The 113186-nt window shown below is 39.7% G+C and overlaps 1 protein-coding gene across 1 annotated transcript; it reads left to right on the forward strand.

Moving 5' to 3' along the window:
- Positions 1 to 8306: 8306 nt before the first annotated feature.
- Positions 8307 to 106081, forward strand: nkain2 (sodium/potassium transporting ATPase interacting 2). Its single transcript, XM_042503742.1, has 7 exons — positions 8307 to 8444; positions 55829 to 55966; positions 59348 to 59428; positions 79409 to 79609; positions 94087 to 94147; positions 101140 to 101221; positions 105818 to 106081. Exons 1-7 carry the CDS (start codon positions 8391 to 8393, stop codon positions 105825 to 105827), a joined length of 627 nt encoding a protein of 208 aa, XP_042359676.1. The 5' UTR covers positions 8307 to 8390; the 3' UTR covers positions 105828 to 106081.
- Positions 106082 to 113186: the final 7105 nt, after the last annotated feature.

Here is a 113186-nt window from a genome sequence, read left to right on the forward strand (position 1 = left end):
TCATCTTGCTGACACTCCTGCTGACACTGAGCTGCAAACAATGACGCTCTTCACCACATGTCTTAACTGTGTGCCCTCAACCGAACAAATACCCCCTATAAATATCTAAAAGATACTAAAGGGGACCTATCAAGCTTTTTCTCATTTTTTTTGTCAGACATACATACATACATACATATTTAACAAAGCCTGTTTTCATACAAAACATGGCCAAAATTTCAAATAATGAGGTAAGCGTATGTCAAATTAATCCCTCTGTGCAAAACCCTCAGATGTTAATTTGAGAAGATTATCTTGCTAAACAAAACATGTATGAATCATAAATGTTTGTTTACCACAGACCTTACTTTCTATAATTATCCAATATCCGATCCATCTGCTAAAAAATTGTGCTGTTTCAAGAATGATGCTAAAAAATATAGAAAAGACACATTTTATTACGCATTTTAATACTGTCATTGGACTGTTTTGCGAACATATGTTGCTTCCCTGCCATGTCAATAAAGTTAATTTGAATTTTAACAGAAAGATGTGACCGAGAAAAAGAGAAAGAATAAGAAAGAGAGAGGCTACACTTCTTTTCAGTAAGTACGTATTTCTTACTTTATCTGTCTGGACCAGATGTCACCAGATGCCTGCTGCTGCCAGACTATCTCAGCCCACACATGCACACACATATGCACACACACATGCACACACACACATAGACGCACGCATGCACCAGGAAAACACACAGACCTTCTGCCACTCATGATATGCTATACCTCCTACACGTCATCCTATCTGAAAACTATCTAACTGCAGACCCAGGTAGTTGAAAATAGCCTATATGAACAAAGAGTATCAGTTACAGTGACTGAACCGGCGAAGACTGCTATCTGCTGTGTACACCATGTAAAACTGAGGATGGACACAATTTAGATGCAATTTGACATGGACAGAGAGAAAAGGTGAGGGTGAAGACAAGAACAGAAAGAGATGGACAGAAAATTAGATAGAGAAAAGAAGACTGAGAAAAGTGAGAGACAAGACTATGGTACGCTGGTGAAATAAAGCTGACCTCCAAGTAAAAATGAATATGAAAAAGAGCGCTGAACTAAAACAGAGTTCAATATTATTAAGAGTAGATATGAGACTTATTGTGTTGAGAATTTCCTTAAACCTGCAATAAGTGATTTTTGGCCAGTCTTTATGTTAAACTAAGATAGTTATATTTTTTAATTGATGTCAATGCTTGTGAAAGAAAGGGTTAACTCTTTTACTTTTTTACACTATTAACCCATTGAAACCTAAGCAAATTAGCTTGATCTCATTCAAAAACATTAGAAATAGGCAATGAGCAACGTATGAGGAAATTACCCTCAAAATTAGAAAGAAGTCAGTTAAAAAAACGACTTAAAATCAGCAAAAAAAAGATGGAAATTGCCCCCCCCCACACACACACACAAAAAAGGGTCTTTAAAAAGATATAATAATTCTATGTATAAAATAACTTTAAATATGTTATAGTGAAAAGTATGTTTTTCTGGAAAACTTTCCCTAGCATTTTAAAAAGAATTTTTTTTTTTGTGAATCATTTCTTACCTGGTTTCTCACTGGCTTTTTTTCCCCATGTTTTTGAAAGAAATCAAACAAATTTACTCACAGTTCAAAGGTTTAAATACATGTAAAAGGCATCTGAAAGAAGCACAAGAACAGTGACGTCAAACAAGATCTCAAAAGGGTGAAGCCCATGTGTACAAGAAATTCTTAAAAATGTTAATAAAAATGTAAACTTGAGCATGCACATTTTCATGACAGTTGGACAACTCCATCCTCTAAAGCAGATCATGTGATTCAACGTTTTCTGCAGGATTCTCCGCCACCAAATCAGGCTTTCACCAAAGGAACGTATACACGCATTTGTAGAACAGCCAATAAGGACACCCTCTCTCTGATATGACCTGTGATTGGCCAAAGTCTTATTATGGGATTTTTGTCCAGTGATGCCAAAATTAAACTGCCTACTCCAGCTTTAATGGATGAGAAGAATTTTTGCTGATTCATTTTCTGTCATACAGCAATCAATTAATTCAATAGTTCCAGTACTGCAGATTTCATATTGTGATATTAGCTTTCATATCCACTCAGGCACACAGATGAGATGTGTGACATATTCACACCCTGAGCTGACAGACCTCTGACCATCAGGGGCCTCAACCTCAGGTGAACCGAGGTTGAGGTCCCCGTGGCCAAAGGGCCCCGGGCACAGGCCCAATTGGCCCAGTCAGTAACCTTTGTGAGAGAGCAGATGATGTGTGACACAGAGAGAAAATGAGAGTGGCTGGCTATTAAAAAGGCAGCAGAGATGACAGAGATGGGGACAGAAATAACGAAGAGGAGCGGGGAATGATGTAGAAAGAGAGGTGGATGGATGCTGAAGATTAAAAAAAAAAAAAGGAGAAGTTGGGTGGAAACATGGGCGGATGGATGGTTGACTAAATAGGTAAGATGATAAAAAGAAGAAGCAATGGTTGGATGAATGGGTGGATGCTTTGACACATGGCCCCCAGGGAATCAGCCATTATACATGCCACTGTCACTCAAGATTAGCGGCATAATTAAACTCCTGTCGCACCGCGTGTGGTTTGAATGCGTGTGTATGTGCATTTGTTTGTGTCTGTCTCAAAGGGTGTGTTGTTTTCCTGTGTGTGTGTGTGTGTGGGAGGGGTAGAGTGTGACAAAGATTGATGGTGAGGGGAAAGCAGGCCATTATGTTGTATAGCTAAAGCAGTGATAGCCTCTACACCTCCGTGTCTGTTTAAACTGCTGGCCATTTCATAGGCGTGGCACAAGTGACCCCACAACACACACACACACACACACACACACACACACACACACACACACACACACATTCCTTTTAATTGCTTGTTTTCAGCAGCATTGTGTTGCTTAATTTGGCTATAGTCTGCAGCGGCGATGCCTTCACTGAAGTCCAGCCACTGCGGGGACAACACAGAGCGACTGAGCTAAATTAAGTGTCATTCATAAATGAGGCAATGAGCCTTTGAAGCGTTGACCCATGGCTCTTTCTAATAATTGATGGATAGTTGTGAGCAATTTTAATATGCTACATGAAAATTTTAAACACTCCCCCCCAAATATTCAGCGTTAATAGCAGGTTATCAGAAAACCCTTCAGCCTTCAATTAACTGAATGAGAAATGGGGATAAAATGATTATCTTGACAACTCAGACAGGACTCCCCACTGAGAGAGAGCGAGAGAGAGAGGGAGAGAGTGTGTTTTAGTATAATATGGTTGAAGGCCATGTTCTTGAGCAGCTGCATGCCGACCAAAGCCACATCTCTCTCTCTGTGTATGTTTGTGAGTCTCAGTGAGTGAAAAGAGCCCCGCCGCTCCCCTGCCGAGCGGAACATCAGCCTCATCAAGTCAACCACATGCAGCCACAACAGGGACGGAGGCAAGATCCTTTAGCCTTCAAAATAAAATAAAAATAAAAATATAACTAGAACTACCTCCATGCACAAGTCAAGTTGCACTTACAGTTTACATCCATGTCTGTGAAAACATGGATGCACACATCTTGCCCAAGCAGCAGAGAAGATCCACACAATCAGCACTGTTTTAAGGTGGACACCCAAGATCAGTATCACCAATTCAGTTTCTGACCAAACATCTCCCCTTCACAGTGTGTCACAGTTGACCCTTGACCTCTTGGATATAAGTTGTCAGACCCTCATCATTGTGAAATCTGAGCATATGAATTCTCCAGTTATGGCCAAAAACATGTTTTATGAGGTAACAGGTGACCTTGACCCTTTTCACCAGATTCTAATCAGTTTATTCTTGTGTCAAAGTAAGTATTTGTGCCAAATTTGAGGGAAATTCACTCAAGGTGTTATTGAGATATCGCATTCACAAGAATGAGACAAAAGCAAGGTCACCATGACCTTGACCTATGACCACCAAAATCTGGTCAGTTCATCCTTGAGTCCAAGTAAACCTTTGTGCCAAATTTGAAGTCCTAGCAAGGCATTCTTGGAATATCGTGTTCACAAGAATGGTCCGATGGACAGACAGTGCAAAAACATAAAACCTCCAGCCTCAGCTACCACTGGTGTGGAGGCAGGAAAGTCTTAAGAATGAAATATTCTGAAATCAAGATGCAACTGGTTTTCAATGTCTTATCTGAAAAAGCATGTTTTCTCTCTCTACAATATAATAGAACTGTAAGGCACTAAGCTTGTGGTGCTCAAGCAACTAAAAAATACATTTGAAAAACTCCACAGAAATGTCTCTGTACAGAAATCATAATCTAATCCTCAGACCTTGTTGGGAGCAGTTGTGTGTTTTGTGGTAAGATTCTCAACAATTAAATCATTCATTTACTCACACTATGAGCGCCAAAAAGACAGTAATACCAGCACAGTAAACAAAGATGCAAAAAAAGAGATTAATAGATGAAGAAGACTACATAACTATATAATAAAAAAATATTTTACAGAATTATTTCTCATTCTGTCATTTCTCACTTCTTTGTTTTGTTTTCTTCTTGATTTTTTACTTATTTTTATTTTTTTAGGTGTTATTGGCAGATTTTCAGGTAATTTTGTTATATTTGGGTCATTTCTTCTTTTGTAGCACATTACCTTCTTCCCATGTTTTTGAAAATAAATAAATAAACACATAAAAAAGCCAATTTGCCCAGGTTTCTAAGGGTTAATAAATAATTTGGTCGTATGTCCCATGTTTGCTGAGCAACAATTTTGTGTGAAAGGAAATAATTTAGACACCTGTCCCAAATATAAGCCTGTCAAAGTCAATCAGTTAAGCAAATAATAACATAGGCTATTAACTAAAGTTTTACGGTACTTTTCCGTTAAATTCAGACTGAGCATTTTAGCATAGCCTAATATCTATTAAACACAGCTAAAGCTTGCTTTGCTTTTTTAAGGACATTTTTTGGTGTTTTCCCCCTTTTTTTGGCAGGACAAATATTAGCGTGAACGAGAGAGAGAGGGAAAGACACGCCAGTTGATTTTTGTGTGTTTTTGTTAGTGTGTGGTTACCTGGGCTCTTCTGTTTCCTGCGACCGTTTTTCCTCAAAGTTATGTCTGAAAGGCGGACTCGAGGCATCATTTCATCCACCAAATATCCAACAGTAAGCTTCACTAATTCCTTAGCTCTTGTCGCCTGCTGTCAAATCCGCGGATAAAATCCAGTTCTGGTTGTTTTTAGGACTCTCTATCCTCCGCGGCTGGGCAGGGCTCACCTTTGGTGGGGTCTATTTCCTGGAGCTTAACGTTGTTTTGCTGTCACTCTCGTAAAAAGTGTCTCAGCAGGTTTTTGGCCGTGTTTTTCCCAGTGGAAAGGGTCTCAGTGCCACTACGTCAAACAACTTTTTGTCATCTTTCCTCCGAACACGAGTAATATAAATATTTCCAGCCGCAAAATGTACCCGTATCTACTTTTTCGTAATTAGCTTGTTGCTATGCAACGCGCTTGCGCAGCGCGAGGATTCAATCTTCTTCTTCTTCTTCTTCTTCTTCTTCTTCTTCTTCTTCTTCTTCTTCCGATGGCGGATTCAATCAGAGGGGGGTGACAACCAAAGTAAAGTTACAACCAGTTATTTGTTTTTTACTTAGATTTTAGCTACTTAGATAATAAATTAAGCTAGTGGCTCTGTTAAAATCTAGTAAGTAATATAACTTTTTAAAATTATATCACCAAAAGTAATGTACATAAATACATGTAATTTACCTCACTCGCAATTCTTTTAAATGAGCAATAAAACTGACTCCTAAAATATGAGGGTACAAGTGCACCAGATTTTTGTCAACAGCTTTGTTAACCAGCATGCCAAATATGCCAAAACAGAATTAATGTGTATTCAACAAACAAGCTGTAAACCAAATAGACTATGTTCGGATATAACCCCTTTGTCATCATCAACATTTTGATAAGTAGCCTAACTGTAATTTAATAAGATATTTTTCTCAGTAACTGTAACTGTAACTGATTGCATTTAAATTTATTTTGTAATTTATTGATTAATACATTTTAATTAATAATTTTTATTTTATTTAATTTTTTAAATCCTGATGTAAAAAAATGAATTAAAAAATGTATTTTTCCACTTTTGTGCATGCTGGTCTCACAGAGCAATATAATATTGAAAATATGTTTCATAAATGTCTATTTTTCTCTCGACATTTAAATGTATTTGTCTTTAGATGTTTGGATTTCAGTTATTCAAGGCTGAAAAGTAAAGGTTGGTAGATGTCTAGTCTTAGTCTAGATGAAAAAGTAAACAGAAAATGTGCATGTAACAAAAAATAAACATTCAGAATGTAAATACAGGGGGTATACATGACTTTTGTTAATTATTTACAGGTTTTCGTGTATTTCAAAAAATTGTAATAATTATTTTAAAATATGGTCTAAAATTGGGCTATATGTAATCGATAAATCCTGGAGACGTTGTTTAAATGACGTCTATTGTTCAGTGTGGATAAACTGATTTTGAAACAATATCACGTTTTTAAACCTAGATTTGGTAATGTTTTGTTCTGACTGAAGTGTTTGTCCAACAGAATTTGTGCAAGGACAGTGACAACGATTTGTTTTGGAAGCCTAAGCCAAAATAAGAAACAAAACTCTTCCCAGTGCTCAAATTATTATGACATGCCTTCCCCCTTTTTGCTCCAGCACCTTCCTTCTCATAATTAACAAAAAATCCCTTAGTTATATTTAAATAATCAGTTCCAATAGCCTACTGTTTTGTTTTTTAAAATAATAATCCAAAATAAAAACCAAAGTCTCTCCCCAGTGCTTAAAAAATATTTAACATGCCTCCCCCATTTAGCACCACCTTCTCCCCTTTTACAAGTAACGAACAGTCCCTAACAACCTGGCTCATTCCCAGGTTAGGAACGAGTACGCTTTTATTTTGAAAACCCCAACCGGAACAGCCACATTGTTGCGCGGTGTTTGACTTGACAGATGGCAGGCGAGAGACGCTCCTCGCGGCTGTCTCTCTCGGTCCGTTGGTCCATCCCGGTTCCCATTGTCTCCCCGTTTCCACAACCCCGAGACGACAAACTAAACTTAACCGTCATTCCGCTCATATATCTCCGCGTGTACGTTACGTTTGGGGAGTTAGCTCGACCCGAAATCTCACCCTGTCCCTCTTTCGTCCGAAATGTGGACATGCTTTTCTGTCTTTTTTTTTAAACGTGGTTGAAGATTTACCGGAGGAGGCTTTGATTTAACCGACCAGCGGAGGACAAAACGGCGGTTGTGTTGAGGAGCTGCCGGGGGGGAGATGAACCGGAGGTGGAGGACTTGTTAGCCGACAGAGACGCCGAAATCAGCTTCCAGTGGCTGGGTGACATATCACAACATCCTAGCAACATTTTTACTCCTCATTTTTTGAGTGGATAAAATACAAAATTTAGAGAAAATACACAAAAATACTGGATTACAACCGTGTTTTTATTTTTGGAGATGTGCTTTTGTTACGGTGTAAATGAAAGGATGTTGCCGCTTCATGCTCGTTACTTCCCCTGAGAGGAGAGCAGAAGACAGGAGAGAGGAGCAGGTCCACGAGAGGAGGCAAGGACCACTTTCACTTGTTTTCTCCACCCTAAAACAAATTAGGCTGCTCCAATCAGCCAAATCCAAGTGGCGCTTAATCGGATTATTAAACAAAAGAGCCTTTAATCTGGGGAATATATCCATCTAATCTCACCATCTCTGCCTGTTTTTACAGTCTTTTCTGTGTAAGTGGCCACCGTAGCGTGCTAATCTGTGACAAGGATGCGACTAATGGACGTGATTGTTGAGTTTCTAGTCCAGTAGGCTAGATGATGTCTGGACAAGTTGTCCCTGTGTGGACATAACTGGAGAGTCACTGTAACCTTTGTTTCATTTGTGCCACATTATCAGAAATCTGCCAGATCAATCAAAATGCAACACACCACCTGATTTATCACACACCACAAAGGGTTTCCAGCCTCTGTGGATACATCAAGCACAGTCTGTGGACTTGAATCACCCCCCCCCCCAAGGCCCACCTTGCATCTTTTGATCCCTGACCCCATGTGTGTTGGAAATCCAGAGGACCACGTTTCAGGCTGTTTACCTGTCACCAGCCGAGCCATTTAAATGAAGTAGTGGCCCTTTTTATTCCCCAGAGCTCTACTGGGAACAGGGGCTGCGCTCTGTTCGCTGAGGCCGAGCGGCGAGAGCCTCCACCTGGGCTGCCAGCCAGCCAGACGGCCCTCCGGGGGGCTTTTGGATTCTGAAGGTTCCAGCTGGAGGATTTGGGAGTTTTAGCCAGAGTTTCTTCTCCACGCGGACTGCTGGAGAGAGGGAGGAGGACGCCATGGGGTGCTGTAGTGGCAGGTGTACCTTGGCCTTCATCTGTGGCATGCAGCTGGTAAGTTTTCATTGTGCTATTGATCCTTGAGATACTCAGCTTTCTTTGCTTGGGGGCCACTTTTGGAAAATGACCAGGGGCCAGTTGCAGCAGCCCCATACATGTTTCTAGGGTTTTAGGATAGTTTTAAGATTTTGGATGTTTTTAGGAGTTTAGACATTTCTAAACTTTTGACGACATATCTCGGATTTCAGGATGATTCTAGAATTTTCGGATGTTTCTTGGATTTCTGAACATCTCCGAGATTTTAGAATATTTAAAGGATGTCAGAAAATTTCTAGGGTTTTAGGATATTCAGATTTTAGGACGTTCCTATGACTGAAGGACTTTTTTAGGATTTTAGGACATTTTTTGGATTTCAGGACACCTCTTGTATTTTAGAACATTTCTAGGATTTTTGGACATGTCTAGGATTTTAGGAAAATTTGGGGGTTTTAGGATGTTTCTAGAATTTAAGGGCATTTCTAGAATTTTAGGATGTATCTAGGAATTCAGGACATTTCTACGATTTTAGGAAATTTCTTGGATTTTAGGTAATTTCCAGAATTTTAGGATGGAAAATGTACAGAAGTACAAAAACAATGCAAATTGTGAATCACTCTATTTTTATTGAGAATTAGAAGTTAGTTAGGGGGCCACCCAGCAACCTACTGGGGGCCAGATTTGGCTCGTTGGCCGTAAGTTGAGCATCACTGCTGTAGAGGTGTCCTTAAATGGGCACATAACCATCATGAGGAATCAAAAAAAACCACATCTTTACCTTGATGACAAGACATGGAGCTGGTGATGGGTGGATGGATGGATGGAGGGGAAAAGATGGATGACTGAAAGGTCACATCTCAGAAGTTAATAGGTGCTTAAAAGGTCATGATACAAGCTGGGATCGGGTTTCAGGGACAGACTGACAAATGGGTGGATTGAGAGGATGTATGGCTGCTGGTGGGGGCTCTAAGACGGTAAGAGTCCATATAGAACCGTGATGGATAGACGCAGGCTCAGAGTGATAAATGGAGGTAAAGGAAGGATGGATGGTAGATGGATAGACGTATGGGGCATGTGATTTATAGGGAAAAGTGTATGGATAGAGAAAGAGAGCTGATGTAAACTCATGATATCAACTCCCTCTGTGTCTGTCTCTCTTTGTACCTCATTCTCCCAACACCATCTGTGTCAATGGGAGCTGGTGCCAGGCTAGACAATAGGGAGGGAGCGATGGCTCTGCAGGTGTGTGTGTGTGCATACATGTGAGGGTGTGCAAGTAGGAACACAAGTGCTGCCAATAGTTTGGTCACATAAATCCTGCAAATCAAAAGCAAAATCCTGTGTAAAACTATGAATGATATGAAGCAGTGAATGGCAGGTGAATTAGTCTTTTTTCTTTCCAAAACAAATGTGGATGATCTTCTGTCAGGTAAAGAAACGTCCAGAACAGTGATTGATTGCATTCCCTTTGTGGTAAATTGTGGATTTTGCCCTCAGTACCTTTGGAACCATTTTTGGTCAGCACTCTGCTTGGGGTACCTAACACACAGATCTGGTGCCAAAACACTGCAGTCTGTTCATTGGTCAGCAGAAAATCAACACCCTGTGCTCAGATTTTTCACATTAGTAATTAATAATTTCATTGACTGTGCTAACTGCCAGCAACTTTTAAGGTGGAAGATTTACTTGTAATGTTACTCAATGCATGTATTGATGATGTGAATCCATCACCACACCTTATATTTCAACAAAACACAGACAACACGGGACTTTACACTAGGAGACAGGTGTTTGTGTCCTATGTGAAAGAAAGTGAGCTTTGAGTTATTTAAAAGTGTGTTGTCACCATTTTTCTTTAACTTAGCCTCACCTACTTAACCTATGTGACTTAACATTGAGTATGTAACATCAGTCATGGGGCGCTGATTTGTCAGATATTGTACAAACTGTTTTAAGTGCATTTTTGTAACATACCATACTATTTGTTGTACGTGGATACGCCGGGAAAATACAGGTTCAGGGCAGAGTATCTGCACATAAATGCACCGCCACACACTTTTAGTGGATAAAAAGTGATGATTGAGAGGGATCACTTTTGTATGATTCTGTGCATTGGTGTATTTTTTTTAAGGAAAATTCTGCAAATAATTACTTTTATGGAAAATTATGCATACAATTCCTTTTAAACACAGCACTTTGGCCTGTTATTTGCATAGAAAATACAAAGGCTTGATGTTTTGAGTGCTATCATTATTAAATTTGTTATCAGGCTACACACAACCAAAGGAGGATTATTACTGTACACAGTATCAGCAAGAATATTAGTTAAAGGCAGGGTTTTCTAGAGACCCTGGGAATGAAGGACATCAGTACCACAACTCGAAGCAGAGTATGGAGGTTTAGGCAGAGTGGCACCACTCACCACAACATAAATCCCACTTTTCTTTAATTGCAACAGTCTTGGAGGAAACTGAAGACGTACTGTGGTATAGAATGGGACATTGTATGAGCATGCCATGTGCACAGATGCATAAACATGAGCTGATTGTGCTGTAGCATTCTCAGCTCATGGAGTCATGTACAGTAAGTGCGTGCAAACTGAAGACCCATTGTCACGTTGAATAAGACACTGTTACAGACCCTGTGTGTGTCTGAATGCAAGTGTGTTCAGTACATGTGAAAATCACATAATTTACCGTATGATATTAATGTGAATGACCCACATTTTGGTCCATTGTGCTGTGAATGGGACATCGCTATGCATATTTTCATTTAAAAAAACAGCTGTGTGAGCTAACATGTCTACAGCACAATGTCATTGAGATTGCCACATGTGCTGTACATGCATGAAACACACCATTGTGCTGTAAATGTGGATGCTTTGTGTTTCCGTAGGTGAAAAAGGGGAGGGTTTCTGTGTGTGTGTGTGTGTGTGTGTGTGTGTGTGTGTGTGTGTGTGTGTGTGTGTGTGTGTATGTGTGCGCTGGTGAATGAGATGCTGTCACAGTGATAGTCATTGTGTCTAATGTGGTGGAACTAATGCTATGCCATAGTCAACAACATGTTTTGCTCTGTTAACTGTTGTAATAGCTAAGCCAGCTGATACCACCACTAGCTGAGCTGGAGGTCTTACACTACTGTATGTTACAGTTTGGCCATGCACAGTTAGCTCTGTTATAGTCGCAGTCATTTAGACAGAAAGCCTCCTGATGGTGAAATCCATGTCTTCGCACCGCACCATTCCTCCACACTGTAATGATAACGATATTAAGTTCTTGTGTCTTCACTGTAGTTACCCACAGGAAACCACACTGCCCACAATCCTCTTTGTTTAAAGCAGCCTAATTGACCACAAATTAAAAGACAGCTTTTTTTCTCCTTACCCCCTGCTGGAGGTAATTGTTTTTGCCGTGTAAGCTTCCACTTAATAGTTGACCTCGCAGAGCAGAAAACAATGCTGGTCAGTGTGTCTTATGTAGTGGAACTGATGTCTTTTGTAACTCTTAACAGCAGTTTTCTCTCTCGCCTCATTAGCGAGGTTAATTGGCAGGATAGGTGATGTCACTGTAGCCGAGCGGAGATCAATGATCCAGGTGTGAGATACGTCTGCTCCGCAGCTGACGTCATCGTGTGTCAAGTTTAATTGGCCCCACCAGGTGAAACCCTGCCAGCTTGTGATCCAAATTAGAGTAAATGTAATGTAGCTCTGTGTGCACGGGGTTATTACTGTTACCTTCTCTTTCTGTCAGTCCGCAGCTCAAAGGAGCACATCCGTCAGTGCTGACTCATTGAAAAGAATTGTTTTCTGCTTTCCTGCAATAGCTTTAGGTTTCTATTTATTTCAGTGTGATAAACTTGCAGAGACTTGTGTGCTCTCTTTTTCTGTTTGTCCCGCAGACATTCGAAAGTAGAGCTGATACTACATTAATGACTTTTTTTCACTTGATTAATCTGCCAAATGTTTTTTTCCGTTAATCGATTGATAATTTATCCTATAAAATACTGAAATTGTTTCTGTCAGTAGACATGTCATAATTGACTAATTGTTGCAGCCACATTTCAAAGACTGTAGTGCTGATCCTAAATTAAGTTGTCTCAGGCTCAGCGGGGAACTGATTGGAGAATTGGCTCAAGTACTATAATAATCATGGGATGTGGTTCTCATGCTCTGACATCAAGTGTGTGTATGTAGCTTTTAGAAATCAACATTTCTGCTTACAGTGGGACATTTTACTGATACTGAAATAGGAATTGATTTTGTTACAGTGTTTTGAAAAGATTTACTTTGAAAATACTGTGTTTTATGAATAATTGTTTAGGACACTGGTTCCCAACTGGTCCAGCCACAGTGGTTCCCAACTGCTGTTGTCCTCTCAGGAACAGTAAACAAAATATCCTTTACCTTTTAAAAATCCCTTCATGTTGACTTAAAATATCTGTATTCCAAAGGATTTGTTGTTGATAAGTTTCTGATCCGCAAACTCACTGCTAGATGCCACTAAATCCTACCCACTAGAACTTTACTACATTGTTAAATGCTGTTTACAGAGGGGTAAGCCCATAAATAAGACTATTTAATCTCTACCTCTGGCCATGAAATATCCCCACACAATTAAACAAACAAGCTATGATACCCAAGCTGCGTTCTGTTCACCTTGGAATGACATCACACCCAAGTTTACTGCGTCAGTACAAGTCCGAAAATCAAGATGTTATTAGCAGTTGATAAAGCGCATATATTGCGCAAACAAACGCTACAGTTACATTTCCACTGATTTAAGTTTAACAGTTCTGTGTATACAATAGTTTTAATGAGACACAAATGTGTAAGAAGCGCTAATAAACTGTACATAAGAGTGGTAAACAAATGAATAAGAGAATTTCACAAAAAATTTTTTTTTTTTTTTTCAAAAGTCCTATTTTTAAAAAAAGGCTATTTCTGACCCAATTAACTGCAAAAATAATATTATGGTGTGAAAAATAGAACATTTACAAACTGTGAAAAAGCATGTCACAGCGCTGAGCAGAAGAGAGAAGATTTTGAAGTTGCGTCGGTACAAAACACGAAGATCATAGCAGATCAGATGGTGTTTTTACCAACACCTTTTTCACACACGCACACACACAGATACACATATGTGACTCACTTCCTGCTGCAATGGTTGTGGTCCTTGTTGCTATATCAGCCCGCACACCCACCAACTGCTGTCACAAAAATGATCACTACATCGTCCAATGGCAGCAACCGGTGGCGTCGCTCCATTGGCTGGTTCAGTGGAGCCGGTGCAGATGTTGGTGGGTCTTTATGTCGATGGGATGTTAATGATGTTGTTTGTGTGTAAGTTAATTGAATACAGTGGATGGAGTGGATTTATAGCTTTGCAACACAGTGTAGTGCATAATTACAGAGAGATAATAATTCATGACCCAGCAGTATACATATGGAATTGATTTTTCAGAAATAAAATACCAAAAAAGTAGTCAGATATTTGTTGTATTGCAAAACAAATTTAGGTAACTTTCCTGCAACAAATTTTCCAAACTAACAAGGTTGGACATACAGCGTGGCCAAAGGCTATCTGAGACACAGTGTTTGTCTTTTCTGTGGCAGTACATTCCTGTGACATTTCCACCATTGAGGGACAAAATGAATAATTTACCACTTGGAAGCTGCCACATGAATGCAGAAATGGTATCTCTGCATGTGTGCCGTGTGTGTTACCTGATTGCAAAACAGTCATGTGCAGTCATTCAAACCCAGGAGTCAATACTCATCCAAGATGCATTTCAGTGGAAAAAACCCCCACGGATAAATCAATGGTGACATGTTGGATTTTCCAGAAACACAGTGCAAAGGTTTTTGACTTATAGGCAAACATCAATTTCCACCACTTGAATTGAAATAGAAAACATTTATCGGTGACTTTGGTTTAATAATTTCTGTTGATTTGTTTTGCAAATTGTAATAAATTGTCAGTGTAAATTCAGATATTGCAAATATGGTTTTTCCACTTGGTCTGATTCCAGCTCAACTCCCATATAAATTGTTGATATTTAGTCAGTTATTTCAGTTATTATTTTGCAATATCCTGCATGTGCATTGCTGTTGGTTTTGTAGCATTTCGAAGCAAATTCACTTTGAGAGTGCTTTACGTTGAAGGCGAACCGAGCTCCTGCACTCTGGCAACAAACATAATCTTCAGTCTTCCTTCCTCGTCACCACAACTCAGTGAGATAAAAAGGCTTTGCTATCCTTTATGTACAACGCCGCTTTCAACAAGGGCCACACGCAATCTCAGCTCTGAGTCTATAGATTTTCTGTCGCTTTTTCTTTTTTCGCAGCCTCTAATTTGTCCATCTCTCTTACCCCCCGGTCTCTGTCTTTTTATATATGCCCACTCTTTCTGTTTATGTCTTTCTTGCCTTTTCATTTCTTTTTCTGTCCCCATCTCCTCACTCTGCTTGGAGGGATGCAGCCATCACACCTTGATGACTGTCTTGACCGCCAATCCATTTGACGTGTTTCAATAGAGTCTGCAAAAAACAACTTTCAGCCATTGGTCCTGTTGACGTACTTCTATTGTACCATTAGACCTCAAACCTCAAAGATCAGTCCAAGCTGCATTCCTATTGCTCAGGTTGTTCTCTGTGATAAAAGGGTATTGTAGTTCTCTGGCTTTCAACTGTCAATAATATACAATGTGTTGAAAATTGCTTTTGGAGAAATTGCTGGTGAATGCAGGAAACATGGTTTAGAAGCATTTGGTGCTAAAAGAGGGAATTGGTGTTCGCCCGTCTTGTTTGAGGTACTTTTGAATAATTTTGTACCTGTTGACGACACACATTTTCACATTTTTGACTCTCTGTCTCTTGAAGACATTCCAAAGAATAATCCTTTGTATATCAGTTACTCACCCTGTGTTAACAGGAATGTGTGAAGAAAACTGTTTTTCTTGCATGCCTCTCACAGTGAACAAGGAATCCAAAAATGGAGAAAATTATTGATGGATTGAAATCACTGGGGGCCACTTTTAAGAACAGCAAAACTGTATCAAAATATTTGTCGGGGTGGATTTAACTCTTAGACTGTAGCAAAGCCTTACAGACAGCCTGTCCCTTCAGCAGCCCCGCCCTTAAATATGCATGACCTTATGTTTTAGTAAAATGTAAATGGATGAGTTATATTATGATTTACCCCTGCTCAGTTGTCATGAACACAGAAATTAGCTATAAACGTTTTTTCCCACTAGGCTGTAAACATGTTGATTTTTTTAATTTGGCATTTTAGTATTGGGGTCTATATGGAACGACCCACTTTGTGGCACTTTCATTTTGGCTTCATTTTTCAGGGCCTGAGCTTGCTGCTTGGTTCAAATGCACACACTTGCCCACACATGATACTCCTGTGCAGAAGTATTTTGAATAATAGTGCTTTAGCCAAGCAGCAACCTGCGGGGCTGAAAAATAAAGCCAGTGTCAAAAAACTGCAGTTCCTTGAATGGACACTTTTTATTAAGGCTTTAAGTTACACCTAATGAAGGGTGAGCTGCTTTAAGTGACTAATGTCCTCCAACTCCTTATTCCAACTCGTCAAATAATTCTGGCCTTGTAAGTAGACTTTCACATCTGCATGTATTGCACTGGTACCCTTAAGCATATTTTGTTAACATTACAAGACATTGTTTCAATTTATGCTTGTAACATGCATTGTGTCTTTTCAAAATACAATTCTGTTTTTACAGGAAATGTACAATTTTAGCTAATTTGATTCATACAGTCTTTGTCAAAATACACTTACAATGTAGGTAAAACATATCGCTTACATGTTTGTTTCCTTGTACAACAAAAACACATCTACATCTAGAAAAAAAACATCATGACTTGGCTCTACAGTCACAGAGGCAGTGAACAGCAGGCTCCCAAGTGAAAATCTTGGGTTTATTTGACCCTTTCTCACCCACCCTACAGAGACTTTTCAGCTCTTTATATTACGTTGTCACCAGTACAAGCTGATTCCGCTTGGCTGCTTGATGACATATTATCCCGATGCAAAAGGTGACTTTTTGTGTTGTTGTTTGACTCCGATATCACTGACAAAGTGGCGGTGTTTGGCATTTCAGAGGAGAACGGTCTGCATCCTCAACTTCTCACTCAGATACAATCCTCGCTCCTCGACAGCTCCATCCTCTTGTGCAAATGTGGTCACTTCTGTCTCCAAAACGCCAAGATGGTGCCGGCCGAAGTGCTGAACTTGAGGCCTCAAAATAGAAGCCCACAAACCAATGGGTGGCATTATGGCAGCTACTTTAATTATTTTTACAGTCTATGGTTTTAGTATGTATGTACATTTTCACCCTGCCTCTATGATAATGGATCATTGCTCATTGAATCTTTATATTGATCTAGATCACTGTTTAGTTAAACCTTTAATTCATAACAGCCCTTGCAAACTTTAGTTCATTTTATCTGCAGATGCCAGCAAAATACAAACAGAAAAAAACAGGCCAACCAACCCATAGCAGAACATTGTAGTTAAATTGCAACTGTTCTTTTGCAGTGGTGCAGAAGTAATATTTCTGCTGCAGGACCTATACCTGCAGAGGCTGAACTCTCCCAAAACAATTACAGAGCTATTGACAGTCACTAGGAGATGTTCAGTTTATTTCAGGACAGTGTGCTATGCTGCTGTGATACACATTATTGTAGGTCAGACAAACAGATATTTTTAATTACTCTGTCACAACCTCTGCTTCTTCTAGGACGCAGGATGAAAGTGCTTCTTCTATTCTTAGTTTGCAGCATTGATTTTCTTCTATTGCTCTTTGCAAATGAACCTATTAAAATTCTCATATCCTCAAATGCTCAATGATTGTACAGTTATTTGTTTTACACACCAAATAATGCCTCGGTAATAAAAAGTGTAAGTAGCAGAGCGAGCCCGGCTTTTCACTGCTGTTGATAGAAGTACACTGCGTGCATAATCAGGGTGGTCTGTTGTCATGGTGAGCAGTCATCTCTTGGGGAGGGTCTGAAAACTCGGCATGATCAAAAGCAAATCCACAAGATTCTTTGCGGTCGTTGGACTCTCATTTCCACTCAAAACTGAATAAAATCGTGGATAAAATGATTCAACACTAACTATAGGCCCATCCCAGATGTTCTGTCTGCATCACATCTAATTTAACTGATGCTGTCAAAGATGAAAAGTTTCAACATCTGGAGAGTCTGGGATGTTGTGATAAATAAAACTGTATAAGGGGAAAATCATGCCTAGTCTACTTATGCTGTTTGCTTGTAAATGTGGCACCATTTGCTGTGCTGTAGAAAAAAAAATCCAAAACAGTCCATCAACAAGCTGTCAGCTAACTGCACATAATTCTCCACAACCTGGAGTCTTCAAGTGCAGTCAATACATTAAGGTTTGGAAAAAGACCAACTTTTGCAGTGGAAAATGTGCAGTAAGGTGTATTTCAGACTGGAACGTGTCCAAGCAACGAGCAGGAGGCTGTTAGAGCCGCCCTGCCTGCATGTTTGAGTGCTGCTGCTGCTGATGACAAGGTCTTGACAACACATCTGGAGGTGACAGAGCCTCTCTCTTCAACAATTGATCTCTGATGGCTAAGATAGAGTAACGGAAGCGGTCAAGGTATTTGAACCCCACTTTTAGCTCCTGGTATCATATTTAAGTCAATGAGTTGCTTGTGCTATAGAAAGTTGTGGATCCTCCTCCTCTGTTACTACAACCTTAAAAAAACACGTTCAAGTTAGAACGGATAGTGGTTCTTCATATAGATGCCATGTGGGAACCTCCTTAGGTTCAGCAAGGAACTTTGATTTATTGGTTCTTTAAAGAACCATTTTTATAAAATTCTTTAAAGAACCTTATTAAGATCTTCTGTGATACCACCCAAGCTTAGTAAGAACCTTTTAAGGTTCCACTAAGAACCTTTTTGTCTAGGGGGTCTCTGGAGAACCAGTTCAATTTGGTGCTTTAACCGTTATAGATTCTTGGACATAAGGAACCTTTCATGAAAGGTTCTTTGAATATCAAGGATTGTTTTTTAGAAAACAAAAATGGTTCATTAGAAACCTATCGGCTCAAACCACAATTTTGATCTTTCATGATATCCTGATTGTTTTGAACAGAAATGCAACAGTGTATAATTAAGTGAACTGAAGTGATGAAATGAAAACGAATTAAATGAACTTTAAAAGCAGTTCAGCTTGTTACAATTGTAAGCTCAATTGACATCCACCATGAGCTCCAGCATTTGATTTCAATGACAAAAAAGGTATTAGTAGTCCAACCTCACCTCTGTGGGCTGTGCATCCTGCGCTCCATTAGCATCTGTAGTTCAACATGTTTTCTCATACAGAGATTTTCTTACATGACTCTTTTCTGATAGGCTCAAACATGTTCCTTGGTTTTGTGTCCATTTCGTAAGCTAAATATATATCTGTAATCTGTTTCTAAAAGGCTGCCTCACCAGCACCAGGCTCACTGCAACACCACTTTTCTCCTTTTCTCCTTTCTAAAGCTTTCTCATAAACTACAATTTTCCACCCTAGATGTTTTTTATTGTAAAAACAACATGACTTCTTCTCCCAGTTGAAATTGTGGCGTGTCGTGTAAAAGCAGTTGGAGGCTCACAGAAAAGGGTGCAAAACCATGATACTGTATCAACTCACGCTGTCATCACAAAACAGTCTGCGGGAACTGCGGCAGAGTAGAATCAGTAAAAAGTGAAATCTTTTTGTTTGAGGCAGAGACGCTGACTCAATCTATATTCTTCCACAGCTCGGTGGAGGCTTTAAATTGAACCCTTACACAGTTGGATTATTTGTACTATAGTGTGAGTGATACTGACACGCATAGTGTGGAATCAAATCCACTGTATAGGCTGCTGTTGTGCTTCTGTATAAGGCACTGCACTGTGCTATAGGACACAAGTATCACTGAAGAGTGCAACTGCAGTACCTTATTAGTTTAAACAGACAGTGTTGTGGTTTAGCAGGTGTTGGATGTGTGACTTTGTCTTCAACTTATTTTTTGAAAAAGCATGTTTTTCTCCTTTGGTTTGGTGATGGGGATGGCTCTAAATACTGCAATACCCATCACAGAGTGAGACACCTAATGCCAGATCACACTGGACACGAGTACATTGAGTCCAGCTTGTTGCTTCATTTTGGTGCCCATATTAACCAGTTGGGCTGTTCACGCAGGACGAGCTGCAGCCCCAAGCCCTGCTGCCATCTCATAGTAAGCAGCGATAGTTTAGGTGTCTTGTCTTTTTCTTTTTCTGCTAGCCAAAAGCAAATTTGACAAGAAAACACACGGATGATCTACGACATACAATAAAAAGGATATACAAGGTAGGCTATAAATGACCTGATTTTGATAGATGATAAAATATGCATTGTGTGCTTCTAAATATTTCTCAGTTTTGTCTAAACAGAAAGTGAGACAAGCAGACCAACACAGACACACAAGCACACCGACTTAGCTCTACGTGTGATTAGAAAAGAGCAGAGGATCAACTGACCGGCAGTGTGCTTCTGGTGTAAGCGGCCAGGTGACTGCTGACGGTCGACTGTGTGACAATTGACATATCTGGGCTCATCTGCATCTGGTGTGAACATGATTTAAGGGCTGTAACAGAAAGTCTGCTGATGTGGTGGAGAGACCTGACGGTCTGGGATTAGACCACCGGCGCAAAAACAATCTAATGTAGGTTGTTTGACCGGAGATGTTACGATACCAATTGGTACTGAGTCGATACAGACAAAATGCACCATTCAAAGTTGGGTCAGAGTAGGCTCAAGAATAGCACCAATTGTCCAACCTCGTGTTTTCTAGGCAGTAAAAGACACATGTGTCCCAGCCCTAAATCAGAATGATGGCAAATTAAAAACTCTTATTATTGCAGTTATGAACAAAACATGGAGCCATAGTTGCTGAATTTATTTAAAATTGACCCAGAATCCGAAAATCAGTTTTCTCAACAAAGCATTGGCCATTTTTATTGAGGACATTCTGACAGGTCATAGCAGGGAAAGCACAGGTGTAAATAATAAAATTGATGAAAGCTGAATTTTATGCAGCTGCTTTAGTTTCAGGGTCTCACTGTCATGCTGTCATGGCTTACTGTGATAGTTGAAAATAACAGAGCAATTGTTAATTTTAAAGTGTCACCTGTGCTTTTTCTGTTATAATGAGCCAAAATGTCCACTTTGATAAAAGGCTCTGTCTTTGGCTTCAAATGTTGTAAGTGAGAGAGTTTGAAGCTTGGCAGCCAGATGTGTCTTTCCTTGGGAGTTTTTAATGTTTTACATTGTGTTTTCTTCTTTTTAAGAATCAAATATTTTCTAATGCAGTTTTTTATCTTTTGTACGGATGATTCAACTGCAAGAGTTTCATGCCAAGCCAAGTAAAAGTGCTCCAGCTGTCAACTATTATCGTCTATGGAGAAAATAAATGCTTGAAATACCTCCTCCCAAACTGCATGTCACCAGAGTCCACTGGCCTCCCTTGATTCTGTATTTCAGTTGCAGGAAGCATAACATTTATCCACGGTTTTTCTCTCCAGCAAACACATTTGAAGTCTTCCTGTAGAGAATGAGGAAAAACAAACAACGATTAAATGGAAAAAATGGCACAAAAACACATTTTAAATCCTTCAAAGCATTCTTTTAATACAAGCCATTAGTGAGTGTTATTATTGTAATCTTCACTGCATCCCCCAAAAATCAAAACCTGAAGCTGCAGTCGTGCACAGACAAAACCTCTCCTGCAGGTTACATTGGATTGCTCGTTTCTTCAGAGAAGTCTAGTGGCCAATTTCAATCTCCCCCGCATCATACTCCTGACCACTTTTTTGAAAATCGCCACCAGTTTCTATCGACACTCAGCAGCGGAGAGCGAAAGGAAAATGGGGCGACGACATGCAACAAAGGTCATGTACTGGATTTGAGCGAGCGACACCACGGGCGCGTGTTCCTGCTGAGCTGCTAAGATGTGTATCGACGGCACTGGAAGCTGACCTTGTGCATGACCACCGCTGATGGATGAGCTGATGGTGTTTGGCCCTAATACTGCTGCCTCGATATTTACACACAGGCTGCAGACAGACAGCTTGACACAAAGGGCGCACTGGCAGACGTACAGACAGACATTTTTCTTTCTGTTTTATTTTAATACACTTCAAACTGCTGCGGCGGCACTCGCTGCTCCTGTATTGCTATTTACCCCTCAAGGTGAAACACTCCCCCATTGTTCTCTGAGAACTCATATCCTGTTGATGTAGTTGTTGCTATTGTTGTTGTTGCTGTGAATCCTGATATTCCGCCTGCGCAGTCGTTTTGATCTTATTACATCAAAGGAGCTCTTGAATTATAATGGTGAGCGACTGCAAAGCATTGCCTCGAGCTTCATTACACGTAATTATGAGATGGAGATATGACTGGTGTCAGATGTGCACCTCCTATGTGGAAAAAAAACAACAGAGTTTTCAGAATGACACTGATATTTTGTTGAGTTTCATGGGTTTTTTGGAGACAGGGGAAGTTGTTCAGCTTAGAAGAGTGTATGAAGGAGTCAAGACTTTTTACTGAGCTGGAAATAGCAAGAAATGTTACAAGGTTTTGAAGCAGGAGATAAAATTTTCTTTGCAGTTTTTCTTTGCTACAGACAGTGTAAATACAGTCATGAAAAACCTGGTAAAGTCATGGAATTTGCAAATGGCAATTACTAGGCCTGAAAAGGTTTTGGAAAACTAAGTACACCCTGAAATTTTTGGAAAAGACATGGAAAGTTGCACACAAACCTGTATAATAACACGTGATGTGTTCATGGGCCATTTGAAATTTGAAAATCCAACCAATTTCTGTTTTTACAGTTTCTGGAGATACTAAATGCCATAATTTTTGGTGATTCTTGAAGAAAACATGCCTTCCAAACCCACGGGCCCTCTAATTTGGAAGCCAAATTTTCTTTGAAAATGACGCAAAATAAAAAAACACGAGTTGTTGAAAAAAATTATTTGCCCCCCCCCCCCCAAAAAAAAAAAGAACAGTCCCTAAGTTATTTTTAAGTTTAAAATCATAGATATTTTTAAAAAAGCTGTTATCTAGTAATGAAAAAGAAGTGATAAAGAGTATAGATTTATCGTCTTAAAAATTCGCCGGAAAGTCATGGAATTTTTTGGTAAAAGTGTGTATGAACCCTGTACAGAAGTAAAATCTAGTTCTACTGAGAATCTAAACATCCTCCCATCAGCAGTACACTTACTCCTGTTAAAACATCGTCTTTTGGACGGTCTGTGAAGTTTATAATTTTGTCTAAGGCCACATAAACATGGTTAGAAACTTGCAGATTGCTCTTACGGCCAATCTCTTTGGGTTTTCTCATTCTTTGCCATGATATTTTCCTCACTCTGTGTCATTGTTCCCTTGTAATTTTTCTCTCTGCATCTCTCCGTCTCTCTCCCAGGCTTATTCTCTCTTTTATTCTCTTTTCGCTGCTCTGCACAGTCTCTCTCCCGGGCCATTTGAGTTGCTCAGGGAGCTGTGAAAATGATGTCTATGTGTCTTTGCGTCTGCATCCTGTAGGGAGTGCCTTTGTGTGTGTGCGTTAGCGTGCAGGGACAGCGGAGGTGGTGGAGCGTGTTAAGTCTTGCTGTAGAAGAAGCCCTTCGACTGGGATAAGGAGCCATGGGAGGAAGGAAGAGAGGATGGTTGGATAGATATATTCATAGAGGATAGATGAATGTCTGCGTGCGGATCGATATTGGGATGGAGGGATTGAGATTTGGATGAATGGATGGAGAGACGGCCGGGGGAGATGAGTTGGGGAAGCAGGGGAGGAGCAGACGATAACAAGAGAGGATGGATCAATGATGGATAGATACCCAAGATGTATGGATGAACAGATGATAAATGGATGAACGGGTCGTTTAGCACTGCAAAGTTATCAGTAATGACCGTAGATGGCAGATAGTGGAGAGAGCCAAATGTGTTGGGTGTTGATGCTGAGTAAATAATGTGTACGTGCTGTCGTCTGACAGGAGAAAACAGCAGTTTAGAGTTTAAATGAAGCTTTTGGCCGACCTTTCAAAGACCAAAGAGCTAATCTGTTAGCTTGTTTACTGCAGGTTTTGTGTTGAAGCCCCCTTGAACTGTATTTCCAGTTAGGGATACTGCATATGTAAGGAGTCATAGAGATAACTAGTCTGGACTAGGGTTGGGTACTGTTTGGAGCTTTTCCAAAACCGGTGCCAAAAGTTACTTTTAAAATGGTACCAGTGCTTTAAAGGTATTTGTAATTTACAGTTACTCAGTCCAACTGAACGGGAGGCATTATTTCATCCTTTAAAATTTGGTCTACTACTGTGTCCATATAACTGCAATTTACAGTCATTAGTCATGAATAAAGGCAACTCATTACTGACGTAAGCAAGAATACAGCCGCTCAAAGTAAGGCTGCTATCTTATGATCCTCACATGTGGTATTTGTGTATACTTTATAGCTTACTTAACTCACCTTTAGCAACGCTACAGTAACAAGAAAACAGTCACATCACACCATCTGAAAAGTTCATCACTGTTAGCCTATAGTTTGTGTTGGCTTTAGTTAGACAGCTGTTTCGGTAAATAGTCAACGTTAGATTCATTACCAATCTAAAAGAAATGTTTCGAGTTCATCATCAAACTGCATCTTTTTACTCTCCAAGGGCTGTCTCCAGAGTTTGGAAAGCCACACCACTATTTACTCTGGTGTTGCTTTTTCTTGAGTTGCTTCTTATCTTTGCCGCAGAACGTTGCTTCTTTCCTGAAGCTGCTTGTGATGGGGGTAATGGTCGTTTTCCCAGAGCCATAGCCATCGCTGTGTTTTTTTACACACTAATTCACAGAGACTGTGATTTCTACACTGTATCCATTGACTCAGGTGTTGTGTCAAGGACTTTTCCCTGTCGATATGTGTTTCCTCTCCACCTAAACCATACCCAAACCCTTGGCCCTAACCATGACCACCAAGGGGGGCGCAACATATTAACATGGGGGAGGCACTATTTGACAGGGAAACACACTTGAATGCAACACCGGCCAGCTCAACTTCTTTATCCTTTCCTGCAGCACACTAGATGCTACAGTGACTCATCATCGCCTCTCAGGCCAGAATGTATTATTACAGAGGGGACGAATTTTCAAAATAAAGAACAAAACGATTGTTCACAACGTGACAGAATAGCTTTTTTGTATTGCAAAGGCAAAGTTGAACCCCTTTAGCGCTGTTAACAATGTTAGCACCACTAGTCATGATGACATTGCTTATGATGCTAACAGATCCTGTCGTAATTAATGAACTTAAGAGGATGCTGTAATTTCAGAGTAAACAGACCATCTCTGGGCTCATGCTGATGGCTCAAATATCTCCTCAGTGTCCGTTTGGCTGTGTGAGCTGCTATTAAAATGCTATCTTACACTGGCGTTTTTAAATCCATGTTTGGGTTGACAGTGTTACTTTTTTGGACAGATGATTAAATTTCAGAAGGTACTGAGTATAAAATTGACATGCTGTCTTTTACTCCAGTGGCATTCAGCTGTGTCCTCTTCATTATCTGATATTTCTCCAGCCAGACTTCCTGAACAGAGCTGATGTAAGTCTTTCGCTGGGTTACTGACCAACACTTTAAAGAGTCTGAGAGGAAGCTGAAGTGTACTAAGTTTGGGAGTAACATATGTTAAAGGGGCAACTTGTTTTTCTGACTCAAAAGATTCCATTTTTATATTGAATCTCTCATTTGCTTTAATGTGATTGGCTCATGCTGAGAGAGACTGGACGGTGGCCTCAAAGTGACAAAATCCCAGAAAAGGCCAAAACCAAAGGTTGTTATCAGATAAAGCAACCAATATGGTGTGTGACCTTTATTGACGTCTTGACCAAAGATTTTCTGTCAGTTGGTCAATACAGACTCTTCCTCGGGTTCAGAAGTTCGATCCACACAAGAAGCAGAGGTCTAATTTTTAACCCCGACTTCATCAGTTCAAAGCTGCTCAATCAAGAAGAAAAGTCTGATTGTTCTGTTCCAGCAGAATCTGTAGAGAAGCAAATCTTTCTGTTCTGGTGGAGATGAAGTATTCATCATTTCAGGAATTTGAGAGTTTACAAAGAACAAATCTCATCTGGCATTAACAGTACTCCTGCCTCTGAGTGCCTCCAGTGCTGAGCACCAAGGTGACAAGGAGGCGGTTGCCTCAGGCAGCAGCAGGGAAGCTTTAGGCTGCTATCATACCGAGAAATAGAATATTACTTCAAATTCATTGTGAAATGAATAAGCAGGTTAACACAATAAAAGCATAACTCTCTCTTACCTTTGCTTCTTATCTGTGACTTCAAGTGGAATTTTTTAGTTTTTTGTAAAATTAAAAGTCAATAGTCTCTTTAACAGTTTATTGTCGAATAGAGTTTATAAAATTCCCTGGGGTTGACTCGAATTCTTTGCTCGGTGTAATGATACTTGTCATACAGTTATTTTAGTTATTTTTGGCACACACAACAGATGGTACAGTGTGTACTGTAGCACCATGCCAACGATTATGTGAGGATGCCCAACACATTGTCTCTTTGCACATCTTAACTTTTTTTACTCTGGTAAGGTGGTTGCATTTTGGTTCAGTTTGGTTTTGGTTTGATCGTCAGCAGGATTAAGGAAAAACTTCTGGCCCCATTTAATGAAACTTGGTGGAAGGGCGTAACCAGTAAAATTTTGAGTCGATCCGAACCACAAGTTGGATACATGATGTTTTTTATACATTATTTTAATCTTTGTGAAAATTGCGAGGTAAAGCATTTGACCTCGGTGGAAGTCTGAGCTCTCTGATTGCCCTTCTAGTTTTCTAATGATTTTAATTCAAAAAGCAGCCCACAAAGTAATCTACTTTGCTGGATAAGGTCTTCACAACACTAAAGAATGTGATAATTTGCACTTTTCTACTTTCCTTTTCTTCTTACTGTGAATTAAATGAGAAGATTCACACCACTTTTGGCTGTCTTAATCCATACGCTTAACTGACTGGCAGCTGGTTAGATAAAAAAAAATTGGGGCGAATGGCTACAGCAAGACAAAGTAACTGTTAGCACTACCTCAAAATCTCACATAGTTTAATGTTATATCTTGTTTGCTAATGTTTTTTAAAATCATGCTGTAAAAGTTACATCCTGGCTGATTATTACTCATGTAATGTTTGGCAACGATGTCAGATGTATACAATGCTGCATTTTGTTGCGTTTTGCAGCTGCAAACTTTATGATTATCACATTCGACAGCTGCAGATATACACAATGAGGGGATTAGACAGGGCTATAATTTTGCTTTGTAGGTAAAACAGCAGTTAAAGGTGCAGTTTAGGTGCATCTATCTGAAGGAGGAAGCCCTCCTCAGTTGCTCTTTCTGAGGATTCGACCATTTTTTCTGTTAAAAGGGGTTTGTTTTTGGGGTGCGGGGAGTTTGCCTTATCCGTTGTGAGGGTCCAAGGACAGAGGGATGTTGTATGCCTCTGAGGCAAGTTGTGATTTGTGATAATGTTTTTATAAATAAAATTCACTTGACTTAAAGTTGCAACCATCTAAATTGGCACAAAAATGGTCACTTGCCAATGTGGGAGCTTTAGAATGAAGAAGTGGTTGGTACGTTTGTAGGAATATCCACAGAAATTCATAGTTCTGTACATATCGAAAACTTTTTATTACCCTCGAGTTTATTCTTTATTTCTTTCATAATGGTGAGAATCCAATTTCACCCTTTGTAACCTTCACCCACCAACCCTATCATTATCCTTTACATCTTAAACCTGCTTCACCTCACTGTTATCTCTTCTGTCTATTACACATCTTACATGCTGTGCAGTATGTTGTATGATGCATAACTAGCCAAAGCTTTTAGTTTAAAGAGTATCCTCAATAATAGACAAGAGGTTGTTCTTGTGACAGCGCGAGATGTAAACATTAAGATCGTCCTTCTTGGTTGAGCTGAGAACGTCAACCAAGCTTGAGGTTACAGCTCAGTAACCTTGAGCACGATTCCTTATGCGCAGTGATTTGGTTGGTGGATGTAGTTCAGTAGAAAGAAAATAGTTCCCACATGAACCTGCTGACAACAGATCTGTGGATTATCTTGAGTAACTGGGTAATGATTTCTGTGAAAATACATTGTTGTTGAGTTTTTCAAGTTTGTTTTTTTGCAGCCGATGCTGTGACTTCCTGGAGTCCTTGCTGACAGGCATATTTTTGGATTTGACGGAGCCAAGCCAGCATTTTCCCTCTGTTTGAAGTAGTTATGCTAAGCTAAGCTAACCGTCTCCCGTAAATTTATATTTTAGGGACAGACGTAACAGTGGCATCAAATTTTCTCACCAAATTTGTTGTCAAGAAAGCCAAAAAGCATATTTCCCAAAATATTGAACTTATCCTTTAAGATGTATTTTAAGTGGTTTCCAAATTAGCAGACATCAAAACAATAACAAAAACTGCCGATTCATGTTACTTACCTAACTGATTAATCAACTGATTAACACAAATCTAGTCCATCTAACACACCACATATCCATGACTCAGGAAAAAATCTTGCTTCCAGTTCCTTTTGCTTCTTAAATCTTAAAAACACCTGAGCATCAGGCATGTAGATCGCCTCCATTTTGACAAGCAACGTTTGTGTTTTCAAAACAGCAGATTAAGCGCGTCATCTTACTGCTCCGGTACTTGTTAGCCTCTTCATCTTGGTAGCATTGAAAAAAAATAACCGCACAAAAGCGTTGTTTTGACAGCAGCTTTTCTTATCTGTGATGGGTCACATTTTCACTGCCGCCTGCCAAGGTCTTCTGTCGCTTCTCCAAAAGCTGCTATTATTTTGATCTATAAATACATTACTTGGGGTCTTTGTTCTCTTGCACACACAAATGAACGCACGCCGCCATGCAAGGCACAAATTCATATCCACGCACCGCTAGGCGTGTACACACAGACACTGCGCGTTCTCTCCGCTCTGATGTCTCGCAATATGAATCCAGAGAATCCGCTTCTCCTCACTCAGTCCCCAAAGGCATCAATGAAGAAGAGTTTTGTTTCAGTTTTGAATCCCTTTAAGGACTATAGAAGATATTGGCTGATGTGTGAGAGCAAAAAGACCTTGGCATTACACTTTCATCTTTACCTGTAATCATTTTGCCTCCACCACTCATCCCTCTCTCATGCCCTCTCCTCCTCTTCCTCTCCTCCATCTCCCTCTCAGTATGAATTGATTTAGTCTTATTACCTTACACACCTGCCCTCTGGTTTGGCTCCACTCTTATCTCTCACATAGACACACACACACACACACACACACACACATCCTGCCTTCTATTTCTTTCCCCCTGCTCCCTCCATCATACTCACACATACACAAACACACACAGACACAGTAATCAGATCCGGCAATCTCTTGTATTTTTGAATACGGCAGCTAAAGTGAGATACGGATACAGTCTCAGCTTTCAACCCGGCTCCGGATCAGCGTATCAGCCAAACTGTATAGTCCCGTCTCACCAAAATAGAAGCACAGTATGTTTTTGAATGTAGGAGACATGGTGGTGGCAGCTCTGTTCTCTCTCTGTGTGTGTGTGTGTGTGTGTGTGTGTGTGTGTGTGTGTGTGTGTAGAATAATGCTGTGCCTCAGTAGCATGCCATTAACACTCACACAGTAAGGACTTTGATTCCCACAGGGCCACCTGTATGGAAACTGGACACATTATGCAACACTTGAGGTAAAAATACCCCCAAAACCGAATACATGAATATAAACACTGTTTATGAAACTATAAGCTTGTGCAACTTGTATCCTTCTTTTATTATGGTATTTATTTATTTTTGAATAGTGCTTTTTATTGTTTTCTTGGGAAAAATAATGTTTACAGCAACCAAACAAATGAGGGCAAAAATAAAAAAATAAATAAAAGCTTGCGGGACATTTCTTGCTGAGTTGCTCAGTACCCTTTTTACCATGTTTTTGAAAGAAATCCAACCAATTTCGCAGAGTAGGAAACTGCACAGCCATTCAGACGTTTAAATACTTGTGAAAGGTGTCTAAATGCAGCACACGAAAAATGATGTTGAGGTTTCAGGTTTCAAAAGGTTAATGGTAATTTTTCAAGTCCTATCTTCCTGTCCTAGGACTTCTTGGCGTTGGTACAAGACTGTCATGCTACGTCCAACTTTGTGACAGAGAGGACAGTCACAGCAGACTTCTGAGGTGGAAGGATTGTTTTTGCTTTCAAGGTTCTTGGGGTGAAAATAAAAGGCTTGTCATTTTCTGCACAGACAGTTTGGTGACTGGCAGTTGGAGCACCTCTAAGGCTTGGCTGGGCATGAAACTCTCCTTGTTGAATCATCATTATAAAAGATGAGCAACTGAAAATTCTGGGCACCCCAAGGCGATGACCATGACGCACTGTGTCCCTGGTTGGAGTCCAGCTGGAGGCCTTAAGTGCGTCTTTCTTTCTGTTGTTCCCTGTTATCTTTTTGTCATTGCTTTATCTGGGAAACTCATAAAATGCCCACCAAAACTACTAGAACATTATGATTTTTTATTTAGGATGTACTGCAGGACTGTTGTAGTAGACTGCATTATTTTTAATGCAAATTAATCTAATCAACTGACGGCTGAGTATTGATTCATATTTCCAGCCACAAGACCCATAAACTCAACCTCAAGAACAGTATTAAATATGGCTCAAAATAAAGTTTAAATTTGAAATTATACCTATAAATACCTTCCTTCTTCCTGGCATAGTCGACTCTGGTCATGCTTTCTGCTTCGTGTTTGTTTCTTTTTCACATTTGCTACATGTGTGTTGGTGCTTTCTTAAACTTTCCTCGTACTCGCAGCTGTGTTTCATTCAGAGCTGCTTGTATCGCCGCCTCTAGCAACAACTGTTGCCGCACATAGTTTACAAATAATCCAAGTTTTTAAGACCAAACTGTGTTTGTTTTTATTGCGTGCAGTGCATTGGCAGTTAAGCTTGACAGTGTGACATCTAAAATCAAGTATATACTGGTACAAACTGTAAAGCCAAATTTATATCATATCATGTGGCAGCTGTACAAGTGTGCAGTTGTTTTTATACTGCCCACGATGAACAGAAACAGCACATTTCTACAGTTTTACACATAACCTCAACAAACAACAAAAAAAAAATTAAAGCAAATCTGTCCTTTGAATCCCACGTAATCATTCACTGAGTCTGATGAAAGCAAGCCAATATCATTTGGCAATCTGTGGCCCTTTTGCAGGGCAGAGGACATGATGGATTGAAATAAAGGGAGACGATGCGTAATGCAGACAGTGTCAGCTGTCCAATCCCCAGAAAGGATTTTATGATTGATGGCAGGCAGTAGCATTTAGAAGTCTCACACCTCTGCACTGCACTCTCAGCACTCACAGTGATTACATCTGAGTCTGCGTACGTGTGTGTGTGTGTGTGTGTGTGTGTGTGTGTGTGTGTGATGGTGAGAGAGACCTGGGAATGAGAGGAATACAGCAGTGATGTTGTCTGATTCTGCATGTGTGGGGTTGATTACGGTGTCGAGCGGCTGCCTGCTTGCATGTATTTATGTGTGTGTGTGTGTGTGTGTGTGTGTGTGTGTGTGTGTATAAAGGTGATGGTGCAGTCTGTCCGTGTGTGGTTGTGTGTGTTGCCGTGGAGTGCTAGTGGTGATAATGTGGGACTAAAGGAGGGAGGGAGGGAGTGAAGGACAAGTGAGGATGTAGCAAAAAGGGAGAGATGTAGGGAGGAGTAAGTTACAGATGCACAACAAGGATGAGACGAATGAAGACAAGGTCCGAGGAAGAAGGTGTGGAGGATGGATGGATGGTTAAATAAAACTGCAGCAGAGGGGGACAGGGAGACAAGGTGGTATGAAGGCGAGGAGAGGATTGATAAGGATGGAGGAAGGCAGAAAAGAGAGAGACGCAGGTATAGGAGTGGTGTTTGAGCGAGATGGGTCACAGATGAGATGGAGGAAGGACAGACGTACCGAGAGGAGTGAAGGACACTAAAGGTGTGACAAAAGGGAATAAACAGGTGAGATGGAGGAGGAGGAATGTGCTGAAGGATTTGGAGCTTCAGTAAGTGTTTATGGCAAGCGGTGTGTATATGTGTTGCCCCTTTTACTGAGACTGTCAGCAGTCATTTCAGCAAATGCTGAAATATGATGAAGGTTCACATTCAAGGGACAAAGCCCTCCAGCAGCTCGAAGACTCTGACTCTGGACTATTGTGAGCAAGGCAGTGTGATGTTGGTACAGAGCCACAAAGTCTACAGAGGCAAGAGGATGGAGAGGATGAATGGGTCATCAAAACTTTGGATATTCTTCCCTTTTTCTGTTTTCTTTGGCATTTTTGCCTATATTTATGGACAAACATAGATCGACAGAAAAGGTGGGAGAGAGAGAGGAAAAGACATGCGGCTAAGGGCCACAGGTTGAAACCCAGACTGCTACAAACTACAGACTCAGCCTAATGGGGCGCAAAGTCTAACTCTGGATTCTTCTAACAATGCCAGAGTCATGTCATCCCCTCATGCTAACCAGTTACGTGGTTTTTGTAAACTTGATGATAAAGGTCCCTATTCTTAAAGAATTCAGAGATTTGTTTCAAAACACATTATAAATGTTGGAAACTGCTTGTTGAAAACATGTTACAGAGACCCTTTACTATATAGTACTGAATTGTGGAGTTAGACCGTTGACGTTTTTCACTATTTTCCTATTTTAAGATTTTTTTGGGCAGGCCTAAAACCATAGCTCGATGACACACTGGAGCTATACTCAGCATAACCCCGCCCCTGACAATGTAGCAGTAGAAAAATGAGAAGCATCATTAGCATAGTCCCCAATTGGGCGGGGCCTCCGCTCCTCCAGCGGACACGCCCCCAGCGCTTCAGATCAGAGAATACTGTGCATTTTTTAATGATTTTGAGACCTTCTTTTACATACTTGGCGATTTCTTTGGTCATTCAGATTTGGTCAGGTGTTTAATAACACATGTTTCTGTGATGTGACAAACTCAGAACACATTTTAATTATCACTTTACACAGACTTTAACTGTTCATATTTATATTACCTTCTCTATATTTATACCGTTCATAATTCATATAGAAATGGAGCACTCTGATACTGGGAAATTGGCGAGAACCTGAATCAATTCAAGCCAAAGGGAGTGTTGAGTAATTACGGCCCAATCACAAGAAACCTCTGAAGTGTAGATGCTCAACACTTTTTCTAATGACCCAGTGTGTCTACAGATTGATTTTGCCGTAAATACACAGTTAATCTCTGTAAATCTTTTATTGTTTCCTGGCACTGACTCACTCACTGGATTTCCCACAAGAATAAAGAAACAAAAGTTGTCATGCAGCTCATCCAAACTTTATTGTTGCAAACACGACAGGTGACTTAGAGACAATGCTCATCATCTGACGGCAATTAAGATGAAGTTCTCAACCAAAAAAACGCCTAATTCTTGAACTTAATTCATGAGAAACTGTTTTGCACAGTTTAAAATTCAAGGTCCAAATTATCTTTTTGTTAAGTCACGCTCGCATTGTTCTTTTGTGTCATTACAGCTGTCACTATGAATAATGAGAACAGGTTGTGTTTTTACAAACACTCAAAAAGTTACTTTAGATTCCCATTTTTTTCCTACCGTTTCTATTAAAAATGCTAATTGTGAAGTGATTGTGAGGGATGAATCATCCAGAGGTTTGTGTGTGTGTGTGTGTGTGTGTGTGTGTGTGTGTGTGCATAAATCCATCAGTAAGGTTTGTGTGCAGAAAAAAACTTTACATTACATTATATTGAGATGCAGCTCATTCAAGCTGCTTTCAGGTGTTGCAAATATGTTAGTAATAGAGATGTCAGTGTTGGTTAATTTTGTTTTAAACAGACCGACACTAATTAACCAATAACTTAGTGGTTGATTTTTAAGGGAATAAAAAAAGACGTGAAGTACAAAAGGAGATTTCTTTGATGGCAGACAGCTATTCAGGTGCGTTATCACGTGGAAACATGCGCATCACGAAGGTCAGATGGAAGCTAAATATAGCTGGCTAGCCGCAGTGCTCATTCAGTGATCAGCTGGTAATGCTGTCTAGCACAACTAGTGCTGACACTGCTAACAGCACTAACAGAGCAATGATAACATAGTTGACAATGCAGAAAGGGATTGGAACTGGGTATGACCGTGGAGCGGGCACACTGTTTCCGTGGCAACACTGTTGGGTCAGGACGGTGTTTTTCAGCCGGAATGGCCGAATGAGCTGTGCCACTTGCAAGCTAGCTCCTATCAGACCAGGAAGGGGTGCAGGGACTGAGAAGTAAAATTAACCTATAGACCTACGTGCGTAATGCATCAAAAATATTCTTGCCGGTTCTGTTGAAATCCCTAGTTAGAAATCTTAAAATAAAAGTAAATGTTGTAAAATAGCATAAGATACAGTAGCATCATCCATTTTTTTTGTTTGTTTTTTGGTATTTAGCATATAAGTAATATTATCTATCTATCTATCTATCTATCTATCTATCTATCTATCAGTTAACTAGTTGCAAGGCACTTTACATTATAGATATTTTTATATTTTTTTCTTATTTTCATTTCAACATAATATTCAATATTTTAATTTTTTTTTCTCTTACGATGTTTATGTCATGGGCAAATCCATCAAAGCGCATTTCTTCTATGTGAAAACCTACTAAGTAATCAACCAGCGTCTGACTCTGATCCCGAATGTTGCTGGGACTCAATACTTCTGCACATAGGAAGAAGAGCATTTTACAATCTGCTGCTTTCTTTTTTTACTATTTACTGTACTTATTATAACAGCGTTGTGTGGCTGGGCTCCAGCGGCTTCACAGAATTGACTCCCCCAGTTTTTAGCTCCCAATTTTCAGGAAACTGAAATTACATCTTTGAAACTTTCCAAGCACAAAAGGAGAGTCCCACACTGCACCTTTGAATTAAATATCGATACCAAATTAACTTTGCTGCAGTTTTGCTTTGCTGTGCAGTTATCGTTCTAACATGAATCATTGGTGATTTGGGGACCATGTTAGCGTTGGAGAGGTTATCTGACAAGAAGCATATTGGACCCACAGCTTAACATACAGCTTAAAAATCCACTCATCATCACTGCATGTACACAGTTCAGTCTCTACAGCTGAACACTGCTGTCATAAGAAGCTTGTGAGAGTGAATGTGTTTGTATATCAGCTGCAGTTGTGTCATTCTTTTACAGAAAGGGAATACAAACCGTCTGCTGGAGAACTTAAATATGTCCTCTGAGCTTATTATAACTCTCAGATCCATGTTTCGTACTCATAACATTCAGTCTTAATGGCATTTTCATTTAATAAACGCCCTACTCTTTTGCTGAGTGGTATTACACATTCAATCTTGTAATGATTATAAAGAGAGGAAACCGAGCAGGAGCAGCCACAGTGATCAGCATGATGACAAAGACCAGTGAGAAGAGCCAAAATCCTCCCAAAAAACAAAGGATTTTAAGCATTAATTCCATTATTAAAGGTAGATTTCCACAGTTCTTAACCCAAATGGCCACAACAATGTGCCAACTCCATTGTCATGCCATTAGATTAATGAAAAACAAACATATGGACACACATTTATCCTTTCAGTTTTTCACTTTGTCTCTGTACAGAGAGAAAAAATCAGTAGAGACTTTGTAAGAGCTCTTGTTTAGCTCAGGCAGACAACACTGAAACTAGGACTGTTTGTGGAGGCTAAAGAGTAATATCTTTAAGTAGTGTGACAGCTGAAGTGGCTGGTTGGCTTCGAGGGAAGATGGACACAGGCACAGATGCTGAAACACACACACACACACACACACATACACACACACTTGATGGATTGAAGTGGTTGATAAATCACATTACAGAAGAGCATTTAGGGGACCTCACAAACAGTACTCTAGGCAGCGGCTATGGCGTCATACACAAACACACATACAGACAGGAACTTATTCTCTGGGTTTAATGTAAAATAGAGCTGAAACAATCAGTCATTTAATGGATTTGTGAAGATTTATGGAAAAGTTGTCACCAACTATAGACATATGACACACATTTAAGTTGCCTAATCCTGATATAGAAGAAACAACTATTTAGTTAAAAGTGCTTTTTGTTAACTCTGAAGATAGCTGATCGTTTCTCGTTCTTAGTCTCATTCTCTGGTGGCCAAATACTGATGCTTTGCGGTGGTGGTTTGAACTAACTACTAACCCAAATCGTTGGTGTTTGACAACCTGGAAATGATCAACAATCCTTCTCCGGAGTTACAGACAGCACCTTGAATCGAAAAATATACCTTCAGATTAATCAACAATGAAATGATTCACTAGTTACAGTCCCTACACTGCAAGTCTAAAGTTTGGATTTGCTTACAACAAAGCTTGATGAGGCACAGTCAGATGGCTGAGAGGACTACTCCATATTTATAATGGTCATCCGTGCTTTTGGGTTGTGGAAAGTCTTCTTTACAAATAGATCTTATTTTGCATGAAGAGTTTATTTCGTGCATAGAGAACTAAATGCTGTATTTCAGCCCGACTGACAGTTGAAAGGGACAAAGATTCCTCTGGCAGCAGTTCAATAAGAAGAAATCACCAGTCATTGGTAAAAGAAACTGGAAGCTTAGCATCAAAATTTGTGCATATTTGAAAAATAACAGGTTCTCGTTTTAGTGTCAAGTGCACAATAATGTCCATAACAAGGTAGAATTAACAGGCAACATGTAAAAAGTAGTGCACTATTATCCTGTATAACTCATGTAATCAGGAAGGCTACAATCATGTGACCAATGTGCTGATAGAAGTAATGGTAGAGTGAAAGTCAATGTAAGTCGGGGTGGTCGATGGGTCAAACAAACACAGGACTTAACCCCAGGAGACTGGTGTTTGTGTCGTGTGAAACCAAGTGAACTGAGTTATTTTAAGGTACGCCATTACCATGTTTCTTTTCTTACACCCCACCTACAAAATTTTGTAGTGAGTACATAACTTTAGGTAAAGTACATAACGTGACAATGCCCAACCATGTTTCTTTTCCTAAACTTAACGCAACTTTATTTATTTAAACCTAACCTACATAACTTTACATTTGATACATGACTACGTAAAGTATGTAATGTGATGATGCCCAGCCATGTTTCTTTTCTTATAGTTAACATATACTATAACTTTGCATTAAGTATGTAACTTTACATTAAGTAAGTAGTGGTAGGAGGCCATGCCCCGTGCGCTTATTTGTTAGATATACAGTTATACGTGCATTTTCATAAAATATAGTACCAATAGTTGTATACAGATATGTTGCACTATTGGAAATAGTGAATTGGAATCAGCTGAACTTACTATGGACTGACAAATCACAATTTAAACCTATTCAGTGTAACCACTGAGCTGACTACAGAGTGCCCAAAGAAAAACACATTCCCAAGATATTTAGAGCCAAATTGCCCTGTTGTGGTTCAGTAATCATTTGGGATCACTTACGCTTCTCTGGACTGGAAAATTTTGGGGGAAAATGGATACAGTATTCTCCCCTGTCATGCAACACTGTCAAGACATCGAGTAAAATGGAAGCTTTAATCATCGAATTCTTCTTTTGGGGCCAAAACTATTTCAAACGTTAGTAATACATTTGGTGTCTGAATGATACTGTTTTCGTCTCTGTTGAAAAAGCCATTATTGAAGGAAAGAGAAAAACATCAATATGATATGTTGCACCTGCAGCCCACTTTTGTCTACAAATGAATCAGTTTCTCTGAAGCTATGCCAGCAACAACATACAAAACAAATCACAGGTAAATGAAGGACCCAGTTTGGAAACCGGGCCAAGTGTGCCAGGAAAACGGGGAGCAGTGTAGACCGGCTCCGTCCTGAACTGAAAACATGTTTGGCCTCATTGGAAAGCGCCGTCTGTCTGGCTGTAGTAGCAGGTAGCCCGCTGACAGAGAGCTGCAGAGGCTTCCAGATTTACAGCACCATAAATGGCTTAAGTGCAATCTGCTTGTGGGCGTTTTTGTACAGTAAACACACAGACGAGCGTTCATGTCCACATGCACCGGGAGCAAATGCCGGCTGGATGTGCTCCACCGACAGTGAATGGGCGATCAGCAGCGCGGCCTCGTCGATAGCACCCAGAGTAATATTATGGAAATATGGCCACATTTTCTGCTTCATAACAGCGCGCGGGAGGACATAAAGCACCCGGTGCTCATTGATGCTATGAGCGCTGTGAGGACAATGAAGCTCATTTAAATAAGGTGACAAAGTTGGCCAGCAGTTCATTGTCAGCTGGGACACCACAGGTTTCTTTTCATGTCTCCCATTCAGCCCACGACACAAAGTTAATTTAGTCTTGGCCCGTGACCCAAAAACAATAAACCGCTCTGATGCTATTGTCTCCCAATTTACTGAAGGAGCTGGAACATTTTGGATGGAACAGCTTGTGTTTAGAAAGTCTACCTGTCTGGTTTCATGATGCACTCAGCTCTCACATACAAGAAACTAACACACAAAGGACACCCTCTCAAGGTTTATATTATTCTCGGACTCAAATAATTTCTTTTTCGGGGATGCACCTATTTATATGCCGCACATTGGTACTAGCAAATTCGCCTTTTTGATTGACATCAGCCTATCAGCAAATAAGAGCTAACTTATTCTCGATGTTAGATACGTATACAGACATGGATGGAGCCTTCTGTTTGTATATTGGGTTTATTTCATCTGGATTTGGGCACGTTTTCTTAAAGCCAACAGATGAAATGGAGCAGTACTGTGGGGGCAGTGTAGGGTAGTTCAAGTGAGACATGACCGTAGGAGATGATGAAGACAATTAAAAAATGGTTGAAAGAAGTAATACAGTGAAAAGCATTCTCCATCAACATGTTTGATGTATTTAATGGCCTCACAGACCAACGCCATCTACATTGCTGCCTCAGTTTAAAGATACATAATTATGACCTCGTCCACCTCACCGCGTTCGTTGTTGTGTAAAAGGTTTGACTCCGCCCTTTAGTGCCATCTATTGGCTTTATGACAGCGTAAAGGATGCTTGTAAGTATGTAGGCTGTGATGTTTACAATGGCTGCATTTACACTGCCTGTTCAAGATGGGAATATCACGCCATTATGCGGCCTCGCCGTTCTGTATATATAACGTCAAATCGTGGAAAGGGGAAACAGAGTGGTCTTGCCTCTGAGCCAGGAATGGAGGTAGTTACAGCGCTGTAACGAAGTCTGTGTAAACGTAAAGCTAGAAAGACGTCATGGGCGGCAGACGTGTGATGTTTTGATGAAGTGTTTATGTGTACGACCCACTGCGGAAGGTTTAAAAAGCAGCTGTAAGAACAGCAACTAATACATAGAAGAACGGCGACCGTTTGTGTCCGCAAACTGGGAAAACAATGAGATCAAAGTTGCAGACATCCCCTTTTTGTCTTGGCGACGATGGAAAACGTTTTTGGGACAAACAGAGATCTTCCCCAGAAAGTAAACTCACTGTCGACTTGTCAAGGGATGCACCCCATTGCTTCACTGGTTATGCTACATTGTGAACAACAAATCTGTGTTGACATCAGCAAAAGGAGAGCTAGATAGCGTTAGGTAGCGTTGAGTCACATTACGATGCGTTCAAGCCCTGTTCAGTAAAAATGACAATTTGTCGAAGGTTATTTATAACTTTCTCCTCATGTGTTCAATTTCATCTTGTAAAAGTTCGTTTTTGGTAAAAAACTTGAATAAATGTAGCTGTTTGAAGGAGAAACTTGTAGATGTTTTCACATCAAAATAATCCTGTCCTCTACTGTTTTCCCAATTTGTGGACATTTTCAGCCATTGCTCTTCTTCTTTGAGTAAGCTGCCAACTGCTGCCAGCTACTTCTTAAATGTCCCGCAGTGTATCGCACACATAACACACTGTCAAAACGTAACACGCATGCTGCCCATGATGCTGGCTTAAAGGATAGACAACTCTGGATCTTTTAAGACAGTTAGTTTCTTTTTGGTCTCTTCTGTAGTGAAATTAGCAGCATAATATACATACTCTTATCATGATGGCCCACCAGCATATTGAGACATGAACATGCTTTTCAACTTATTTGGTATTCATGGCTCCAACTATAGACATATGACACACATTTAAGTTGACAAAATATATATATTTTTTTTTAAGTAAAATAAATAGAAAAAAAAGCCAGTCATTTCCATATTATTTTTCGGCAAAGCCACAGGGAGCCACTGGAGAGAGGCTTAAGAGTTGCATGTGGCTCCAGAGCTGCAGATTGCCTACCCCTGATATAGAAAAAACAACTATTGAGTTAAAAGTGCTTTTTGTTAACTCTGGAGAAGATAGCTGATCGTTTCTTATTCTCAGTCTCATTCTCTGGTGGCCAAATACCGACGCTTTGCGGTGGTAGTTTGAACCGACTACAAACCCAAAGCGTTAGTGTTTGACAACCTGGAAATGAGCCAATCAACAATCTTTCTCCGGAGTTACAGACAGCACCTTGAATCGAAAAATTAACCTTCAGATTAATCAACAATGAAATGATTCACTAGTTAAGTCCCTACACTGCAAGTCTAAAGTTTGGATTTGCTTGCAACAAAGCTTGATGAGGCACAGTCAGATGGCTGAGAGGACTACTCCATATTACTCTTTAACTTTACATTTGACACATGACTACGTAAAGTATGTAATGTGACGGCGCCCAGCCATGTTTTCTTTTGTTATAGTTAACCTATATAACTTTGCATTAAGTTGCTTTACTTTACATTAAGTAAGTAGTGTTAGGTTGCCATGCCCGGTGCGCTAATTTGTTAGATATACAGTTGTACGTGCATATTCATAAAATATAGTACCAATACTTGTATATACAGATATGTTGCACTATTGGAAATAGTGAATTGGAATCGGCTGAACTTACTATGGACTGACAAATCACAGCTTAAACCTATTCAGTGTAACCACTGAGCTGACTACAGACTGCCCAAAGAAAACCACATTCCCAAGATATTTAGAGCCAAATTGCCCTGTTGTGGTTCAGTAATCATTTGGGATCACTTACGCTTCTCTGGACTGGAAAATTTTGGGGGAAAATGGATACAGTATTCTCCCCTGTCATGCAACACTGTCAAGACATCGAGTAAAATGGAAGCTTTAATCATCGAATTCTTCTTTTGGGGCCAAAACTATTTCAAACGTTAGTAATACATTTGGTGTCTGCTTCCCTGATTATGAACATGCTTTTCAACTTATTTGGTATTTATTCATTGTGGAAAATAACAAAAGTACTAAGTAGGTAAGTACTAATTAGGGTTGAGGTAGGTTTTTTGTACATGTTCACATTGTTAATAAATCATATACATATATATACGTATATATATATGGAACAGTTTGTGAAATTGGCAGAAATCAGCCTGTATATCTGCCGACACCAATGATTTGCCGATATTATTGTGCTTGCCTTTGCTTCCTTGGCACAAAAAGGGAACAAAATAAGCAACAACAACAAAACAAACATCAATATCGGTATCGCCCCAGAATTTCCCAATCTTTCTCCCAAAAATTACGCCACACACACTCACTTGTATTCCTCTCTTGTGCACGTGTTTATAGACACGGACACGCGCCACAACCACCAATGATGTGCCTGATTTCATTCGGCTCTCATGAGGTTATTCAGAGAGAGGGAGAGGCCAATATCTACTTACCATTGTGTGTGTGTATTAATGAATGTGTGTGTGTGTGTGTGTGTGTGTGTGTTAATGTGTTAGTGCAGCCTTAATGTTTCTTAGCCCGCTGGGCATCCATCTGTGGGTTTGTCTGGTGTCATTTCCACTCTACATATCCCGCTACTCCTCTCACACACACGTGCACACACACACACACACACACACACACTTAAAATACTAAAAACACACCACGTGCACGACCATTACACTGTTATTGCACACCTAAAAGTCTGACAAAACCAGGGCTCGCGCAATCAACCGCACACTTTTAAACATGCAGACATGAGCGAGCGCACACTGCTTACACACACACAACGAGAGCCCCTGGGTGCTATAGAGGTGCCTCCTAATACTTCCTATTTATCATGCAGCAGTTGAACCCCCCTCGCTCTAACCAGTGGACACACACACACACACAAACACACACACACTCACACACACACACACATTTTATCCTCATAAAAGCATTGCCTGCATAGATCGGCCATTAAGATATAAGAGTGTACGAATGGAAAACCACTGGTGGGCTGATAATTCATTTACAAACTGACTGAGGAGGGATGCTACAGTGTGTGTGTGTGTGTGTGTGTGTGTGTGTGTGTGGTGAATAGTAACACAGAAGCCGATTAAGAGAGGGAGGGAAGGACGGAGGCGTGGGGTGAGAGGAGGATAGACGAGGAAGGAGAGATAATGGAAGCAGAGGCAAGAAGGGAAGAGGGAGAGAAAGGCTCATAAAAGTATAGGAGAAAAAGAAATAATGTGGGAGAGAAGGGTAAAGAAAAACTGCCATGCAAAAAGCAAGACAGAGGAGAGAGGTTTTTCATAAAGGAGAGGAAAAAAAACTGTGAGAAGAGAGAACGGGAGAGCCACTGGGAGGGTTGAAAGATAAAGAAACAGGCAATAAGCAGAGGAGTCCGAACCATCAAGGAGCCAGGGGACTAAAAGCAAGAGAACAAACACGTTTACAGAAATTGTATAACTCCTGACATCTGTTTGAAAACACTGCAGCTATACAGTTCTCTGCAAATTCTTGAATGGACAATCAAGGGGTATGACAATGTTTTTACCCCGAACAGCTCAAAAATCCATCACAGAGTTTTTTAATAATGCATCCGAACTTCAATTTGAAATTTAAAGAACCCTTCTTTCCTAAATTTTTGAACGGGTTATCTAACCCAAGCGATAGCCGTCCAGCCCAGTTGTCTTCTGCACTCTAATGTGCTTTCGTCAAAATCAGTCCAGTTAAGATCAAAGTGGCAGAGCAGATAAAACATATTGAGACAAATCCAAGCATTTCACACGTTCTGCCTGCCTGTGATAATGTCAGCGCTTCTTTGGTCAGGCCGGATCAGACGGCAAAAAAAGGCAATCTGACAGACAGACAGAGGAGGAGAAGGCTTTCAAAGGCAGCAGCAGGGAGGACAAACAGATGGACAAGCTTCCCATCAAAGACGATAAATTTGATAGTTCGATTAGAAAGGCAGAGTTAGACACCAAACGAGGGAGACAGAGAAAGAGAAGAACAGGTGGAAAAGCAAAGGAATCTGATGATGTGTATGATATTAATGGTAATCAGGCGGTCAATCAGTGGTAAATAACTCTAAAGAGCGTCTGATGCAACCTGCAATTATTACTAATGACACATTCAGCTCAGCATTAGCGCAGGGCACACACACAGTCCAACACACACACTGTCATGCACACTCAAACACACACATGTTCTTGTTGAGACAGTGTAATGATATCTGATTGATAGTCTGCGGAAAGAGAGCGTCCTCCAGCTCTGTGTGGATCTATGTATCCATGGCATCTGGCTTTTGTTTTGTGTGCGTGCTTAATTGTGTGTATTTGGGTTTTGGAGACTTGAATGTACGTGGGTGTATTGTTGTGTGTGCACCATTCAGATGCTATAAATAACCTTCGCTCGGTCTGTATTTTGGGATGGGGACAAGCCATCAACTGTGCCTCAGAGTTTAAGGTTAGATCTGTTTTGACAAGCTCCAGCTAATCTGCTTGGATGAATAAATGTGACTGTTGTTATTTGGGTGTCTTTTATGATGCATTTTAAAGTCAAAGAAGTGGATGTTTTGCTCAAAATGTTAGGTATCAAAATGGGTAATTAAAGTTTAAGCAACTCCTACATTAATGTTCTGCAGTGAGAGTGAATTTTTTGTCACAACTGACAACATTGCTACATTGTTGGGTGGGCACAATAAAAGATCCTGAATATGTAGCTTGAATTCCAACTGCCATACAGACATTAATCGGCTTGTAACTGTGTTTAACACGCTGGACGTTCGATGTTGTTTCTTGACTGGAGATGTTTCAATATCACTTGGTAACGAGTTGTTCCAGTTGATACCTTAAAGGATACTGAGTACTGATACCCAGCCCCTTGGATGGGAATTTTGAAGCTTTGAGGTGTCTTAAAAGATGTGGTTGCTAACAAGCGGCTAAATGATGCTATGACCTCATCAGGCCAAACATGGCTTTACAGCCTTTTTGTGGGGGTGACGTTAAGTCATGCAACTGTGATGTAATTCGTTTATAGCCCAATGTTAGCTTTTTATGTTTGGCAATTGCATTAAGGCTTCAAAAATCACAAAAGTTTTGTTCATTTGTTGAGACAATCTTGGTGTGCAAAACTTGTAAGTATTATAAAAGTTTGTTTGTAACAGAGCTTACTATCTGCAACAGTCTGAAATCCAATGAAAAAAAATCCCATAGGCTTTTTGACGAGGGAACCAAGGCGAAGCAAACTTTCACGTCAGCCCACAGAAACACATCATCCTTGGGTCACTCTTTTACTTTAATAACCAATACTGCGATTGACAAACTTGTCACAAACAAAAATGCAAAAACGCATTGAGTCATTTAGCTGTAAGCAGTGGGAGGGGGGGGGCGGTTCTTGCATCAATGTTCGTAGGCTACAGGGTTAGTTAGACAGCAGTGCACCATGGGAGTTAACAACACGTCTCTTAGCAACACAGGCTTTCTGAATGCCTGAAATTTCAGGACTGTCTCCAGAAATACAACCAAAGACCTTTTAGATCTTTTATCCTCTTTTGACAAAATAGCTGCAGTATCATCAGAGTTTATATTTCCTGACCCAAATTTCAAGTCCAAATCACTATCTTTGTCACCTGTCATTCAGTTCAAATATCCCTCTGTCCAATATCAGTCAAAAGCGACATCTGGTCAGTTCAAGAAAGAAAGAATAGAAAATAGATGAAGATTAACAGGATTTCAAGCCAGACTATTTTTTTCATTGTCGTTTCCAGGCAAAGAGAGAGCAGCACCCAGCTGACAGAAAACAAAAGAGCAACGGCAGGAATAGATGGAGACGGAGGGGTGGACAGTCACAGACAGAGAGGGAAGATCTGTTGAAATACCAAGCTGATTAGCCGGTGTTTCTGACATTTAAATGCCACGTTTACATAAAAAAATATTTCCTAAGAATATTAATCATTCCAGTTAATTCACAAGGAGATGTGAAATGGATCTGCAGGGCTTGTGGCGAGAGACAGCGGGAAGAGGGGCAAATAGAAAGGGAACGCAGGCAAAATGGTGCATTATTGGCGCATTAATGGCAGTTATTGTGTTTCAAGTCTTACCTTCTTTATCATCAGACAAAGGAACATTTATCTTGATGACCTTCAAAACCCAATGGTCTTCAACAAACATGATGGGACCAGCAATACATAAGGAATACCATTTAGTTAATGGCTTTTATCCAAAGTGCCGGAAGGTGGTAGAAATGCAAACGTTATCAGCATACAATAGGTTGTTTCAGTGTAATATGGAACCTCTGGCAGCATCATCTTTTAAGTCAATGGTCCGAAAACAGCACAGCCCATTTAGTTAATAGGTGAAATCATGTTGTCTACCTAGAAACATCTTCATCCCGACCACCGGGCTGAAACAACCTCTCGGCATGTGGCGCTCTGATACTTGTTTCTAGTGAGCAAGAAGCTGAATGTATTGCAGCATTGAAGCACTTTGTCAGTGACATTCCAAGCTGAGAATAAAAAAAAGGACAGGAAGAAGAGAAGCATACACAGAAAAACAAGATCATTCCCTCTGTGGCATTTCTGGTTAGGTAGCAGAAAGATTTATGTAAGGTCTATCTGTCTGTCTTTCCGATGACATTCCATTAAAGTATGTCGGACATCCGTGAGACTTAAATTGCAGATACAATTTGTTCAGGTGCTCGGTCTTATAATTGTAAATTAGGCGAAAAACTGGATTTTTGCCTGTGGGCCAGCAGTTGCTCATCACAGTCCTAACTAACCTGTCTAGAACTGTAGCATGGAGATGAGTGACCATAATGACAGCCTGCGAGTGCTCCTCTGTAGCACAGCTTTCATTAACACACTGCCATCTTGATCCTTCTCGGTGGTTCCACATGACACATCAGGGTACTTACAGTGTGTTGCTAACTGGCTAACACTGTCACAATCCTCTGTTTCCATCTTTTGACAGCCACAGCAGGCAGACATATAAAAATTGACATGACAGGCTGACAAAAGTGCAAAAAAGATGAACCAAATATGTGTCATCTGGACAGGGATCTATGAGCTGTGACAAGTGTTGAGTCATGTTTGACCGCTCAGGCAGTGTACTGCAATTTTGCAATTATTTCCTAATTTTGAATTTCAGTGGTGTGCTTTGGCCACATTCATACTGAGTTTTGAAAACAGACTGTGGAGCTGTAAAATGCTAGTGATTTTTTTCGGGAAGGTCAGAATGATGCCATTTGACCTTTGGTGCTGAAGCTGCCTGAAGTATTGAACCTCTTCCAATGAACAGAGGTGCTTTTGGCTTCTACCGTCCACACATTTTGACATACCATGCAACTCCTGACTTCTTGAGATAACCAGTTCAGTTATTTAGTTAGTGATTTCATAGCAGAGGAATACTGCTACACTTAAGACTGATGTGTCCTGACTACACTACTGTCACACACCTGACTTTATGACAGATCTACTGCAGGTCCTCTGCTCAGGGGTTCCCAAACTTTGGAAATTCTAGTTTTTTGAGCTTATACATTTTGGGAAATGTGATTATATGCTTTCTGGTGAAGAGTTAGATGAGAAGATCAATACTTATCTCATCCTTTCCTTAAAGGCTGCAGCCAGCAGCCAGTTTGCTTAGCTTAGCATGGAGACTGGACGAAGGGGAAAACAGCTATGAAATGTGATACATTTTAGTATTTTCTTAATTTACATTCATCTCCTTGTTAGTGATTGTTTCATTTCATCATGTGGAGCATTTTTGAAGTTAGTTTCCACAAAAGAGCCATGAATCATTGATCCTTCTGAAAAAAAGTGTCAAGTAAACACAGCTACTGACAGGTGTCATTATGGTGAAAGGCCACGTGTCAGTATAGAAAAGTATGTTTAAGGGCGTTTCTACTTGCATTTATAGTGAACTTTGGGTGTGGAAATGGGGCTTGTGCCTGTGCGCCCAGCACCACAATGATGGAGATTTATCAAATGTGTATGCATATTTCTGCCTTTGTGCATACACACAGTTTTAGTCATGAATTTACAGAGTTTTATGCATCTGACTCCAGCTGTATGAGTCAAAGGTGTGTTACCACTGTTAAAGTTTATGACCACAGCCTTAAGAAACCAGCCTGATGGCCATCCTGTAATGTTAAGTGGGACTCTTTGTTGGAGTTGCGTGCGTCTGTCTATAGCCGACTGACTGAGGACTTTATGGCTATTATGGATATGATTGAACAGTTGTGATGACAATGAGTGGGCCTGAATGGGGAAATTGGATATATAATGGAAAGGTTTCCACCTATGATCATCGTTGTCTTTTTCCATCTCCGCCCTGCTTCTCTCTCTTTTCCCTTCTCCACCATTTACTCTCCCTTCTTCTTCTCTATCTTTTTCCCCTCCTTTCACTTAGCTCACCATATCTTCCGTGCCGTCTTCCCCTCTCTCTCTCCGAGCCCTAAGTAGCCACAAATGGTCCCTAATAGCCTCCAATGGAGATGAATTGATCGTTGTGTGAACCGAATCGATAGCAGATTGCTTTTGCTGTACACAGTGGGATACGGCGCAGGCAGGCGGCCTTAATTAAGTTAACAGTAAACCACGATCGCTTCTGAGTTTTATTAGGAGAATAAAGTTTACGAGGAATACAGAAGCACGGGGAAAAAAATTATGGTTTCAGAATGAATGAGCAGGAAGAAAAGGGCCATGTGTTTCCCTCGATGCGTCTCTGATTAGTCGCTACTCGGTCGTGATGCTCCCTGTCTGACTCATAGAGCGTTTGTTGGACGTTTTCTCACTTCCTCTGCCTTTTTTTTTCTTACTCTCACTTTCCCTACCTCCTCTCCCATCGCTCCTTCTTCTCGCTATCTATCTTGTCCTACCCCGTCTGACCTCCTCTGCATCCCTTCCTCTCTCCCCCTCCCCTCTCCATCGTCTATAATGGGATGAGCAGCAGAATTTGATCAGCAGTTTTTTAAAGGTCACAGAACCAAGCGAAAACTCTCAGCCAAAAGCGCCGAGGGAACAAGGGAAGGGAAGGAAGAGGAAGGAGGGAGGTCGAGCGAGAGAAAGATAACAGGGAGGGGAAGGAAGGAGAGCTAGAGAGGGAAATGCTGCATGAGGAGAAGATGGAGATGAAGACGACAGAGAGAGAGGTGGAGACAGAGCAACATTTCCTGCTACAATGTGGCGCATATAAAGATATTAGAGCGAAGTTATTTACAAAAAATCAACATTAACTCCAATTTTTTGATACACTCTCTGACCAGATTAAAATGCAGCATCTACTTGGAGAAAATAGTTTCAGAGCCGCAGAAGGAGCAAGATATGTGTGTATGTGCAGGTCACAGCCTAAGAGACAACCAACACATAACAGCTGGAATTCATCTCCTCACAGCTCACACTCAGTTTATTTACTCTATTTACTCTATTATATGGGTTTTAGGGGGGTTTGTTTGTTTGTTTGTCTGTTTTTATGCCTCCGCACCAGCAATAGCCAAGGCCTGGGGCATTATGTTTTCTGGCACATTCTTGTGAGACTGATATCTCAGCAACATCTTGAGAGATTTTTTTTTTCAAATTTTGCACAAACATTCACTTGGATTCAACAATGAGCTTATTAGATTTTGCTGGTCATAGGTCAAAGGTCAAAGTCACTATCACCTCATCAGTCTCATTCTTGTGAATGCGATATCTCAGGAACATCTTGAGAAAATTTCTTCAAATTTTGCATAAATGTTGAGGATGGGGTGATAAGATGTTGGCGGTCAAAGGTCACAGTGACCTTGCATTAATCACAGTCTTGTGAATATTATATCTCAAGAACACCTTGGAATTTTCTCAAATTTGACCAAAACATTCACTTGGACTTGATAATGAGCTGATTAGAATTTGGTGTCCAAAGATCAAGGTCACCATGACCTTGAATTCGCCCCTTTTTTTTATGAATGCAATATCTGAAGATGGACTTGAAGGAGTTTCCCTAATTTTGGCACAAACTGCCACTTGGACTCAAGAATGAACTGATTAGAAAAGGTCTCATAAAACATGTTTTTGGCCATAACTCAAGAGCCTTGGTGTCCATCTTAAAACTAACGATACAATAGATCTGTGTTTAAAACATTAGTGTTTTCACAAACATGGATGTAAAAGTACAACCATGTGGCGGCATTTCTAGTTTACTCTCTAATCTATGAATTTTTAATCATATATATAGATAGATAGATACATATATGCATACATACACATATATTAAGCGGATATATATACATATATAACGCACACACACACTTGCAAAATTTGTTTGAAGATAAACATCTATAAGACAAGATATGTATGTATAAGTACTGCATAAATACATATATATTTTTATATTTCCTTGAATAGTTTAAATACCTATTTAGGTGATCTGTTTCATTTTATTCAATGTGTATTAAGTGTAATTGTGCTTTGGCAGCGCATGTCAAATGTCCTGCCATAAAAGCCTATTGCATTGAACTGAACTGAGGGAGAAGAAGGGAAGACAATGGAGGAAAGAGATGGAGCAATGGAGGAACAAAGAGGGAGGTGAGGTAATTTGCTGTTTTATGACACAACAGATCTGGTAACAGATGAATGCGTATTAAATATGTAGGAGAGGAAAGAGTGCAGGGGGTGATGAGGAGAACAGGAAAGAAGAAGGAAATTAGCAGAGAGAAGAACGAGTGGGCGGGAGAGGGGAGAAGGTAAGGAGGGAGGAAGAGAGGGACGATGAAAAGATGAGACATCCTCACCCTCGCTCTCATCTCTTTCTCCGTCCTCAGTGACCGTCGGATCTTAATCACCCCTCCGTCTCTTCAGGCCCCTCTCATCAGATCTCTCAGCCTGTCTCTGTCCCTCACCGTCTCGGTCTCTCTCTTCTCTACTTCTGTTTAAGATAAAAAGACACTTTCATCCCTCTGCAGTGTCTCATAATGGTCACACAGTGCAGCTGTCTCCCTGTCTGGAGCCATAATAATTCTTTGATATCGTTCTATCATTCATTATCAAATAGACCAAACTTATTCCCAAACTCACTGAAGACTCATTCTCCCTGTTGTCTCCTCTGCCTGTCTCCGCTGTCCCTTTCATCACCCTTGTCTTTCTGCTGCTGATCTATTCCCAAAGTGTTTGAATGTCTTTCTCGATCACTTCAGCTCTCCGCCTGTGTGCGCATGTCGGTTTGCTTCGTCTTTAAAATGTTTCAGTGCCACTACAAATTTTGGCTGGATTATACGAGGTGGAGACTTTTTAAAAGTGAGTGTGGACAACAGGACAGTGATGGATGCACTGTAGCTACTACTGCATTTGGGGAAACTCGTGCTAACAAGAGCTCTGTGCTAATAAAACAGTAGGTGGAATAAACATTCTCGGTCCCTGAGGGGTTTTGTGCCGGCATTAGACAGATTGACAGACGGCAGCAGCATATTAACTTTTTTTTCTTTGTTTTATGAAACATGCACACACAGAGAGCTATTGTACTGTACGTGTTTTCATAGACACATTAATATATTCATAACAGACTTGTCAGTGCTTGTTATCTCCACCAGGGATCATGCAATTGGTCATGTGTGCATGTGTGTCTGTCTGCAGCTAATCTTGCAAACTCTTGGACTAATCACCCTCACATTTTGTGCGCATGGGTTTGCTCAAGGACCACTTGTGGTTTCAGTGATTCACACTTGTTTAAAAACCAGTTTTACTGACTTTAGGGTTGTAGCGGTCAGCTGGTTTTAAGGTTTATTGTGGTATGAAAATTGATGGTTATCATGCTGTGTACATGTGTATATCTACAGCCAGACAGAGAATCTCTGTGCTTGCTGCGTCCTTCAAGACTGCCCGTTAGATTTTTTACACATACTTTTAGTAAAAACGTGCCTCCAAGTTTCAATTCATAATAAGCATTTGGAAAAAAACAGGAAGGGACTAAAGCACTCATCCTTAGGAAAAAAGTTAAAATGCCTTTATTGCATCGGCAGGTTCTAAAAATAGAACATGATTAAAAACAATTACTATTTTGATGCGTTTCGGCGTCCAGCCTTCATCAGGAATCAGTCACTTCCTGATTAAAATAAAAGTACTCTTTAAAACCAGGAACTGAGGGAAATGCTACCATATGTGAGGAAACACCAGAGGCGGGAAAAAAAACCCCCTCCCCCCCCCCCCCCCACCCCCCCCCCCCCCCCCCCCCCCCCCCCCCCCCCCCCCCCCCCCCCCCCCCCCCCCCCCCCCCCCCCCCCCCCCCCCCCCCCCCCCCCCCCCCCCCCCCCCCCCCCCCCCCCCCCCCCCCCCCCCCCCCCCCCCCCCCCCCCCCCCCCCCCCCCCCCCCCCCCCCCCCCCCCCCCCCCCCCCCCCCCCCCCCCCCCCCCCCCCCCCCCCCCCCCCCCCCCCCCCCCCCACCCCCCCCCCCCCCCCCCCCACCCCCCCACCACCCCCCCCCCCCCGACGGCAGCAGCATATTAACTTTTTTTTTCTTTGTTTAATGAAACATGCACACACAGAGAGCTATTGTACTGTACGTGTTTTCATAGACACATTTAATTATTCATAACAGACTTGGTCAGTGCTTGTTATCTTCCACCAGGGATCAGCAATTGGTCATGTGGGCATGTGTGTCTGTCTGCAGCTAATCTTGCAAACTCTTGGACTAATCCACCCTCACATTTTTGTGCGCATGGGTTTGTCAAGGACCATTGTGGTTGCAGTGATTCAGCTTGTTTAAAAACCAGTTTTACTGACTTTAGGGTTGTAGTTTTAAGCGGTCAGGCTGCGTTTTAATGGTTATTGTGTGAGTATGAAATTTGGATGGTTATCATGCTGTGTACATGTGTATAGTCTACAGCAGAAGAGCAATTCCTCTGCGCTTGTCGTCCTTTAAGACTGCCGTTAGATTTTTTACACATACTTTTAGTAAAAACGTTTAGCCCTTCCAAGTTTCAATTCATAATAAGCATTTGGAAAAAGTAAAAAAAAAAAAAAAAACAGGATAGGGACTACAACACTCATCCTTTAGGAAAAAATAAAGTTAAAATGCCTTTATTGCATCGGCAGGTTCTAAAAATAGAACATGATTAAAAACAATTACTATTTTGATGCGTTTCGGCGTCCAGCCTTCATCAGGAATCAGTCACTTCCTGATTAAAATAAAAGTACTCTTTAAAACCAGGAACTGAGGGAAATGCTACCATATGTGAGGAAACACCAGAGGCGGAAAAAAAAGCGGAAAAAAAAAAAATATAGATAACAAAGATATAAGAAATATATTTTTAATATTTACAATAAATACAAAAACTAAAATACTCTAGACTAGATTAGAGCAAATGTGAATGTAAAGGATAATGGTCCAAATAAATAAATACATAAAAAAATGTTAAAATGGATAAAACTATGTACCCAACTAGTAAAATACATAAATATCATAGTATATAATAACTAGTCAATAAATAAATTGCTAAAGGTTCAATTAAAACCAAACTAAAAATTTAGGGCTTGAGTTTGCTCTTTAGTAATATTATTATTGATAGTGCAGTTCTGAACAGAGGCTAGTACTGTTGGGATGATTATACATGCAGAAAAAGGCTGTGAGCCAGAAATGAGCCCTGACTGCTGCAAAAGGGCTGCGGTCCATATGAGCTTTCGAGTTCGCTCCTGGCATACAATAAAAGCATACAAGATTTCTATTTGAATTTCATGTAACACATAGCCAATTAACTGACAATATATAATGATTTATTTGTGTGGTATTATGTGATTGCTTATTTAAATAAAAGAGGATAAAACTCTTGAAACGATACTGTGCAACTCCAAATCAACTGAAAAAATCCTAACTCATTTTGAGACTAAGGTGCCGTGACCAACAGGTGAATTGTACCGTGTCTCTAATGTACCCAGATAAATCAGTCTGAATGAGGAACAAAAAAACGCCTTCGCTTCGCGCTTATTTGTTGGCAGCAGAAACTGAAAGGAAAACATCTCTGTTGGCTGCATCATATAGACCAGTCGCAGGCAGATCCCAAAGGACCACCCGGCTAGCCCAGCTTGAAGCTCCAACCTGTACTGGCGCCGGGCGCTTTCATCAGCTGCACATACTCACAAAAAACTGGGCATAACTGCTAACATTAGCTGCTGCTGAGCAACTATACGCTGTCCTCGCAGCTCCCCATCTTTATCTCACCCCGGAGTCATAGCCTGTTAGTAAAAAGGCCGATGCGACTCTTACACCTTTATCTGAAAGCTCCTGTCAATTTGACCACATGCAAAGAGTTGCTGGGTATTAATGGCAGCAAGGGATGGCTGCATGCATCGCTTTTGGTCTTTAGACTGTCTAGGATAAGTCAGTAGTGACTTAATTACAAAGAGAGATGTACCCGGGGCAGCTGCTGAAGTTAGTTTTTTTGGCATGCTAGAGCCATGTAATGAGGAGTTATCTCATCAAAGTATGAGTGCGGCACGCAATGAACAGATGGTCTGTTTTTGAATATTACCATCTTTATTACTCAGAGATTAGAACAAATAAACACCAGTTACAAAAACAGATTAGTTTTGGCCTGAACTGACCCATTAAGGACGTTGTTGTGTAGTATAAACCAGGAGAAAATCGTATACGCGTTGTTGCAATTTTGTGTGCAAACAAAATTCTTTATTTATCCTTCCCCAAACAAATAATCTCTGCCAACACCGTGTTAGTGTGTGTGAAATATTGTGCACTTTTTTGGGAGCGTGACAGAGTGCGTCCCAGATGGAGTGAAGACCTGTTAATATTATTGAGTGATGAAAGAGGGGCCCCAGGGGCCTCAGAGATGGGCTGGGAGGCCTTGACTTCTTATACTGGCCTCAGGGCGTATGGTGTGTGTGGGTGTGTCTGTGTGTGGTGTGTGTGTGTGTGTGTGTGTGTGTGTGTGGTTTGCTTTTGTGTGTGTGTGTGGTGTGTGTGTGTGTGTTGTTGTGTGAGTGTGTGTGCCGTGTGCATTGCGTTTGTGCGTGTGCGTTGTGAGAGAGAGAGGCACAATTGCAGCACTACATAATTGTCAATGGGAGGACGACACTTTTACATAATAAAATGAAGTTTCGAATACACAAAAGACAACAAAAAGACAGAGAGACGGATCCCGTCCCGTCCACATAAAGGCAGGGACACAAAAGACACACAAATGCCCCCCCCCCCCCCCCCTACACACGCACACACACTCACAGACACACGTAACACACAAAACATCTCACAACATTGTGGTGCCAGCTGAGCCCTACAGATGTGTCACAATAACAGCAGGTGCTGTCAGTGCAAGCAACAGCAGGACCTGCCCTGACATTGAACACACACAGACACACACACACACACATGTGCGGGTGGATGCACAAATGTCAGCGCACCCACACACTCATTCATACACCCTCATCTTCTTGTAACTCTCGCATCCAATAAACATTCTATAGTTTGATCTAATGTTGTTTAGATGTAGTTTACACAAGGTTACAGTGAAAACGTGTGTGTCATACAGCATGTGTGTGTGTGTGTGTGTGTGTGTGTGTGTGTTAACCTCTATTTGGCTGTGAAAGGCTGTAGTGTTGCCATATGGTCTCACATTAGGGCACTCTAAACTCAGCCATCCAGAAGTGTGTGTGTTTGTGTGTGTGTGTGTGTGTGTGTGTGTGTGTGTGTGTGTGTGTGTGTGTGTGTGTTGTGTGTGTGTGTGTGTCGTGTGTGTGTGCATGCGTGGAGAGTGAGAATAACAGAAAGGAAAACAAAGCTTTTTATTTGATATGTAAGCTGTTGGTGTTTAAAAACTTCTAGCTGAGTGCAGAACTGTAAATATTAGTCTCTTTTTGGGCTAAATGAAGATAATAGTGGTTTCTCTTTCTTTCCTTCGTTCTGTCGCATTCTTTCTTTCATTATTTGTTTTGTTTGTTTATTTGTTTTTTCATTGTCTTCTTTAAAAACCATTCATTTATCATTCATTCTTTCTAAATCTCGTGCATTTTTTCATTCTTTCTTGCGATGCGTTGTGTGTCTTTCATTCTTTCATTCGTTCTTCCTTTTTGTTCATTCTTGCTTTTTTGTTGGTCATTCTTTTCATTCATTCTGTCTATATTTTGTGTGCTCCTTCTTTGATTATTTCTTTTGTTTTTTTCTTTCCTTCATTATTTTATTCATTCTTTCTTGCTTTGATTCAGTCATTCTTTTCTTTTTTCTTTGGTTCATTTTGTGTGCGCTTTTCATTTTTTCATTCCTTTGTTTATTCTTTATCTTTTGCTTATTCTTTTTTCTTCAATCTATGTGTTCTTTCTTTCATTACTTTGTTTGTTCTTTTCTTGCTTTCTTTCGTTCTTTGTTTTGTTTGTTCTTTCTTTCATTTTTCTGTATTTTGCACATTTTTTTCTTGCTTTCGTTTTTTCCTCTGTTTCTTTCTTACGCTCATTTGTCTTTCTTTTATTCTTTTGTTTGGTCTTTTGTGAGTTTGTTTTTTTCTTTTATCTTATGCATCCCTTATTTCATTTTTTCATTTGTTTCTTCATTCTTTCTTTTCGTAACGGTCTTTCCTTCTTTCATTCGTTCATTCTTTTCTCATTCGCTCTTTCTTCCTTGAACTGTAAATAGCCTCTTTTTGCGATAATTTAAGCTAATAATGATCTCTCTTTCTGTCTTTCTTTCTTTTTCTTTCTCTCTTTCTTTTCTTAATGCACCATCTCCTTTGTCTCCCGCTTCCTCTGCTTCCTCGTGTCTCTCTGTCTCGCTGTGTGTGTGTTAATATATTTAGCAGTGCCGTATCATACGCTGTGCTGACTTCATTAACTATCTCTGCATGAGGCTCCAGTGACTGAATGATAATAAACCTACAGCACACACACACACACACACACACACACACACACACACACACAGTCTTGGGAGCCTAACAGTAATACAGTAATGCATAGATATCTGTTAACATTTTCTGCAGGGTTTCTTACTGTCAGTAGCAACAACTGTTGTTGATTTGTTTTGTTTTTTTCTCACCACTAATCTCTTCTGCCTCCTCCTCCTCTTCCTCCTCTCAGGTCAGCGTGTTGGAGCGACAGGTTATAGACTTCCTGGGCTACCAGTGGGCTCCCATCCTGACCAACTTCCTCCACATCATCGTCGTCATCCTGGGCCTGTTTGGCACCATCCAATTCAGACCGAGATATGTCACCGGGGTGGGTTTTACACACACACGCACACACATACACATATGCACACACACACAAACTTTTGAAACATCCATTTTACATATCCTTTGCCCTAGATTTAGCAACAGCCCCTCATTAGCCTTTGCTCAGCTCTCTACATCGCATAACGAGGGCTGAATAATATTGGATTGGAGTGACAGTTTAAAGGTTTTTATTTTCTGTCTCACTGGAAGTTTTCAAGGTTTCGTAGCTCTGCCATCCATGAAAATCATATCATAGCCTTTTAACTGCGCAATGTGTACACAGCAGTGTTAGAAATAATGTGTTAAACAACTGATTGTCTCTCTTAAGTTCATACCTAAAGAACGCGCTGTAAAATAGCAAAGCTGCATTTATATAACAACAAATATGGCCCCGTTTTCATTAATTATTGAAATAAATTCCTGCCGCTGGATCCAAGACTGAAGCAAGACAATGCAAATTTGATAATTATTTATATACTATATAACAGGTTATAACACCGATGTGAGTGGGAGGAGGAATAACTTACCGAGCGGAATTTCTTTGTTTCTCTTGTTTCTGGCAGCTGTCGATAAAATAATCCAAATGTCAGAAAAAACTTTCAGAAGTTCCCACAGCAGCTGCAGGGCCTCCACACGGCCCTCCCACACATCGCAATACACGCCGCTGACAACCTCTCAGAGACCTTCACGTGCACTGGTGATGCGCAGATCGGCTGTGACGTCATCCGTGTCCGTGTATGCGCATAAATCATTCGCCCGCCACCCACACGAATTCATTATTTCCTCGATATCAAGACCCGCACCCACATGGACTTTTCACTCATCCTCTAGCAGTCGCTGTAGGCTATGTTTCTTTTTAATTATGTATTTTATTGATGTATGTTTTCTTAAATGATTTAATTTAAATGATTAGAAAGGCCACTTTTAGTGATTGTAAACCTCTAACAGCAGTGTCACTACAGCGAATAGCGTAGGATGTTTAAGGAGCAAAATTATAAACTGTTACTATAAACTTGACAAAGAAAACAGAAATAAATATTGAGCTGCTAAAAAAATCAATAAAGCTACGCCGTTTCTCATGTAAAAATGCAAACAGCATCTCTCTTAATGGGGACACACAAATAGTTTCAGTTGTGGTGATCCCTGCAGGTATTTAAAAAAACTCAATATCATCAAAAAGTGTGATGAAATGGTATGTACAGGTACATGTTGCACTGAAGTAAAATTTCATCCATCATTATAGCTTTTGCAACAAGTTTGATTTTCTGCATTTTTGCATCAGTCGAAAGCTTTTGGAGAGTTGTTTCACCGTGAATCATTGAAGAAAATGTGCCAGCGAGACACATCAGTGACAGGAGAGGAACGCGGCGTACAGTATCTTTTCATAACTCCGATGGCTCACTTTTAACAGGTCAGGTCACACAGACAGAAAGAGAGACAGTGTGGAGACAGAGAGGGAGGACAGTTCAGCCCCTTCATGCAGCTGTGGTGCCAAATACAAGAGAGAGTGGAGACAGACAGGGAGTTGCCTCCAGTGGAGGGAAGCAAGGGAGCGAATATGTCTTATACTGTGTTTTTTTTCCAGATGAGAGATTAGAAATATGCATACAAAAAAACAAACCCAATGTGCAAAGGCCTTTATTGAGTGTTTTCACCTTTTAAAGTACCCGGTCTGTTTGTTTTGGAGAGGAAGAGACCACCATGGTTAATTTGGCTCCAATCCTCCTGCACTGATGGATTAAAAAATGCATCCGAAAAAAACAGACTGAGTGTGTGAAGGTCTTTATACAAAAAGAAACTCAACCAGGCAGCAGTACACCAGTAGCTCCTGTGCTCAGCGATGTGAAATTACTTTTTTCTCAGTCTAATCTGGCTTTGAAGAGAGCGACACAATAACTTTAGGCCTGGAACACACCGCCTGTGTGAGCAGCGTGTGAGCGGCGCAGCACCTGTTGGGTTTCCTTCAGTGCCCTTGTTAAAAAGTTAGAGCAGCCACACTGTCTGCATGAGCTCTGCTCAGGTGCGTCTCAGCTGCATGCCCATTTTTTCCGCGTGCTGTGCGCGGTTGTCGGCTGCAACAGACAAGGAAAGTGGCGTTTTGATAATTTCATTGACTCTATACCACCTTTTACTTCAGTCTCAAAGTCTGTCACAGAGTGGAGGAAATACAAATATATCTGTTTTTCTCAACCTTCCCTGATCCAGTTTCAAAACAAAAGTCTTCTGACAAAGTCTCTGTCCACAGAATCCCATCAGTTGTTGACACATGGCATTTTATTGTGAAACATTTGCAAGGCCGTGTTGTTGACAATGCGGGAGCTTGCACGGCTTCTTAAATGAATGTGTATGTGTTTATAAATGTGGAAATACAGTACTCATAACAGCAGGCAGACCTGCAGAAGTCTTACAGAAAGATCGCTGCTCGTGTGAACACCGCAAACGTGCAACACGCTGCAGTTCAGCGAAGTTGCCGTCACGTGCTGCTCACGCATGTAGTGTGTTCCAGATGTTCGTTCTCTGACACCTTTTTAAACATTGTAAAAATAGATATATAGACTTAAACTGATATTGATTTCTTTGAGCAGGACTTGTTTTAGGTGGTAAAAATAGGATTTGCTGCTTCCCCCGTCCACAGCAGTACCTTATGCTGGTACACCTGTCTGCTTCTCCAAACTGGGCAACTGACATCTACCATATGTAATACACTGACTATGGATAAGTACCTCATACAACCCCACTTCAAAGAATCAGAACTACCCCTTTAAAGTTAAAATTCTTCCTTTTGGTAAAATTAAAATGGCTGCAGGTATTTATTATTTCACCCACCGGCAAACCATCCGCTAATAATCAGAATGCTAATTTTTATGACCTGCCCCGCCTAATTCTGCGGATTAGCCGCATTGCTGGCAGATATAACTGCAATCTGTGCATCGCTAATGCGCACACACACACACGCACACACACACACAGACACACACACACACACAAACACACACACAAAATTAAATGAGAAGATTCAGATAATGAAAGGGAATGAAAGTTTGAGCCATGTTTTATAATTTCTGCCTTACTTCTATCATTCATTCTATCCTGTTATAACTCCTCTTTACACACGCACACACACACGCACACACACACACTCACAGTTCTTCTATTTTCTCTCCCTGTCTGATTTGATTCAGGTGATTGGTTGCACTCTTTGCCGTTGTTTTTGTTTCTCCGCATCCTAACAACATCAAAAGTGAAGCCTCCCTCTGTCTTTTCTCTCCATCTCCAGCTCGCTCCGAATGCAAGATATGAACATGCTTTTTTAATTCTCCAGCAAAGGCCTGTCAGATCTTGTCTGCCTCTCACTTTCTTCTCCCTCCGCCTGTTTTCTCTGCAGTACGCCGCCTGGCTGGTCGTGTGGATGACCTGGAACGTTTTCATCATCTGTTTCTACCTGGAGGTTGGAGATCTGTCCAGAGTAAGAAAACTTTTCTGTGGATTTATTTCTGCATCCTTGTCAAATACACTCTGCTGTCCAGAGTAACAACAAAGACAGAACAAAGGCGGCAGTATGAAAGTATTTATGAGGCAGGATTTCAGGAGTTAGCATGAATTTCTAAGGCCCATTTATATTTAAGTTTCCAGAATCTCATATCAAAATTCAGATGCAAGAAAAACGCTGGCAGTTTTTTATACTTTTCTCAGCATATCCCAGACAAATTTCCTCACTATAGCCGTCCCATGAATGAACACCTTTGACTGTAACACCATGATATTTTGCATTAGTCCTCGCTAACTGTTTCTTGAACTTAAAAATTCCTCTCAAATCATGTAAACTTTCTTTCATTTTAAACTACTTTTGGATATTTTTAGGTAGTAGTTGATTTTTTTTTTGCACATTATTTGAACTGTTCTGTGCTTTCAATTACAAAAATATTCATGCATACATAGCGGTTGTGATGATTGCTGAGGTTGGCTTGTCAAAAACTGGAGCTTTGCGATATTGCAGCAGCCCGTCTAACAGCCACTCATAAACTAGCACAAATCCAGGGATGAATCCCCTGACAGAAGCATGAGTGATACAAAAGTTTTGTCTCCACTCACTCACCCCGCTCTGTTACAGATCACCGCTCTCTGAAACTAGACTGTTGTCTTTTTGATATTCTCGCTGCGAGCCAGCATCAGCACACATGATCATTTGTGAAGTAAAGGAAGTGTCTCTCTGTAGCATCACTCTGCTGTCACCAGGGAAAGGTGTGTTTGTGTAGCTCACAAACTCCCCTTCCTGTATGATAATAGGCCGTGGAACGATGTCCCGACTGAAACTGCTGAAGCAGCTTTCTACCTGTCTCCTCTGACAGGAAGGGTCACATAATTTCAGCGCCATTTTAGTCTAACTTCAGCTGCAATAATCACAGGGGCAGGACCCTGTCAGTGGCCACTTCCACACACTGCTTACTGACACAGTTACACTGGAGAGGAGGAAAGATCAGCTGTGCAGGTCCGAGAGGGGGATCTGTTCACACCTCTTAAACATTTTTAAACTATGTGAAGTTGCAGGTCACATTAAAGGTCCAGGGTGCAGGATTTAGGGGTATTTACTGTCGGAAATGGAATATAATATAACAGGTATGTTTTCTTTAGCGTAAATTTACCTGAAAATAAGAATCTTTGATTTTTTTTACCTTCGGATGAGCCATTTATATCTAAATACGGAGAGTATTTTATACACTATTTTATTTTATTTTAATTTATTGTTGCTTTGTGTGAAATTGCTTTATTCTGTGTTTTTATCTGTTTAAATCACAAAAATTAGAACAAATTATTCAGAAAAAAAAGGAAATAAATAAATATAAAAAATAACTTCATAAATTATCAATATACATCCACAGAACAGATTCCCAGTTTCTACAAATATCCCCGTGATCCTGCCCCTGCATTACTTCACCTGCACAAGATAGATACAATGTACATACTGTGTGTAATATCAAAGTAAGATATAAAGTTATATACAAATATTTGAAAAGAAGTTTGTTTGTATTTTTTAAAAGGCGATATATAATAATAAAATAAAATAGACTTACAAAGAATTACAACAAAAGGAAAGAAAAACTAATACAAGTTAAATTAGATATTTTACAACATGAGATTAATAATGATTGCAACAAAACTGTTCAGGAGACAATATTTGTATTTATATTGAAGTAATTCTAGCCGGAAGAAGTTTCAGCCAGTTGCAATCCTCACTGCTAGACGCCACTAAATCCCCCTAAATCTCACACACTGGACCTCTTAGTGTAAACAGAGTATAATTCTCACCATCTGATTTGTGATGGTGTTTGTCTGCACAGAAACCGATATGAGATATAAGATGAGGTCATACAAGTCCTTTCAGACTCACTCTGCAGAAGTCGAGTCTCTCTGCAGTAAAAAATTAGTCAATTTTGAATACAGATTATCAACTTGCACAATTAATTAGGGCCAATCAGCACTTCCATAAACAGAACAAATCAGTTGATGGGAGTGCTGATTATGGCTGATTACACTCTGCGGTGTGGTGTTGAAGAAATTATAGTTTTCCCATCGCAATTTGCTCCAAGTTACTCCCTCCATTGGACAGTTATGTAACATGTCTGCCACCAGTTTTAATAAATCGCACATAATTGCACTTATCGCACCACATATCAGCTACCCGAGTCCTCGCCTTATTTCCAGCCAGTCGATCATAATTACCGTTAGTTTAGACCGCTGCATATTATTCTGCTATAGTTTTCTTCCTCTCTCGAATTTTTCCATACGCTCTTTTCCTGTCTGTCTGTGCTACCCACACACACACACGCACACACACACACACACACACACACACTGTGAGCCTTGTTAAGTTTTGTTGGCATACAAACTAGGACCAGAAGTTTTACAGTTGTATAAAATCCCTGCCACCCTCTGTCTAGAAACCTGCAGCTTCACTGATCTAACATTTTAATGATATTTACCTCTCACTGTCCCCGAGGCTTACTTTAACCATCACAACAACCACCACAGCTGGGAGGACAGGGAGCGGCTGTTTGGGCTTTGTTTGTATCACACTGAAAACACAAGTTATTTTAGAAGGCTAGAGAGCAAGTTGGAAACATGTGGAAAAGCCGAATAATAACGGCTCAAAGGTTAATTGAATAGATGAAATAATTATGTCACCGAATGTATCACTTATATTCTGTTATGAAATTATATGAGTGTAATATTTCTCTTTATTTTACTAGACTTTATTTTACTTTCAGACTAAAATCATCACATCTGCTTTCTAACGAGGGTGAAGCAGCCAGTTAATTAGGGACATCTTTATCAATTTCCCGCTGACCAATCACAGAGAGGCACATTCGGACCAGATGCTGAACAGCTTATTTTTATGACCGGAATCGTTTTCATGCGCCTCGTACAAGGGCAAATCAACCTTGACCCAGTTACTGACAGAGAGGGGAGCCACAAATGCCCGCCCCCCCACCAAACCCCCGCCGCCCGGATTCAACAGCTGTTGTATGAGATACGAATCCATCACCTACCGTTCCAGGGCTTGTCTCCTGACCTGAGGGTTATTATTACACTGGACCACATGTAAAAACAAGTGTGGCTGTGTTTGTGACTGTTGCCGCTCAGTCAAGAACAAACAAAATCCCCAAAATATGATGAAAACAGGTTTATGCTCCGTTGGGGGGACTGCATGATGTCAAACAAAAAAAAAGAAACTGCTTAAACAAAGTGCATCATTTTTTCTATTGCTGTGTTAAATTTGTCCAGAAAAACTATGATTAAAAAAAAAAAAAAAGCATGTTGTTTTTTCTTTAAATAAAAATTAGAGATATGTGAAATTTCTTGGAAGTTTTGTCCACAAATAAAACTTAAACAATGTAAAAGACAGACAAATGACGAAATGAACAAATAATTGTTTTAATGCAGAAGTCATATTCATACACGACAAACTTCCCACCGGTTAAAAACAACACATTTGTCTCTGCAAAGGGAAATAATAAATAGGAATTAACAGGAGCGGAGAGGTGATACCTGATCACAAATGGTACCTTGAGACCCATAGAGAGGCAGTCTAATTCCAGAGAAAAGACAAACATAGACCTGTCCAAATTTAATCAAATTACCCAGGATGCATCTTAATACTAAGTGGAAACAAGGCCTATGATGCAACAAGCCACCAGTTTCTTAGTGGACAAAACAATAAAAAACATACTTGAGAACCAAGAAAAACTTAGTTGTTTTTACTCTTTGTTGACTAAAATGAAATAATCAATTGACTAAAATGGCCAAAACTACATTTTCCAAATTAGTGCAGTATTGTTAACAGCAGAGATAGCCGCTGAGGTCAAAAGTTTAAATCTGACATGATGACAGATCAAGAGATCAAACATACATGGGCTGGATAGAAATCAAAGGGCAGGATGAGCATATACCATAGTTTATGTATCCCAGTGAGCAGACTGGATCAGAGGAGCTCGTTGGTGTTTGATAAGGGTAATGATGGTGCGCTCTGTGCTTCAAGAATACTGTGATAGAAATGAAAATCTCTTAATCTCCCTCTCTATTGCTTTCTGATGCCGCTTCCCTCTTTTCTCAGTCTCTTTCTCTCCTCCTGTGCCTCACTCTCTTCATCTCCATGTAATTCATCCCTCCTCTCCCTCTGCTCACCCTATAATCAAGTCTTTTTCATGTTGTTTTGCAAAGTGCCACGCAAATCTGTCCCGCGCTCCTCTTCCGCCTCGCTCCACTTCACCGTCTCGCCTGCTTTTCATTCACTCTCTTCCTCTATATTTCCAATGTCAGGACTCGAGGAAATGTGTCGCTGTCAAGGAGGCTCAGCTATTTATGGTCAATAGCGATTCATGGCGCAGAGGCTTTATGTATCGGCCAGTGCCGAGTGCCAATTTAATACATTACTTTATACACTAAGGCCATTACTTTGGGGTCACAGGACAAAAGTGGCTGCGACAGACTCCCATTTTTCTTCATTACAGAGATCTGACGTCTTTCTGTGTATAAAAGTGGGAGAGAATCAGCCTGGCTTTGATTTATACCGTGTTATCAGTGATTCTTGGATTTGTGCTGTAGCTTTGATGTAATTTTCCGGTGCCAACACTGTTTTTATCCATGAATAGAATTCATATCCAGATTGAGCATCCCCAGCGCCAGTGAGTTTATTAGAGCACTGATCAGACTGTCTGGGAGGTATAAGTGAGCACTTGGAGGCTGGTCTTAATGAACGCAGTTATATTTTCATACAGAAAGACAACGAAAAAGACAGACGTTTGTAGTGCAAGTGTGCAGGAAAAACTCCTCACAGATTATTTGATTTTCAGCTGGTTGACTGCAGATATTCCCAATGTTCCAGTGCAGCAAAGTCAGACATATTAAGGCTTTAAAGGTATGAACTTTGCCAAACGCTTTGAGATTTCCTCTTGATTAGGAAAGTATACCAGACAGAGAGTGAATTTGTGGGACAGACAGCAAGGGGGGGAAATGCGTCAGAGTTCGTCAGCTCCGTTTGATATCAGACGGCCAGATGGACGGACGTTGGAGGAACAAACAGATCATAATGATTGAGATAGTAGTGGCTTTGATGAGACATCTTGCCATGAGTCACTGACATGGTTCCACGCAGACAGTAGGGTTTAACTCAAAGTTAGATGTGACGCACTTTATCCTCCATCAGTTATTTTGAGCTTAACACTGGGAACAGCAATTTACAAAGCAATCTAAGCTCAGTGTCCTCTTACTCACTTGTTTTATAGCTATTGACCATATAACACATGATTTTCCATGAGGGGTGTAACAGTTCAGATACCGAAACATCAAGTTGAAACTCCACAGTTTGTATGTGTTTTTTTTTTGTGTGTGTTGCAGCAGCTGTTAAAACAGCAGGCGTGCACATTCACAGATTTTAAAGCAAAGCATGCAGCCTTGTCTGGTTTTAAAAAAGAACTGTTTGAACTTTTGCCGCAACACAATTGGGAAGGTGCTGCATTCGCCAATTAAATTTCTCTCATAAAAGCTGCATGTCCAAGCTCAGCAACTGCTTTCTTCACTTTTTGTGTGTACAAATAAGTGCATCATAACTTGTGTTTCCCATTCTTCCATTTGACTACGTCTCACACCTCTCCATGACGGCAGGCTTCCTGGTGTTTCTTGCCATGTGGAAAACACATCGCACAAACTAGTTTGTTTCAAGCATCCCCTGGCCTTGTATAAAAACTTTATATAATGATATTAAGAAAAAAATGAGAAAATATTTCTCTGTGAAGCAGAAAATGTTTGGTATTAAAGCTGGAGTGCTCTCTTCATTTTTTTTTTTTTTAATTTTATTCTTCCTCTGAACAGAGTTTCTTCTCTGTCAGGAGCATCCACTCCAGAAACCTTTCCTGGATACTCTGTCTGAATTTTATCCGTAGCCTCCGCCATACTTTTAGTCTCTGCAGAAGCAATCAAGAAGTGGAACTGCAGCATCGAGTTACTGCCCATACACCTGTCTGAACGATAGCTAACAGTACCATTGATCACGAGCACAGCGATTGGCACACGCAGCTGTCAATCGTGATGTCAAACTCCCCTTTCTATAGCATAAAATAACTAATTATAACCCCACTCAACAGCACAACTAACACTTGAACAAAGTGTGATGAGGACCACATAAAAACAGAAATCACATTTAGGAATAACATTTTTGACTTAAACTTTAAGGGTTTAGTTTTGCACATGTCCCATCTAATAACATAGAGGGGGGCGGGGTTTATGACCTACACTGCAACCAGCCATCAGCGGGCAGGTTTGTTTTCACCTCACTTTTGGGGAGCTGTCATGTCGTCCATCTTGAGTAAGCTAAACAAAAAGCAGTGTCAAACAGAAAAAGACAGCAAAAATTGAACAAACATTACCTAGTGACAGAAACCACCTTTGTTAAAATTTCAGTTTGGCGTTTTTAGTTTTTAGTTTGGCCTATGTCCCATTCACTAACATGGAGGGGCGGGCTTGATGACCTATACTACAGTCAGACACCAGGGGGCGATGTTTCACTTTGGGGGAGGTGTCACGTTGTCCATCTTTATGTACAGTCTGTGGTTGAAACTGTTATCAAGTTTTCATAGCACAGATACACAGATACCAACTGCGCCTTCTCACACTCTCTTATTGTTAATGTTTGATGAAGTTATTCTGCTGTTCTCTGCTACTAACCAGAAAAAAAATGTTTTTGTGGTGTTATAGCCTTGTTATATTAATCTTTTAACAAGGGTTTAACATTTTAGGCCCCTGATGTCAATTTTTCTCAGCATTTTCTTTGCATCCAGATATCAATATTTGTCGAGGTGTTGAATCAAAGTTAGATTACAGTACTGTGACAACACAAACATATGTCCACGTGTATACATAGAAGTGCCACAATCTAGCTTTAAAGTAGTTTATTAAGTGACTCTGTAAAATTTCTGCTAAACAGCCGATTGATAAACGGCTTTATCACCGTCTTATTACAACATGTTTGCCTTCTCAACCGTTTGATGGAATTTTAAATCTAATGTGTATCTTTGCCTCCCATAAGGTCCCTGTAGAGCCCCAGAGGTGAGATAAGGTGTACATCCTGTGTTGACAGTAATTTGAGTTTAAGCCTGAGATTCGTACCATATATCAGTCTGTCACACTCCCGTCCCTCTGCCACTCACCACTGCACTATCTAATATAGCAGCGATGCCATAGAATTAATCTTTAAAAAGATTTCTGATGTGGCATCCCTGACAGATTTGGAGAGGAGCCTGTGGAGAGGGAACTGTCACCATGTTACAAACACACACACACTTGCATATTCACATCGACTCTCTCTCTCTCTCACACACACACACACACACACACACTGAGACAGCTAACTGTCAGTAGTCCAGTGTGTCATATAAAAGATGCAGCCACCCTCTGGGCGTCAGATGACACACAGATACAGACACATAGATACACACATGCACCGCGCTCGGCTGTCAGTCATGTACTGAAGGGGTGGGGTGCTGTGTGGGAGGGTTATGCCACATGCTTTTTTGCATACTGTATGTGTCAAAGTGTGTGTCTGTTTGCTCCGCTAGTAGCTGGAGAAGCTGTCATTTTATCAGTCAGGAGAAAACATGAGGGACAAGCACCAAATCCGAAAACAGTCTCAAAAAACAGTGACATGTTGAATTTTATATCTCTCCGGGCTACGGATAAGCATGTTAAAAAAAATTCATATTCGAGTATTCACTTATTATATTATAGTGTGTTACTCGCAAAAAAAAAAACTAACAAGAAATGAACAAGCAAAAAAATTGGAACCATTTGTATATTATTTATTCACAGCGTGTATTGAACTTGTGAAAACAAAACTATTATAATTAATTATATTTGGATTATACTGCATGAGCTGTGTGAGAGTTTGCAAACAGATGATTTAACTGTTAACTAATTAATGACGCTTGAAGAGCTGCGGTATAAAATCGATATCACACTCGAGGTCGTGCTGTTGTACTGTATATCATCACCACTGTGATTATCCTCGACACTCAGCCTGCGACCTCGTGCCTACGACTGAATCACGGAGAAAAGAGAAAAAAGAGTGGAAGGTCGCCTCACAACCCTTTTTCCTGCCATATGGCAACTCAAGAGGGACACACAATATAGAACAGTCTGTTACATTACAGTCTACAGTAATGATAGATAAATACTGACCGTCGGCCTAATTAAGAGCAGCTGTGAAGCTGAGTGATACATGAAGAGTTAAAAGTCCCAGTGATGTTGTACTTAGTGTCAGCACTCAGCGTCACTTTACTTTTATATTCATTATATATGCATGTGTTTTTTCTACAAAGCAAAACAAAAAATAAAAATAAATTGATGTGATCACTATGTGGTGAACGAATACTGTACTTGAGTATTGATGCCCATCCTTAGTCCAGGCATCTTATTTCAGTCCCAAAACACACAATTGAGGCAGAAAGAGAGTAGCTGCAGGGAAAGGGATACAATGAGAGATAAAAATAAAAGATGAAGGGAAGAAAAAGAAACTAAAGAAGACTGAAAGATTGGGGGTAGAGGAGGCAGGCATCAGGGGCGGACAGAGAGACGGAGAGGTTTAGACAGGCGAAGGTATGATGGGATCTATAAAAGATGACGTGTTATGGGATGAAGCCACATGCGAATCAGTGTCCCTTTCAAGAGAGGAAAGAGAGAAAAGAGGGGAAGAGGGAAAAAGAAAAAAACAAACAGAAAGTTTGAGCTATAAAAAACCTCAAGGGAAGATAGGATCGCTTATCTAACAGAAAAAAAAATCAAATACGTCTCTTTCATATCAATTTCATATCAACATCAATAGCTGCTGTTGTCAGTTGTGGGCGAGCTTTTTACTGCAGGATAAATTGTAGAAGAAATATGACAGTAAATCAAACTGCAAACCACCCAATTCATCTTGGGAGGAAAGTGGGGAAAAAAAAAAAAAAAACACAGATTGCCGGGGCCAGTTTGAATGCTAATAGTCACTTAATTTTACTCCTCCCAGCATTCACTCTGCACAGCTGATTGAGACAATGAATCAAAGGATCCCGCACATTTAATCATAGACGTTCTCGTTAAAACATCCACCCTGATTCACTGAGTGAATGCATCAACCCGGGCTGTGTTTGATCAATGGATGCGTTTGTTGAAATCGTGGCATGAAATTGCTTTTTTTTTTTTTTCATCGACACGTCTCTTGTGGGACATTCCCACCAACCAGTTTTATCATTCTCAGCCCTGAGCCATTATTGCTGCTGATTCAATTTGATTATTCATTGTTACTGTATAGTTTCATGTGCAACGACGAGAGTTGCTTTTTTTTTTTTTTTTTGCGAAATTAGAGCGAGCTGATTGAACACAGATTGGCTGTGTGCCGCAGTAGATAATGGATTTGATTGACTTGCCTGCTGCAGTCAAACTTGCTCCATGGTTCGGGTGTTTGGTGTTAACTTTGAGCCTTGATTGTAATGGATTTAGCCTTGCTGTGTTAGCAGTAATGTCTATTTTATTGTACACGCCAGAGGAAACTGCTGAACTGCCTATACTTTAAAACCTCTTTACCGTTATGTATATTTCTTCAAGGTTTTGGTCAAATGAGCCTCCTCTGTTGCCTGAGGAATGACTCTTAAATCTAACAGTTAAAGTAAGTTTCAGTCTATTACAACTTGGGCTTTATTTTTGAAGTTTAAATGAACATTTCCGTCGATTATGATAAAATTGTATTCATAAAACTACTATCATAAAAACACATCATCATCATTATCTCTTCCAAACATTGTTTAGCAAATCTGAGGACTTTGGTTAATATCTGTCTGATTGGTTTTACGCTGCAGAAATAAGACCCCAGTTTTAATAAAGCAGAATCATCCTTTTACAAATATGCCTCAATAACTTGAACTTCAGAAATGTTTTCTTTTTATGTTTCTTTAAAGCTGCATTATTGACATTCTGGGAAATAAATATCACTATTAAAAGTAAATGTCACTATTAATCTTAATGTTAATTTTTGTTTACCTTTTTGTTTAATTTTGTGAAAATGACAAGTGGAATTGCCTTGTTTTGTAATAGCTATGACATTTGCAGGAAATTTTGTATTGTGTTTGTAGGAGCCAACTGTTATTACATTTGTGGGAAATTCATTATGTTTTGGGATTATTGCATCAACAATTGCAGATTTGGATTACATTTGTTTATTAGGGTGTTATGAAGTTGGTCCGTGTTACAAACCCGTTCAATTAGGAAATAAAAAACAGTAGTAACCTCAGTAACAGCGACTGAGGAGGGACCCCTCAGCTGATGACAAAATGATACATAGAAGAGAGAGAACGAGAGGCAGGGAGGGAGAGGGGTGATGCACGGCAACAATAATAGTACCAATAAAATAACAATAGTGATAGACATAAGAAATTAATAAATGTTAATTATAATAGCACGTAATATCACGTGCAAATATTTAAGGTTTTGTATCTGGCAATAAAAGTCATATGTGTATAATAATAGTGGAGCTATGACTGATAATAATAACAGTAGTAGTAAGCATCGAGTAGGACCACGGCATCAGTGCGACTACGATCCAGGGGCAGATGAATACATTAAAATGCAGAGTTTTGTTATAAATCTGTTTGTGTTCATATAAAACGCAGCCTTTAGATCCATTGTTAATATAGAAATATTGATTACTGCAGCTTTAACATGCAACTATTCTGCTGTTTTCATTCCTTTTTCAACGTACAGCTCACTTATGGCTGAAGGTGTGGCTTGTGGTTTTTCAAAAAAACCAATTAACCCATTGAAAGCTTGAATTAGCAACCCCCCTCCTTTTGTGTAATTATGGATCCCACCTGGGGTGCCGGCAGCAGTGCTATAATTGGCCCGCCAATCTGAAAGATCGAAGGGGTTAAAGTGGTTATGCTGAGGCATTTGCTTAGAGATGGTAATGGGTTTGGGGTGGTTAAGGTCAGGGTTAGGATCTGGAACAGACTTCATCTCCACACACCACCCAGCACAAAGCAAACAAACAATTCCCCAACACCCCCAACCAATCAGATAGGAGAGAAGTGCTTTAGGCATTATGGGTTAAGGCCTCATCTAACACCCATGGGAAATCACGGCAAAACAACGTAGAGAGATGCACCGTGACTGATGATATTGGTGTGAAATAACACAGACAGAGTGACATAGAGAGAGACAGTGGAGGGAGAGAGGATGATAGAGCGGGGGATAGAGCTCAGATAGAGATGGAGGTTCGGTTAAATAGAGTGAAAAATTGACTTTAGAGAGAATAAAGCTAATATCGGCCACTCGCTGATTATCTGCCCTTTAGTTTGATGATCTGCTGAACTGAATGTCTGACTGCTGCTGTCTGTCAGAATGTCAAACTGACTGTTTTCTTTACTGTCTGTCGGCAGCAGCTCGTATGTTCAGAGCATGTAAGAAGGTGTTAGATTGTGTGCGAGTTTTTGTTATAAGTGTGTGTCTGTGTGCAGGGAGCAGATGCTGAGGCACTCGTGGGGAAAAACTGGCACTCCCTCCCTCTCTCCCTTATGCCCTCTGTCCATCCATCCAGAATATATCTGGGTCTGCAGAGTAAAAAACACAATTATCTCAGTGCTTCAAAAATGTCTTGAATGCTGTTATTTAAGCTCTGTATTGTTTTATTAGAAATAGTGAATTGACACATTTGGTAATAACCAGTCCAGACAGTGTGAGCTGTGAACTGAGCATTTGCATATCCTGAAAAACAACATTAATAGATTATAAAAAAACTAATTTTGTTTATGTCACATCTGCTTTGATCAGAAATGGACTCAATGTCGCTAAATTATTCATTTCCAAGTGTCCCTTTTTCTGTTACTGCCAAGAGTTAGAGCTTTATTTATTTTGTTGGACACAGTTTTTGCCAGATTGTCTCTGGTTTTATTTTGGCTGAAAACTTCTGGTCATTTTATCAATTGGTGGGAAGGTATGATCTGGTCTGACCCATTTCTCAATGGTCGGACGAACTTTGTTGTTGCCATGTGTCCACCAAAGTGTTTTTCAAAGCTGAAAGGCGCTCTTCTTAAAACATCAAGCTGGGAGTGCTAAAGCACTTTGGTGGCACAATGTTTTTTCCGTCGAGACCAAAGATGCTTCTGATGCTGTGGTTGCATGTGGTTGCTATGATGCTGTAAAAATGTCGGCTCAATTTAGAGTACATGCTCTGGATGAAGGGAAGGCTCAAGCACATTTTATTTTATTTTATTTTACATTATTTTATTTTATTTTGTTTTATTCATCCTTTATTAAACCATAAAAAAAACTTCTTTAGATTAAATCTCCTTTTCAATAGTGCCCTACAGCCAAGACAGGCAGCAACTAAAGTTAGAGACAGACAACATGGAACAAAAATAAAAAATCAAAATATACAACTCCAAAGAAACAACATAAAAAGAACTAAATGAAGTTACCACAAGGAAGTACTAAAAAGTATATGAATATTTGCTATAAATAAACCATACAAACAAGACAATTAAAAGACCAGCTAAGATACACGCTGACATTGGCATGTGGAAGATGACATGCATGAGTCCCACAACAGTGCTTCAAACCAGCCTTCATCGGGCGTGAGGAGAAAAGAACTATTCCAGCAGTATTCATTTCCCCTCCGCTGTTGTTATTTTAAGGTACTTATCAAAACCAATGTTACAAAGTGCTTTGCACATAAAATCACAAACACACACAAGAAAAAACTTAAAATCAACCAGAGCAGTGCCAGACTTAAGAGAAATGTCAGGACTCTGTGAGGTATAATAATAATAATAATCCCCTTTAGAGAAATTATAGGAATGCTTTTCTTTAAAGAAAAAAAAAGATGTCTTCAAATGTGTGGCTCTTGGTCTTTGTGCCCCTCATCCACTACGATAGGACAGCTAGGTAAAAAGTGACAGTGACTCAGGCTGTGTCTTATCTGACTTTGAACCTTTTCAACTCACAAAAACACCAAACATGCAGAATAGACACTCAGCGCTTCATAGCTCTGCTGCATAGTTTAAATATGTAGCATTGAACATTGCAAAGAATTAAAAAAATAAGTCTGCCTCAAAAAAGAAACACTTTGGTGGACACACAACGCGACCATTTTGAGTGTGCTCAGTACACTGTGGCCAATTTATTGATCTTGAGACAATGTGCAGATTTTTTTTCCACCATTGGTTGAAAAGTAGAAATTTCATCAACAAAGGCTGACCACAACTCCGGTTTTTATTTTAATTGTTAAACTGTTCTCGAATGTAGCCCCAGGTAGCATAAAAATGGCATCAGGGGAAATACGATGTTCAGTGGTCTTTCCCCTCCATCCCTCCATCTCCAGGGAGTGGAGGACAAAGGAAAACAGAGAAGAGGGAAATTGAGGGAGAAAGAGAGAGAGGAAGAGGTGGAGAGAGAAACAGATGTGGTTCGTTGAAGCGGCACTAGCCCACAGTCAGAGACAAAGACCTGAGAGCCCGAGTGCATGATCCTCAACTAGCACACTGGAAATTATAGACTCTGTGTGTGTGTGTGTGTGTGTGTGTGTGTGTGTGTGTGTGTGTGTGTGTGTGTGTGTGTGTGTGTGTGAGAGAGAGAGAGAGAGGTAAGAAGAGAGGTAAGACACACAGAAAGAGGAGAGGAAATATGTGGAGCTCAGTAAGGAACACACACACACACACACACACACACACACACACACACACACACACAGTTAGATTTAGTAATACGGGTCTAGTCAATATTTTTTGTTTGAGGTTGCAAGCCAAACAGCCCATTCATCACCAGACAGATTAATATCTCAAGATTATTTTGGAGCTATGGCTTCATCATCCTGGTGGGCTAAATGCTGCAATGCTAAATAAATTCCACCATATAAAATCAATTCATCAATGCCATCACACAGCTGCAATTTAATTGTTTTGTATTCCACTGGTGAGCGTGGAATAATTTGAGTGTAGCTTTCACATCCTCTGTGCAGGTTCGTGAGCACTGGAACAGTTCATATTTGGATAATTTGTTATTATAAAAGTGCTATCTCCAAACGCTGGTACTGCGCTCACTTCAGAAAAACTGGCCTAATTTTCTGATATGTTTTTTAATATGAAGGTTTTTTTTTTTTCCATCTGTGGTGGTGGAGGCTTGTTGTCGCGTCTCGCTGCTGCTGGATGAATAGAAAGGAGATAATGCATTTTTTTTTATTATTATTAGTACCAGTCTGGTTCCAGGCTTTATTACAGACCCTGTAACCTCTGTGAACTCCCTCAGACAGATGAATGGAGCCGAGATCAGAGAGATGCCCGTCTCGGTCTTGTTTTATTGTCATGTGGTTTGTTCCACATCGATGTTGTTAAGTAAACCACACAGACAACATGACATCACCTTGACACAGCTTCAGTACAGACGAAATGGAATTTAAAGCAATAAACATCTTCCTAAGAGTTAGATGAGAAGATTTATACCGCTCCTTATGTTTGTGCGCCAAATATGAAGCTACATTCGAAGAAAAGGTTTGGTTTATGTACAGATTTAAGTCACAGAGACTTAAATGTTTCCCCTTGCTTACAGTCTTTATGCTAAACTCAGCCTGTCCTGGCTTCAGCTTCATAGACAAACGTGAGAGTTTATTTTTTCAAAAAAATTCATGCATTTACATGACGTTAGAAAAAGTCTAAAGATTGTGTTAGTCTGACAAAAACTGGACTTTTAAAATACATGTAAACTGAAATTGGAATTGAAGTTGGACCAACACGTACAGATAATGTGACTGGATGTTGATTTAGTCCGGCATGTGCACGCCTTATAACTGGAGCTGCAACTATAACTGGATAGGATAGGGACTGTTTGTTATTTTGGAGGGGGGAAGGGGTGCTGCAAAATGGGTAAAGCATTTAAAAAAAGGACTGAGGAGGGAATGGTGTTTTGAATTTTGGCTTAGGTGAGGGACAAACAACTTTAAAGGGTAGTATTTTATATTTATTTTAAATAAAAAGTCACACTCCAGCCACCCCCTTCCTCTAATAAAGGCACCGAAGCTAAGCGATGTACTGTTGTGAATGGAGCCGCAGCAAAACATATTATAGCCACCTAAAAAAATTATATCTGTTTAAGTACACACGATATTTTCATATTTGTTCTACTTTACCTTCCATAAGAGCTGATGGAGGCAGTGGTAGAGCAGCAGCTCCGCCTTTCAGTGGAGTAAAAGGACTATTTTTCTCGGTGGAGACTAAAATTTTTGGTATAACAGCTTCAAATCTGTCAGTAAGGGCTGCGGTAAAATATTCTAAATGTTACATAAAATTAAACGGATATAGACTTTTTTAATGTGGCTTAAAACTAATCAGTGGAGGCAGAGTTTGCACAACGTTGTTTGATTATGTGTACATGATGTGATGGTTTTCTACCCAGAAGTTTCTGTAAATAAACAGTTGTGATTGTAATTCGGTTTATATCATAGACTGTATAAATATTATAAGTCTATAGCAACTAGCTGAAAGATAGACACCTACCTATAAATCTATTCTTCCCGGTGCTTGTATACTGGGACAAGGACAGTTGTCCATTTAAACGGCCTAACGGAGCTATGACTGTAGCTCGACTAAACTGTGCATGAAGATTTAACGACTGTCTGCAAGAATTAAAATTTCCCAAAATGTCAAATGATTCAAAGTAGACACGGAATAAGTGGATTAACAATTTCTACCACTTTTTTTGGCAAAGTGATATGAATTTTTCTTCTTGCTGTTGCCCGCTCCGCCTTAACTTTTTGTTGATAAGATTGTTCAAGTTTTACTGTTATATTTATTATTTATAGTGTACAGATGCTCTTTTAAAAAATGCTCTCTGTGTTCGAACAAAGCCGCATATAGATTAATGAATGCTGCTTTGTCTTTTCTGGAGTTGAATGAAGTTGTAGCTTATTTAGCCTTTACTACGCCAAAACTTCACCAGAGTAACGTGCACATTCTTTAAGTTATGTCTCTTTTCACATAGGAGAGAATACTGCTGAATTAGCAGCAGTGCATCCTGCTCGACCTTGATGACATTTTGCCAAATTCGTCTTTTCGCCGATAATTACTTTTTTGTTTGTGTGTGTGTTTGTTGGAGAGGCTCATTAGAAAAGCACTGATAGAGACTGTACTGAAATAATTATTTCCTCCCTCCCAACCCCAGTTAACAGAGAGAGAGAGAGAGAGAGAGGAGCAAGAAAGAAAAGAGGTGAAGAAATAAGGAGAAAGATTTGGAGCACGGCAGTGACAGTAAGAGACAGGAGGAGGAAGAGGGACGGCAAAGAGGGAGCAAGAGAGAAATTTAGAGAGATTTTACTCATTAAAAAGAGGAGCACAACAAGGGGAGATGGCATTAATCAGAGCTCTGCGCTAATGAGGCATTTACTCATTACGCTGATATAGAGAGAGGCCAAGGAAGAAAAGGAGGGGGGGACAGCAGTATAAATTAATAGAGAGGAGAAGGGGGGAAATTAAGAAAGCGAAAGAACAATATGGAAGAGGTGACAGAGTTAAGTATAGATGTGGTGGGAGGAAAGGTAAAGACAGCTGAATATTCAGCATAGAAACAGATATTGATGTAAGAACTGAATCCTTTTGGCTCTATTTAAAAATCAAGAATAAGTCACATTAAATCCCACTGGTGAGTATTTTACCTCTTCATTTCACTATATTGTAGTTGTTAAGTGTGATAATCCCAGCATGGATGGATTAATTAGGGAGTCTTCCTGGCACACAGGGCCCCTTGGCCATCACTTGTAAAATTTCTTTCAATTAACAGGAACCAACTAGGAAGAGGTTCAAAAAGACCACAAGGAGATGCAAAGAAATACAATTTAACTACAAAAACAGGGAAAACATACACAAAGAGACACAAATCATCTACAAAGAGACAAAAAAACACAAACAGATGCATAATGATTACAAAGAGATAGAACAACCATAAAAGGACACAAAACACCCACAACGATCCACAAAATGACTTTAAAGTGATACAAAACAACCAAAAAAAAAGACACAAAAATAACCTCTAAAAGGTACATAATTATCACTAATAGACTCAAATTATTAAAAAATGACCTACTTAGTTTTTTTTGTTTTTTTAAAAAGGACATAATAAGCAACAAGGAAACCACAAAATGACTATAAAGTGAAACACAGTGACCAAAAAAGACACAAAATTACCCCAAAGAGGCTCTACAGTACCTCAAAACACCCAAACAACTAAAAAAAAGACATAAAAAGTAAAAAGGACACACAAAATGATTATAAAGTGAAACACAATGACCAAAAAGACACAAAATGACCTCAAATAGACTCAAACAATTACAAATAGACATTAAAAAAAACACAGGGAGACAGTCACAAAAAATATTTAATGACCAAAAAGGGATGCAAAACCCCCACACAATTTGTGTGTCTTGCTCAAATGTAGGGTGGGGCCCTTCAGTATCTGTGTCCAGGGGCCCATTGTCTCATAATCCATCTATGGATCCTAATGAAAATGTACCTTGAGTGTTTTTTTTGCCTCATCTGGGAGATTGTTTGATATTCTGAGATGCTTTTATTGGTTTTACATTTATGTTTAATCTACCGTATCAATAACGCAGCTAGAAGACCACTGAGGACACACTTGCAAGGGAAATAGAACTAACTGGATTTTGATAGACGAATACAAGAAAATCAAAGTTTGATCCTTTTTTTGATATCTTTAAAAGACGATCTCCACTGAGGAAATTAGCAAATGAAATGAAAGTCATTTTTGCTTTCAGCGTGCTTTTAAAGAGCATTAAGGCTTTTCATTAGACTAATGGCAAAGAGAAAATATGTGTGTATTTGTCAGTGTGTGTGTGTCAGTGCATGGCCATCTGTGAAATGATCTACGTCTCTCTGTGCTAAGTGGAGTCGTTAATATTTGCATTATTTAAAACCAAGACGACTATCATAAGTGATTTATTGTGCGTCTTTCAGGCTTTTAGAATTAAAAGGATTGCAGAGGAGCCACAGAAAAAACCGTGCTCCGGGACTGCAGGGGCTACTGCTGCGTGCTCTCTCTGCTGCTGTGAAGTGGAACCGAAACAACCAGGGACCGAAAAATGTTTGTTTATTTACTCGTCATCAGTTGTGCTGTTCTTTGCAGCTTGTGGCTGTTGTTTTAAGTTATCTCCGCCAGTGATGGGACTGCTCACGCTGTGGTGGACAAGCTGAGCAAACAAAGAGAAGACAATGTCTCTGTATCTGTGGAACAACAAGAGGCTGCAGCTACAGCTTTGCTCAGACACAGCGGGACTTTGAGCTAAATGCTAATGTCAGCATGCTAACATGAATGAAATGTAATGTTTACCATGCTAACATTCACTAATTAGCACTAAACACAAAGTACAACGGAGGCTGACATTGTCATTAAATTTGGGCTGCACCATCAATCGAATATTATTCCTGATCAAAATTTTGCCTCCCACAATTAAATAACCATTATCGACTTTGATAGTGTTTAAAAGTTTGCTCCACTCATAGAAATCTCTGCTCAACATCAAATTCAGCACTTCATAAACTAACAGGGAACCTGCACTTTTAAAGAGCTTTTATGCCGTTACGCGTGCACCCAGAAGCATCAGCCTGTGACAAACTTTACCGACTTCTGCAACTGCAGACAAGCCAAACGAAAATTATCCAATTATCAACCATCAGCAGTCATTGTATGGAAGTATTTAGATTCAGGAGAGAGGAAATCATATGCAATGAGTACATGAGACTTATTTCTGTGCTACAGAGTACAACTAACTTGTTCAAGCTCCTGATAAATACACAAAAATCTACAATATTATACAAAATGACTATAAAGCGAAAAACAGCAACCAAAAAAGACACAAAATTAACTAGAAGAGACCTAACAGACCCAAAACAACCACAGGGAGATACAAAATTACCTCTGAAAGACTCAAGTGACTCGAAAAAACACATAAAAATCAAAAAGGACACACAAAATGACTTAAAAGCGAAACACAATGACCAAAAAAGACAAAATTACCTCCAAGAGTATCAAATGACTACAAAAAAGACATATAAAGCAACAAGGACACACAATGACTTCAAAGCAAAACAAAACAACAAAAGAGACAAAATTACCTCAAAGAGGCACAAAACAAGTACCATGACATATACAAATATACATAAACACAACACAACACCACACAACTTACATAATACATAAAATACACAAACGTGCTGACACACACATACATACATAGAAGTAATTATAATTAAAGACTGTTCTTTTTGGAGCCGTGCTGCCCGTTTGCCTATTAACCTCAGTAATGTTGTCGCATCAATGTACTTCTCTTTCTCTCTGATGGCGTCCATAGTTTTTGGATTGTTGTGCTTATACAAACAAACAAAGAGAATAAATCATAACTGCGTTGCTTGAAACCAAAGCAGCAGCATTTGAGTTACTGACCCTCCCATGACACCACAACACAAAGCCTCTCCTCTCGCTCGCACCGAGATCATCACGTAAGAGCTTTTCATGCATAAAGAAACAACAAAACAAAACAAAACCAAGCTTTCCTCCATCTTTTTTCCTTCTTTCTCTCGCTGGCCTCCTCCCTCCCTTAATGTCCTTATCATAACCCTGCTGCTGCATGATTCAGATCTAATCTGAGCGATCCCAGATCATTGGAATTATACATCTAAGATCTATTTTTAGCTCACACTGAACCCTCCTCCTCTCTCTATCTCTCAGACCTCGATATGACAAACAGTTTGACTTTTAATTAAAACTTGGTTATAACTCGGCCCGACACTCAGCCGGCTGCTGTCTTCTGTCTGATGATGTCACTCAACTAATTCCCTCCGTCTCTCTCTGACTCTTTCTCTGCCAGGACTCTGACCTTGTTCTGACGTTTAACCTGTCCATGCATCGCTCCTGGTGGATGGAGAACGGCCCCGGGTGCCGGGTGACACCCATCACCCCGCCTCCCTCCTGGGCGCCCGAGGACCACCGATATATATCTATATCCGGCTGTCTGATGGATTTCCAGTTCATAGAGGTGGCTCACTCCTCGTTGCAGATACTCCTGGCTGTAAGTGCTCCAGCTAAAATAAGTACTTTCTAGTATGCACTGCAATTTCAAAGTGGAGTACCGGCATGTAATATATACGCTGTTACATTTCAGCTTATATCTTTAAAAGACCTTTTAACTAAAAGAGGGGACCTGTTGCTGACAGCAGGTGCTACAGTAAATATGTTGACATTGCTCTTAATATTTGCTTTCTGTATGACATGAGACTTAAAGCACAATTATTTATTTTCTTTTTTCTTTCTGGCGACTTAGGGGAAGTGAAAGAACATAACATTGACGTATTAGCTGTGTTTCCATAAACTTATTTTTATGCAAATTTGATAGTATGGCATCAGAAAAGCTGTGTGGAAAAGGCAACATATGATAGCATTTCCTTAATTGGGCAAAAAAGTTTTCATGCCTGTTTGATGTTTTCATTTGATAAATGGTATATGGAAACTCCTTTGTCAAAAAATTCTAACAAAAGCCAACATTTTACTCACATGATCTATCAGTTGGCGTCTTCCTGCGCAGTAAAAGTTTGTCCGAGTTTGCACCTATACTTACGCCCAAAATAAAATGAAAACACAGAGGCTTTGTAGTCTGAACCATCATAAAGCAACACAGCAACACACTTCATTATTTTCCACAGTGGCATCACAGTTTTACCCCCTTTTGCTTTTACCTTTCACAATAAAAGCCCAACTAAAATTTATTTAGAGGCACCTCAAAAAAATAGCTTACACAGTCATCGCATCAATTTGTCTTCATCCCTGGATATCATGAAACACTGGCAATACTACCTAACATGAAAGAACAATTAAAACTTTCTAAATTTTACATTTCATGCATGAACTGTTGCCGTGTAAACAGTTCCTCAGTATGGAGATATAAACGGCTCATTCTAAGGTTACGAGAAAGCAAATTATTCTTATTTTCAGATCATTATAAACTAATGCAAACATAGTAATGAATATTATATACCATTTCTGCCAACAGATGTCCCTAAATCCTAAACACTGCACCTTTAAAATTTGCTTGACAGTTTAACGGAAACACAGCTGTTATCATATTATAAAGTTATTTATGGCTAATCCAAAAAATCTAAAATCAAACCCTCTGTGTAGTTGTTTTCTGGGCTCCACTCCTGGGAGAAACGTCCAGCTCTGTAGCTGCTAAATGTTTACCAGCTTATTGCAAACTTTGTCTGCCGGCTGTTTGGTGCTGGGCAGGTATTGTTCATTTGGGTTTATTGGGGTTCTCATCATCTACTCTACGAAAGCAGCGAGAGTCGGAAAAACAAGAATGTGAAAGATACTGAAACGCTCTGCAGAGCTGATGAGAACTGCAGAATCAGGTGATAATTGGTTTGCTGTGAAGAGTGTATTTATCCGTAAAGGGTTATATGTTTTCCTGCAGAGAGAAAGCAAAAAAAAATCCCAAAATAGAACTACTATTCCTTTTAGTTGTGTCAGCTGTTAATTAAGAAAACATGCTGTGTGTGAGTGTGTGCGTGCAAACAGGGTGGATGTAAAATACAGTTTGCAGTAATTAAATTAGTTAAATTCTGTTCTTTTTTTGGTGTGTGTGTGTGTGTGTGTGTGTGTGTGTGTGTGTGTGTGATGCTTTCCTTTGATGAATGCAATTATTAAATTGATGTTCTATCCAGAAACACTCACCAGTACATTTAGTTTAATGTATTCTGAAGTGTATTACGGCCGTGCCAACTTCTTTGTCTGTAGCGATGGGTTTGGGAATCGTGGGTGATTGTGCAACTTTGTGGTAAAATAAAGCATCCAGGCTCCATTAAGTTAATAACTTCATACCCTCATTAACACAGAATGGGCTGGATAAGCTGCTTTAGAGACTCTCTCTCTATCTCAGTTTTCTTTTCTCTATGTCTCTTTTGCTCACTCTGTCTTACTTCATTGTTACAAAAAACGATTTCCCTCTCTCTGTTTCCCTCCGCCTGTCGCTTACCCTCACCCTCTGTATTTCTTCCTCTCCTGCACTGTCAAACTGCGATAATTAGCAGGATCAGAAGAGACTGCGGAGAGAGAAATAAAGAGCGGGAATGAGGGAGGCCTGTCACTTTTCATCCTAGTCTCTTCTGTACTGAAGCTCTGTGTTTTTTGTTTTTTTTTTGGGGGGGGGGTGCATGCGCATACAAATACAGAGGCGCGCAGGATAAACAAACCGACGCGTCAGTGTGACTGCATGCATCATTACACCAACAGAAAGAGAGAAAGAGTTTTGGGAGTTTTCCACCTCTTTTGTTTTTCATTCTGCATCTTCCTCCTCTCACTTCACATGACTGTCTCCCTCCCTCGCCCGCTCTCCTGGTGCACTCTCCGTCAATCGATAGTGGTACTTATAGCGTGGCTGAGTGCCAAGCCACCACACAGCTGTACCACTGTCTCACTGTAATTGGTGTGTGGAAACACTGTCATGCTCCATGAGCACACACTCAACAGTCTGACTGCTTCACTGGCTGACTGGCTGCCTGGTTTACTGTAATTGGTGGAAACGCTGTCAAGGTCCTTAATAGCATACGTTCAACCAGTTGGACCAGCTGGAATAAGTGCGGGGTCAGGATTCGCTCGGGTCGGACTTTAAGCTGACTGGTGGGTTTACTGGTTAGCTGTCCGGTTAACTGATTAGGCATGTCCTAAATGAGGCTTCAACCAATAATTATTTTCAGCCCGTTCTCATTCTGAACTCGTCAAACATCGCCGCTCTTTAGACTTTAGGGAGACTTTATTGTACCAGTGGGAAATTTGCCTTGGACTTCAGTGTCTGTAGTATGAAAAACAATAAAAACAACACGGTAAAAATACAACAACTACAAATATCAAATACTTTCATTTATCAATTGCACATACCCAGCATGAAATAATAAACACCAGTACTTTGCTGAACTGCAAGAAAGAAATGCAGTGATACATATTCAGTGTAGCTGGTGTGAAGGGCTTAAATGGACAGTGGGACAAAGGAGTTTTTGAACCGGTTTTGTCTGTTTAGGTGGACTCTGTAACTTCTGCCGCTCTGTTGGTGCTTTGTCATAAATGCGCAACGCCAAAAGGCACATTTCGGGTTCACATGGGACACTGCTGATAGGCGTCAGGTGAGAGCGCGGTCAGACAGAAACGGTCACGGTGTTATTATATGCCAGCGGACAGCACCTGCCCACCTGCGTGTGAAACTTATCAGTATGATGTCAGGTTGTAACGAGTGCGAGGCTGCTTATAGGGAAGCCCGGAGGGGTGGTGGATGGATCCCACAAACCTGGACTTTCATGCTGGAGTCCAGTGTTCGCTTCCTGTTTGAATGTGATGTTGTTGTTTTTTTTTACCATTTACCACTCTTTTCTTTTCTGCTAGTCAAAGCGGAGCTGTCCACCTGCTCTTGTTGCCATCTTCTGCGTGTGGTTGTTTCTCCATTCTGGTAGCCGTTCTTCTTCTTCTCCCTTAGCATTTATTGGCAGACTACACCTGTAGGTGTATATGCTGTCCCTGTCAGAATTGCATCCCTGATAGCTACAGAACTGGAGAAAAACAAGTACAGTCACGTTTTCAGAGTTTTGGCATCAACATGATCCTCTTAAACTGGTTTTTGTGACATCCCTATAACTGATATTACTGCTGATACAGTGAAAAGCTAAGGGGCCGTCTGTTATTGGTGACATTTCCCAAAAATCTGCATTTTTTGATAGATTGGATTAAAAAATCTTATATGAACATATGTCAGGACGGTGTGAACGTGAGGCATCTCAGCTGTTAAGGTCCTCAACAGAGCATGTTTTTGTGTGGCTGGGTGGTCAGCAGGGTCTGTGATGTGCTGGTCTAACTGGCTCACTGATTTTGTCTCACTTACAGGTTAATTTGCTGTGAAAGTTCAGGTTTGACACTAAATCTTGTATTCCTCTTTTTTTTTTTTTTTTTAAACATGTGACAAGAACATTTATCTCACAGGAAAATGAAAACTAATTTACCGACGTGTCATGTTACAGGCTGATTGGTTTGCTCCCTGACTGTTACAGCAAATTACTGTGTTATTTCTGAAGAGTTAAACGACTGATTAGTTCTCCAAACTGCAAAACACAAAGGGCTGTCTCTACAATTTGGTGCACAGTGTGAAGATCTGAGCTGAAGCAGAGCAGAGGGCTTCTCCAGGGAGATCCAGAGAGTCCTCAGTGAAATGTAGGCTAACGCCATCACTGCCAGACTGCAGCGCAGTGGGAGGAATGAGCCGGTCTGACTGCTGTGATTACAGCTGTTTTTTCTCTCTCAGCTTTATTCTACCTGCTAATAGCACAGAGTGATAATTAAATGACATTTCACAACAAAAAACATCAAAGATGAGGCTTCCTGCTGGCTCAGTGGTCTAGAGTGCATGCCTGCAGGTAATTTCGGTGATTAGCATAACGTCAACCAGAATGGAGGAACTAATCAGCGAAATCACCTACTGTTGTTTTTGGTTGGAAAGACGACCTGACGATACAGACGATACACTGAGACCTGCACTGCAAGCAGCTGAATAGCCTTGGCTATGAGATTTCATGGGTTCTTGTGATGAAAATGGTCATTATTTGTGCTGCTTGTTGGTATGTTACACCTGTTAGAAACACTGAAAGACAAACTGACTGAACACTGAACAATATCACCACCCAGTCAAGCATGTTTTGCTCCAAATCGGCTCATATCCTTGACATATTTCTGGTGTAAAGTCCAAAATTGTTCGTCAAAATGGCCCATAACCAACAGACAGTATAAACTTTGAGACAGTTATGAACCTTTGCTCACCCTGTACCCTTTCAAAATAAAGTTTCAGTTTGGTGTGTTCACCAAATATTAATTGAGTATCTGCCAACACAGGATCCTGTTATTAGGTCACTGAAGAGAAAACAGAGCGCTTCAGGGATGATGTTTGTCTGTAGGCTGATCACCCTGGTTCCCTCATCAAAAAGGGGAAAAGGGGATTTTTCCATCAGATTTTGGATTATTGCATAAAAAAGCAGGTGTTAGCATAGCAGCTAATTCAAATAAAAAAACACCGGCCGTAAATGTCCGCAAACTGGGAAAACAATGAGATTCAGCAGCTCCTTACCCTCCAAGCAGAGGATGAGATCAGCTACGATGTAACAGAGACGGTAAATGATTGTTGATGAAGCTGATGATTTAATTCAGCTGTGCTGCGGCAGGGAGCGATCTAAAACATGCAGGATAAGTGGAGCTCCAGGAGAGGTTTTGGAAACGCTGATCAAACCAATAGTTATCAAGTGATTTCACTCGAAAACCACATATTTTGACATTTTGGTGGTGCTGCAGGAAAAGTCAGTGGGGTCGCCATAATTCTTAAGATACATCATCTGGGGACCGTGCATAAAAAGTCACAGCAATCCATCCAAAAATTGCTGAGATATTTCAGTCTTCACAAAAGTGGAATGACAACATGGTGGCTGGCACACTTAATAATTTAGAAAATATTACCCACAGGATGTAGCAAGCAAAAAAAAAGAAAAGAAAAAGAAGGGCAGCTGAACCACCAAAAAGTGACAACCATTTAAAAGATTTCATTGGACGTTAAGCGGACAGTCCTTGGTCTGTCCCCTCATAATGATCAGTAGGATGGCCGTGGTTTTAATGACCACAACTAAAGGACACTCTGCACTCTGAGCTCTGTTAATTCAGCCACTGAATTATTGTAACGTTATAAAAGGAATATGACAAAAATACCTGAAACAGTTTCTAGGTCTCCTTGTGTATTGTTATGGAAATAAATTGCATCATTAGCATATGAAATGTTGTTTATAATTTCATTGCCTGAATTGAATGGGACATTGTCGTCGTTGACCACAGACAATGATGCCATGTTAGGGTCGGATTGTATTCATGGTCGCAGCACCGGGACCAGATTGGTTTTCATAGCTGTTGTTATTCAAAGAGACAGAAAAGAGAAGAACAATCCATGTGAATTGAACGTCAGTCAACCAAGGCCACCGCCGTGCTCTAAAGCACTAATCCCATATTTCCTAAAAATGTTAAACCTCTTGTTTTTGTTTGTTTTTTTAAGATTACAACAGGTAATAATGTCCTGAATCAATTAAAACAAAGCCTGCAAGAAGAGGTGATAAATGGCAGCTGCAAAATTAGAGGGTGAGCTAGATTTTTTTTTAACCTCTTTTTATTGATTTTTTTTTCAATATGCAAAATGTAAACCCTCCAAAATTAACTGTATTTATTCCATAGACAGCGCTGGCCCCAAACCCCCTTCCCACTCTCCCCCATCCCTCCCATCCTGGGTCACAAAATACCCAAACAACAATAACAATGACCAAATAAAAAAATGTAAAAAAAACCCTGACTCGTATACCCATATATATGCATACATATATATATACCTATGCACACACATATCCACATAAGCACACATACTAAATAGATTTATTAATTAATACATGAGTAAATAAGAGTAACACTGACATCAGGGTGAGGGAATTTGACTTGATGTTTTATTTTGTTATGCGCACTTTTGCACAAGCATCAGACAGCTCAAACAAATTTAGATGGAAGTGATTAAACCTAATTTTAGATTGTAACATTACAGAGATTTTTCAGTGCAGCCCGGAGCTGACAAAATTTTTTCATCACAAATTAATCACTGTGAGCAAAACATTAGTTAAAGTTTAAGTGGGCATCTTCAGCACGTAACACATTCAATCCACCTTCATCACGGCACAATTTATCTGCAGCTGTAATAGATTCTCTCATTTGAGGAGAATATATTTTCATAATAGAGTAATGCATCCAACGCAAATGAGATTATCACACAGGCGGACAACAATTAGGATTCCTCACAAACAGTGTGAAGGCTGTGGGTGTGAAGATGCAGGGAATGGGAAAGAATTCATAACGGACCTAAATTACATCATGATCTTCTGAAATGTTGCTCATACATCAAACTGTGAGCTGATTCAGATTTTACAAACCTTGAGGGGGACGCTGCAGAGGCGTCAGCAATTTCCACTGCGATTGTTTTGGCAAAATGCAACCCCACCTTCCTCCTCGGTGGAGGACGAAGCCCGTCACCGGGTGAATGACCTATAACTGTCTTCCCCATGGCATCTGTCCTTGCTTTTCTAAAAGGTTTCCTCCCACGATGCTTTTTGGTCTCCGGCTACGCAGAACACACACTGTAGGCTTTTCCCGTCCTTATCCAACACCAGCTGTTTGACATTCAGCTAATTTCTCCCCGAGCTCCTTTCAGAACTTCAGGTGTTATCAGAATCTCTGCTCAGGGAGCATTTGGGACCTGATTATTTCAGGAGAGAATGATGATTCAGTTATCTTTTTTTTAGTTTAATGACATTTCTTTGCCACATGGCAAATGTAGCTCCATGCTTTTATGGGATTCTTGATCATTTTGGGTGCTGATGTTAAAGTATTCACTTTAAAAAAAAAAAAAAAAAAGCCAACAATTGGCAAATACAATGCTACCTCATTACTCTGTAATAAAGAAAGAAAAGAAAACCTATTTTCAATTTAAATCCCAGTAGAATTTAGACATGGATTTGCTATTAAATGTAAAAGTGTCTCAAAGATTGAGTTATCTACGAGTGCAGTTTTTACATTCATGGTCCCCAGATAATGTTTCCGTAATGTAATGACTGATTCGTAATTCCCGTTATTCTAGCGCCAACATGAGGTTGGAATTTGTGGTTTTGTGCAGAATATCTCAACAACTATTTATATGATTGTCATTAAATTCTGTAGACACATTCAATTTGCCCTCAGATCAAATTATAATAACTTAAGTTTTTGTTCAATTTTCAATGTAGCGCCATCATCAGGTCAAAAAATACCTGCAAATGTTAGTATGCTAAAGCCAGGTTTTATACTTCTCAGTCAATGGAGCTTAGAGGGAAAATGATACAGCATAGTATTGTGATATTTTGTGTGCCAATATTTTATCACCACACAGATGACAAGTATCAGTTATTGATAATGTAAATTATTAATTTTGCAAATACGAAGTAAACTTTAAGTACCCTGCAAGAACAATAATATCAGTTCCTTTTTCAGTCCAATAGATACATTTTGTTGCAATAAAAATGCCTGAAATGATGAACACATGAGAAAATTAATCATATTAGATAAAACAGATGTCAACAAAGTTTTTCTTTGGGGATAACCTGTAACTTGCAGCTGAATAAAAGATAAGAAATTCTGATTTATCACAATATATTTTACCATAATACTTATGGCAAAATGTCTACAGTCGCACCAAAATTATATCGTGAATCGTGTATCGTGATGACAACATATTATGGAGCATCTGGTGACAGTAGACTCTGGTGTGCTCTGTATAGAAAAGTTTCCTGTGCCGCAGCCTGACATGCACCTCCTTAGAAATGCAACTTTACATCAAGGCGACGCAAACCTCCTGTTTATTTTTGTAAACTGAAAACCATTTTCCTAAGAAGAAACAATGCTTGTAATTACTTTTATTTTACAAATAAGAAACAATATTAATATATATAAATACTGCGTGGCTTTATATAATAAAAGAAAGTCCCCTAGCTGCTAGGCTTAGTTATTCAATTGAAAATATCATAAGCTTATGCTAAAAATGTTGCATATGAGGGGAAAAACGTGTTTTATCAGTGAACCATGTAATTCATAATAAGGCTGTATTTTATTACGCTATCTTTGTTAAATGTTGCTGTTGTTCCTGACTTCATATGAGAGGCAAAGAGAAAACTTTCACCAGGCCAATTTATACAATAATAATAATAATGCTAATAACAGTAGCATGTATTTGTGGGGGAAATATGTGTAGTATAACACATATGAATTTGTTGGTGAACCTTGTTAGTTACAGTGGAGTCAAATTTTGTACTTTTGTGACATGTTTTACATGTGTTTTATGTGTGTTAGTTCAATTAACTTTACGGCACTTCACAAAAAACTCAACAAAGCAAGAATAGAAATCCCTTCTACAGCTGGTGTTTTTTTCAGTTTTTTTTAACAATTATTCTTTTGGGGATTTTTGCCTTTATTAGACGGTGCTTTTGTTTGGTTTTTTTTCTCCTTCTGTAGCGTGAAAGTAGGAGAGAGGGGATGACATGCAGCAAAGGGCCTAGGTTGGAATCGAATTACTGCATTGAAGACTTAGCCTCTGTACATGTGGTGCCTGCTCTACCAACTGAGCTACTGGGCGCCCCCAATTAGTGTTCACATAAGTATAAATGCTCACAACAGCACAGGCTCAGTGTAGAGTCTACAAACACAGCTATAAATCAGTCTTAACTCCAATATGGTAAAAAAAAAAGTGTTGAGAAGACATTGTGAAACTGGAGGGTGCATCTGCAGTGCAGGAAGCCCACGTAGGATTCATTATCACTGCAAACATTTTCACAGATTATTCTGTTTAAGCTCTGAAGGGGAAAATGTTACAGTCAACTGTTGTGGCGAGGCGGGAACAGGTACATCTGACAGTTTATTACCCATACCATTAGTCCTCACTGCCTTAAGATGATGCCAACGGGTTTTGCTGACTCACTGTTGCTTAACTAACCACATTGTTTATCACAACAACAAGCACCTGCTGCACAGTATTTTTAGGAAATGGGATAAAGACGGTCCCTCTGCCTCCTGGGATATTGTGTGTGTGTGTGTGTGTGTGTGTGTGTGTGTGTGTGTGTGTGTGTGTGTGTGTGTGTGTGTGTGTGTGTGTGTGTGTGTGTGTGTCACCGTTCACATAAAACCCCATTAAAATGGTTTCTGCTCTGAATGAGGTACACGCCTCAGTGAGGTGAAGTGGGGAAGTTGTACAAGTTTATTGCTTGTCAGGCTGATCAGGGCAGAGACCCCGTCCATGCTGAAGAGGTGCGATTTCCATTTCCACTTGTCACACTGAACACCCTTCAGTATTGCTGCGGTAACTAGGTAACCTTAATCTACAGACAAAATGAAAAAAAAAGTCTGTCTGAGAAACTGGGGAGCTGCTTACTTTAATTCAGTCCATCACGATGCAGACAGAAGCTGCAAAACAGGGAGGAAATATCAACAAAGAGGGACAGAGGAGAAGCTGAAATACTTTTTCCTGTTTTATTATCACACACAAACTGTGGTCAGTCACCATCAGCCTATTAATTATCAATAGTTCATTAGTTCCTCAAAAACTAGAAAAGTAAAAATTTTCTACAGATAAAAAAAATGTCCCTTTGAGTGTACGTGCTGTACAAAGTTGGAGTGTTAATTATATTTAAAGTGTTGAGTGCTGAAAGAAGTTAAAGATCGAGTTGAGTTTGAAGCACTAAGAGGAACTAAAATCATAAAAGTGTGACACATTTTGGCTGGAAGTGTCAGCTGACGTTTTATCACTGACTGCAGGTGAATCCTCTGTTAAATTGTTAGAATTCTCAGATAAGAAATTAAAAAAGCAGAAGTGTCAGCTGAAGAATAATTTTTCTGTTGTAAACGATTAAAATTGTAAATGAATGGAATGAGCTGATTTAACAAATTATTATGGTAATACTGTAGATAATATACACAAAAATAACAAGGGATGTCAGTTCTTGGATTAATTTTGCTTTCTCTAGCCTGACTCCTGTTAACTGGTAAGTAACCATTTAATTTCTATGAAAAAAACAAACGAAACACAAATGATGTAAAATACGAAATGGCAACTACATCAGCGTAGGATTTAGCAAGCAATGCACGTACATACGTATATATGTCAGTGTTGGCAATAATACCAGAGGGGGTTTGTGGCTTAAAATTGCTCACTTACTGTTAATGCTGTTGGGTCGTGAAGGCTTTACTGGCGTTAATCGTCGAATAAGCGGCACCGCTAGCAAGCAGGTGATGTGCAGTGCACTAAATTGTGAATTGCAAAATTACCAACAGACCAATGTGTAGCCTGTCAAAATTATTCTTAGTTGACTAAATAACTTTTGACATCCCTAATAAACAATAATAATTAAGTAATCGCTTCTCGCAGATTAAGTTTTCCAAACATAACTTTGGTAAAAATGTTCCACTTCCCATTTTTCATTTCATTTGTGGTTATATAATAAGCTGAATGCTGTGAGCTTGAAAGCATGAGTCACTGTGAGGAAAATATTGTGCACTAGCAAAGAAGTAAATAAAGTTACCTTCAAGGTCAGTGTACAGCGCTGTGGGCTAAAAGATGTGGATGGTTGTGTGATGTTTTTGATCTTAATCTTAGTCATATCAACATCTGTTGTAGGAGATTTTATTATTTACTTTAGATATAAAATATCTCATGGAGAACTTTCTAGCCTTGTAAAACTCAAAACGATGGAAACTTGAGTGTTCGGGTTTCACCAACAGCGGGAAAGTCTAAATATAACTGCAGGCATCAAACCCAGAGCTCCAACAACAAACAAGATAAGGCGCACACACGTCACAACTCCACAGCTGATATTGGTGCACCCCGGCTATCTTATTTAGGTTCCTTCACATCGACAGAAGATCAAATCAGGCTTTTTGTAAACAGGATATTATGTTTACATGCAGCAACACAGAAGCTGAATACTTGAGTATCCAGAATATTAACAGGATATTGATGTGCAGAGAAACGCACTCTGTCACAGCTGATCAAATGTTCTCTATCGCAGGGCGGCACGGCTCCCTGCACACTGTTCAGTGGTACTAACAAAACTGCACCCAAAAGTCATTTTCAGAGGCAATGAGCCTGCAGAAGACAGAACGGGCTGCGGTTCAGCTTTTACTGCATGTGACAGAAAACTCCCCAAACTCCTGAAAGTCTTTTAAACAACATTTTGACTTTGTGACATCAAAAGTGAATACTAAAAAAGTGAATCATTTTAACTGGAGTGGCAGACTGTCTTAAAAGATTGTTTCACCTAAAAAATTATAATTTGTTCATCAATTACTTGCCGAAAGTAAATTTGTACTCTCCTCTGTACATTTTTATTAGCGGTTAACAAATAACAAGTCTACAGTTAACTGTCATGAAAAACTACTTTTATCCGCCTCTCTCAAACTAGCGGTAAACTGTGCAAAATATAATTGAAGTTTCACCTTATCCAACCTTGGTTTTCAAAGGAACGACACAGGAGATTATTCCTGCGCGCTGATATCAAGCTTTATAACTCATCTGCCTCCGTCAGATCCGTTGACACTGAGCCCGATCAGTACTACACATGTGCAACCCTCAACAGAGATGAGAGAGAAGCGAGATGGCTCACTCCCTAGCAACTTTTATCAAAAGCTCCAGAAAGAAAGATGTGTTTAATCTTTTTGTCACTTGCCTGATTTGGCAAGTGAGATGCTAGATCTACTAGCATTTTACCTGCTTTCGTCAAACGGCAATCATCATTATCCTCATTGTTAAGCCCTTAAGTGATTTAAATAGTAAGGTTTTGGTAAAAAATGAAAGCAGGTATTCCCACAGTCTCATTTATGTGTGGTGACCTGCCATGATTAAAACATCTGCTGCCACGTCCAGAATTTATATTTTCCGAAGTGGACTGTTCATTAGGAGCACTGTTGGAATGGGTTTACTGTTTGGTAATTCCACACTGTCGGAGCGTAGAGAGTACTCTGGGCAGAATGCAGCAGCAGAACGCCTCAAACTCCTCAAAATGCTGCTGAGGAGAAAAAAAAACAATGTCGAGTTACAACTGCTCTGCATTCATGGGACTCGCAAAAAAAAGGTCTGAATTTAGAGAGGGGACAGACAAATAAGAAAAGGGACAGACACACACACACTGTTCTAATGATGTGGGAAACACTGGATAAATTAAGCTTGGATTATACTGCACAAGTTGAGTGAGAGTTTGTCTGTGAAGTATTCATTTAATCTTTCAAAATAAAGGCATTCTGCTAAACTGCTATCAGTCACAGTGACAACTGATATTTTGAAGCTAGTAATGGTTATGAGCGTCCTCGACTAGGAATCATTTTTCATGGCATTTCCGATACATAAAGCCTGTTTTGTTATCCATATTGTTTTTCTCATCACCGTATTTGGTGCAACTTTAAGTAAATTTATCCCTCACTGCGAAAACATATTTCTGAGTCACATGCTTGTCAGAAACAGCAAAATAAATGGAAGGAGAAATAACAAAAAAAGGAAGGGAGAAAAAAGAGATCGTGGAGGAGAGGAAGGAGCAGAAGCAGAAGGGAAATAGCCGGAGAGGGAGAAAAGCAGGGAGGAGAGAGGTGCTTTGGGAGCTGAACATTATTTAGACTAAATGAGGTCAAGACCTTGAGATATACTCTGAATCTCAAACGTAGTTGTTCACATTTGCAGCTCACCGTGTATTTAAGTGTGTGTGTGTGTGTGTGTGTGTGTGTGTGTGTGTGTGTGTTTGTGTGTGTGTGTGTGTGTGTGTGTGTGTGTTGGCATGTGTCCATTCAGTCAATAGAATACCAACCAGGTCAATGTCATTTTTTCCAGCACTTAAATCCTCCTTTGGACAATCAGGCCTCTTTATTCAGAGTAATATGTTAGTTTAATGTCTCACAGAAACACATACACCTCCATCACCGTCTGCCTGCGTCTTCCTCTCTTTCTCTTGTTCCTCCTCTATTGTCACGGGGTAATAAGGTCACTAAAAAGCTGACCTTACATTGACCGCACCTTGCTGCATCTTCGCTCCAATCAGCCACCTCCTGCAGGTCGCCTTGGAAACAGACAGCCAATGGGAGCGCAGATCAGAGAGCAAAGGTGTTCTGCTAGTGTGGCTGCTATATCACCACACACACACACACAGACATACACACACACACACACACACAGAGTTATCTCTTTTTATAACAGGAACACACAGCACTGTAGTTCCTTAATTATTCAATCTGCATCCGTCATTGTTTTCAGGTTTGTGAATGAGCAGATGTGTGACCATGAGAGAGAACAATGAGAGGTTTAGTTACAACAGAGACATGTCAGCGTGGACGGTTTTATTTTGACGATAGCAACTAATACAAAACTATCCACCTTGACATTGTATCATTGTCAAAGCAATAGAAGGAGCTGAAGTTCAATTTCAGTGATCAGAATCTCACTAATGTTTCCCCACAGAGAGATAATAGAGAATTACTTTTTTTTTTTTTTTTTTTAAATAGTTTTAGGTTTTGAATTAAAATAGTGTCAGTATGGCTGTGAAACCGTGAAACTTTCGGCTAACCTTGAGGTTGTCATTGTAGATACCAGACATCCTCTGTGTGTGTGTGTGTGTGTGTGTGTGTGTGTGTGTGTGTGTCCATTGATTCAAGTGCTCTATTTTGGAGCAAAACACCACAGAGCTGTTCTGCTCCACTTACACCAACACCTGTTTTCTCTGTCTGTTCCAACAATTTGTTCAATGCCCATGTTTTCTCTCTGTTATCTGTCTGTCTATCTGTGTATCTGTCTGTCTTTTTGTCTGGTTATCTGTCTTTCTGTCTGTCTTGCACAAAACAATAATCCCCTCCTCTATTTTCTGGTGCTCTCTTTGTCTCTAGTTGATGGGGTTTATCTACGCCTGCTATGTGGTCAAGCTCATCTCAGAAGAAGAGGATAGCTGTAAGTACACACTCTCTCACACACACACACACATTTTACAGCAGAACCAAAGCAAACAAATAATTTCACCCTGCGTTAAATGTCATTGCAAGCTTTTTTGTTGCTGACTTTATTCTCAGCTCAGGATGCCATTATTACACTATATCTTTACATATAGAGTTCCTGTATTCATGGAAAACCTGGAAAAGTCATGCCAGGCCTGGCAACATTATGAAATTAGTAAAAATCATTGAAAATTTTGGAAAAGGCATGGAATTTTGTTCTAGGTAATGAAGTTGTTGGTCATTTTCCATGGATAACCTTTGACATAGTGTAACACAGCAGAAAATATATTTTCTGAAGCTTTCGACGTAACATAGCTCTGATGTGTGACATTTTGTTAACCATTGCGTGTGTTTCTTCAATTTCTCCCCACTTTCTGTCTCTCTCTCCATGTGTGCCAGCAAGCTGAAATTCTGTTAAAATAGAGTTTGAATCTAATATGTTCTGAATCACGAGGTAGATAGGAAAAAAATAATAATATAAGCGAAATATTCACAATCCTGATTAGTCAAAAAAATCATTTGTTTGAGATCGGATTGGAAAAAGTCATGGAAATATTTTTAAACTTTGCTCACAAAGATCTGTGGAAGCAATAGCAAATAGTGGTTTGCTGCTGTATTAATGTTTAGAATCTCATATATTGAACTTTAAATGTCAAGTATCACTCAAACTACACAATGAGAGCAGACATTTAAAGCTTTACAGACCTGCTGTGCTTAGTTACGGTTGCTATGATTAGAAATTGCTGTGCGGTGTAGGGGGTTTGCAAACTGTCACTTTAAAATATATATGGTTGGTTTAAGTGGCTGTTGCCTTTGTTTACTATCACTCATCGCTCTTTCCTGGCGTGTCCTCTTGTTCACTCTCTTGGTAACGAAGCAGCAGGTTTGAATGAAGCCATCTTGAGCCTGTGCTGACACTTAGAATTCAAAGTGAAATCTGTAGCCTCCAGATTTTGCAGTCAGGTTCGTTCATTTACAGTGACACACAGAGAGAGATAGTGAAGGATGAGGAGTGCTAGGTAGATTCATGCTAGATCAAAGCTGTCTTTCATTCATATGTCTCGCCTACACCACTTTAACCATCAAGCAACAGTAACAGGAGGAATCCAAAAGGGTGAGGAAGGAAAAACCAACTAAAACATGTTCACCCACCTCATTAATCTTCATTCAGTCTTTTATCAATACATACATTTATCAATACAACCAAACTGATTGGGAAATGTTCAGCGTTGACTACCATTTAGTAAGCATTTGCACAGTCTAAATGAATCACATTAGGAGTGTGATACCAGTAGAAGAGGAGGAGAATGAAGCAAATCAACATGTTAATTCTGCGATTGTTGTACTTTGAATGCAGCGCATGCCTCTGAGCATTAACTTGAACGAGCGCATTTACCTGAGGCAATCAGTTTAGTTATTCCATTAAAGAAGACGCAACCGAGGATCAATACCAAAGCATGTCTTATTCAACACTGAATTGAGGATGGTGTTTGCAGATGCATAAATATTGATAGGTGATAAACGCAGGCTGGATCAGGGGAAATAGTTGCGAGTAGACAAGTTTTCCTGCTTTCCTTTCAGCGGGTTTGGTGTTGAGATTGGCAGAGAAATTATATTCATTTGATAGAAAATTGGAGGTCAGCAGCAGATGCAAGACTTTATGTGACAACACGACCTCTGTGTCAACAAGGTCATGCATTAATATTAAGACATCATTAATGCAAATCACAGTCAAGGCTTGTACGATCATGAGAAACCTGGAAAAGTCACAGAATGTCCAAATAGCAATTTCCAGGCCTGGAAAAGTTTTGGAAAACTAATTATATCCTGAAAGTTTTGGAAAAGTCATTGAATTTTTTTTCACAACCCATAGAATAACACGTGTTAAAGGAATGTAGGAAACCATGATAATTTCTATTTTACCATTTCTGCCTATAATAACTAATGTAATTTTGATGACTGTTGTTTTGGTTGGAGCGTGGATTTGAGAGGAATGTTTTCTTTAACCCCCCCTTAAAAAAAACTACTTTGTAGAGATTAAAAAGATGCAATTTTTTTCTTTTAAAATGCCAAAAAAATTTAATAGAAAAAAAAACTGTGGACATTTTTTTAAGAAAACATGCCTTGGAGCACAGGTTTCCTTTAACAAATCAGCGGTAAAATAAATGCAAAATGCAGCCATATGATGCCCCTCCCCTAAAGCACAAAAAAAGTCCCTCTCCTGTGTTTGAAAATTTGGTTGACATGCCTTCCCCCGTTTTGCATCACCCCCCCTGTTTTATTTATATATTCAGTTTTAATCCTGTTCTGAATTCATTATTTTTTTAAATAATATATATTTGAAAACGTTATTATATAGTAATGGAAAAAAACTATAAGGAGCATCGACTGTTGTTTGACAGAATGTATGGTCTTTCAAATTTGTCTCAAAGTCATGGAAAAGTCCTGGAAATGTATTGGTAAAAATGTGTCTGAATCCTGACCAGTTAAAAACAACTGTATTTATCCCACTTTTTCTGCAGTATAATAGAGTTTCAGGGGTTATTTTTTCATTTGAGAATATTTAATACTGCATTTGAATAAGTTTTGTGTTGACAGGAAACCTAAAATGCCACTTGTTCAGTGTCTAAATAATTCATGTCCAACAGTTATTATTTGGCCTTTGCCTAACTGTTGTATTTTGGCCCTTGGCTCTCTGTGCTGCACATTTCTGCTTGTTTTGCATCCTATGAGAGCGAGAGAGAGCTTGTTGGACCTAAAAAAATAATATCAGACAAGTTAGAGCTAGAGAAGAACACTGTGTATCCATGTGAGAGTTCATGTGTTTAGCAACATGTAAAATTCTGCTCGGGAAATCATTCCTATCTTCACTGTAACAGCTGAAACCTTAGGCAGAACATAAACTTGTAACACTTATTAAGTAGTTTCTAGTATAACGGCCATAAAAACCTTTTTTCTAAGCCAAAGTTATGTTTATTTCACATGTGATGTTGCTGTTCGTTGACTACAGTTTAGCATTTAACACCTTAGTTCTACTGGCTTGTCACAAAGCTTAAAAAAGAGCAGGGATTAAACACCTCACTGTGCATGTGGGTTCTTGACTTCCTAATGAGCAGCCCCCAGGTGGTGAGAGTGGGCGGACACACCCTTACATCCTTATCATTAACAACGGAGCACCCCTGGGCTGCGTTTTGAGCCCCCTGCTGTACTCCATGTACACATATGAATGTGGCCACAACAGCATCATCAAGTTTGCTGATGACACAGCTCTGGTAGGCCTGATTACAGAAAACAATGAAAAGATCCCAACTTTCCAAATAACTGCCTTTTCCTCAAGCAGCAACCTCTGAGAAATGAAGCCAATGCGGAAGGGCCAAAAACTGCAGTTTATCGAATTGCCACTTGATCCTGGCTCCAAAACAGAATCAATCCCCATTGACCCCCATGTTGAAATGCCAAATTTTACAGCAGAAATAAACATGTTTTCAGCCTGGTACAAAAAACGGTTTTGGTCTGTATAGCTAATTCCAACATTTATAACAACTGCACAGGGGGTAAATGTTTTTATAAATCACCCGTTTACATTTTTATTAAGGCTTAAAGTTAAGTGACAGGCTGTCTGTCTATAGTGTCATTGGCATCTTAGACAGATCCATCCCTCGTTCCTCCACAGCTCCACCCTCTCGCCCAAATATGCTCATTTCTAGCTCAAAAAAATTAAACGTGGCGACAGCCAAAATGCCGAACTTGAGGTTTCAAGATTGAGATGTTTGTTACCACTGAATGGCCTGATAACAGGCCAACACCATCTGGCAATTTAGAGCTTCCAGTTCACCTCAGTATTATACCTTTTGACTGAAGAGAGCAATAAGAGCACACAGAGACATGGGAAGCAAGCAAACTGCACATAAATGAGCCGTAAGACTTTAAACCACACGAGTTATTTTCACACTTTTTCTCAAGGGACAAATGTTATCAGACAGAATCAGGATTCAAATTGAGGTTTCAGGCCACTATTAAGCCTTAATGAATATGCACACAGTGGCAGTGTCATGTCACATGCATCATTTTCATGTGACAAGAAGACAGTTTTCTCCAGAATGATTTGGGGATTCATTGTAATCCTGGCGTTGTGGAAGCCGTAAGCCTTAATGTGGCTGTGGAGGAGCGCTGCGCGATAATGCAGTCTGTGAGACTAAACAATAATCAGGGAGCTTTGTGGGGAAATGTGCCTTGGGTGAAGAAGCTAATACTCACTGAGGACCAATGAAGATTTTGAGTTGCTGAGAAAGCTAATTACTCTGATAATTATTCTGTGCATGTGTGAATGAGGATGTGTGTGTGTGTGTTTAAAGGTGTGTGGTTGCATCTGTGAGTGGGAGATTAATCACTATAGTGAGCCTTATCGGTCTCACAGCTTCTTGACAGACCTATTCTTATCAGACAAACGCACGTGAACAACACAAGTACACATGTACACACAAACTCTGCGACACTTCAGTCAAGACTGAATACTCACAACTTAAGAAATTAACCAAATACCACAATAATTTATAATAATTTGACCACAAAAATGGGAAAAATCTGTTCTTTCAGAGATCAGATTGTGGTTTCTGGCTTCTGGAGGGAATTGTTTATGTTGTTAGGCACTCATCGGACGAGCCTGCGCCTCATGAATAACATATCTGAGTTTTCAAATTGAGCTGCTACAGCTTGATCGGCGGCACACTGACAGGGTTACGGGCTCCATTTCCTCTTGCGTTCAAAGGGTCGAGCGCGTCAGAAACTCTGCGGAGACTGTTTGACTGCAGCATGAATCAGCAGGAAGCCCTCACCGTTCACACTCAGCCGTTCTTTCACAAAAGCATCCACACAAAGAAGGAGCACATCAAGCGCAGGCAACGTCTCCGCATCGTCTGACCGAACAACCGTAATGATCCGGATGATCGTAAAATATCAGAGTACTGCGGCAGTTCAGGAAAACTGCTGATAGACAAAGAAGATCAACTGAGTCCCGCTGTGTGGTGAAATCACAGTTTCACATGAATGAATTAAAGCGGATTAAGGGAGAAGTGTGAAAACTGAAGTCTGAGTTGTGGTGGCGTTTAATTATTTTTACACAACTTCAACAGAATTAGAGGAAAAAGAAAGTTATGGGAGGACGGCTGCATTGACCCACAGACCCAAGTAGCTCCAAAAATCCAACACTCTGATGACATAAGGCAATTATTTTCAAGCTAAATTTTCACACTGATAAAATGTTTCTTTAGTACAAATTTCTTGGGAATCAATTAAAGTCATAGTCATGCATTTTTGTTATGTTTTCAACATTTTGGGAAAATATGCCTATTTGCTATGATGCAGAAAGTTAGATGAGTAGATAACACACCACTTTCTGTCTGTTGACAGTAGAGCCAGTAGCTGGTTAGTTTAGCTTAGCACAGACAGTGAAACAAGAGGGAAATTGCTCGCCTGGCTTTTTAAAATTTGTTTATCTGTCCAAAGACCAAAATGAGCAAAAATACAAATTTGTAGTTTTAAGTCGAGTAATGCCTACCAAAAGACTTTGAAAACCCTTTGAAAAGATGTTGAAAATACTATTAAAGACTAAAATCTTACACTGTCTTATATCTAAAGACAAGAAAAAAGAGTTTTTAGTCACACACTGAGATTTTGCAAAGACTCTTTTTGAGATTACTTCACATCTTATTCCTAGCACACAGTTTCAAGCCAAACTCCCCTTTGATTCATGTTTGCTTACATTTTGCCACATCTTACCACTACAGCAGCACAAATGGTTGATGCCCACTGACAACGTTGGATGGATGTAGGTCGTAGCCTGCGGTTCAGTAGGAGTTATCTTCTCAGAATCTGCATACATCAAACTTGATGTTGCACCCAAGTATATTAGATCCATGTTGCACTGTGTAGCTCACACTAAACGTATAAGATTGTTAAAATCTCACAGCCTGTGGGAGGTTTTAGAGGTGCTTGTATAGCTGTTTCCTGTCTTTATGCTAAGCTACGCTAACCAGCTGCTAGCTTCATGTTTTACATAAACATACAGTATATGAGTGTGGTATCAATCTTCTCATCTAAATATCAGCAAGAAAATAAAGAAGCGTATTTCCCAAAATGTCAAACTATTTCTTCAAAAGGAGAGTTACAGCCTTAAATTTACTGCATTCATCATCTTTAGCTGTAGATATGTGAGTACACAACAGCAGCATTCATATTTGTGTTAGTAATTTATGGTGTATTTTAAAAGAGGCATGCACAAACTCATTAGTTTAATGAGTGTTGGAAATCGAATTGCTTTGGCTCCCGCGTGATGTTTGGACTATCCCTGCTTATTGCGTGCTTAAGGTATACTTAAAGCTGCTTTCATCTCCGCAGTGACAGCCAAATTCCACATTGTACTTGATGTTATGAAACCTCACTCAATAAATAAGAAAGTACGCTGCTGATCAAGGCGAGGAAGTAACCTTTTATGAGCTCCACAACATCAAAGTAAAAAAATATCATGGCTTCTCTCCTCAAAAGTCCAGGCTCTCAGCCTCAGTTTGAGGGAAGCAACAACCACCTGCTGGCAGCTCCTCAGCGCGGGAATCTGCAGAGCCATCCTAGATAATTTAGGAGTTAAGAGTATTCTCAAGGCATAAATATATCGCCGCATAAGTCTCAGTCTTCCTCCCCTAAAAATAGAATTTGATTTGCATCGCAGCGTTCTCACACAGTCCAGGCCAAATTTTTGCTCGAAGCAGTTTCATGCCCACAGTCCTGATTAGCTCGACGAGCAGCGGCGGCAGAGGTGGTGGTTCAGCCTCAAACTGTTCTGTTGAGACCTCTGGATGTGTAGGAGGCCTGATGCAGTGAATCATCTGTGGTGGGAGGTTCCCAGCTGATAACCACAATACACTTCCTCTAATTGGTGTTTCTTCTGTGCAGTTGATTTTATAGGAGGGTTCGACTCGTACGGTTACCAGGGGCCTCAGAAGACCTCCCACCTTCAGCTACAGCCCATGTACATGTAAGTGCAGTAACACGCCATCTATTCATCTACATTTCTATCTACAGACGCCTTAATGAAATTTTTTTTTTTTATCACATACCCACAATATTATCAAACTTTGACTGTTTTTCCGAGTTGCCTTTGCATATCTATCATATATCATGAAGTATGTTATCAACAGCTCATTATCCTCAGAAAATTTTAAACATTTCTAACTTGTTTATTATTGGATTCGTGTTTACTGACTGGTTACTTTTTCAGCTCAGTGTGCTCTTTGTAGTCATTTATCTTTTATTGTATTTTTTTATATATTTTAGTTAAGTGTTTGTTTTGGGTTTTTTTCCTCTTTTTGTAGTACAGTAGTAACCAGTATCATATCTCCATCAGGTAAATGTAGTGGTATGTAGTGTTTTTCCTCTGAAGTGGAAGTAGAAGTACACAAGTAAGTAGTATAAACCTGCGTTGCATAATTTTTAAGTACTTCTGGGGCCTTTTGTGGGGGGTTTTTCAGAGTACAATGAGTGAAAAAAGCTACATAAATCAATATGTTTTAACATATAAACATCATGATTTGATTTGATAGAGAAATTATTTTACAAACAAGCAGACAAACAAAAAAGGTAATATTTACAGACAATGAACGACAGAAAGCAAAAGCGATGGTCAAACACATGATGACTTGGTTTACATCTTCAAAACAGAGTGAGAAGAACTCATTTAATCCCACCCCTTCCTCATAAGTCATTGAAGTATTATCAGTATTATTTATGGATAAAAAGAGGAACATAAACTGTAAAATAATAAATATTAAGTAATCAAATAACTAAACAGTAACCCTTTAAACACCTGGTCATTGTCAAACTCCCTCTTCATCCCTGTACCTCATGAATGTTTTTATACATTATTTTATACTGGTTTATAGTTGGACATTGTTTTAGCTCCACATTAAATCTTTTTTATTATATCTCTTGAATTAGCAGCCCATGAATGACATTATGCACAAAAGTTACTGTGTACTGGGTAAAGACGTACTTTAAAATTGGTCAAAGTTTATGCTGTTCCAAACACAGCATTGCAGCATTGGTCACAAAAGGAAAATGTACGAGCAGTGCACGAAGCCTGTACAGTGATAAATATGTTGATATATGAATGATTCTTAAAAAAGCTGCAAGCAGCAATACATATGCCAAACACTCAGCCTGTTCTGAACAGTCACGCCTTGAATGGATACTGCATTTAGTTCTTTAGATGAGGATAAAATAGCATTTATTGTGCTAAATGGAACCAAAAATCCAGTTTTTATTCCTCAAATGCACTCTGGATCCTCAAACCCTCTTAAATTCCACCCTATCATCATGCTGTGTTTGGGGACTAATTTTTATCTGTGTTTGATATCTTGAGTTCTGCAGTGAGGATGATATAAGCACATTCTCGCTGTATCAGCATAAGGGCTTCTTATCATTTATCAGCCCAAGGTCTCATAAGTTATCACCGTTGTAGCACTTTTATCACTTCCCTCACATGTGGCAAAAGGTGATGAAAGCTACTGTATCCTTGATGGTGTTCTCATTGAAACTGTGTTTCATAATTTCTTTATTTTATCCACATTGACTGAAAAGGACATCCTGTTTTTGTGATATGGAGGCTTTTATTTTGTATCTCCGCAGGCTAGATGGTAGATAACAGAGTGATTTCAGGAGACTCAAACCCCAGATTACAATTTTGTCGAGATCTTCAGCTATTCTTAGGCCTGGAGAGCCAATAGGATAACACAAAATGAGTCTGAGTGCTGGCTTAGACAGCCCGGCATCAATCTCACTGTCTCTCTTCGTCTTGTGGAAAGCGGCGAGCCATACAGCAAAAGCTTACAGCACTATAACAGACAACAATACGGAATAATGGTGATTTCACTGATGTGCGGCAGACAGGTGATCAATAAGTGTTTTTATTAGAGAAAAGAGCCGGAGCGAATTAGAGAGAGATGCAGACGTACACAGGGAGAAATTGAGATCAAGATGGGTGAGAGACTAAGAGAGAAAGAGAGAGAGAGAGAGTGATGGATGAAAGGTAGGACTAAACAAAGAAGAAAGGCAATAAAGGGCCATTCTGTAGTTTTATATGTCCCCTGTGGAAGTCATAACACAGATCATAAATCATCGACCCCCAAGATAATGGCTGCAAACACACACACACACACGAGCCTGAGCATGAATACACATATCTGTGCACACACAGATGCAGGCACACAAACACTGCATACACACAAACAACCAGACACACACACACACACACACACACACACACACACACACAGTAAATGTGCTGATGGACATGTTGTGCTTGTACATTAATGCACACACACACACACAGAAACAAAGCATGTATGCACACACACACACTTGCACAAACATCATCAATATGCTATCATTGTTCCCCAGCTGTTGTCCCCTCACTTTGGTGTTTATTGGCTCAGGCCAGGGGGACCAATAAAAAGGCATCAGCTGTAGCGTCTCAGTGGAAATCTTTCACACCCAACCACCCTTACACACACACACAAACACACACATGCACACACACACACACACACACACACACGCACACATAACTTCGCAACAATTAACATCTCTAGAATTTTTGTAGAAATATGCACTTCTTTGCAAAGAAAAAAACATCTACTCATTGTTGACCTGTAAAAGCATGTGTTTCTTCACGTGCCTTTAAATGAGAGCAAGAAAAATGTCATTGCAATCGCAACACAATAGAGCTGAAATATCAAGTCCTGATCGTTAACATCTTATTAATTTTTCCCCACAATCGATGTTTTATTTTCTGCATCTGTTGTTAAAACCTGATTAAGCTTTCAGGGTCTTTCTTGTAGCTGGTTATTTTTTTCAGGGCTCAGAACAAATTTTATTACAAACTTATTAAATGTGTAAATTAAAGGGACAGTTCTCCAAAAATTCATATACATTCAAATGCATACGTACAAAATAAGCATCTTTTTCTCTTACCTGTAGTGCTATTTATCAATCTAGATTGTTTTGGTGTGAGTTGCAGAGTGTTGGAGATATCAGGGGAAGAAACATCTGCCTTTTCTCCAATATATGGAACTAGATGGCACTCTGTTTGAGGTGCTCAAAGCACCAAAAAAATAACATTCAAAAGACTCAACAGCAGCGTCCCTTTCCAGAAATCACGACCTGGTTACTTAAGATGATCCAAAGATCATGATGATCCCTTGTTGTGAGCAGTTTCATGTAGGAACCTTTTTCTTTTGAGCTACACCCACCAAACGTATCATCGTGCAGAAGGAAGCGTGCATGGACAACAGGCCCGAGCTCGTGACAGTCGTAAACATTAATGGTGTCCTCCTCAGCTGAGCTCTAACAGCTCAGTAGTGCCAGGTGAGCTGGTAGATGCACACTTTCTTCTTCATTGTGATACAGTCTTAAATTTAACTTTAAGATAAAAGGTATGATCCCGAAAAGAGAATATGTAACTCACTCAAGTTACAGTTATACAGCAGGACAATGATAAATAACTACAACAGCTGCTATTACTACTGTCTCTTTCTTCACCACTCAGCTGAAATCCTAAGGTATTGTCACAGTGTCACAAGTGGAGAGGAGTCCTAAAGTCACACATATCGAGTGTGACAGCAGCATTTACCTAAAGTTTGCTGACATTAGTTGCTGGTCATACCAGAGTTTAAGTGGGACTGAAGCTGCAAAACCCCATGGGTGTATCAAATTGGGCAGCAGTGTATTTTACCACTTATGAATTAAACATGGGTACTGTTAAGCTAACAATAATGTAACATTTATTGTTATGGAAAAGCAACCGATTAGACAGTTAACACGCCCCAACCACTTTTCTTTTAATACTTTCTGGATGCCAACAACGTGCTGGTTATGCATGTATTTATTTATTTATTCATTTAGTAGTTTAAATTTGATATAAAGTTTGGCCCTATTGATTAAAATCTGTTTAGATAAATAAACTTGGCTTTCTTAAGCTGAGATTGATTTTTAATGGTGCAACAGAACCCTGCTTAGTATTTAATCTAATTTTAAACCGAGTTTTACTAAACACTGATTAGAGCTAATCTTAGATTAAATGAATCCTTGTTGATGTAAGCCAGCCTAAATCATAGATATACTCTGAATGACATATACTGCTCCTTTAAAACACAGTGTCAATAAATATATAGTTTTTTTATTTTGCTTAACAAACAGCATTTTTTTCTTGTCTTTCCTGTTTTAATTTGGAGGAAAAGTATCAAAGTCAGTGTCCCCATGTGGGTGAGCTCAAGCTGTCTCCTGAGTGTTATCTATAATAAAACACACAGGACAAGAGCCTCTGATGTCCTCAGTGAACATTATGTTGTTCAGCTTATTTTCCAGAGTGAATCAGTTTAACAAGGACGCCGCCGAGCAAATGCACCGCTAAGCATTTAATCATAAACCTCTTAATCTTTACAGTCCTCAATTATACCTCAAACAGTTGCAGTTTAAGAGCTCCACATAAACATTTACCTCTAAATCTATACTAAAGCAGTAAAAAGGGATTTAGTTGCTATTTTTTGTGTAACCCTCTCTTCTCCTCTTCACTCAGGTCGAAGTAAACCCAGGAGCTACTCCAGGAGCGCTGCCTTACCAACCACCACTGCTTAACATCCTGCTCTTACGACTCCGACTGTCTCTGAATAAACAACAAAGACAAGTAGACAGGATACAGATGATATTCTGCGTTTTAACCTACAAATCCCCCTCCAGTTCTTGGTCAAATTGCCGCCCTGGTCTGTTTTTGATGAAACACTGGCCTTGTGTGGTTGAACACGGTAACTGCAGGAAATGTGAGCAACACCAGTGCAGGCAGCCTCCCTAACAACTGCTTTTTTTTTTTTTTTTTTTTTTTTTTTTTAATCTCTGAGGGACGCAATCAGGAGCCGACTACTCGCTTCCTCTTGTGATGTTGGTTATCTGCATTGTGGGATGTAAAGAGGCCCGATTACTCACGGAGTTCAGCCCTGTTTCTTCAAGCTACTGCAGACAAGTGCAGGTATGCCTGACCAAAGAGTTAAAAAAAGACACAGACACATCCTCCTGTATAAATAGAGCCTGTTTAAACATCTGGAACTTTTTGCTCTTTGTGCCTGACACATCAGACACTGGACATCCAACCAGACCGACGAAGCATCTCTAAACAAGACTACCGATATAGGAATGTCTTTTTGTTTTTTCTAAGGTTTCTTTTTGGTGCATTCGGGTTCTTGTTGCAGCAAAAACGGGAGCTCGAATACAAGAATGTCAGAAAAACAGTGTAGATTTACATCCTTTCATTCCACATGTGCATGTGTATAGGGTACACACACATTCACATACATTCAGTGATGCATATGTGAGTTCACACATGCATGCACAAACACAAGACAGATGTATTAACTTTTTTTGCTACTAATGTGAATCTTAAACAATGTTTACAGTAGATATCAGTCTGCCGGACAGAAAGACTGAACATCTGACAGATGGACTTTCTAGCTGCAGCATCCCACAGGCCATGGGGTGTTTTCTGCCATATTAGTACAGAAGGGGACAGCTGTTCCAGATGTGTCTCTCGCTGTCTGAATATTTTGTCTTCCATCCAAGACAGAGCAGTCGAGGTAGATAGAGACAGAAGATGACAAAGAAAACAACCCCAGAAGAGGCAGCAGTTTCCCCCTCAGTCCTTTTGTAGCTCTGTAGCCAAGCTTCTGTCGTCACTCACACATCTCTTTCAGCAAGCGAGTTTTTACATTTTTTCTGAATTCAAACAAAAAAAGCAGGAGGCCAAATCAAGTGCCCAATCAGCATGATCCGCAGCAGCCACCTCTTTTTAAAGGTGCAGTGTGTAGGATTTAGGTGGAAGTATTGGCAGATTTTGAATCTATTAATGTTTTCTTTAGTGTATAACCACTTCAAAATAAGAGTTAGTGTTTTTGTTAGAATGAGGTGTTTATATTTAAGGACCAGGTCCTTGTCTATGGAAATCACCATGTCGCACTGCCATGTTTCTACAGTAGCCCAGAACGGACAAACCTAACACTGGCTCTAGAAAGGGCTATTCACGTTTTCGCATCGGCCACCATAGTTAGAAGCCCCTCCGCAACAAGGGCGCCAGAAAAACACTATTTTACTTAGTGTTTTTACCAGTTTAAATCACTATGGTCTGAGTGTTTTGGAGAGGAAAATACCTCTGTGGATAATTTGGCTCAAGATAAAAACCTCCTGAACGTCTGGATGTTAAGTTATCAGAGAAAAAGGTGAGATAACATTAGCAGGTTCCCTGGCTAGCAGCCTGTCTCCAACATGCCAACACATTTTTTTTAACTTGAAACTTCTTTATTCAGTGTTTGTTTTGGTTTTTATTTAACCAATTTTGGAGATTAAGAGACGTCTCGAAAAATTGGCTCCCGGTAAAAACATTAGCAGGTGCTAGGCTAGCGGCCCATCTCAGATATGCTGAAAAGGCGTCTGAGAAACACTGATTGTTACATAAAACTGTTTTATTCAGCTTTTTCGTCGGTTTTAAATCAACTTTTTCATTTGCTTTGGAGAGGAAGCGACCGATAATTCGGCTCCCGATTAAAAACCTCCTGAACAATGAACACTGAAGGAATTCTAACCGGGAGAAGTTACAGCTGGCTGCAATCTGCAGTCCTCGCCACTAGATGCCAATAAATCCCCCTAAATCTTACATACTGGATCTTTAATAACAGAAATACTTAAAAAGCATGAAGAGAAAAGACACACCTTTTACAGGAATGACAATCACAGTCAGAGTGGCCTGAATCTCATCATGGATTGGTGTTTTTTGGTATCATTAAAAAATGTGATAAAAAGCTGAAATGGCTGTTATCGTCATGTAGGAGCAGAGAAGCATCTAAGTTATTTGAATCATTATTTATGTTTTGATATATTGCATCCCCCAAACCGCTGGTGGACGACAAAGATTGGTGAAAAAAGGAAAAAACGACAGAGGCTGAAATTCCGATGACACTCCCCTTGCCTGCAGACTAATGAGGACAAAAATTGTACCAGAGAGATGTCAGAGTCTCAGCGGCTCCCTCTCTTCACCTCACCACTCGAATTCTAATGTTTAAAGTGCCAACTATATCAACACATGGACATCCGTAGAGCCTGGTGTCTGGAAACGGGAGACTGGGACCAAAAATAATGGGTCTCTGGTTCACTCTTCATGGGTCGCCATGTAAGAAAAACAGTGTGTGTATCACCAATCAAAAAAATCACATTTGCATTCCAGGCAGCCAGCAGTTTTTTTTTTATTTTATTTTACTCTGCACAGAAAAAATCAGCTGATTCCTTGTTGGAATTTGACTGAACATGTTGCAATCACTGGACCAAAAGTTTGAGGCCTTCTCCATCAACCAAGGAGCATTTCTGGGTGGACACACTGACATAAGGACGGACTGCCCCCTCTACAAACTACAAAGTCCACTCCCCTCTGCCAGTTATCTTCAGCAGTTTGTTTTGTAACAAACTGTGTCCAGAGCCGCTGCCCCGCGAGGCTCCACTATCCGGAGGACAGAAACAACATTTTGTGTGTTTGCATGAGGTGTTTCCAAACTGTTGCGTATTTAATCTCATGCTGCGTGTGACTAACTAGCTACTTAAAAATGGGAACTGTTTGGTTTGTTGAATGCTCCTCAGCTCTCTTCAAAAAGTCCTAAATGTGAACTTTGTGATTTTTTTCTATAAATAACACTGAGTCTGCAATGTCCGCCGAGTAAAAGGAGATAAAATAGCTACTACAATGTAAAACGATGAAATGTAACTTTGAACTTCTAGACGTTTTTTAATCACATGTGGCCGTGTTTACTGTTTTTTCTAGTTGACTACTAATGTATGATGTTGTGTACAAGTGGGACTATGTTTTATTTCTTCTAATTGTACAGTGTATTTTGAGATGAGAGTAAGGGGAGAATGGGCAGAAAGGGAATTAGTTGCACTATAGTCTGTAATTCTTTCATTAAGCGTTCTGTCAGGGCTGGAAATTCACTTTCACTTCAACACATAATTAACTTTATGATATTAATTTATATCTGAATTGTCAGCCAATACCACACGCTGCTCCTTAATAAATGAAACAACTGCAGATGAGGTGTCTTTTTGCTAAATTCAAATCAGGAACCACTGCTGTGAAAAGGGTCACATATCCATTATTTAAACATTTAATTGAAAAAGATAGTTGGTTGTCGAATATGAACTGAAAGTGAATTTATTTGTTACTTTATTTGTCTTTAATGAAGTCAATCAAATAAATATCACCTGGCACACCAATCTGGCAGATAGAAGAGAGGATTTCAGATATATAATGTGACCCAAATGTGTGTATGTGTGTGTGTCTGAGTGTGTGTGTGCACGTGCGTGTGAGACTTTGTACTGCAGTACATTGTACGTTCCTGTGTCATGGTGAACTTAAGCACGCTTAACCCAGAAAGCCAAAACTCCAACACAAATTGAACTGAAGGAAATTAAGGACCCGTCAAAGACTGTTAATAAACAGCAATAACAACAGTAATAATATGTTTTAAAGTAATAATTAAGGCAGAATCTACACAGTTTGTTATTTATCATCACAGTTGCTGGATAACATTTAGACTTTGGAACAGTAAATAGAGCTTTTTAAAGTCAGTAGATCTAAGAATGCACATCTGTACATGAAAAGTTAAACATTTGCAGAAGTAGCCATTATTTTTGTTGAATGTTGTCCATAGTAAGAGTCACAAATATCTCCTAAAATATAACTACTCCACTCAGAAGCTCTGCAGTTGTCACAAGAGTATACAGTTTTACATATTACTGTAACATGGTCCTGAGTGAATGAATAATAGGGAAAGAAATATATCCTGTGTTTCACAAAATTTCAAAATACATTTTGCAGTAAATAAGAGAAATCCAGCATCTTTTAAACTATATTAAAACAATTTGCCTAAATATTTTTAAAGTTTTTAACATTTTTAGCCCCTCAAAACTTGGTTTTGAATGTCAATTATTTTCTATAATCTCAAATATGTGTGATTAAATAATTAAAAGATCAAAGTTGAAGTTAAGTTAAAAAAATATCTTTAGGTATTACTTATGATGAGTTTAACACTCAAAGGCTCAGTTAATGTGTTTTGTTATGACTGTCACACTGTGTGGCTCAACCAGATTTGAATGTTTGTGTGCACAAAATATTCAGGCTATTTCCCTTATTCCATAAAAAACAAAATTCCTACCACTCCAATTAACAAAACTTTGAAATATTTGTGCATATCTAAACCCTTTTGATATCCAAGTCTTTCGTAATTTTTACAAGTAGGTATGTTTCTCCCAGAAATGGGGGCTTTTCTTTTGAACGTGCATCTCCAGTCCAGCCTTGCAAATTGTTGGCTTGTTGGTAAGTGTACAAAGCACAGAGCTGACTGTAAACAGATTATAATTTAAAAAAGAATCCACATTGTGTGTATGTCCATAAAATGCTCCTAAAACCTGAATAATATCTGCACATCCAACATAATCTTAATTAGAAAATGCTTAAATGGAATAAGGCTTAATCTGAATATCCAAACGCAATGTGCTGTTTACATGACCTGTATCAAAATCAGAATATTGTCATAATTGGCACAACAGCTGAATATTAGTGTGCATGTACCACTGTTTGGCAGTTAGAGATTTTGCATTCATATCCGCCACTTTGCATTCGGATCTCGCCACTTACTAAGGAAGCTGATAGAGAAAAAAAATGTTAGGGTCTTTGAGTATTGTCATTTGTGCTTTGACTATTAGTTAAATAAGAGAAAAAAAGTATAATTGCAATACACGATCAGGTAGGAATATCACTTAAGAGAAAATTAAAGGACCCAGGATTAAACCCTGAGGGACTCCACAGCTCCACTTCGGTTTATAATTACCAGACAACTAAATGTAAAGGAAATGTTGCTGTTGTAGCAGACACTATAATGTAAGAGGGACATTTAGAGAGTGCAATATCCCATAATCATAAAACATGAAGCAACTTTTCACAGTATCAGTACGTCAATGCAGGAACATTTCGCAAACTGCCAGTGATATCCGTATTTTCTCTGTGGCTCTGGGTTGATTTGTTTAAGTTCACCACTGACTAGAACCATCTATGTTGGTTTAACTCCTTCTCTTTTTATGATGGTTTTCCCGCAGGTGACTGACTGTACATAAAATAGACATTTGGGAATAAAGTAGACAGTGGAGAAGGAAAGTCTATACTGTGTCCTCTCTTCTCTGACACCTTTCAGTTTCTTTTTGTTTGTTTGTCTGGCTCCTTTCCTTTTCGGTGAATGACAAAGTATTCACAGCCTGAATTCTTTCTTTTGAGCTTTTCTTTGTTGTCCAGCCAAGTGTTTTCTAGTATTTAACTTGGGGGGAAAAAAGAAAATCCACTTTCTAAAGTGACTGAAATGAAGCCAAACTTGTTGAAACGTGATCCAAAAAGACAGCTGAGGGCAACATCATCACACATCCTGACCAGTTATATAGTGCATCAGTATCTCCTTAACTTGCACACACACACACACACACACACACACACACACACACACACACACAGAGTCATTGCCAGGAAGCACTATTGTTCCTTTACAGAGGAAACTTACGGGTAGTCAGTAAAAGGATTGGTGTGGGCGGGATTACATCCTCATCTAGTGCTCAAAGGTAAATTCATTGTTTTAGTCTTAGAGAATAATGGTGACAAAGTAAAACATGAAACATCTACCCAATTAAGACTAAAACACCTCTTGAGTGAGAAAGAAAAGCTCTTTATGTAGATGCATTTCGCTGAGTTTAAGATGGAGTCAATGCTCAAGACTGGAAGTGCTTTAAATATTTATTTGAAGCCTGCAGAGCGTCCCCACTTTTTGACCTCTCAAATGTGGAACAGCACACTCCAGAAAATGTCTGATGGGTTTTCTGGCTTTATGTAATAAGCTGACACTCGCACTTGTAAAGGCTTTTTTTTTTTACATTGTTGGCATTCTCCACTAAAACCAATTGGGCACAGCCAGGACAAGCAAACTAATTACCGTGCGGCTCGCTCGCGCCCTATGGCATTAATGAGGAAATGTAACTGAGCTAACAACCCATTTTACAGGCGCCCCAGTTCGGTTTATTTGAAATTTGTGCCAGCAGCGCTGAACTAAAAATGTGTCTGTCCAAATTACTTTCATCCTAATGTGTTCAAGTGTCACTTTTGCTGTCAAAATGAAATTCTGGTTGTAGGGCATTTAATAAAGATGAGAAATGTGTGTGTGATGCAATAAAGAGAAACGCACCCTTTCAAAAACTACACTGAACAAAAATATAAACCAAACACTTTTGTTTTTGCTCTAATTTTTCACAGGTTTAACCCTTTGAAACCTGGAATATCAGTTTACTTGTGCTGTGCTCAGACGCCTTACTCACTGAAACCTGAGCAAGTTGGTTTGATTTCATTTGAAAAATGGTTAAAAGGGCAATGAGCAACTTGTTGAGAGATGTCCCACAAATGGCAAGAAGTTAGGTAATGGTGAGAAGAAAATGACCTTGAAAATAGTTTAAAAACAGGTAGGGAGAGAGAGGAATTATTAAAAGGTAATAATAGTAATTTAAAAATAGGGAAGAATGTCAAGAGAAGAATATTTAGTATAATAACAAAAGTGTTTGTTTTCTTGTAAATCGTAACTTCTTTCCATGTTTTAAGAAATCAAGCGAAATTTGCTTATGTTTCAAGGACTTAAGTTAGAGATCTGAGCCTTTTTTATGCACAGAAACACTCAAATTCTTGTTGTAAATTTATTAAAATCCACATTAGTCATTTTGTTATACAATTATCCATGCATGCATCTTACAGGTATAGCATACACTGATGTGCCATGGGCTGGTCACAGTAAAAGTCAATAAAATGCACAGCTCACTATAATATATATATA

This window comes from Plectropomus leopardus, chromosome 16, assembly GCF_008729295.1.
Source record: "Plectropomus leopardus isolate mb chromosome 16, YSFRI_Pleo_2.0, whole genome shotgun sequence".
NCBI classification, from domain to species: Eukaryota; Metazoa; Chordata; class Actinopteri; order Perciformes; family Serranidae; genus Plectropomus; species Plectropomus leopardus.

Bases quoted from the DNA above. Each gene is read 5' to 3' on its own strand.
- nkain2 (XM_042503742.1), top strand. From the start codon at position 8,391: ATGGGGTGCTGTAGTGGCAGGTGTACCTTGGCCTTCATCTGTGGCATG. The intron at 59,429-79,408 runs GTAAGAAAACTT...TTTCTCTGCCAG, and splicing joins AGGTTGGAGATCTGTCCAGA to GACTCTGACCTTGTTCTGAC. The intron at 94,148-101,139 runs GTAAGTACACAC...TCTTCTGTGCAG, and splicing joins CTCAGAAGAAGAGGATAGCT to TTGATTTTATAGGAGGGTTC.